We start from the raw sequence: 144,179 nt of genomic DNA, 5'->3' as shown, positions 1-144,179 counted from the left end.
CTTTAAGAGTTTATATGGAAGAATTTTATACATAAAATTTGGATTGACTTTATTACTTGTTTTGTGGGTACGGCCTCTTCAGGAGCACCAAATTATTTGTGCTTTTCTCTTTCGAGATGTTTTATCTTTTGTATCAATAGGTCTCACATACCTTTAGACATGTCTTATATTCATCAGACTGCTAAATTTCTTAATTGACCTAAGGGACTTCAATCTTCGCTGGGATTTTAGCAGCTAAAATATGAGACATTTTTATCTTATTACATCTATAATTTAATTATCATCTGAACTTTCAATTCACCTATGATAATCAAGATAACGTTGAATTATTTCATTTTATTTGCTTCTAGCAAATTTTTCTTTCCACTTATGGTGGTATTTATAGTAAAAGAATCTTCTAGTTCTTTTATGGACGTCCATATGAAAATCATTCGACTTATCGTAATTAATTTTGGATGATCAAGATAATCATAAAAAAGATACAAATATTTTGAATCATATCACTTTTGATGCATCATAATATTTGATTCAATAGTTGTATAATATCATCTCAAAGAGAAAGCTAGTAATTTTTCCAATACGAGCTTCTGGCCCGAAATCATAAAAATATTATAAAGGTATTTATTATCACGTCCAATCTTTTAGTTTCTTTGAATAAAATGCATCATTCTCTTCACTTCAGGGAATAAAATGATATAAATCTAATATCATTCACTTCAGGGAATGTTGTGGAACTATTAGGATGTGACTAATGATTTCTTAATGAAAACTCATTATTTTGCTTAGCCACTAAAAGACCATATATAAATTTAGAATATATTATGAATTTTTACACTTGATATTGCTACTTCAGGAGCACATTCGAGGCATTCATTTAAACATATATTCTTTAGTGACTTTTATCTATACAATTTCAATTATGCAACTTCAGGTGCATTAATCATAATGAGCTTTTGGTATACGTATCACTCATTTAAACTATGAGATATTCAATAAAATTATTGATTTAGGACGATTCTTCAGGGATGCTCAATTTCTATTTCAATATGAAACTTAACATCAATAATTCATAATAAGTATAAAAAGTAAATAGAACTTGTAAATAAACTATGAGAATAAAAATTTACTAAAGATATAAACGAAATGTAAATTATGAAAAATTTTAATTCATCATAAATATAACTTGAGATGTAAACTATGTGAATAAATATAGAATTTATCAAATAATAATAATAAATATAATTATTAATACTTACATTAGAGATTGCAAATAATATATTAAAAAACTTATTTAAAATAAAAGACTATTATCCCTCTCGATTTCACTCATTCCACCAAAGCACAGTGGTACTCCCTTCATCTTCCCCAAGACTCTTACTGTCCCTCCTCAATTTGTGTAAGAATTCGTCGACAACGAAAGAGTGTCTTGGTTTGTGTTGCTATTGCTTCTTTTTTTGTTTTTTTTGTTTTTTGGCTTGATTTCTGTATGTTTGTTTGGTGGGTTGGAGGATGGAAAACAAGGAAGAGAAAAGCGACGACTTCTATATAGTTCTGGGGCTGAAAAAGGAATAAATTGTGTTGGAGTTCAGGAATGCTTATAAGAAACTTGCGCTGGTTAGCATTGGAAACATTTCTTGTTTGCTTTTTTCAAAGGCTTCTTCACCATTTAATCAAATGGGTCTTCTTTTAAATCTAAAAATATCTAAACTTTTCCTGAGCTTAGTTTCTCAAATGAACACATGGTTTCCTTCCGGATCAATGAAAAATTATTATTTTTATGATAATTTTTGAACTGTAAGAGGATTTTGGTCTATGGGATTTCCTGTAAGAGAAAAAGAGGAACGATAAATTTTTATTGGGATATGAGAGAAACTGTGTGAATTAGAGAAAAACGTGACTTTCGAAGAGAAGAAAGAGAAAATCAGGAAAGTAAAAAAAATGAAAGAGAAAAAAAGGGTAAAGATGCTGACTGTATGTCTGATATAGCTGCAGTAAAAGATCAAAATATTTATTTTTACACGGAAATAAAAGCACAATACAAGAGTTAAAAAAGAGACTACATAATATATACGGAAAAATAAAACGGAATGGAAAAGTTACTGTTTATTTATGTAGTAATGGGATAGATATTTATTATTATAGATAGATATATATATATATATATATGTTATAAAACTTATGTTTTATAGTTACAAAATTGCCAAGATTTATTTAATAATGAAATCCACTGTTTAATATTCTATATATAAAATTTGTTTACAGAAAAACAACAAGTATTTCTTTCTGTTTATAACTCAAAACAGAATGCTCAAGATTACACCAGTCGCAATATATATATCAGCTATGTTCACAAAACCAACATTATACCAACACAGATCCAACTCTTAATATACAGCACCTTCCAAATCAGATATAAAGCACAAATCAACGAGATAAACAAGAACAGATATATCAGGAGATTACGAGAAACAGATATGAACAAAAAAAATAAGAAAGTAAGAAAAGAACACACCGAGATACGTGATTCAACCCTATCGGTCTACATTCACGACAGGAATGGCCTTAGAGATCTTTATTAATAAATTAATGAATCACAGAGAAACCTTAGTTCATAGTATTACAGAACCCTCTCATCACTTACACAGAAATCACACGGATTTCTCCTCACAAGAACAAACCCTAGAAAACCCTAGAGAATCGCCATTTCCTCTCCTCTCTACCTCTCTGGTTTCTACCGATACACAAATGAGGTCACTCTCTTAGGGTTACATCAGATAAGAGAGTATATATACGGTATAATGGATCAGCAACACGTGTATTACATCCAGCAGCTCAGCATCTCCCTTCAGGTTCATGGCACATGTTCCTCACGTGCCTTTAATGCTGAGTTAGAACTTCAGGGAACGAGATCGAGCCACAAAGTCTTCACAGCACTTAATCACATATTAAAATCATTAGTAATTAAAGTAATAACAAACAGTAAATGAAATGTATTGTCACACATATTACAATTCTCCACCTTGGCAAAACATTTATTTGCCTGGTGTTTTTAAGTATATACTCATATATATAACCCTCTTCATTGGCACATTCCTGCACTGTCCCCCTAATGAGGACTGACTCTTGACTCCATACCTACTAAGTTCAGACAGTGTCTGAACTTGGACCATGGGACAGACTTGGTCATCATATCTGAGGGGTTATCCTCAATTGAGACTTTTTCCACACCTACTACTTTGGATTCTATAACATCTCTTACAAAGTGAAGCCGTATATCAATGTGTTTAGACCTCTCATGAAAAATTTGGTTTTTATCTAAGTGAAGTGTGCTTTGATTATCACAATGCACTATGATGTTACCACTGAAAATATTTAATTCACTTGCAATCCCTTTTAACCATATGACCTCTTTAATAGCTTCGGTCAATGCTATATGTGACGCCCCCAAATTCTGTTTGGGATCGAACGGACATTTGAAGCGTCGAGACATGCAACACAAGGTTACCTGCCCCCGTTCATGACATATAAGATGCAATAATCCTAACATGCATCTAACATTATGCAATATTCGCAGCGGATAATTTTTTTCTTTAGCAATACTATGCACCAAACTGAAAATATCTCAATACTTAAAACATACTTCATACATAAAGATCCATTGAATAACTAAGATTACAACACTATTCCAAAATAGTTATGATCCAAAAGTACTGGAGATGCAACTCCATCGTACAAGTAGTAATTTAACTACTATATTAACATTAACGACGCACCGTCGTTCAGTCGACTGTGTCTAGTTGGTCAGTTCCTGATTCTCCTTCAGGTCCTGTAACAAGATCTACCATTCGAGAGGAATGGTAGTTGGGACTACCACAGTGAGAATCTCAGCAAGTTAACAAAAAACTTCCACACAGACTAATGATGCATGGATGACAATAAAAGCATAAATGCATAATCAAATTCATAAGTAATTAAAGAATAACTTAGCGTACAACATAGCATAATTGACATAACTTAAATTGAAACATGAACTGAACTTGACTTGACATGAATTTGATCTGAAACTTGACTTAGCATGAACTTGCTCTGAAACTTGAATTAACATGAAAAATACATACTCCACAGTTGTTGTAGCCCCATGTATTCTACGTGTAAATACATACTCCACAGTTGTTGTGGCCCCATGTATTCTACACAAACTTGACTTAACATTAAAAATACATACTCCACAGTTGTTGTGGCCCCATGTATTCTACACAAACTTGACTTAACATGAAAAATACATACTCCACAGTTGTTGTGGCCCCATGTATTCTACGTGTAAATACATACTCCACAGTTGTTGTGGCCCCATGTATTCTACACAAACTTGACTTAACATTAAAAATACATACTCCACAGTTGTTGTGGCCCCATGTATTCTACACAAACTTGACTTAACATGAAAAATACATACTCCACAGTTGTTGTAGCCCCATGTATTTTACGCATCACAATTGTAGTTAAATACATACTCCATAGTTGTTGTGGCCCCATGTATTCTACACAAACTTGACTTAACATTAAAAATACATACTCCACAGTTGTTGTGGCCCCATGTATTCTACACAAACTTGACTTAACATGAAAAATACATACTCCACAGTTGTTGTGGCCCCATGTATTCTACACATCATAATGTACTCAAGATGAAATGTGACTGGAATACGAAAGGACTGAAGTCCTGACGTAACATAACGTGACTTGAACATAACTTAGAATACATGACCAACTTGAGATAGAAACATTTCGTAACATGGCATAACATATAATAGACAACATATTTAACATGACATACTTGCAACAGTGAATATTACATGACTTGACTTACATGTAATAGATGACATACTTAGCATGACGTACTTGTAATGTACAGTAATACATAACAGAATATATTATGTAACAGATAAAAATTGATGACAGAATAAATTCTGTATAATAGACAATTACATGATAACTTGACATGGCATGGCACATATGATAACATACATACATACACTGTAGTTCTTTTACTTAACACACATACACAGTAGACTGCTAGTAAGTTAAAAGCTAACTTACCTCGATCTTCGCGTTTCTTATAAAACTTCAAGTGCGATCACGAGGAACTGTAATTAGTTATTCTAAAAGTTAGAACTAAATCACTAAAAATTTGAAATATGAAAAATACTAACTTAAAGAGTAAAATTTTCATTTTACTCTCTACATGTGGGAAAATGACCGTTTTACCCATAACTTAAGGATTTTGCATACTAACTCCAAAAGTTTCCAAAATTTACATTTCTCATGTAAATTTTGTCCTAAATTTAAATATCAACTCAGAAAAATTTAAAACAAAACACAACTATGAAGAACACACTATGGCCGAAACATCCATAGGCCATTTCCCTTGATTTTTGTTGCAAATCCTTCCAACTTCAAAACTCATGCTTAAACCAAAATTTTGCAACAAACATCTTCCAATCCTAAGTTCAAAACCATATTTAAAACATCCATTTAGAAAAAGCTAATAATTAACACCAAACTTTTTTGTAAAAAGATCCAAGCACTTGAATCACAAGTTTTGACCTTAAATCAAAACATCTCCAAGAATTTCAAAAATCAAATCTTACTTCTAACATATTCATAATATCGTCCTAACATCAACCATGCTTTAAATCATCGAACTAAAGTCACCAAAATCACAAAATAACATTTGGAGTTTTTGGTTTTACACTTAGTCCAAAAACATAAACTTTTTCCTCAACTAGTTTTGATAAATCTCTTGATCTATGACTTATAAATATGTGATCTTCAAACCAAACCATCACATGGTTTAAAAAGATGTCCTAAAACATATATAAGCTTCTAATTCAAGATCACATGGTTAAAAATTAACCAAAACATAAATTTAGCCAAGAACATCCACACTTTGGCTTATTTGAATATCTCTTTGCATAAAATTTCATATCTTTGAAACTAACATCAAATATCTTCAAAATAATAATATAACATGTATATAAGATACTTAGTATCCTCCAATAAAATTATTAAAGTCATTAGAATAGGTTTAGACCACCAAAGAGTTAAACTTTCTCAAAACAGAAACTGTTTTTCCTCTTCCAGTTTCTAAGTTTCTAAATCTAAGAAAATCTTTCATCAAAACCTTTAATCATGAAAAAATCCTTAACCAATAGTCATATATACATGTTAACAATACTCCATAAAAATTTCGGACCAATATCTATCCATTAGCTTGGTCAAAAACTCCAAACTATAACATACTCTCCAGATTCACGCCCAGAATGACCTTTCCATGGTTAAAAATACTTTTGACTGACCAAATGACTATGGAATGATACAAAAAATACATCTACGGAAACTAGACTCAAAGATGAACAACTTATATGAAGGAGACTTTATGATAAAACACTTACAAAAGCTTCGAAATGGGTGTGCAAAAGAACTCCTAAAAGCTGTCCGAGAGAGAGTGTTTGGTATTCTTTCAATGGAAAGCATAAATGAAAATAATTTCGTGGGGAGGGGTGGCTGGAGATACTTGTGGATAAGATATGGAAGAGATAAGGCTGGAGTGAGAGTTAAGTGTAGGACTCTCTTACCCGAAATGAGAGTTAAGTGTAGGACTCTCTTACCGGAGTGAGAATGGAGTGTAGGACTCTCTTACCTAATAATATCTACAAAAATCAACTCAAGATATTTTTACCCAATAATATCCACGAAATTAGCTTAAAATATTTTCTAAATGTGGAGTAGACTTGGAAGAGTAAGGTGGTTAAAATCTTTCCATGTGTATTTTAAATCTATGTTCTTAAGATATTTTCCAAATGTGTATTTTGCTTAGGTGTCATGATCTCACACCTTGATTTCCTTCATAATTCCATCTAATGGTTTCTTTTTGTGCTAAGTATCTAATACTATTCATTATGTGTGGTTAAGATCTTGCCAAGTATCCAAATAAAATTTCGCTAACCTAATTTGGACATTTCACACTGTGATTTTGAAAACACTGCGTTTAGTACGTTTACCGAGATTACTATTCACTCCAAAAATAAACGTAATAAACTTAGTACTGAAAAATCCTAAATATTCAATTAAGCCTAGTGGTGTAGACTATAATGTATTCTGACACTTCTAACTATCTCAAATAATTAAAATCGCATTTCTGGCACCATAGTGAGTGATAACACTAACTATATTGACAGGCTAAAACCTATGCGATTAGTCGATTTGTGTAAACTTACGGAATTTTCACGAGGTTCTTAAGGTCAAAAGAAATTCCACAATTGAATTTCTAGCGGGCTGTTACACTATATACTCAGCTTCTGTGGTGGACAATGCCACCACAGATTGTAAGTGTGATTTCCAGGTAATAGCCCCCTCAAAAGCAATAAATACATAACCAGTTAATGACTTCCTAGTATCTATGCTCCCAGCAAAATCAGAGTCTACAAAGCTAGCCAATTCACAACCCTCTTTCACGTTGTTCCCAAAAGTGAGACCCAAGTTAATAGTGCCAGCCAGGTATCTTAATACCCATTTAATGGCCTGCCAGTGGGGTTTTCCTGGGTTACCCATAAATCTACTAACTACACTCACTGCATAGGTTAGATCAGGCCTAGAACAGACCATTGCATACATTATAATTCCACCATGCTAGCATAAGGGATTTGTTGTATAAAACTAATATCAGAGTCTGTTTTAGGAGGTTGATCTAAAGACAATTTGAAATGTTGCCCTAAGGGTGTTACTACATGCTTGACATGTTCCATACCAAATCTATTGAGAATTTTAGAGATGTAATTTTTCTAAGATAAGTATAGCATATCAGCATTCCTATCTCTTTCAATTTCCATTCCTAAAATTCTCTTAGCAAAACCCAATTCCTTCATTTCAAATTCTGATTTTAGCATGCTTTTAACTTGATCAATTAAAACAATGTCTTTACAAACAACCAGCATGTCATCAACATACAATAGGAGATAAACAAATATTCTTTTTTCTTCCTTGTAATAGACACAACTATCATGGCAGCTTCTTTTAAAATCATTATTAATCATGTGTGTATCAAATCTCTTATACCACTGTCTAGGTGATTGTTTGAGACTATATAAAGATTTTTTAAGAAGACACACTTGATTATTTTTAATTTCTTTGGTAAAACCTTCAGGAGGCTACATATAAATTTCTTCTTCAAGTTCTCCATGCAGAAAAGCAGTTTTAACATCTAACTGTTCTAGATGCAAGTTTTCAAAAGTTGTATAAGCTAGCAGTAGCCTAATGGAGCTGTGTTTAACCACAGGGGAGAAGATTTCATTGAAATCAATTCCTTCCCTCTGTGTAAATCCTTTGAATACTAGTTTAGCCTTATACCTGGTCCCTTCTACCCCTGGCATGCTTTCCTTTTTTTTATAGATCCACTTGAATCCAACAAGCTTAACCCCTCTAGGTTTAGGCACTAAAACTCAGGTTTTATTTTTATTTAGAGATTTCATTTCCTCATGCATAGCAAGGATCCATTTGGAGGAATTCTTGCTAGCCTTTGCCTCTTTATAAGTTTTAGGTTCCTGATAAACTATCTCATCAGCTATTGTTAAGGCATACATAGTTAAATCAGCTTGACCATACCTTATAGGAGGTTTAATGACTCTCTTTTGCCTATCTCTTACTAGATTATAGGAGTTAGCTCTATCTTGAACCATGTTCCCTGAGTACTCTTCCTCAGGGTGACTACTTTCCCCAATTTTAGGTTCAGATTGAGCCTTTACTTGCTCCACCTCAATCTGAGATCCTCTTGGGGACTTAACAGTTTTTTGGTCTACCCTTTCTTCCTGTACCCGAGCCATTTGTGACTCATTAAAAGTCACATCCCTGCTCACTATGCTATTATATCTTCCTGATCCATCTACCCATAGCTTGTAACCCTTAACACCTTCAGGATACCTTATGACGATGCACTTAAGTGCCCTAGGTTCCAACTTGTCAATTTTTGAATGTGCATAGGCAACACACCCAAAAACTCTTAAGTAGTCATACTTTGGAGGTTTTCCAAACCATAACTCATGAGGAGTTTTAAAACCTATGGCAAATGAAGGACATTTATTAATCAGATGTCCAGCAGTAGTGGCAGCTTCTGCCCAGAATGTTTTAGGCAGCCCTGAGTTTGACAACATGCACCTTACCTTTTCCAAGATGGTTCTATTCATTCTTTCAGCTAAGCCATTCTATTGTGGGGTTTCCCTCACTGTCTTATGCCTAAGAATTCCTTCCTTTTGACAGTACATGTTAAACTCATTTGAGAGAAACTCTAAACCATTATCAGTCCTTAAGATCTTGAGTTTTCTACCTACTTGATTTTCTACAAGAGTCTTCCACTCCTTGAACTTTTCAAAGGTGTCACTCTTGTTTTTAAGGATGTAAATATAAACCTTCCTAGAGTAGTCATCCACTAAAGAGAGAAAATAGCTCCCTCCACCATGTGAATTTACTCTTGCTGGTCCCCATAGGTCAGAATGAACATAATCTAGGGTTTGCTTAGTGTTGTGGGTTGCTGATTTAAAACTAACCCTTTTTGCCTTTCCATAGATACAATCTTCACATAAAGGTAAATTTCCTAGGTTTGGATCACTCAGCAGCCCTTGTTTTTGTAATTCTAAAAGCCCCCCTTGACTTACATGCCCAAGCCTCCTATGCCATAGTACAGCTTTGTTTTCTACTATGTTTTGAGTTGGGGATGCTTCCCCAACTACTGCTTTCCCAAGTAGTGTATATAACCCATTTTTTATTTCTCCTTTCATGATAACTAGGGAACTTTTAGTAACTCTAAGTACCCCTGCCTCAGATTTGAAAGAATAACCTACCAAGTCAAGCATACCAAGAGAAATTAAAATTCTCTTTAATTCAGGTATGAATCTGACCTCACTCAAAACCTTTTCAATTCCATCATGCATTTTAAGTCTAACTGACCCTATTTCCATGACTTTGCAGGCCTTGTTGTTACCTAGAATTACATGTCCCCCTTCTTGTTCAAAGAATGTCTCAAACCACTCCCTTACTGGACACATATGAAAAGAGCATCCAAAATTCATTATCCACTCTGTTTTTGAATCAACCTCACTCATTGTGAGTACCTCAGCACTCTCATACCCTTCTAAAACCACAGAGGCATCCCCTGCCTCTTTGGTTTTATTTTCAGGATTATTTTTCCTATCAGGGCAATCTTTCTTAAAATGCCCTTCCTTGTGACAGTGGAAACACTTGAATTGTTTTCCCTTTGACTTAGACCTATACCTCTTACTTTCATTATTGCCCTTCTTTTCTCTCTTTTCTATTTTGCCCCTGACAGACAAGCCTTCCCCATGATTCTGTTTGGTATCTCCCCTACTTTGAAGTTCCCTAGTATGAAGTACAGATTGTACTTCATCAAGTGTCAAAGAGTCCCTACCATACATCATGGTTTCTTTTAGACTTAGGTATGATGAGTCCAAAGAACTCATCAAAAGGATGGACTGATCCTCATCCTCCACCTTAATGTCTATATTAGTTAAGTCTAATATGATTTTGTTGAACTCATCTAGGTGCTGTCCTATTGGAGTCCCAGGGGTCATCTTGAAAGTATATAGTTTTGTTTTCTTGTGTAATATGTTTACTAAAGACTTTGTCATATATAGATTTTCTAATTTTAGCCAAATGCCTGCAGCCGTGTCCTCACTAGCCACCTCTCTTAAGACTTTATCCCTAAGAGAGAGGATTAGGGCACTATGGGCTTTCTGGAAAATGTCCTTCTGGACAGACCCCTTATCTTCCTCTTTTGAGGAAGAGCCCTTCTGTTTCCCACATAGGAGAGCATCCTGTAGTCCATGTTGGACTAGCAGTGCTCTCATCTTTATTCTCCATAGGCCAAAATCATTGTTACCAGTGAACTTTTCTATATCAAATCTCATAGTCCCCATTGAACCTGGCTCTAGATACCACTTGTTATAAAACTTATGTTTTATAGTTACAAAATTGCCAAGATTTATTTAATAATGAAATCCACTGTTTAATATTCTATATATAAGATTTGTTTACAGAAAAACAACGACAAGTATTTCTTTCTGTTTATGACTCAAAACAGAATGCTTAAGATTGCACTAGTCACAATATATATATCAGCTATGTTCACAAAACCAACATTATACCAACACAGATACAACTCTTAATATACAGCACCTTCCAGATCAGATATAAAGCACGAATCAACAAGATAAACAAGAACAGATATATCAGGAGATTACGAGAAATAGATATGAACAAGAAAAGTAAGAAAAATAAGAAAGTAAGGAAAGAACACATCGAGATACGTGGTTCGACCCTATCGGTGTACATCCACGGCAGGAATGACATCAGAGATCTTTATTGATAAATCAATGAATCATAGAGAAGCTTTAGTTCATAGGATTACAGAACCCTCTCATCACTTACACAGAAATCACATGGATTTCTCCTCTCAAGAACAAACCCTAGAAAACCCTAGAGAATCGCCCTTTCCTTTCCTCTTTACCTCTCTGGTTTCTGCCGATACACAAATGAGGTCACTCTCTTAGGGTTACATCAGATAAGAGAGCATATATATGGTATAACGGATCAGCAACACGTGTATTACATCGCAGCTCAGCATCTCCCTTCAGGTTCACGGCACATGTTCCTCACGTGCCTTTAATGCTGATTTAGAGCTTCAGGGAACGAGATCGGGCCACAAAGTCTTCACAACACTTAATCACATATTAAAATCATTAGTAATTAAAGTAATAACAAACAGGGATAGATATTTATTATTATAAATATATATATATATATATATATATATATATGTATATATTCATTCCATGATTGCTTTATATATGTGTGAAGGGTATATAGAAGAAAGAAGAAAGGACGACATAACAGCTGGTAATTTGGTACTGCAAGATGAAGAGAGTAGAGCTTGTGTTCATCCCGAGTCCCGAAATGGGTCATCTCGTTTCAGCTATTTAGTTTTCGAAGCGATTGCTTGATCGAGATGACTGTTTCTCAGTCACGGTTCTCAGCACCAAGCGAGGACATGTAGTCACAACCGATGCGTACATAGAGTCGATTGCTGCTTCCGATACCCGTGTAAAATTTATCCATCTTCCTCATGTAGACTCACAACGCCAAGAAAAGCCTGTTGAGAAAGACAACACCCATCGCGTACAGAGCCAAAATGATCTTGTCAAAGAAGCTATCCTCAACCAGGTATTGCCAACTACCATTCCACTTGCAGGGTTGGTGGTTGATATGTTCAATTCCTCCATGATCGATGTGGCTCATGAGCTTGGTGTCCCGTCTTATGTGTTTTTCACAAGTAATGCTGCCTTTCTTGGTTTCATGCTCTACCTTCCAACTCGACATGACCAGCTGGGCATCCCGTTTAGAGAATCGGATCCGGATTCAGTCATCGCGAGTTATGTTAACCCAGTTCCTTCTAGTGTTTTCCCTTCGTTTGCGTTGGAAAATTCGGTCGTCGTCAAAGGCCTTGAGTACCTACCCATGGTAAACCGTGGTAGAAAGTTCAAAGAGGTCGATGGGATTATTGTCAACACGTTTTACGAGCTGGAAACCCATGCGGTTGACTCATTTCTGGATGATAAAACGCCTCCAGTTTACACAGTGGGGCCGGTGATTGACCTCGAGAATAAGAATCATTCGGGAGTCAATCAGATCAAACACGAGGAGATCATGAAGTGGCTTGATGATCAACCTCCATCATCGGTGGTGTTCCTGTGCTTTGGAAGCTGGGGGACCTTCAGTGCACCCCAGCTGAAAGAGATAGCACTTGGGCTCAAGCGGAGTGGCCACTAATTCCTGTGGTCAAAACGTTTGAGAATCTCAAGTGATAGGTTTGCCCCGCTTACGGATTCCAATAATCTGGACGAGATATTGCCCCCAGGATTTCTGGAAAGAACGAAAGAAGTTGGAATTATATGTGGTTGGGCTCCACAAGTGGAGGTGCTGTCCCACAAATCCATCGGAGGGTTTGTGACACATTGCGGATGGAACTCGATCTTGGAGAGTGTGTGGTATGGTGTACCGATGGCCGCATGGCCAATGTACGCGGAACAGCAAATAAATGCATTCCAGATGGTGAGGGATCTGGGGCTAGCAGTGGACTTGAAGATGGATTACAGGCGTGATGGTGAGCTTGTGATGGCTGAGAAGATAGAGCAATCGGTGAAATGCTTGATGGAACCTGATATGGAGGCGAGGAAGAGGGTGAAAGAGATGAGCGAGAATAGTAGAAAGGCTGCGATGGAGGGTGGATCTTCGCATTCTTCACTTGGACGGTTGATCGAGGCTCTGCTGCTGTCACCTGTCGCCAAATTATAATATAGTGCCTGGGAAGTGAAAATATATATGTGCGAGCGTGTGATTTGATGAAAAATGAATGGATCTTTTCGTGTTTCAAGGATCGAGTTTTGTTGCTTGTGTGCATCATAAAAATGGTGCTGTTAAAGCTATATTATATACCCTACGTTTAGCATGATAATGGATTAAACATTTTTCTTACAAGTTTCAGTTGGATGCAGCTAACGGATCATGAAAGTCTACCGCAGATGTTGGAGTTTAGCAAGATGATATCTGAATTCTTAGATTAAAAAAATTGAAAAAAAAAAATACAAGAGTATGTTGATTGGGTATAATCTAGAAAATGTCTCAGATCCTAGTAATTAGATTTTATCGGTTCATCGGCCAGCCAAGCGAACACCATCTCTAGCAATTTTGTGTTTTTCGTTTTTTGGCAATTAGGATTATATACAACACAAAGCACAGTAAAACTCCATAAAAGTCTAACCCACCCACTGATTTGGGTTAATTATATCACTAAAGTAAAAAATAAAAATAAATAAATAAACAAATAAAAAGACAACGGCATTCTTGTACCTATCATACACGAGCAAATTTTAGAGAATTTTTCTAGTTTTTAAGATTTTAATTTCAATACTTTTATTGATAAAATCTAAGGTCTCGGTTGGTTATATAATTCACATAAAATAAAATGAGATTTTTTAATAGTAACGAGATTTTTTAACTAAAATTACATGAAATAATTTGTTAAAAATGTGTGTTTGGATAGTGTGATGAGATGGGATAGTTTTTACTTTTTGTAATTTAAAAAAGGTGTGGATCCCACGATTTGGAGGAAACCCGTTCATTTAAGATTTTGCACTAGTAATTTACTATTCACTTACTATTTTTGTTAATTATGACTGTTCATTTACTATTTTATACTATTCACTTACTTTTCTATCAATTTTGTACTATTCATTTACTATTTTGTCCTGTTTATTGTCAATTTTACACTATTTTACTTGCTGTTAATTTCAGTGAATATTTTTAAAATTTAGAGATGAAATACACCATTTGAATAGACAAGGCCTTTGTACCGTACAACTCCAAAAGAGATATAAGTATCTCATCTAGCTAACTAAACTGGGCCTTAATTTATTAAAATCTTATTCATTACAAAAGGGGTTGAGAAAAAAAAAACGTGCACCGCTCGTGGTGGGAAATTTTCCCTTTTTGAGAGATCCCTTTAGAGCACTGCATTCAGCTCTTTATATGTTCTTCTTCTCCAAATTTTGAGATTGAATTTGGGGAAAGACTGCATCTCATCCTCCCATCTGATTCCCTATTTTTGTGGTTGATGTTTACACTTGTTATAGTTGTTCCCCATATATGGGGAACCACCGTATATTCACTTTCTTATTTTTAATTATTTTTCTGTCCCTCTCTCTTCCTCTCCAGCATCCTCAATGTCCCTCATGCCCTAGTTGCTATCGGCTCTCTCTCGCACTCATCCATCAATAGTAGCCCCTTTGACAATTTTCATGATAGGTAAAATTCTCATCTCACAAACTCACACAAAAACCTCACGATAACCATTTCATCTCTCACAAACTCACACACACAATTCTTGTCTCTCATGCCGTCAGCTCTAAGAGAAATTTTGTAAACAATTTTGTTTGTGCTCTACCATTTTGGGTCTCTGTAAATCCATTGTTAAATATTGAGGTAGATGTCAAAAACCCTAGCCCACTAGACCAAAATGGTTTCTGTGTATGCTTTTCTTGAGTTTCTATAATGGCGATTGTTGTACAAGTTTTGGAAAAAAAAAAATTATAAAATCAGAGACCAACCCATTACGAAATACTGCTTATTTGATTTGTGTTTTGTGAAATTGATGTGTTCTGCTATTCAATCTAACTTTGTCATTTCAGTGTGCTACGAATTTGACATGCTACTTTGTGTCACTATCAGTGGGCATTCCAACAACCTTCACTACTTATTTGATTTCTGTTTTGTGAAATTTATGTATTTTATTATTTAATCTAGCTTTGCCATTTCGGTATGCCTAGAATTTGATATAGCAGATGCTTTGTTTCACTATCAATGACTAACCCATACAAATTCACTATCTCATTTCCTTTTTGTTTTGTAAAATTTATGTAATTTATTGAATCTATCTTGCCATTTGATTCTTATGAAGAGTTTCACACGCAACTCTAATGTATTTTGTTTCAGTGTCTTTTACCTTGTCATTGACATTGTACTACTTATTTGATTTTTGTTTTGCGTAATTGCTATATAATTTATTCAATCTAGGTTGCCATTTTCACTCTGTGTAATTTAAGATGCTAATGTAGTAGGTAAAATCAATGAGCTTGCCACTTTCGAGGAATTGCATGTGAAATTCATGTTTGTGTACTTTCTTGGGTTTATTCAATCTAGCTCTTATGTATGATTCTATCAAGATTTTCACATGCTAATAATATGTTTAGATTTCACATAAAAGTGTTTTGTATTTAGATAAATGTTATGTAACATATTCAAGTGAGCTTGCCATTATTTTCTATGTTTGGTAACTTTATCTATTTTCATATTTAAAAATCGTAACTTTTGTGAATTGTTAACTTTGTTAACTTTTTCTAAATTCAAAGTTAAAAATCGAATAAGGAAACACTATGATCTAACATTTTACTTATATATACTTCTTAGTTTTCTATTTGGTCAAGCTGACACTTCGTTTTGCTCTCGTATTGTTGTGTTGGTTGGCTTCACCAGTTTTTGACTTTTTGATTCTTGTTGCTGATTACTTATTTGCTTTTTCCCACTATCATTACTTTGTTCTTTGTAGCTTTAATTCTTGACTTAGTAGAGGCTATCGTTGGAGCTATATATGTAACTAGATTGTAATGATAGCTAGGCTGTAATTAGGTTGTGATGATAGTTAAATTGAATATGATAAATTTGTAAAATCACAGCTTTTGTCAATGGGGCAAGCTCGATATGATAGGGTAACCCAAATGGTCTTTTTTTGTGAAACTTTCATAAAGGCAACCATTTTGCAGCCATTCAATCTTGTGTTATGTGCTTACCTATACCTCAATAAAAAAAGAAAAATAAAAACTCATTCTTAGCCTCCTCCCAAAATCTCTTTTCTACTATTTTGTAATTTGTGTGCTTTCTTGTAATTTCAACTATTCTGCTATGATATAAGCATGCTGTTTAGTTCTGTTAGTTGGATTACTTTGCCATTTTGGTTGGATTAGTTTCATCTCTTTGCTATTCAGTTGTGTTTAAACTTGAAAGCTTGTTATTTTCATTATTATCTTGTGACTTATCCATGTTGTTTCTACCTAAAGTCTTAAATATTTTATAAGCCCCCAGTTGTGAAGTTCTTACATTGGTTGGATTATTTACTTCTTTGAAATATCGCACAGCTATTTAGATGTGATATTTTATATTGCTTAACAATTTGGAGATGTTGTTAAAAATGGTGGATGTGAGATATCTATAGGCATGTTGTTCAATTTTGTGAAACTTGATATTCAGTTTTGTGATTTAGGTATTTTACTACATTATAGGCATGTTATTCAGTTTTGTAAAAGTTGGATTACTTTGGTATCATTGCTGTTCAGTTGTGATTGGGCTATAATATTCTTTTTTTTTTCCTTTATTAGTTTCTTATTTCACTAGTTTTGATGTGATATGTTGAACATCATTGCATCTTCTTCAAATCTAAAAGCTTCTTATAATTGGTTGTTCTTCAATTGTGTTTAGAAGTAGCTTGTAATTTTCAAATTCACAACAAAATTATTTTGTGAATTTGAAAATTCTGTTTCAACCTAAAATCTTCATTATCTTTATAAGTCTCCCAATTGTGAAGTTATTTTCTTGGTTGGATTATTTACTTATTTGACTTGTTGTGCTATGATACCATCCATGCTTAACAAATAGATCAAGGTTGTTCAGCTGTTGAGACATGCTAGGAAAGGTATTTTTTTGTTGGATGCTTTTCTTCTTTAGTTTGATTTTGGTTGTGTATCCCCCTCAACTATAATGATAACAAAATTGAGTGGGAACACAGAAATTTTGTAACATACTCCATCATAGGCTAACTCGGATGGCCAATCATTATTGGCAACCGATTGTTGCAACCATGGATGATGTTTAGCACTTTCTATGTGTTGCCATTTCTTTTCCTGAGCCACTTTCTTATATTAATGGTTTGGGTATGTTTGGGGGTTTGGCAAGAGAAACATGAGTGTCGACAACTGAAATGGGTAAATACTCCATGGCAGGGTAACTCAGATGGTCAATGAATATTGACAACCAATTGTTGCAACTATTGAGGACATTGCTGGCCAATCAAGGTTTTGTGAATTGTATTAAAATTATTTCAAATTAAATTTTTACTAAAGCTAGTAACTATGCTCACTATTTGTGTATAAACTCAAAGCAAAACAAAAAATAACGCTACCTAATGCCTAGGTTGTGTAGTAGCACTAGCAATATCTCACACTCAGCAAACTATCGTCAAAATGAATACCCACTAAGTTATTGTGATATTAAAGCATGTTGAAAAACTGTTCATGTTGAAGAACTGTTCATATAGAAGATAACGAGGGGTGTCAATTTTTGGGTCACCAAAACTATGAGGAATTTTTCATTTGTTGGTGGTCTTATTTGCTAATATGTGTTGGTATTGTTGTGCTTATAGATTTTAATACTGGTCAATTTTCCAGGTTGGGCAATCTTGCAGGTTTTTTTGTTGATATGATCTAGAAATACTAACATATGGTCAAAAGACAATTAACCGATTAAAAATTGAACTATAAAAGATATAAGCATGAATGGATATCCAAAACCAATCGACATCGAGTAGAAATTGTTTTAGAGAAACGTAAGAGAAAACTGGAGAAAATTAGTTTCATTATAGCAATTTAGACGTCGTGGTTATTTGTTTTAGCAATTTATTTTGGAAATTTTTGAGCAATCTTATTGCGACATGTAGTAAACTTTTGAGGCCTGTGTATGGGCAGTTTCAGCACTTGAAATTATAATATAGTTTTATTGTTCACACATGTAATTTGTGTTAGGGGTTGGTGTATGAGCAATAGTAGTAATGTAGGTAGAATTGAGAAAACATTCAATCTAGTACACATTCTATTTTCATTAACTATTTTCAGTTATTGAGAATGAATACGCAGTTTATGAAATGTGTAATTTATCTTAACGTGTGAAAAGAAAAAAGATTTATCTGTTTGTCTCATTCGGGTGTGCCTAAAGCTTAAATAAATTTGATCACCATTAGATCTGGGCGAAAATCATAATCTTAATTTTTATTTATCTGTTACAAATAAAATACCATTGGAAAATGTGAATATTTATTATTTATAAAACCGTAATAATTTCAAAACTACTCTTGTATCCATGATAAAAAAAAAAAAAAAAAAATCAGCTTTATGTTTAAAATTTATGTACAAGGTGATATTGCTCAACATAAGGGAAATGAGAAAATAGTGAGTAGTTAAGATTATAAATGGAAGTGAGAGAAAACAATTATAAGAAAGAATAGAGAAAGATTATTATCATTATTCTTTTATAACAAAAATAATGTTTAGCATCATAATAGATTATATATAAGTTTTGTCATGCCAAACAATCTGTGCAACAAACATTGGAACATCTTCCCACAACATCTCAATATCTTCAACCTTCCAAGAATATCAAGTTGATCAGTAGCCTTATGTCTCATTCTTTATACATGTTAACCTTAAACTCAGTAAAGAAATATAACATACTCTTCATTTCTGTAAATAGATTCCCAAGATTTGAAAAAGAAACACCCATCTCTTGTAGAGCCCTTACCATAAACATGTTATCACTTTCAAGTTAATTTTGAAAATCCTAAATGGGCACAAAGTTGTAAACTTCTGAACATTACAAGTAGCTCAATAGTGTCAGGATCGAATACTTCATTCTCTACTTTACTGGCAGCCATCATACTTTACCACTATCATCTTTTAGAATAACTCTCAATCCAGCCTTATGGAGATAATATATATATATATATATATATATTGCACCATCCACATTGAGTTTAAAATAATCAACAGGTGGGGGTCTCTAATAGCATATTTTCTCTAATTTTGAAGTTGTGAATAATGTCGAATCTCTATGAACTTCTTGCAAAGAAAGAGCATGATCTATAACTTGTGTGGGTTCCAAATAGAGATGCTTAACTACTATCTTATTTCTCATGTACCACAAAGCCTAACCTATTAAGAAGAAAGTAAAGAAATCATTTATATCTCCTTTATTCAGTAAGAGTAGAGCTATATTCTTGATAGACATATCATCTTCTTGATCCTTCATAGCAGAAATATGATTATGCCAAACTTCTCTAATAGCAGGACAATAAATTAAAGCATGTTTTAGATCTTCTAAACTATGTTGGCAAACCATGCATGTAGGTTCAACCTCCACTCTCTTTTGCCTCAGATTTGCTTTTGTTGGAAGCCATTCCATACAAACTCTCCATGCAAATATTTTGATTTCGTTAGAAATTTTCACCCTCTAAATCTTTTTCCATAGCTGATTATGATCATAAGCATTTGAGCTCTCACCTTTATCTCGTGTGGAAATTGTTCTGAAGAATCTATAAGCACTTTTAACACTAAAGGTGCCATTATTTTCATCTTTCCATATCGATGTATCTCATGCTCTCTAGGACAAATAACTATTTTCGGAATATTAGTAGCTACCATTGCATTGAATAGAGCTCTAACTTTCTCTACATTCCACCACCTTGAATTTCTATCAATAAGGGATGCCACTCTTTCTTTACTATTGTTCTCTATAGTCATTCTCATTTCCTTATATAGAGCCTAGTGCCCAGGAATCCATACATCTTTTCATATTTTTACTGAGGATCCATTGCCAATTTGCCACTGATAGCCTTGAAATAATCAATGTTTTGCTTCCCAAATTTCTCTCAATGCATATGATGGATTAGTGCCTATTCTTGATTCAAAAAAATTGACATTTGGAAAGTACCTTGCTTTGTAGATTTGATGCAATAGAGTATCTTCTTGTTGTGAAATTCTCCAACCTTATTTTGCCAAAAGATTAGTAGTGTTAAAAGTTCTCAAATATCGGAAACCCAAACCATCTCTAAACTTTGATTCACACGTGCTCCCAACTAATCCAATAAATTTTTCTCTTATTTTCTTTTTGACCTTACCAAAAGCGAGCTATCATATTTTCCAACTCAGTATATAGGCTTATAGGTAACTTAAAGTAGCTCATTACATAAATTGAAATAGTTAAAGCCACTATCTTAATAAGAACTTTAATTCTCTACCTCCTTGAGACAAGAGCTTCTCATTTCAGCACACTTTCTCTAAACTTTCTATTTAATTTCTACAAAAGTTTGTATTTTTTATCTACCAACAACATGTGGTAACCTAAGATAATTTTCATTATGCTGAATGGTACTACAACCCCCACAAATAGGGGTGTGCATCTGGATCCGGATCTAGATATCCAGCTATAATCAGATCCAAATCCGGATTTCAAAATCCAGGCGGATAACCAGATTCAATCCGGATATCCAGATTGTAACCGAATAATCGGATTTTTTTTTTTTTGGACTTAAATTCCGGATAACCGGGTTATACCCAGATTGACCAGATTCAATCTGTGTTTTGTATTAAAAAACAAAATTCTAAAAATATCTTTATAACTTTAAAAAGAAATTATAGCACCTTTTTAAAAAAAAAAAAAAAAAAAAAAAAAAAAAAAAAAAACCTGATCTCATATTTAAATTGCCCGGATTTTTTTAAAAAAATAATTAAAACACTTTAAAAGAATTTTCTAAAAAAAAATTGAAGAACAAAATAAATAAAAATACAAACTAAATAATATTGTTGTTATATCACAATGCAAAACATAAATTTACAAAAAATAAAATAAATAATAATACATTACAACTAATTAAACTAATACAATATCATAACTCTTCATATCTTGAATCTTGAATTTGGGGGAAAATTTGATTTCTTTCACCTTGATATGGTAAATAGATGGCCTGTAATCAACAAATTAAGAAGTAAATCATATAGACATATGGATATTTCAAAAAAGAGTGCAAAGGGTCACCCAACCATGCATAACAGAATACATTAAAAGATACTACATTGCCAAATATTATTATGTCAGATACTATGAAAATTAAAACACACATTTCCTCATTACCAAAAAAAAAGAACATTCATTTCATCGTACAATGAAACACATTTCCACATTGCCAAATCATGTTAGCTACAAAGGTACAACAGTTATTCATGGCAAGTCAAGTTATTTTAGAGTACCTCTTATTGATTATTCGTAAAAATTGTTTCTACCTCAGCAAGAGAACCATGATTCTCAGCCTCTTGCATGTACCAATAAACATCTTGCAAGAAGTCTTCAATAGTAATTAATTAGTAGACAGTTATTCTGGGTAATAAAATGTATGATGCAAACAACAATTAATTAAAGATGAACCCCAATGTAGAGAATCATACTCCTTAAGTTCATGATCTCATAACAAATTGACTAGCTCATAACAAATTGACCAAAACGCCATCATCTCAGAAGTCTTCAATAGTAATATATAAAAGATCTTTTAATCATTTTCCTCTTTCTTCACCCAAGCCAATACTCGTAATCTTCTCTCTATTGCTATGGCTGACAATTCAATTTCTAAATTAAAGTATAATAAGGTCTGTGAGTCCTGGACAACAGTAAGTATTAATATCAATAGGCGTAACTAATGGAGAATTCATATAAGCTATGCATAAAGCCAATAAACATTATTAGCGAAGGCTTACACATTACATCATCATGATTCATCACCATCAATTGCAGGCCAATATCTTGCTGCACTGTTTGACATGCCAATAGGGTATACCGTGTATACTATGAACTCACAGCCCATGAATGTGATGATTGAAGTAGATGACTGAAGCAGGAATAATTAACAGACAAACAAGGTAGAAAATAACAATATGTTCAAGATGTTACATTTTTAATTATATGAACTGATTCAAGGTGTAACAGAAAACTTCTTGAACGAATTGCCTGAAGTTTTAATGGTTCAAGCGTTACTCTACATTTTTTTTCAATATGGTTCACAGCATGCATGTGACTCGGTCAACCACAACAGTATGCTGCATAGCTCTTAGTACCCAATAAAATAAACTGGGCCACAACATGATTAGGGATTAATTAGTTTAGGCCTCTTGACGGTAAATGTGAATTGGGAAGCTAATTCAGGACAGTGTCCTAACCACTGGAGATAATGAAATTAAATAGCAATGGAGATAATGAAATCAACTGCTCGTAATCTGTCTCTATTTTTATTTATTATAAGTAATTATAATAAATAAAACACATAAACTATTCAAAGCCAAACCCAAAACAAATAAAATCTACTCTGGCACTTCAACAAACCATAACATTAACTCCAAAGTCTCCGTGACATTCACTCCAAACAATATATATCATACGATCCAAGAAACAAGTAGAAATGCTGCTATGTTAGCATTAGTATGTACATTAGCATGCCCCACATGGTTGTGGTGAATGTGTACTGGATCATGTAAGCTGATCTCCTGTGGGCATAGGCATCATAGGTGAACCCATTTTCCATTTGTTCATACCCCCAGGATTTACCCCACCTTTTTTCATTTTATCTGTTAATTTTTTAATTTTTAATGAAAGATGGCACACAATCAAAATGTCAGTAGGAGTTTGCAGACCAATGTGTTCATCAAAAGGTTATCTTTCTTTCTTTTCCCTCATAATTTCACAAAATTTTCCCCGGGTCAGGAGGTTACTAACAGGTGATGCTTGTAATTTTTGGGGAACTCTCAATTTCATATTTCATGGCATGAAAAGCAAACATAAACCCACAAAAATCCAACCAAACCGAGAGAAAGACAAAAAGACCAAGCGAAAATCAAACACAACCCAAACAGACCAAGCGAAAATCAAACAACTCAGAAAAATCCAACCAAACCGAGAGAGAGAGAGAGAGAGAGAGAGAGAGAGAGAGAGAGAGAGAGAGAGAGAGAGAGAGAGAGAGAGAGAGAGAGAGAGAGATTAGCATACTGTCGGTTTCAAGATAAAGACAGAGATTTGCAATCGGCACAACTGGGCATGGCTAGCGGGCTAGGGTTTTGGATGAGAACTTGAGAGACGAGAGATTGAGACAAAGAAGACTGACCGAAGAGAGGATCTGTTTGGGTTGAGAGGAAATCAAATGTGAGATGGAAATAAGTGGCGTCGTTTCAGCAAGAGTAAAGAAACAATCCGGATGTAATATCCGGATACGGATTACCGGATTATAAAACTGGATCCGGTTTTTCTCAACCGCCCGGGTTTAATCCAGGTGGTTATCCGCCTGGATTCCGAGTTTCGGATTCAGACCGGGAAAAAATCTGGTCCATTTCCCCTACCCACAGAGCCATAATATCACTTTTGACTGTCTTTGTAACATTTTTACTAAAAACTATAGCAATCTTCTTTTTCTTAATTTGTTGGCACGAGGCTAATTCATAATTTTTTAATAAGAAATGAGATGTATAAGAGTTTTGAAACATTAATAAATTTATGATAAAATTTTAGAAATGGTGAATTTTAGCTAAAACTTAAGAAAATTTATAAGAAATGTGATGTGAATGCTCACTAACGGTGGATGTAGTGAAAGTTACCGATTCGTTTTGTTAGTTCAAGTCAAGTAATTAAAAATCTTTTAAAAAAAAAATATTTAAAGCAAGAATCGTAAATTCTATTTGCCACAAATTTCCAACGTAGACTGTCAGCTGCCAGAAGGTGAAGCTGGACAAGAAGCAAATGACACAAAATTAAAATTGGTTTTGAATGTTCAAAAGCATTGACGTATAGTGAATAATAGTAAAAAAATAAATAAAAAATAATAATAAAATATTAAATAATAATAAAAATAATAAATAAATAAATAATAAAATTATTTTTACTATCCAACTGGCAGATTTAAAAACGATAGATATTGAAAACTGGCTCAGTTTTGTTACCTCATATTTATATTTTAGCGAAATCTAGATATGAATCTGACATGTTCGTTTGACGAGATGATAACAACGAACGGATTCACAAAAAACGCATAAAATAAGTTAAGGCTCGGATTGATTATAAAAAATCAAATAATTTTATCTTATTTTATTTAATTCTCATAATTTTTTTAAATTTTTATATAAAATATAATAAATAACTTAATTTTTTTAATTTTTATATAAAATTAATATTAAAAAAATTAAATCATAATAATATTATTTTTATTACTGTTTAAAATACCTTATCGCATTTCATCTTAACTATACAGTCAAACGGAGCCATAAAGCTTAAAAACGGGAGCAACCTATAGAAGATATAGGCAAGGTATGAATATACAGAGGGAAATGCTTCTCCCGTAATCTTAGATACCGATTGAGTATTTTCTTCCTTTCTTTCTTTTTCTTTTTATTTTTCTTTTTTTAATAAATTTGTAAATTTTATTTTTCTTTTTAAAAAATAAATTTTTTTGGTATCTATTCGGTGACCTCGGTGGTCCCTCTGTGAGAGTAGCACAAGCCATTTATAGAAGCCGGCGTCTTGTCATAACCACTTACCTTTAGTACAAGATGAAGAGAGCACAGCTTGTGTTCATTCCTACCCCGGGAATGGGTCACCTCGCATCCACCCTTGCGTTTGCAAAGCATCTGCTTGATAGAGATGACCGTTTCTCCATCACGGTTCTCATCATGAAAGCAGCATTTGCACCCACCAACCATAGCCTCGTACAGTCGATCGCTGCCTCCGACACCCGTGTTAGATTTGTTCATCTTCCTCAAGTAGATCCTCCCCCAAAAGAGCTTTTCTTTAAGTCTGTTGAGAAATTCATCACCGAGTACGTAGAGAGCTACAGAAGTCATGTCAAAGAAGCTATCATCAACCATGCGTTATCCACTTCGCTTCCACTTGCCGGCTTGGTGGTCGATTTGTTCTGCTCCTCCATGATTGATGTGGCTCACGAGCTTGGTGTCCCGTCTTATGTCTTCTTCACTGGTAATGCTGCCTTCTTTGGCTTCATGCTCTACCTTCCAACCCGGCATCACCAGGTCGGCATTGAGTTTAGGGAAACAGATCCCGAGTCAGCCATTCCGAGTTATGTCAACCCACTTCCTCCTGGTGCTTTGCCTTCATTGGCGCTAAACAAGGAAGGTGGGTACATCTCCTTTGTAAACCATGGTAGAAAGTACCAAGAGGCGGATGGTATTATTATCAACACGTTTTCTGAGCTGGAATCTCATGCGGTAAGCTCTTTTTTTAACGATGGAATACCTCCGATTTACACAGTGGGACCGATGATTGACCTCAAGGGTAAGACGCATTCAGGGGATAATCAGGCCAAGCAAGAGATAATGAAGTGGCTTGATGATCAACCTCCATCATCAGTGGTTTTCTTATGCTTTGGAAGTCGAGGGAGTTTTGTAGAACCCCAGTTGAAAGAGACTGCGCTTGGGCTCGAGAGGAGTGGCCACCGGTTTCTGTGGTCAGTACGTCTGCCATCTCGAGATGATGGGTTAGCCAAACCTACTGATGCCGAGAATCTCGAGGAGATCTTGCCACCCGCATTCCTGGAAAGAACCAGAGGCATTGGAATGATATGCGGATGGGCTCCACAAGTGGAGGTTCTTGCCCACAAAGCGATCGGAGGGTTTGTGTCCCATTGCGGGTGGAACTCGATCTTGGAGAGCCTGTGGCATGGTGTACCTATTGCTACTTGGCCACTTTACGCGGAACAACAAACCAATGCATTCCAGATGGTGAGGGATCTGGGGTTAGCAGTGGAGTTGAAAATAAATTACAGGCTTGGTAGTGGCGCGCTTGTCATAGCCGAGGAGATAGAGAAGGCAGTAAAATGCTTGATGGAAGGTGATAGCGAGGTGAGGAAGAGGGTCAAAGAGATGAGTGAAAAAAGCAGAGAGGCTGTGATTGAAGGTGGATCTTCATATGCATCACTTGGTCGGTTGATTGAGGCTATGATGGCAAATGTTACAGTACCTGCGAGGAAGTAAGTGATTTGCTTTTCTTTTTGAAGTTTCCATGTTTGAGAAATCAATAAAACTGAAATTCCGTACTCTTTTAGAGAAATGAGTATGTGTGTGCGTGTGTATATATATATATATATATATATAGTGGCGTCTAAGCCAGCACTTCAAATTTAGCTTGATATTTGAACCCTTTGTAGAGTCGAAGTTGCCCAAGAATTCAAGTCTTTAGCTAGGAATACGTTTAGAGCAAATTTGGGTAGTGCCTGTATGCAATTTCCGCTTTTTGAACCTCCCAGTTTGCTTAAATTGCCATATCTTCGCAACTTGGAGAATATAACGCTTAAACTACTTTGAGCCAATAAATAGGCCTACTATTGTTGGTCCAATTTATCTATAAAAACAATCCCCTATTTATGCCCTGGTCAGTACCATCAGCACGTCCAACTCATGAAAATCAGCTCTACATATTCACTCCCGACTAGATGGATAAAGCCGCAGCTTACTTGTATCGGAACCGATCGTGATTGGGATTGATTTGGAAATATGTGTCAATTGTGCTGTGTTGTAAAAAGAATGTCCCAACTCCAACGATTGCATTCAAGTGAACCAACACCAAACCCGCCTATGTCTGCCCCACTTTTCTTCACTAATCCCTCCTACCAGTCTCGGTCTCACCATCTGGTCATCATCCGTCATTTCTTATTCTGGCTTGGTGCACATGTCTCCATATTAAAAAGGAAAAGAAATAACTCTTCCACTTTCATTTTTTCCAATCGGATAGATTACTCTGGTGCACTTTTTCTTTACCGGCCGAAATGGTCTCCGCTTCAGCTCCTGTGTTTCTTCATTCATGATTGAAGTAATTTGTAAAACCAGACAAAATTTTGGAACTTGAAAAAAAATATAAATATATATATATATATATATCACTTCATTTTCTTACGTTATCAACTATATATTTGACTTGTTTGTTTCATTTAGAAATGGGAAAGAAAAAAAAAGAAAACTTTCGCACCTCTTTTTTTTGGTTCTGTTCATTTCTGTTGTTGGGAATTACAAGAGAAAAAGTAAATTAAAAAACAAAATCAATTATACAGGAACATCTGATTTATGTGATTATGCAACGTATCGTATTTATGCCTACAAAGTTAAAAAGTTGAATACACAGTGCTGCAATGCAATGAGTGGCCCTACAAAAATACAATATACGTGGCAAAACCTTAATTACGATTATTAACACGTAAACTCTAATTAAAGGTATGAGACGTCAGACCGATGAAGAGCTAAAGCCTGAAATCTAATCAGAAAACCGGCCTAAGAGCAATATCAATGTTTCCTTCTTCTTATCTTTTAAAATACATTACTAAAACTCTTTTTTATTTTTTATTTTTATTTTACATCTTAACTTTTATTATAAATCATGCATAATTTTGTCTATTTTTTCTTCCTATCAATTAAATAATATATTTTTTATTTTTTTAAACATTTTCTTTCTACCAATAAATTTATACTATCCATATATATTTTTAATATTTACAATATATTATTATTATATATAATGTAACATAATTAAGTCCTATAAACACAAAATAAAATTATATAAGTTAAATAAAAAATAAAAAATAAAATCAAATATGAAAAAATTGGATAAATAATATTTCCAAATTTTTTTAGAAAAAAATAAAATAGATGTGTTTTAAATGATGAACAAATAAAAGAATTTGCATTGAAATGTAAAAAAAGTATAAGGAAATGAGGGAGTAAATGAAGTATAAATAATAAAAAAATTATTTGAATGATGAAAAGTATCTGCTATATGTAGTAGGTTATTGTAGCAACTTGTATTTTGTAAAATTTTTTACATCAGATGGAGCTCATTTTATGAATATTATTTCAAATATTTTATAGTTTTTGTATTATATATGAGCTATTGAGAGTGCTCTAAGTTGTGCTCCATAGTCCAAATCTCATTGAAAACCTATAAAAAAAATCGTAACAAATTTCATTTGTAAAAAAAAATCAAGAATGTATTACTAAAATTATGAGATACTTTTCATTTGTTGGTAGTCTTATTTGCCGAGATGTGTAGGTATTATTGTGCTTACAGATTTCAGTACTAGTCAATTTTACAGGCTAGGCAGCCTTGCGGATTTTTCTGTTTGTATGATTCAGAAATATCAGCATGTGGCCAAAAGACAATTAATCAATTCAAAATCAAATTTCAAAAGATACAAGTATCCATGGATATCCAAACCAGTCAACATCGATTAGAAATTGTTTGAGTGAAGCGTAAGAGAAAGTTGGAGAAAACTAGTTTCATTATAGCAATTTTGATATCGTGGTTATTTGTTATGGCAATTTATTTTGAAAATTTCTGAGCAATCTTATTACGACATATACTAAACTTTTGAGGATGGTGTATAGGCAGTTTTAGTACTTGTAATTATAATATAGTTTTATTGTTCACATATTTAATTTGTGTTTTGAGGTTGGTATATGGGCAATAGTAGTACTTGTATATAGAATTGAGAAAATATTCAATCTAGTACACTTTCTCATTTCATTAACTATTTCAATTATTGAGAATGAATCTACAATTGATAAAGTATGAATTTTATCTTAATGTGTAAAAAAAGCAGATTTATCTTTTTGTCTCATTTGGATGTGCCTTGAGCGTAAATCATTTCGATCACGTTACAAATAAAAGACCGTTGAAAAAAGTGAATATTTATTATTTGTAAAACTGTCATAATTTCAAAAATATTCTCGTACCTACGATAAAAATTTAGCTTCATGTTTAAAATTCACGTACAAAGTGCTATTGTTCAACATAAGAAAAAAGATAAAATAGTGAGTAGTTAAGATTGTAAATAGAAATTGCTCTGGTTTAAGCAAAATTCTTCTCTCTAAAGGTTTTCTCTCTAACGGTTTTCTCTCTAGAGAAAATAGAAAGAGGTGAAGCGGGAGTTAGTTTCTTGTAGGACTGGGAATCAATTCTGGTACGACGAAGGAAGGTGGTGTTCGGATGGAGGAACTGGAAGGGAAATGGAAAGGACTACAGCTCTCTGAGGAAGAGAGTATGGCGATCGGGATAGATGAGAGAGTGCTAAAGGGGGTGGGAGAGAAAGAGGACCAATATCTAGTGGGAAAAATCCTAACGGAGAGGAAGGTTGGACAGGGTGTGATTGGAGCCACGATGGGGAAGGTATGGCATGTAAGCAAGCCTGCGGTGTTCCAGGAGGTAAGAGCTAACGTGTTTGTGATTTCCTTTGCTACAAATGAGGATAGACAGAGAGTGTGGGCAGGGAAATCCTGGTTATTTGATAACTGCTTGATTGTACTCAACTTGTTCGATGGTTGACTCATTCAAAAATGAGTAGCACTAATGCTATCCCAAGTGCAGGAAGATGTCGTGTAATAATTAGGAATAAATTCCTAGATCGTCTCCTCAGGGAAAAGTTGCTTAAAATTAAACTTGTTGAAAAAAATGTGAAAAACTTCACAAAGAGAAAATAAGAGGATGATATGTACAATGGATGGAAAAGTGCAATGAAAATCAAAATTTACTGGTCGTGAACCAGATTCATGTTTGTTGGATTTAAGTGCAGCGATGAAATGTAAGGAATTAAAATGCAAGAAAGTAAATTAAAATTGCGAAAATTAATAGACTGAAATTTAAAGGAGAAAGAAAAATAAATGACATTAATTTAAATAGAGGAATTAAAGGTGCAATGAGAAATAAATGACAGTAATTTAAATAGACAGAAATTAAAGGTGAAAGGAAAAATAAAAGACATTAAACTGAAATTAAATAAAAACAGGAATTGTAAGGAATAAACTTGTTTTGTTCGGAAAGAAGAGGAAGTAAAATGGAAAACCAAAAACCCAGCTGCTTGAAACTAAAACGAAAAAGAAAGTAGATCAAATAAAATTCTACTGCTTGATTCTAGCTTCTAAACGAAAAGTAACAAATGCATAGAATTCAAACAGCTCGCCTTCAGTCAAACTGAAAGAAAGATAAAATGAAACTCCAAGCTACTGCAAGGTCCAAACGAAAAGTAAAGAAAAAATAACAAGCTACCACTGCTAGAGCTAAACGAAAACAAGAAGGAAAGAAAAGAAAATCTGCTGCTATCGCCTGAACAACAAAATAAACACTGAATTAAGAAAATAAAACTCAAACTCTACTCTGCTGCCTCCAGCTTCTAAAGAAAACAAGTAAACAAGTCAAAAACTAAAACTCCTCTCCCGTATGAAAGCAAAGCCAGCTGCTTCTAAAAATGGAAGGAAAATAGGTAAAAACTAAACTAAAAACTGCTGCTCCTTCTAAACAGAAAACAAAATAAGAAAACAACTGAAATAAACTGCCCGAGCTAACAACTGCAAAGTCTGAATGAAAAGCATAAAAACTTTAAACTAAGCTACTGCTCCCGAAAATCGACTCCTCTTCATTTCAGCTTTCTTTCCTTTTATAGCCGTGTGTTGCTGTGTTCATTGCATGTGTAATGTGGTTGCATTGTGATTTTCTTTCTTGCTGCAGCAGCTTTCCAGTCCAAGCCGAAAAAGAAGAATGACTCCCCCTCCAAATTCTGCTGCTGCCTACCCCTGCTTTGCTGCTCGTCCGTTCCCTCTTGCCCAGCTATCCAGTCCAAGCCGAAAAAGAAGAATGCCCTTTCCTTTCTCAAGTTAAACCAATCGGTTCTTCTCCACTCTACCAAACTGACCCCACTTATCACTTCTTCAATCTCGGCTGCACCATCAAATTAATACTTTTAATAAAATTCCAGCACCATTAGTTGACTACACGGTTGCTCACCCACTCTCCTTCAATCACGGCAAAACATATAATTCTGTCCCCTTCTTGATGAGTACTTCGGCTGGCTGGTTCCTTTCTTTTCTTTAATCTCTTTTCTTTAATGACACGTTCAGCTAACCGGTCTTCCCCAACTTGAATGAGAACACTTCTTTTTCTTTCTCAGCTGCACTCCCTTTTCTTCTCTTTGGTTGTTGAAATGTGCCTCCCATTCATTTCAGCTGGCTTGTCTTCTTTTGCTTTTTATTTCTTTTATTTGCTCGACTTTTCTTCACACGTCTCTCCCTTAAATGAACGAAAAGTATGAAAGGAACCTTGACTAAACGAGAACCTGTGCCTCTTTCCGTGAAGTCTGCCAGCCAACTCCACGAAACAGTAGCCAGCTAACATAGCACTCGAAAAAGAAATAAATAAAAAAAGAGCAGGTCTTCCAGCCACGCCTGCATGTGTCCGAATTTGAATGCTGTCATGCATGTGTGAGTGCTGCAGCAGCCGAGTGATCTGCATGTGTGTGGTTTGTTGAGTGCATCTTCGTGTGAGTGGAGTTGCTGTCCATGTGTCTGGGTCCCATGCAAGGTGTTGTCCGAATGTTTTTCTGGTTTTGCACTTTTCTTTGCTGCAGCATGTGTGAGTGGTTGCATCGTGTGAGTGGTGCTGTTGGCTGTCCGAGTGGTCTGCTGCATGTGAGCATGTGTGCATGTGAACTGCATGTGTATTTGTTGTTTTGATGCAAGTTGAGTGGCTGTGGATCCCATGCATGGTCCGAATGAATGGTCTGCATGTTTTTGTTGCATGTTGCCGAAAGCTTCTTCACCATCATCCTCTATCTTTCTTCCAACTCAATATCACCACCTACACTGCATCATGCACATATGGTTGTCACTTGTTCACAAATAATAAAAATAACACTCAAAAATAAATTAAAAGAAAAATAGATTATCACAAATAAACTATATATGTGAGGAAATATTGTCCCATTAAATCATAGTTATAAAATTAAGCATAAACATGATATTAATCAATTAAAAATCGCAACTCGTATTTATGCTTATTAACTATTTTTTCATTTAAAACCAATAATAGTGTCATTAAGAATTTAAAAAAACATTGGTTTTAAATAGCTAAAATATGCAATATTTCAGCTCAATCACACCCCCCAACTAGCATTTTGCTAATCCTTGAGCAAAATAGTGAAAATTAATTGAGATGAATATTGTATAAAGCTCGAAATTCAAACAAAAACAATCAAACATAATTCTGAATTCTCACAAAAAATCAATTCGTGACTACTCAACACCAGGAGTTGTATCCACAAGGAAAGTCTCAACAATTGTTCATATAGAATTGGGGCAATTGTCTCAGAACTCGGATATGTGTGTGTGGCTAAACTTCTGTGTGTTCCTCACTAATAAACATGATTTATCATAGGATTTTTTTCAACCTTAAGATTAATCATTATTGATTCTAACTACCTCAAAGCCTAAGGGACTAGCAGTTTTCACGCCAACTCTGTTTAAAGGTTGATCATTCAACCCCCAAAGTTTTGGGTAACTGTTTCTAGCCCTTTATTTAGGAAAACTTACACGATATTTTTTTTTTTTTTCGTTTTCTTTTCTTTTTGTTTTCTTTTCTTTTTTTTTTTTTTTTTTTTTATATAAGGCTCAGTAGTCCTGCAGTTTACTTCTCCTGTTTTAAATCAATGAACATTAATGAGGAACACTACAAGTATAAGCATGTGCAAAATGTTCTTTGAAAACTTGCCCTTCATTCTATGTAAATCATACTAATTCTCATTTTTGTAAATATCGCATCCCGGTGTTTCAAGTCACTCCTCAACAAAATATGAGGCATCATAAGTCATGTTTTATGCTTAAAGTTGAAAATAAATCTTCACAAAATAATTCCGCTCAACTACTCCACCAAGATACTCAAATCTAACAAACATGCCAGAAGTGTGTGTTAATCGTGCACCTCACAAATTTTATTTTTATTTATATATATATATATATATATATTTTTAATTTGTATTTTTATCTTCTTTTTTTTTTTTAACACATTTTTAACAGAAAACCCTCCCCCCAACTAAATGTGACATTGTCCTCAATGTTCAGCAATGAATCTTCGATGATGTATGTTATACAGATATGTATTTGAGCAAGATAAATACTGTAGAACATATATTGAGACGAAAATGATTCAACAGAGAGAAAAATTTCACCTTAGATATTTGAGAGTACACAAGGAGTAGATTTCTGTCAAAGTTAAAAACATAACAGAAAACAAAAGAAGGAAAAACAAAACAAACGAAATGCAAAAATAAATAAAACAAGCAGAATCCTCCAGAATAGTGGACTCAAAACAAAATAAACAAAATGCAAAACAAGCAAGAAAGAAATTTTTTTTTTTTTTTTTTTTTTTTTTTACATAAACTTGAGGTTTTTAGCCTCAAGTTTGAGACGCTCATGCTCTTCATACAGCATCAGGTCATCCTTAGCCATGGGAGCTGGCAAGCGGAATAAAGAATCTAAAAGAGACTTCAAATGTCTATTCTTCTGCCGTTCGATTCCTTCCCTTATGTGAGCCTCTTGTGCAATTCGTTGAAGTACAACGATTTGTTCTTTCAGCCTTTCAACCTCATTGTTTTTGGCTTGTACCCTTTGGGAAAAAGCCACAATGGAGGATGAGTAGCGAGTCCCAAGACTCACCAGGTCGTAAATAGCTTCTGAGTCCGACCTATTAGCCATACTATTATTTTCAAGTTGTAACACGGCACTAATGGTGGCTGCAGAAAGAACAGGCGGTTGGGATGCAGAAGGTCTCATGGATTGATCTAGGGGAATGCTTGAGGAATGAGCCATTTGCTAGAAGAATAGAAAGCTTAAAAATGAGAAAGTTGGAAGAATGCAGATGAGTTTATGGAGATGAGAATGAAAACTTGATGCGGATTTGATGAAGCTCAGGATTGATTTTATAGAGATAGCGCAAAGAACCAGACGAGCTATCATCTACGTCAAAAAGCAATGTGATTTCGGTGAAATGACAACTCGGAGCCTCAAATCCCGTTTTTCAACAACATCAGGTGATTTCAAATCTCTAGCCACTCTTGTCAGATGACGGACGGATCCAACTATTCTTTTAACTTTCAAATCTCCAGCCACTTGTCAGATCACGGACGGATTATTATTCTTTTCAACTATCTACAGTCACACTTGTCGGATCACGGACGGATCCAACTATTATTATTATTTTTTTTTTTTAAACTATCTACAGTGTCTACTAACGCACCGTTTTATTCATTCCACACCCCCCAACTAGTGAGAGACATAGTCCTTATTGAATCGAACGAAAGAAAACAAAGTGCACAGATCTCAACAAGCAAAACAAACAATCAACATAAAATATAAAATCAAAGCAAACAAACAAAATAAAAAACAAAGCAAATAAAGAAAACTGTAAAGAAAAAGGAAATCAAGACACTTCCCTGGGATTTACAATGTACGGCCCACTCCATCGGGATTTGCAAAATTTTTGAAATTGTTTTCTTAGCTCGGAGAGAAACCGACGTTTATTTTGGGTGGACCATTCAGAAGGTGTTCTCTCAGTCCCTTGAAATGGTAAAGAAGAATCTACAAAAAAATCAAAAAATTCAAAATCATCTTCATTATCAGAAAAAGGAGAATTTGAGCAAATAAACTTCGTTGGTGTCAAACTCTCCACAGCATTCAAACCACTTGTGTCATCACAATGTGCTGGTATCTTGCAGGTGTTGAACACGTTCAACTTAAGTGCCATGTTCCCAAAGGTAAGTTTCACAACTCCACTTTGGCCAGCTGCCAATCTTTGAGGATAGGGTACCACAGGTTGGTATCCCTTACTTGTTTCAGCATCTGCACTCACAGGCTTCTTTGGTTTTGCTACCTCTGGTTCTTTTTCAGCTTCATCCGTCTCTGCTGCATCTTTAGGCGTAGGAGCTATTACCTCTGTGTATATTGTCATCTCAGGTCGGGGAACTTCCTTCCCACTTCTCAAGGTAAGAACAGCTTCTGCTGTTTCAACAACGTCTCCCTTTTCTTGAGCATCTAATGCAGAGTTCAAGTCGCTGATAGAACTTCTCAGCTCAGTAATGGCTTGCATTGTCTGAGCTTGTCCCTGCATAAAAGCCTGTAATGTTTCCTCAAGGGTTTCCTTATATGGAGGCTGTGCAGGTACATGAGGTTGAAATCCAGGATGAGCTACATAAGGATAGCTCTGAGGATTTTGATATGGCGGATACTGGTGCTGAGGAGGTGGGGACCAACCAGGCTGATCATATCTCCACGAGAAATTTGGGTGATTTCTCCACCCCTGATTATATGTGTTGGAGAAAGGCTGATTCTGTGCTTGATTGACCCAGTTGGTTGATTGTATTGGCTCAGACCCACCTTCTTGAAATACTGGCATGAATTGATACATCATTCTAATATGGTGGAGATGAGTGGTTGATGCAAATGAGATGAGTAAAAAATAAAAATAAAAAAACAATAACAAGTTTAAATTTAAGTTAGACAACTTATCCCCGGCAACGGCGCCAAAAACTTGACTCACTCAAAAATGAGTAGCACTAATGCTATCCTAAGTGCAGGAGGATGTCGTGTAATAATTAGGAATAAATTCCTAGATCGTCTCCTCAGGGAAAAGTTGCTTAAAATTAAACTTGTTGAAAAAAATGTGAAAAACTTCACAAAGAGAAAATAAGAGGATGATATGTACAATGGATGGAAAAGTGCAATGAAAATCAAAATTTACTGGTCGTGAACCAGATTCATGTTTGTTGGATTTAAGTGCAGCGATGAAATGTAAGGAATTAAAATGCAAGAAAGTAAATTAAAATTGCGGAAATTAATAGACTGAAATTTAAAGGAGAAAGAAAAATAAATGACATTAATTTAAATAGAGGAATTAAAGGTGCAATGAGAAATAAATGACAGTAATTTAAATAGACAGAAATTAAAGGTGAAAGGAAAAATAAAAGACATTAAACTGAAATTAAATAAAAAAGGAATTGTAAGGAATAAACTTGTTTTGTTCGGAAAGAAGAGGAAGTAAAATGGAAAACCAAAAACCCAGCTGCTTGAAACTAAAACGAAAAAGAAAGTAGATCAAATAAAATTCTGCTGCTTGATTCTAGCTTCTAAACGAAAAGTAACAAATGCATAGAATTCAAACAGCTCGCCTTCAGTCAAACTGAAAGAAAGATAAAATGAAACTCCAAGCTACTGCAAGGTCCAAACGAAAAGTAAAGAAAAAATAACAAGCTACCACTGCTAGAGCTAAACGAAAACAAGAAGGAAAGAAAAGAAAATCTGCTGCTATCGCCTGAACAACAAAATAAACACTGAATGAAGAAAATAAAACTCAAACTCTACTCTGCTGCCTCCAGCTTCTAAAGAAAACAAGTAAACAAGTCAAAAACTAAAACTCCTCTCCCGTATGAAAGCAAAGCCAGCTGCTTCTAAAAATGGAAGGAAAATAGGTAAAAACTAAACTAAAAACTGCTGCTCCTTCTAAACAGAAAACAAAATAAGAAAACAACTGAAATAAACTGCCCGAGCTAACAACTGCAAAGTCTGAATGAAAAGCATAAAAACTTTAAACTAAGCTACTGCTCCCGAAAATCGACTCCTCTTCATTTCAGCTTTCTTTCCTTTTATAGCCGTGTGTTGCTGTGTTCATTGCATGTGTAATGTGGTTGCATTGTGATTTTCTTTCTTGCTGCAGCAGCTTTCCAGTCCAAGCCGAAAAAGAAGAATGACTCCCCCTCCAAATTCTGCTGCTGCCTACCCCTGCTTTGCTGCTCGTCCGTTCCCTCTTGCCCAGCTATCCAGTCCAAGCCGAAAAAGAAGAATGCCCTTTCCTTTCTCAAGTTAAACCAATCGGTTCTTCTCCACTCTACCAAACTGACCCCACTTATCACTTCTTCAATCTCGGCTGCACCATCAAATTAATACTTTTAATAAAATTCCAGCACCATTAGTTGACTACACGGTTGCTCACCCACTCTCCTTCAATCACGGCAAAACATATAATTCTGTCCCCTTCTTGATGAGTACTTCGGCTGGCTGGTTCCTTTCTTTTCTTTAATCTCTTTTCTTTAATGACACGTTCAGCTAACCGGTCTTCCCCAACTTGAATGAGAACACTTCTTTTTCTTTCTCAGCTGCACTCCCTTTTCTTCTCTTTGGTTGTTGAAATGTGCCTCCCATTCATTTAAGCTGGCTTGTCTTCTTTTGCTTTTTATTTCTTTTATTTGCTCGACTTTTCTTCACACGTCTCTCCCTTAAATGAACGAAAAGTATGAAAGGAACCTTGACTAAACGAGAACCTGTGCCTCTTTCCGTGAAGTCTGCCAGCCAACTCCACGAAACAGTAGCCAGCTAACATAGCACTCGAAAAAGAAATAAATAAAAAAAGAGCAGGTCTTCCAGCCACGCCTGCATGTGTCCGAATTTGAATGCTGTCATGCATGTGTGAGTGCTGCAGCAGCCGAGTGATCTGCATGTGTGTGGTTTGTTGAGTGCATCTTCGTGTGAGTGGAGTTGCTGTCCATGTGTCTGGGTCCCATGCAAGGTGTTGTCCGAATGTTTTTCTGGTTTTGCACTTTTCTTTGCTGCAGCATGTGTGAGTGGTTGCATCGTGTGAGTGGTGCTGTTGGCTGTCCGAGTGGTCTGCTGCATGTGAGCATGTGTGCATGTGAACTGCATGTGTATTTGTTGTTTTGATGCAAGTTGAGTGGTTGTGGATCCCATGCATGGTCCGAATGAATGGTCTGCATGTTTTTGTTGCATGTTGCCGAAAGCTTCTTCACCATCATCCTCTATCTTTCTTCCAACTCAATATCACCACCTACACTGCATCATGCACATATGGTTGTCACTTGTTCACAAATAATAAAAATAACACTCAAAAATAAATTAAAAGAAAAATAGATTATCACAAATAAACTATATATGTGAGGAAATATTGTCCCATTAAATCATAGTTATAAAATTAAGCATAAACATGATATTAATCAATTAAAAATCGCAACTCGTATTTATGCTTATTAACTATTTTTTCATTTAAAACCAATAATAGTGTCATGAAGAATTTAAAAAAACATTGGTTTTAAATAGCTAAAATATGCAATATTTCAGCTCAATCAATGGTTTTACTAAGCCAGCTAACATGTGCTTTGAAAAAGAATTTTTCTGGATCCAGTTACACGATCTTCCTCTTGCTTGTATGAATGACAAGTTTGGGAAGATGGTTGGTGGTAGGTAGGAAAGGTGGTTGAGATAGATGTAAAAGAGGATGGATGTAGTTGGGGTGAATTCCTGAGAGTTAAAGTAGAAGTGAATATAACAAAACCGATAACTAGAGGAAGAACAGTTAATGTGAAAGGGAATGAGTTGTGGATTCCTATAAAATATGAAAAGATGCCACGAATTTGTTTTGAGTGTGGGAAGTTCTTTCATAGCAATCTGGAATGTGTTGGGAAGGGTGGAAGGAAAAAATTACAAGGGGAAGGTGAAGGTCAGTTTGGCATTTGCCTGAGGGCTGGACTAAACCAAAAGAGATTTGGGATGGATGGCTATAGAGGCTTTGAAGCTAGTGGTACTAAAGGAAGCTATGATGTTGCAAAAATGGATAGAAAGGTGAGTGATGAAGTATCTGTTACAAGTGAGGGGAGGGCAAAAAAGAAAAAGGAAACTGAGGGAGATGTAGATGCTGGAAAGGAAGTGACAGGTGCAGTTTCGACTAGTTTGGTAGCCATAGGGGTGGATGTAGCAGAGGGAGGTGGGGAAAGATCCATGACAGAAGGCTTGGAAGGGGAAATGGTGGTAAAAATAAAGGAAGGGCAGGGAAAGACAGATATGAGGCAGAATGGGGAGGGTCTTTTGGTGGAGGTCGAGGTGCAGGAGTCAATTGAGGCTTTGTGTGGGGAAGTTATGGGCAGCGAACAGAATCATGTGGTGGGGATGAAAGGTGGAAAAAATGAAGGTAAAAAGGAGAAGTCTATAGGGGAAGGAAAGTGGAAGAGAAGGGCAAGAGGAAGAGGGATAGAGTCAGGGTTTAAAATAGGCAAGATCCAAGGTAAAAGACCTGTGGATGATGTCATACAGATGGCTCAGGAGGGCAAGGAGGGGAAGAAGGTTAGAAGAAAGGAAAATTTAGAAAATGAAGCTAATGTTGAGGCAGAGGCTGCTATGCAGCCCTGCCAAACACAATGAAAATTTTAAGTTGGAACTGCCGAGGGCTTGGGAACCCTCGGACAGTTCAGGACCTTTGCTTAATAGTGAAGGAAAAGAAGCCCAACATTGTCTTTTTAATGGAGACAAAATTGATTAGTGTTAAAATTGAATGGTTGAAAAGTAGGGTGGGATTTCAGAATTGCTTTGTGGTGGACCTAGTGGGGTTAGGGGGAGGTTTGATCCTGTTTTGGGACATGGAGGTGGAGCTGGAGGTGTATAACTACTCTCAGAGACACATCAATTCATGGATTACTGACAGAGATTCTAAGTTCAGTTGGCTTCTCACTGGCTTTTATGGTCATCTCGAGGTGCAAAAAAGGCAGGAGACATGGAGACTGTTGGAATCTTTTAAGCCTTCAAAAGAGGAAGGTTGGTGTGTCCTGGGAGATTTCAATGAAATTGCTATGGATGCTGAAAAGGAAGGGGGAAGGCCACGGAAGGAGTCTCAAATGGCTTCATTTAGAGAGGCTCTTGAAGTGTGTGAGTTGCATGATGTGGGGTGGAGGGGAAATAGATTCACTTGGAGTAATAAACATAGTGATGAGACATTCACTAAGGAACGGCTAGATAGAGCAGTGGTTAATTCTAGTTGGAATGATACATATGTTGGCAGGGAACTTGAAATTCTGGTCTCAAGATGTTCTGACCATAAACCCATTCTTCTCTGCTGTAAAAAACCTACAAGTCTTGAAAGACTCAAAAACTTGACTCACTCAAAAATGAGTAGCACTAAAGCTATCCCAAGTGCAGGAGGATATCGTGTAATAATTAGGAATAAATTCCTAGATCGTCTCCTCAGGGAAAGTTACTTAGAAATCAAACTCGTTGAAAAATGTGAAAAACTTCACAAAGAGAAAATAAAATGATGGTATGTGCAATGGATGGGAGAGGACACTAGTCTTGGACTAGATTCATATTTTTGGATTTTGATTGTCGGATCGAAATGTAAAGGACTAATAGATTAAACTCAGAAATTGATAAAACTAAATTAAGAATTAAATTAAATTAGGAAGTAGTTGACAAAACATGCACTGAAATTGAAAAGCCTCAAAATCAATGTTCTAGGGTTCATCATTATATTCAAATCACAAATTCTCAAATTAAACCACCGTAATTGTAATCACTACTAAAATGAAAGTTTAACGAAACGATAAAAATAAATAACATGAATTGAATGAATAATAAATAAATTTCTCAAACGTCTAAATCAAAATTCTCTAAAATAATTCAGAAACTCAAAACTGAAATGAAATAGCAAGTAGGGAATTGAAAAGATCAAGCTAGTTGAATGGAGATGAAGATTCGAAGCGGTGGAGGAGGCTGAGCTGCAGTGGCGATTGGACCCCTCAAGGAGTTCTTCAATCTGCTGCAGTGTGAGTGAATGATCCAGTAGAAATTGTGTAGCTGCATGAATGATCAATTGAATGAATCCTCCTCTTCGAATCTGAATGAAAATCAAAGGAAAAATGAATTCTAAGTGTTTCTCTACCCAAAAACCGAGTTTTCCAGCCCAAGGGTCGTCCTAAGATGTAAAAAAAACATATATATACTCTGACGGCGGAATGAACCCTGATGTGTAAAAATGCGATATTCGCTCGAGCGGAGTGTCGAGCGAACATCGAGCGTTCGACTCTGCCTAAGTTCGCTCGAGCGGCCTGTCGAGCGAACATCGAGCGTTCGACTCTGCCTAAGTTCGCTCGAGCGGCCTGTCGAGCAAACATCGAGCGTTCGACTCTGCCTAAGTTCGAGCGAACATCGAGCGTTCGACTCTGCCTAAGTTCGCTCGAGCGGCCTGTCGAGCAAACATCGAGCGTTCGACTCTGCCTAAGTTCACTCGAGCGGCCTGTCGAGCGAACATCGAGCGTTCAACTCTGCCTAAGTTCGCTCGAGTGGCCTGTCGAGCGAACATCAAGCGTTCGACTCTGCCTGAATTCGCTCGAGCAGCCAAATGCCTCCGCTCGAGCAATATCTTTTCCCGCATCTCGCTCGAGCCCACTGTCGAGCGGAAGTTGAGCGTTTGAATCTGTCTGACTTCACTCGAGCGGCGGCTTCTGGCCGCTCAAGCGAAATGTACCATAACCCATATTAATTGGCAGTTGATAAAATTAGAGCAGAAATTCATGCTTTTAATCAATTAAAATCACAACTTTGATTTATTCATTTTTCCATATAAAACCAATGATAAAGTAATGAAAGAATTAATAAATATTGGTTCCAAAAGCATTAAAAATGCAATAATTCAACTCAATCACACCCCCCAACTAGCATTTTGCTAATCCTTGAGCAAAATAGTGAAAATTAATTGAGATGAATATTGCATAAATATCGAAATTCAAACAAAAATAATCAAATACAATTCTGAATTCTCACAAAAGTGACATGTTACTACTCAACCCCCAAGGGTTATACCCACCAAGACTATCTTAACAATCTTTCACATAGAATTAAGGCAAATGTCTCAGAACTCAAATGTGTGTGTGGAGCTAGATCGGTTGTGTGTTCCTCATTACTATCCATGATTTGCCATAGGATTTTTCAACCTTAAGATTAATCATTGCTGATTCTAACTACCTCAAAGCCCAAGGGTCTAGCAGTTTTCACGCCAGCTCTGTTTTTAAAGGTTGGACACTCAACCCCCAAAGTCTTGGGTAACTGTTTCTAGCCCTTTTTACTTAGGAAAGTTCACTAAGTTGACTTTATTCCTTTTCTCTCTTTTTTTTTTCTTTTTTTTTTTCTTTTTTTCTTTTCATTCTAATCTTTTCAAATCCTTTTCCCTTTGTTTTTTCTTTGTTTTCTTTGTTTTCTTCTTTTTTTTTTCTTTTTGGCATGGCTCGGTAGTCCTGCAGTTTACTTCTCCAGTGTTAAATCAATGAATGGTAAATAAGGAACACTACAAGCATAAGCATGTGCAAAATGTCCTTCAAAATTTGCCTTTCATTCTACAAAAATTTTATCAAGTTTCATCTCAATAAGCATAACATTCCGGTGTTTCAAGCCACATATCAACAAAATATGATGCATCAAAAATCATGCTCTATATTTAAGCTTGAAAATAAATCTTCACAAATGATCCCGCTCAACTACTCCACCAAGATGCTCAAATTTCATAAATCTTATTTATTTATTTATTATTATTATTATTTTAAACTGTGCACACATGCTACCCCCAATTAGTGAGAGACATAGTCCTCAATGAGTCGAACGAAATAAAAGAAAGTGCACAAAACTAAGCAAGCAAAACAAACAATCAACATGAAATATAAAATCAAAGCAAAAGAACAAATAAAAACAAAACAAGTAAAGAAAACTGTAAAGAAGGAGAAGCAAATCAAAACACTTCCATGGGGTCTTGCACAAGCAAAATCTCTTCATGTGGATCAAAGACCTTCAGAAATGACTTTAGACGTTGTCCGTTGACAGTGAAGCTATTACCATTCTTCGGATTGACAATGTCTACTGCACCATGAGGATGAACGGTCTTTACAATGTACGGCCCACTCCATCGGGATTTCAACTTTCCAGGAAAAATGTGCAAGCGAGAGTTGTAAAGAAGAACTTTCTGACCAAGTGTGAAATGCTTTGGATGAATTTTCTGATCATGCAGAATTTTCATGCGTTCCTTTGCAATCTGAGCGTTGTCATAAGCATTCCAACGAGTTTCATCCAATTTATTGATCTGCAATTTTCTTAACCCTGAAGCTTCATCAAGTGACATGTTAACATGTTTTATGGCCCAAAGAGCTCGATGCTGAATATCAACAGGTAAATGACAAGCTTTACCATAAACTAATCGATAAGGAGACATCCCTAGATTTGTTTTAAAAGCTGTCCTATAAGCCCACAAAGTATCAAAAAGTTTAACCGACCAATCTTTCCTATTAGGCTTGATAGTTTTCTCTAAAATAATTTTTATCTCTCTATTTGCCAATTCAGCTTGCCCATTTGTTTGAGGGTGATAAGGGATAGAAACTCTGTGTGTAACACCATATTTCTTCACAAGTGTAGAAAATGGTTTGTTGCAAAAATGAGAACCCCCATCACTTATAATAACTTTTGGTATGCCAAAACGAGCAAACAAAGATTGCAAAAATTTCAGGACAACATGATGGTCATTTGTTTTGCAAGCAATGGCCTCCACCCATTTTGAAACATAATCCACAGCTAAAAGAATATATGTGTTTCCAAAAGAAACCGGAAAAGGTCCCATGAAGTCTATTCCCCAACAATCAAAAATTTCTAAAGTCAGAATAGGGGAAAGAGGCATCATGTCTCTTTTGCTAATGGATCCCAATTTTTGACAAGGCTCACAAGCCTTGCAAAAATTATAAGCATCTTTAAACATGGAAGGCCAGTAAAAACCGCTTTGTAAAATTTTTGAAACTGTTTTCTTTGCTGAAAAATGACCACCACATTTACCCATATGACAAAATCTCAAAACAGAAGAAAACTCATCATCAGGAATGCATCTTCGAATCAATTGGTCCGAACAATATTTAAAAAGATATGGATCATCAAAATAAAAGTGTCGTACCTCAGAGAGAAATCGACGCTTATCTTAGGTGGACCATTCAGAAGGCATTCTCTCAGTCACCAGATAATTGACTATGTCAGCATACCAGGGAGCTCTATCAACCACAAACAGCTGCTCATCCGGGAAACTATCATCAAGAGGAAGGCTGACATTTGAAGAAGGAGATGATGACAATCTAGAGAGGTGGTCAGCTACCACGTTTTCAACTCCTTTCTTGTCCTTAATGTTGATATTGAACTCTTGAAGTAATAGAATCCAGCGAATCAAGCGTGGCTTTGCATCTTTCTTAGCCAACAAATACTTAAGAGTAGAGTGGTCAGTGAAAATAGTAACAGGAGAACCAAGAATATAAGTCCGAAATTTATCAAGTGCAAAAACCACTGCAAGCAATTCTTTTTCAGTAGTGGTATAATTTTTCTGGGCATCATTCAAGGTCCTACTAGCATAATAAATCACAAATGGCCTATTATCCACCCGCTGCCCCAAAACAGCTCCTAAGGCATAGTCACTAGCATCTGTCATAATCTCAAAGGGAAGGTCCCACTGCGGAGGTTGCACAATAAGTACAGTGGTAAGCGATTTCTTAAGGGTATCAAAAGATTTTTGGCACTCATCAGTCCAAACAAATTCAATATCATTTTGTAAAAGAGTGCACAAAGGTTTTGCAATAGAACTAAACCCTTGAATAAACTGCCTATAAAAGCCAGCATGATCAAGAAAAGAACAAATATCCCTAACTGTCCTAGGAATAGGAAGTTTAGATATTAATTCAATCTTTACCTTGTCAACCTTTATACCCTCAGAAGAAACAATATGCCCCAATACAATGCCCTGAGTGACCATAAATTGGCATTTCTCCCAATTAAGTAAAAGATTTTTTTCCTCACATCTCTGGAGAATACGTGCCAAATTATGCAAACAACTCTCAAAGGATTTTCCAAAAACAGAGAAATCATCCATGAATATTTCACAAATGTCATCAATCATATCAGAAAAAATACTCATCATACATCTCTGAAAAGTAGCTGGTGCATTACACAAACCAAAAGGCATTCTAGTAAAAGCAAAAGTGCCAAAAGGACAGGTGAAAGTGGTTTTCTCCTGATCCTCAGGTGCTACAGCAATTTGATAATAATCAGAATAGCCATCCAAGAAACAATAATATGCATTACCAGCTACTTTTTCCAAAATTTGATCCAAGAATGGTAAAGGAAAATGATCCTTCCTACTGGCTGAGTTAAGTTTTCTATAGTCAATGCACATTCTCCAGCCAGTAACCATTCTAGTTGGAATCAACTCATTTTTATCATTTTTTATGACAGTTAAACCAGATTTTTTTGGTACCACTTGAGTTGGACTTACCCACTTACTGTCTGAGATGGGATAAATGATACCCACTGCGAGTAGTTTAAGCACCTCCTCTTTTACAACTTCCTTCATGGTAGGATTGAGCCTACGTTGAGCATCACGAACCGGTCTAGCATCGTCTTCAAGACGGATTCTGTGGGTACATACAGCGGCATCAATGCCTTTGATGTCAGCTATTGTCCAACCAATTGCGCCTCGATGCTTCCTTAATACTTCAATCAACTGGGTTTCATCCTTCTGATTTAGCTTTGAGGAAATTACCACCGGAAAAGTGCCTTCTTCAGGACCAAGGAACACATACTTTAAATCTTGAGGAAGTGGTTTCAGTTCCAATTGGGGAACTTCTTCCTCTGAAGATTTAAGCATGTATGGTGGTGGTAGAGCTTCAAACTGGGGTTATCATCTTGCTCCTGCAAATTGTACTTCAAGTGGTAATGAAGAATCTGCAAAACAATCAAAAAAATCAAAGTCATCTTCATTGATATGATTAATTTTCTCATCAAGTAAAAATTCAGGTGTCTGAAAAATATAATCATCATCAGAGAATGGAGAAGTTGAGCAAATAAAATCTGTTGGTGTCAAACTCTCCACAACATTCAGATCGCTTATGTCATCAAAATGTGCTGGCATCTTGCAAGCGTTGAAAACATTCAACTCAAGTGCCATGTTCCCAAAGGTAAGCTTCAAAACTCCACTTCTGCAATTGATCAATGCATTTGATGTAGCTAGAAATGGTCTTTCTAGGATGACAGCAGCTTGATAAATAGTGGAGACCGGCTGCTGCATGTCAAGAACCACAAAATCCACTGGGTAGTAGAATTTGTCCACCTGGACCAACACGTCCTCTACAATACCCCTCAGTACCTTAACGGATCTGTCAGCCAGCTGGAGCATGATGGAGGTCTTTTTCAGCTCACCCAATCCCAACTGCTCATATACTGAGAACGGTAGCAAGTTCACACTACTCCCCAAATCAAGTAAAGCTCTCCCAATGCGTGATTCACCAATCATAATGGAAATATTGGGAGAGCCAGGATCTCCAAACTTCTGAGGAGTCTCACTCAATATCAATGCACTAACTTGCTTCGTTAGGAAAGCTTTCTTCTTCACATTCAGCTTCCTCTTCACTGTGCACAAGTCCTTCAAAAATTTTGCATATGAAGGCACTTGTTGTATGGCATCCAAGAGTGGAATATTGATCTTCACTTGCTTGAAAATCTCTTGAATCTCCCTGTGATACTTGTTCTTTTGGCCAGCTGCCAATCTCTGAGGATAGGGAACTACAGGTTGGTATCCCTTACTAGTCTCAACATCTGCACTCACAGACTTCTTCAGCTCTGGTCTTACTACCTCTGGTTCTTTCTCAACTTCACCAGTCTCTGTTACATCTTCAGGTGTAGGACCAACTATTTGTGTGTCTATAGGCATCTCTGGTTGGGGAACTTCCTTCCCACTTCTCAAAGTAAGAACTGCCTTCGCTGTCTCAATAACATCCCCTGAAACATTATGCACTTGCTGTTGTTGCTGCCTGTACACTTGAGGATTAGGCTGAGGTTGTGCTGGAAATTTCCCTTTCTCTAGGGTGCTCAAAGTCATGCTCATCTTATTTATAGTGCCTCTCAACTCATTTATGGCCTGAGTGTTCTGATTATTTGTGGTGGCCTGAATCTGCATGAATTGCTGAAGTGTATTGGCCATCTGAGCCATACTGTCATCTAGAGTCTTCTTTGCAGATGATGAAGGCTGAGAACTCTGTGCAACTACATGAGGCTGAAATCCAGGAGGAGCTACATAAGGATAGCTCTGAGGATTCTGATATGGCGGATACTGGTGCTGAGGAGCACCCTGATTAAATGGCTGCTGCTGAGGTGGTGGGGACCTACCAGGCTGATCATTTCTCCATGAGAAATTTGGGTGATTCCTCCACCCCGGATTATATGTGTTGGAGAAAGGCTGATTCTGTGCTCTATTAACCCAGTTAGCTGATTGCATCTGCTCAGACCCACCTTCTTGAAATACTGGCATAATCGGGCAGTCTTGGGTCTTATGGGTTGAATCAGCACATATAGAACATGCCTCTACTACTTTCACAGCCTTCACTTTTTCCATTTCCATTACCTCTAGTCTTCTAGTCAATGCAGCTATTCGGGCCTGAACATCGGTATCTTCTTTAAGCTCATATCTACCCCCTCCAGAAATAGCCCTCAGTGGCTGTGCTGCTAATGGAACTCGATCAGTAGTGTTCCACTGTTGTGCACTCTCAGCAAGGTAGTCAAAATATGATAGTGCTTCATCAGGTTCCTTGCTGAAGAACTCCCCATTGCACATTGTCTGAACAAACTGCTTGCATTCTGGAGTAAGACCAGTGTAAAAATAGCTCACCAACCTCCAAGATTCAAAACCATGATGTGGACAGATGTTCATCAAATCCTTAAATTTTTTCCAACTGGCCTGAAAGGTCTCATCAGGTCTCTGACTGAACTGACTAATTTGCTCTTGCAAAAACTGAGTTCTCTGAAAAGGAAATTTTTTTTTATAAGAATTCACACTGCATATCAGACCAACTAGAAATAGAATTAGGCCTCAAAGAATTAAACCAAATCTTCGCTTTATCCTTTAAAGAGAAAGGAAATAAACGAAGTCTAATATCAGTAACAGCCCTAGTGATAAAAGTAGTGCAAGCCAACTCAAAATTTGTCAAATGCTGGTAAGGGCTCTCAGAATCCATCCCGTGGAACTGAGATATCACTGACATCATGTCATGCTTAATAGAGAAATTAGATGCATTTTCAGGTAAAACTATGCATGATGGTGTAGTGGTGTGAGTGGGTTGCAAATAATCCTTGAGAGTGCGTGGTGCAGGTGCAGCCATGTTTTCTGGTTCAATTTCAATTTCCTCACCTGACTCACTAATAGAAAAGATAGAAGAGCTATCTATCTCCAAACTGTGTATACTACTATCAACACTCGATGTGACTCTAAGCAATCTATTTGAACTGTCCCTCACCCATGACATGAAACATCAGTGTAAAGAGCATAACAAAAATAACGAGTTTAAATTTAAGTTAAAATACTTTCCCCGGCAACGGCGCCAAAAACTTGACTCACTCAAAAATGAGTAGCACTAAAGCTATCCCAAGTGCAGGAGGATGTCGTGTAATAATTAGGAATAAATTCCTAGATCGTCTCCTCATGGAAAGTTACTTAAAAATCAAACTCGTTGAAAAAGGTGAAAAACTTCACAAAGAGAAAATAAAATGATGGTATGTGCAATGGATGGGAGAGGACACTAGTCTTGGACTAGATTCATATTTTTGGATTTTGATTGTCGGATCGAAATGTAAAGGACTAATAGATTAAACTCGAAAATTGATAAAACTAAATTAAGAATTAAATTAAATTAGGAAGTAGTTGACAAAACATGCACTGAAATTGAAAAGCCTCAAAATCAATGTTTTAGGGTTCATCATTATATTCAAATCACAAATTCTCAAATTAAACCACCGTAATTGTAATCACTACTAAAATGAAAGTTTAACGAAACGATAAAAATAAATAACATGAATTGAATGAATAATAAATAAATTTCTCAAACGTCTAAATCAAAATTCTCTAACATAATTCAGAAACTCAAACCTGAAATGAAATAGCAAGTAGGGAATTGAAAAGATCAAGCTAGTTGAATGGAGATGAAGATTCGAAGCGGTGGAGGAGGCTGAGCTGCAGTGGCGATTGGACCCCTCAAGGAGTTCTTCAATCTGCTGCAGTGTGAGTGAATGATCCAGTGGAAATTGTGTAGCTACGTGAATAATCGATTGAATGAATCCTCCTCTTCAAATCTGAATGAAAATCAAAGGAAAAATGAATTCTAAGTGTTTCTCTACTCAAAAACCGAGTTTTCCAGCCCAAGGGTCGTCCTAAGATGTAAAAAAAACTAAGTTCGCTCAAGCGGCCTGTCGAGCGAACATCAAGCGTTCGACTCTGCCTGAATTCGCTCGAGCAGCCAAATGCCTCCGCTCGAGCGATCTCTTTTCCCGCATCTCGCTCGGGCCCACTGTCGAGCGGAAGTCGAGCGTTTGAATCTGCCTGACTTCGCTCGAGCGGCCAGAAGCCGCCGCTCGAGCGAAATGTACCATAACCCATATTAATTGGCAGTTGATAAAATAGGGGAAGGAAAGTGGAAGAGAAGGGCAAGAGGAAGAGGGATAGAGTCAGGGTTTAAAATAGGCAAGATCCAAGGTAAAAGACCTGTGGATGATGTCATACAGATGGCTCAGGAGGGCAAGGAGGGGAAGAAGGTTAGAAGAAAGGAAAATTTAGAAAATGAAGCTACTGTTGAGGCAGAGGCTACTGTGCAGCCCTGCCAAACACAATGAAAATTCTAAGTTGGAACTGCCGAGGGCTTGGGAACCCTCGGACAATTCAGGACCTTTGCTTAATAGTGAAGGAAAAGAAGCCCAACATTGTCTTTTTAATGGAGACAAAATTGATTAGTGTTAAAACTGAATGGTTGAAAAGTAGGATGAGATTTCAGAATTGCTTTGTGGTGGACCTAGTGGGGTTAGGGGGAGGTTTGATCCTGTTTTGGGACATGGAGGTGGAGCTGGAGGTGTATAACTACTCTCAGAGACACATCAATTCATGGATTACTGACAGAGATTCTAAGTTCAGTTGGCTTCTCACTGGCTTTTATGGTCATCTCGAGGTGCAAAAAAGGCAGGAGACATGGAGACTGTTGGAATCTTTTAAGCCTTCAAAAGAGGAAGGTTGGTGTGTCCTGGGAGATTTCAATGAAATTGTTATGGATGCTGAAAAGGAAGGGGGAAGGCCACGGAAGGAGTCTCAAATGGCTTCATTTAGAGAGGCTCTTGAAGTGTGTGAGTTGCATGATGTGGGGTGGAGGGGAAATAGATTCACTTGGAGTAATAAACATAGTGATGAGACATTCACTAAGGAACGGCTAGATAGAGCAGTGGTTAATTCTAGTTGGAATGATACATATGTTGGCAGGGAACTTGAAATTCTAGTCTCAAGATGTTCTGACCATAAACCCATTCTTCTCTGCTGTAAAAAACCTACAAGTCTTGAAAGACTCAATAGTATGGGCTTTAAATATGAAGCATCATGGGCTCTTGAGGAGGGGTGTAGGAGTGTCATTGAAGCAGAATGGAAGAAGGGTGTGGAAATGAGAGACACGGGGCTGAGGGTACAGAGTTTACTTGAAAAATGTAGTGTGGCCTTGAGGAAATGGAATAGACACCTGATTAAAGATAGAAGGAAGGCAATACTTGAGAAGACTGCAAGCCTCAAACAGCTTTAGGATGTGGAAGGTATGCACAATATGTCAGAAATAAAGAGACTTCAGCAGGAGGTGGGGCTATTGCTAGATAAAGAGGACCTAAAATGGAAGCAAAGAGCAAAAAAAAGCTGGTACCAGATGGGGGACAGAAATACTCGATTTTTTCATGCATGTGCAACTCAAAGGAGGAAAAAGAACACTATCAAGCAGATTCTAAACAGGGAGAATAGAATGGTCAGTGAGAAAGCTGAGATTGAAGGGGCCTTCAAATCTTACTTTGATGATCTCTTTAGTTCCACCAATCCTACAGAGTCTGTAATTGAGAAGTGTATCAGAGATGTTGCACCGATGGTTTCTCTTGAAATGAATGAGAATCTGAGTAAGAAGTTTACTAGATTGGAAGTGGAGGAGGCTATTTTCAAGATGGCTCCACTAAAATCACCAGGACCAGATGGTTATGGAGCTAGCTTCTTTCAAACTCATTGGAGCATCGTGGGAGATGAAGTTAGTGATGCAGTGCTGAAATGCTTAAATGATGGTACAATCCCTTCCTCTCTTAACTATACTTATATTGCTCTTATTCCAAAGGTGAAAGAACCAAGTTTGGTTAGTGAATACAGACCCATAAGCCTTTGTAATGTAGTATACAAGATAATATCAAAAGTAATTGCAAATAGGCTAAAGTTTGTTTTATCAAATGTAATCTCCCAAAATCAAAGTGCTTTTCTGCCTAGGAGGCTTATTTCTGACAATGTAATGATAGCCTATGAAGTTTTGCATACCATGAAGTCAAGACAAAGAGGCAAGCATGGAAGTATGGCTTTAAAATTGGATATGTCTAAGGCATATGATAGAATCGAATGGAAGTTCTTGGAACAAATGATGAGGAAGTTGGGTTTTAATGAAAAATGGATCAAGCTTGTGATGGGCTGTGTGTCATCAGTTACATACTCTGTTTTGGTAAATGGAGTACTAGGTGAAAGATTCTGTCCAGCAAGAGGATTAAGGCAGGGGGATCCCATATCCCCTTTTTTGTTCATTTTATGTGCTAAAGGGTTGATTGCCATGTTGAACAAGGCTGATCAGAGAGGGATAATTAGAGGAGTCTCGGTGTTAAGAAGAGGGCTGAGAGTAAATCTCTTGCTCTTTGTTGATGACTGTGTCTTGTTTGGGAGGGCAAAGAAGGAAGAATGGAATGAAATGATGCAAATTCTTCAGAGGTATGAACGTGCATCGGGTCAAGTCTTAAACAAGGAAAAATCTTCTTTGTTTTCAACACCAACACAGGGGTAGTGGAGAAGAGCTGAATTTTGAAAGGTGCTGGAGGAGTAGTGTGTGGCAGCTATGATAAGTACCTTGGACTTCCTGCTATGGTTGGCAAGTCTAAATACAACACTTTCAGAAGTATAAAGGAGAGGGTGTGGCAGAAGATGGAAAGCTGGAAGAACAAATTCTTATCTCAAGCTGGCAAGGAGGTGTTAATTAAGGCAGTTTTGCAAGCTATCCCCTCCTATATTATGAGTGTATTTAAGCTGCCCAAAAATTTATGCTACGAGTTGAATATGCTATGTTCGAAATTCTGGTGGGGTTATAAAGATAATGTAAGGAAAGTACACTGGTGGAATTGGGAGAAAATGGGAACACAGAAAAGTAGAGGGGGGATGGGATTAAGAGACTTAGAAAGTTTCAATTCTGCCATGTTAGCTAAGCAGGGCTGGAGATTTCTACAAAACCCACACTCATTGGTAGCACATGTGTTCAAAGAGAAGTATTATCAAGACACAGATTTCCTAAAGGCAAAACTAGGAAGATGCCCCTCATTTATTTGGAGGAGCATATGGCATGCAGGAGGTTTATTGAAAGAAGGTTTGCAGTGGAGGGTTGGCAATGGGTCTAAAGTCAAGATATGGGGGGAGAAATGGTTGTCTACCCCTTCATCTTTTTGTGTGCAATCAGCCCCTAACTGAACAGAAATGATAGAGTGGAAAGGCTCATAAATGGACAAACTATGGAATGGGATGAAGCTCTAATTCATGATATCTTCGAAGAAGGGGAAGCAAACCAGATCTGTAGCATTCCAATAAGTAAAATGGGGGTGGAGGATAGAATTATTTGGATATACACGAAGGATGGTCTGTTTACTGTTAGGAGTGCATATCATGTGGACATGGACAGAAAAAGGAAAAGAGAGGGAGAGCCTTCTGAGGTAGTGTCCAATGGGGCTGAATGGAAAAGTATATGGGAGATGAATGTGCCAGGGGTTGTAAAGCAGTTCATTTGGAAGGCAACAAACAATATTCTTCCCACACGAAGTAATCTGTTCAAGAAAAAGATTAGAGATAATGCTTTATGTCCAATTTGTCAAAAACATGAAGAAACAGTGACTCATGCTATATGGAGTTGCCCTTCAGCCAGTGATGCATGATCAGAATTCACAAGCCCAGTGCAGAAATGTGCAGTTGCAGAGCATAACTTCCTAGAACTATGGGGAAAGCTCATCAACAGGTTCAATAGAGATGAGTTAGAAGAGATAGCAACAACCATGCGCAGAATATGGCTAAGAAGGAACCTTTTCATTTTTGAGCAGAAGTTTTACAGCCCACGAGAGTTGGTTTTGAAGACAAATGAAGGGTTGGAAGATTTCAGATCAGCCCAGATATTACTGAAGGAAAACAGACCAGGTGGGATGAGGGGTAGGCTATGTAGGAGATGGAAGAAGCCTGGAACAAATGAAGTCATAGCCAATTGGGATGCTGCTCTAGATACAAAGAACAGGACTATGGGAATGAGGATTTTCATTAGAGATGCAAATGGAGAAGTTCTAGCCTCAGTTTGCAGCAAGAGGCTCAATGTTGTTCATCCAACACTTGCTAAATGTCTTGCTCTTTGGAAGGCAATTGAAGTCTGTAAGGACCTTGCCCTTTCAAAGGTGATTTTGGAAGGTGACGCAGAAGCAGTAATCAAGAAAGTGAACAATGTGGTGGAGGACCTATCATGGATGAGGCATATAATTGAAGATGTAAAAATAGTTCTAAAGGGTAGGAAGGACTTGAAGGTGAGGTTTATACTGAGAGAAGGAAATAATGTAGTTCATTTATTGGCAAAGCATGCTTTAACATTAGATGGAGATGTTATATGGATAGAGGAGGGGCCAAATGTAATTACAAGCTCTCTTATTAGAGACAAAAGTTGTAATAGTTGAGGATTACAAATATACGAGAATGGTTTTCTTTAAAAAAAAAAAAGATTGTAAATGGAAGTGAGAAAAAAAAATAATAAAAAAATAAAGAAATATTATTTTAATGAAATAGAGAAAGTATAAAGATTGAGATGCAAGATATTTTAGAAAAATTAATAAAATTTAGGATAAAATTTTAAGAATGATGTATTTTAACTAAAATTTAAGAAAATTTATATGAGATAGGATGTAAATGCTATTATCGATTCATTTTGTGGTTGGTTCAAGTCAAGCAATTAAAAATCTTTAAAAAAAATATTTAAAGTAATAATCATAACTTCTATTTGCCGCAAATTTCCAACATCAGACTGTCCGCTGTCAGATGGTGAAGCTGGACAAGAAGCAAATGGCACCAAATTAAGTAAAGAAGCAGAAGCTCTGAAAGTCGAAAACAAGATCAGAAGTGGACATAGCAAGGCTTGAAACTAGAGTTCTATGCTAATTTCCCCTATTTTATTTTATTTTATTTTATAAATATGCGAAATTTCTCCTATCAATTGTCCGGACCAGCACGAGGTTTGTGGGTCAAACCAAAATTGCACATGAAGTGGACAAGCCGGTAAGGATTTAAAAACGATAGATATTGAAAACGTATTCAGTTTTGTTACCTCATACTTAGATTTTAGAGATATTTAGATCGGATCAAATGAATCTGACGTGTTCGTTTGACGAGATGACTCCGTTTGAATTTAGAATTAATTTCATCCAGTAATGTTATATAAAATTATAAAATATATAAACGGTGTATAGTTATCTTGAAAAAAAAAAGTTTAATATAAAAAAATAAAATTTATTATTAAAAATTTTATTTTATTTTATATAAATTTTATATTTATTTAAATTTTTTAAAAATAATTATACCACGTTTACGTTTTTATAATTATAATTATCATTTTTCTGAAAAAAAAAAAGAAAAAAAAAAGTCCAAAATAACGCCAAAAAAGGGGAGCAACCAATACAAGAACGAGGCAAGAAAGAATATATAGAAGCCGGCGCCTCGTCCTAACCACTTCACCTTTAGTAAAAGATGAAAAGAGTAGAGCTTGTGTTCATTCCTACCCCTGGAATGGGTCACCTCGCATCCACCCTTGCCTTTGCAAAGCATTTACTTGATAGAGATGACCGTTTCTCCATCACGGTTCTCGTCATGAACGCAGCATTTGCACCCACCAACCATAGCCTCGTACAGTCGATCGCTGCCTCCGACACCCGTGTAAGATTGATTCATCTTCCTCAAGCAGATCCTCCCCCGAAAGAGCTTTTTTTTAAGTCTGCAGAGAAATTCATCACCGAGTCCGTAGAGAACTACAGAAGTCATGTCAAAGAAGCTATCATCAACCATGTGTTATCCACTTCGCTTCCACTTGCCGGTTTGGTGGTCGATTTATTCTGCTCCTCCATGATTGATGTGGCTCACGAGCTTGGTGTCCCGTCTTATGTCTTCTTCACTTGTAATGCTGCCTCTTTTGGCTTCATGCTCTACCTTCCAACCCGGCATGACCAGTTCGGCATTGAGTTTAGGGAAACAGATCCCGAGTCAGTCATTCCGAGTTATGTCAACCCAGTTCCTCCTGGTGCTTTGCCTTCATTGGTGCTCAACAAGGAAGGTGGGTACATCTCCTTCGTAAACCATGGTAGAAAGTACCAAGAGGCCGATGGCATTATTATCAACACGTTTTCTGAGCTGGAATCTCATGCGGTAAGCTCTTTTTTTAACGATGGAATACCTCCGATTTACACAGTGGGACCGATGATTGACCTCAAGGATAAGACGCCTTCAGGGGATAATCAGGCTAAGCATGAGATAATGAAGTGGCTTGATGATCAACCTCCATCATCAGTGGTTTTCTTATGCTTTGGAAGCCGGGGGAGTTTTGGAGAACCCCAGTTGAAAGAGACTGCGCTTGGGCTCGAGAGGAGTGGCCACCGGTTTCTGTGGTCGGTACGTCTGCCATCTCGAGATGATGGGTTAGCCAGAGCTACTGATGCCGAGAATCTCGAGGAGATCTTGCCACTCAGATTCCTGGAAAGAACCAGAGGTATTGGAATGATATGCGGATGGGCTCCACAAGTGGAGGTCCTTGCCCACAAAGCGATCGGAGGGTTTGTGTCCCATTGCGGGTGGAACTCGATCTTGGAGAGCCTGTGGCATGGTGTACCTATTGCTACTTGGCCACTTTACGCGGAGCAGCAAACCAATGCATTCCAGATGGTAAGGGATCTGGGGTTAGCAGTGGAGTTGAAAATAAATTACAGGCTTGGTAGTGATGTGCTTGTCATGGCCGAGGAGATAGAGAACGCAGTGAAATGCTTGATGGAGGGTGATAGCGAGGTGAGGAAGAGGGTCAAAGAGATGAGTGAAAAAAGTAGACTGGCTGTAATTGAAGGTGGATCTTCCTATGCATCAATTAGTCGGTTGATTGAGGCTATGATGGCAAATGTTACAGTACCTGCTAAGTGATTTGCTTTATAGATTTCTATTGACAACGTCTGTCGAATACTTTATCTTGAATATTTTCGAGGTCTTGTTTATGAGTAAATTGAACTACCATTACGGATAATTAAAGGAAATAATTGAATGTGGCTCATATGCATGAAATCCAGCCTCCATAAAAAAGGTTTTAGGTTCGATCCTCCTCTCCAAATCCCCCAATATCAAAAAAATATTAAAGGAGATAAACTATCCTAAGTCAAGATGAACAGACCGAGCCTACTAAAGAGTCCTCATTAAAAGATAAAGAAAGAGAGAGAAGGGATAAACAAGGGATAAGAAAAAAGGAAGTGGCCACATAAAGGCAACAGAGAAAGTAGAAAGGAGAGAGGATGTCAACGTGCAAAGAGAAATGTGGTCATGCCTGGAGTCACGCGAGAAAAGGAATAAAAAGGAATTGGATGACGGGAAAGTGGACTTGAATCTCTTCTTTAGCAGCTTCTTCAAACTTGTAATTTGGGGCACTAGAACAAAGACTCTCCAGCAAATAGAAGCCAAATCTCCATTGTATAGTGAGGATGATAGAAAAGACTATAAAATAAGCATAGTATCATGTGAATAAAACACAAGGATAATGTCACCAATTAAGTTGAAAGTTGGCAAAGTTTTTCTCATGTAGTTTGTATCGTTATGTGTGGGGTTGATGTCTAAAAAATTGCACAACAAGCCAAAATGAGATAAATAGTCATTCCCAATCTGTCACGACGATTCGAGATTGGTGTAGTCTGGAGCCACCAAGAGTAGTTCTGTTTGGCCGTATAGTCTCAGTACGTACATCTATTGCAGTGTATAGAAAGCAAATACAGAGAAAATAAAAAGAGAGAGATTTATGTAATTCGGCATATTATCTACGTTCAGGAGGCATTTGGAGAAAAGAAATAAACTATAATATACTTATTTTATAGAATTAATGTCGAGATAGTTTGATGTCATTAACGTTAAATCTGTTAGCTGAGTATTATCGGACTCAATTTTCCCTACATTAATATTTATCAATTAAATTTGTGTTTGGTTCAAGTGGAGTAATTAATAATCTTAAAGAATTATAAGCAAGAACCATAAATGCTGTTTACCACAAATTCCCAACATCAGGCTATTCACTGTCCAGATGGTGATGCTGGACAAGACCCAAATGGCACCAAATTAAGTTGACTTCCAAACAGCAAAGGAAAGTAGCTGAAGCTCTGAAAGTTGAAAACAAGATCAGAGAGTGGACAAAGCAAGACTTGAAACTAAAGTTGTATTCTAATTTGCCCTCTTTTATTATATAATATGCGAAATTTCTCCCATCAATTGTCCTGACCTGCACGGGAATTATGGGTCCAACCAAAATTGCACAGAGAGTGAACAAGCTGGCAAGGATTTAAAAATGATATTGGAAACGAGTTCACTTTTGTTACCTTATATTTTAGGTCCAATCTAGATCGGATCACTGTCTTCGGCATGTTCGTTTGACCACATGATAACAACGAACAGTCTCAGAGAACGTAGGTAATAACACTTGAAAACGGGAGAAACCTATAGAAGAACGAGGCAAGGGCCCGCGTCTCGTCATAACCACTTTACCTTTGTACAAGATGAAGAGAGCAGAGCTTGTGTTCATTCCTACCCCGGGAATGGGTCACCTGGTATCCATCCTTGAGTTTGCAAAGCGTTTACTTGATCGAGATGACCGTTTCTCCATCACGGTTCTCGTCATTAATAACGCAGCGTTCGCACCCACCAACCATAGCCTCGTACAGTCGATCGCTGCCTCCGACACGCGTGTAAGATTTATTCACCTTCCTGAAGTAAATCCTCCCCCAAAAGAGCTTTTCTTCGTTTCTGCTGAGAAATTCGTCACCGATTTTTTAGAAAGCCACAAAGCTCACGTCAAAGACGCTATCATCAACCATGTGTTATCCGCTTCGCTTCCACTTGCCGGGTTGGTGGTCGATATGTTTTGCTCCTCCATGATTGATGTGGCTCACGAGCTTGGTGTCCGGTCTTATGTCTTCTTCCCTGCCAGTGCTGCCTTTTTTGGCTTCATGCTCTACCTTCCAACTCGGCATGACCAGGTGGGCATGGAGTTTAGAGATCAAACAGATCCCGAGTCAGTCATACCGAGTTATGTCAACACAATTCCTCCCGGTGCTCTGCCTTCGTTCGCTTTCAGCAAGGAAGGTGGATACATTTCCATGGTATACCATGGGAGAAAATTCAAAGAGGCCCACGGTATTATTATCAACACGTTTTATGAGTTGGAATCCCACGCGGTGAACTCATTTGTAGAGGATGATATACCTCCGGTTTACACAGTGGGACCGATGATTGACCTCAAGGGTAAGACGCCTTCGGGAAATGATCAGTCCAAGCACCAAGAGATAATAAAGTGGCTTGATGATCAACCTCCATTATCAGTGGTTTTCTTATGTTTTGGAAGCTGGGGGAGTTTTGGTGAATCCCAGTTGAAAGAGATTGCACTTGGGCTTGAGCAAAGTGGTCACCAGTTTCTGTGGTCAGTACGTTTGGCATCTAAAGATATTATACCTACTGATGCCCAGAATCTCGAGGAGATCTTGCCACCCGGATTCCTAGAAAGAACAAGAGGCATTGGAATGATATGTAGTTGGGCTCCACAAGTGGAGGTCCTTGCCCACGTAGCCATCGGAGGGTTTGTGTCCCATTGCGGGTGGAACTCGATCTTGGAGAGCCTGTGGCATGGTGTACCTATTGCTACTTGGCCAATTTACGCAGAGCAGCAAACCAATGCATTCCAGATGGTAAAGGATCTGGGGTTAGCAGTGGAGTTAAAACTGGATTATAGGGTTGGTAGTGGTGAGCTTGTGATGGCTGAGGAGATAGAGAAAGCAGTGAAAAGTTTGATGGAGGCTGATAGCGAGGTGAGGAAGAGGGTCAAAGAGATGAGTGAAAAGAGCAGAGAGGCAGTGATTGAAGGTGGATCTTCATATGCATCACTTGGTCGGTTGACTGAGGTTATGATGGCAAACAATATATAAATTCCTGCGAGGAAGTAAGGGATTTCCTTTATCTTTTGGAGTTCAATGTTTGAGAGTTCTAAAGTGTTGCATCCATCTGTCTTACATATATGTAATGGTGTTTAAGCTAGCGCTTCAAATTTAGCATGATATTTGAATCCTTTAATAATCAAAGGATGTAAGCCTTTAGCATGGATATTGTTTCGAGTAAATTTGCGTATTAATGCTTGTCTGCTAAATTGCCTCTTTTTTAACCTCCCAGATTTCTTAAATTGCCTTATCTTCGCAAGTTGGACAATACAATTATACAACGCACACTACTTGAGCCATTAAACAGGCCTACTATTGTTTCATCCTCAGGCCATTCCGTAGCCAAGCTTATCTATAAAAACAGTCCTAGTTTCGCCCTGGTAAGTTCCATATGCAACTCAGGAAAATCAGCTCTGATTAGATGGATAAAGCCGTAGTTTACCGGTATCGGAACTGATGATGATTGGGATTGACCGTGATATGCGTCGATTGAAGGAATGTCCCAACTCCAACGATTCCATTCAAGCTAGCTAGTGAACACACACCAAACCGGCCTGCGTCTACTATCTGGTCATCATCGTCATTTCTTACACAGTTATGATGCACATTTCTGTCTCTTTATTATTTTCCTACTCCAAGAAAAAACAAAAAACAAAACAAAAAACAAAACAAAACCAAAAAACAAATGATTTTGCTGGAGTGGTATAATGTTACATACCGTCCGCACATTATTGTATAATTTGAGATGTTTTAAGTAATTTTTTTTTTTTTGGGTATTCTTAAAGCTTTTTACATCTTTTAGATCTCATCATACACATATATTGGCTTCATCAGTATGATGGCTTCATTCGTTTGGCATCTAAACTCACATCCAGAAAGTACTCCGATCAAGTCCAAATAAAAACCACGCTAATTATAGCCGATAAAGACCATCCGACACTTTTTTTTATTCCAAAGCATGCAAGACCATGTGGTGTTAAATTAAATAATCAAGCAACTGCCAGACCAGATCTGAAACCCGAGTCAAATACTTATCACACACAGTTAAGCTTGTTATATATTTTGTTAACCCTTAATTAACCTTAATTGATTCGACCTGTTTTGATTGAATCAAACATAGTTTCCTTCGGTCTTCACTTTTAACAATGTTGGGGGAATATGTGGAAGATGCTTTGGCTACCACTGGTTGCCCCCCCGCCCCTCTCTCTCTCTCTCTCTCTCTCTTAATAATTAAGAAAAAATTGTTTAATATTATTATAATTATTTTATATTTTTTTAAATATTTATAAGTATTAAAAAATGATTTGAAAAAAAAAACAAAAAAATAAAAGTTTTCTTAAGCCTAGCGGTGGCTCTAACATCATCCGGAATCTATATAGGAAGGACACATCCTTTTCTTAGTAGGCTGGGCCTGATCCGATTGTCAAAGTTAAAGGCCTAGGGTCAGGAGGTCCCTATTAGGTGAGAAGAAGACCCAGGCCAGTGTGAGAAGGGACGAGACAACACTTGGTAGGGGCATGCTGATGTGAACTCCAATAGACTTACTTTGAGACCCAACAACAATACTGGAAAAACAATCCAAGAAAGCCAAATTCAAGTATATGGATGGAGAATCAGACTTGGTCCACCTTGGGACCCATCACATGCCCCCCAGCCACACCATATTGAATGATTAAATATGGGTCAAGATCTCATTTTTGAAGTGCCGCATTAAATGAGACACAACGCCACTCCCAGACACAAAGGCTCAAATGGGTCAAGAGACCCCTCGACAAAGAGTACTGCATTAAATGTGATTGAATTCTCAAACACAAATCTTCAGCATGGATCGAGCTATCCTAATAAGGGTTGTCGCGTTAAAGGCAGCGGTATGCTTTCCAGCACAAGGGGAGACGCCTGAGGCACAGAAGAAATGAACTCCACCAAATGAGGGGAGTATAAAAGCTGTAGTACAGGTACAATTTGGGGACACTCTCTCTCCAACTTCCTTTCTCTCTCACTCTCAAGTATACGCTAACTTAGGCATTAGACGTGCTTCCTAGCACTCCTTTGACTAGTGGAGCAGAGCAAGGTTCGAAACATGTCCTTAATGGTTGGAGTCGTTTGTGGGATATTCCCTTAAGTAAAACTAACGTGCCTTTTGCATGGCTTTCGTGACACAATCCCAAGCAACCTTGGAACAAGAAGCAACTCCGACTAACATAGAGGGTAGGTTTGCCAAGATGGAGGAGCGAATAAAAAAGATGGCATTAGAAATGAAATGCCTCTAACGATAGAACGAGACCCTAAAGCAGAGGAACACCGGATCCGATGAAGGTGCTGCACGAGCTAGAATGTGCAAGTTGAAAGGGAGTTGTATGGTGCCACTAGGGGGGGGGGGGGGGAGGGGTTGTCACTGACGAAGAGAAAAGAAAAAAAAAAAGATAAACCTTGAGCTGTGTAGCCTCATGGGCAAGTATGAGGAGATGGCTAGGAAGATAAGAGTATTTTCCTTAGTTGATTAATTGCTAAGCGACTCGCTAAAAAATGAGTAGCACAAAGGTTATTCCAAGTGCAGGAGGATGTCGTGTAATAATTAGGAATAAAAATTCTTAAATTGTCTATTCCGAAAAAGTTGTTTAAAATAAAACTCATGTAAAAGGTAAAAATATTCATAAAGAGGAAATCAAAGTGGTGATATGTGCAATGAGTGGAAGATTGCAACGGAAATGAAAAGGGTACTAGTCGCGGACTAGATTCATATTTTTAGATTTTTGAGAGTCGAATTGAAATGTAAGATATTTAAAAATGGAAATTAACAATTAAGGAACCAACTAAGCTAAACAATCTTGATTAATCAGAAAATTAATTAATTAAACTGAAATTATTTAAGTCCTAATTAACCCTTAATCAATCCAATATCTAATGGAACTAGGAGATTAACAAAACTAAGCCAATAATTAAGCTAGATTAGAAAATAATTGATAAAATACGAGCTGAAAATTGAAAAGCCTCAAAATTAAAATTCTAGAGTTAATCTCTGTATTTAAATCACAAAATTTCTTAAATCCATTCATGACAAGTCATGACAATTGTAATCACTATAAAATGGAAGCTTAAAAGAGCATGAAAAACAACTATATCAAAATTAAATATATAGGAAATAGAATATCTAAAGCTAAATGATTCTAAACTAAAAATATAAAAAATACACCATAAATTGTAAATTAAAATTAAATAAAAAGTAAGAAATAGAAAGAATAGGCCAGATGAATAAAGATAGAGAGACGGCAAGTAATGGAGGAGGCAGCAACAGTTGAGTCGCGAGGAGTTTTTCAAGCGGTGCTACCTTGTATGCATTTTTTTCAGCGCTGCTAGGGACAGCCGTCCCATATCCTCGTTGTGGCCTCGCGGCTGACGTGGCAGATAATATTAAAAAAAAAAAAACGGAAGAGAGAAAGGATGTTGTAGAGTGAAACCAGAGAGTGAAACCAAAAAGAGGGAGATCAAAACTGAAAGAGGTCTCCCGTCGTGCTTTGGATGCGTCTTGCAGGGCAGTCATGCGTTGGAGGGAAATCGAATCCAAAAAACTGCTTTGGGTTGGATGCTGTAGAGGGAAACTAGAAAGCGAAACCAGAGAGGTCTCCATCATGCGCTGGATCTGTCTTTGCTGTCGTGCATCTTTGGTTGTTGTCGTTCATTCCGCATCAGATCCTACAAAAAATAGCTCATTGAGGCATCCTCCGAACATGCTGAGTAAATTTCTTCAGTAAAAAATTCTTCAAACATTAATCAAATTTTATTTTAAAACTTTTTTCAATGAGTGGCTTTTGTATTGAATAGGTTGTTGGGTACTTTGACACAAGCATTGTAGAGTTCGTGCGTGGATCTGGTTCAGGCCATCATCTCAGTGAAAATCATTCGAAGCACCGGGTTTTGAGTGACAAAAGGGAGAAGAAGAAGAAGAAGATGGAAGAAAGAGAGAGAGAAAATCTGGAGTGAAATGGGGAGACGAGAGAATTTTCTAAAAGGGAAATGCAATGTGTTAAAAACGACGTCGTTTTTAATTTTTACAATGTTGAATGCGCTGCCGCAATGTGGACGCAGGGCGGTTGTACACAGAATTATTGTAAAATTAAATTTGTCTTGTGTCTTGCCTCCAAAACTAAAAAAAAAGCGTGCGTCTGTTTCGGCCCAAAGGGACGTGTGTGTTTAAAGTCCGAGAAATAATATTTACAGTCGTGGTTGTGCAAGCGGCGTACAGTCGCTTTGAAAAAAATGAATTAATATAGGACCCACATGAAAAAAAAAAACTAACTTTTTAATCATAGACCCCACTCTTTTTCAAAGCGATTGCGCGGTGTTTGCAATTCCACGACTGTATGTAATATTGTCCTTAAAGTCCAGAGAAAAATAAACTGCCGCTTCGTATCTATTAAAAAGGCCCCTCGCATCTGTCCAAGAACCAAGAGAAGAAGAAGAAGAAGAAGAAGAAAGAGGAAAAAAAAACCGTGTTGGACCCATGCGTGTAAGACCCCCAAGGCCTTGAAATGTCCAAAAGAAATAAATCAATAGGTCCACGTATTTCCCACTGCATTTACTTTTACTACTTTTGGTGGTCCGATATTTCCACTTCATCTTCTACTCAATGTTGTTGTTACATTTAGCCGTCCAAACTAAAAAGATGCCCCATAAGCTGCGTCCTCTCCCAACAGCAATATCCTTAGAAAAACATTCATGTGCTCCGTGCTTCCGTGAAAAACAAGAGAATTTTGGGTAAAATGCGAGAGGAGCTCCAGCTCTTATCTATAAGCATTCTAAAAATAAGAAAAGAAATAATACACAAAATTAAAAAAAAAAAAAAAGAATATCAAAAATATGTGGTACATGTGAGGAAATATTGTCCAATTAAATCACAAGTTAAAAAATTAAGGATAAATTATGATAATAACCAATTTAAACCACAACTCAGATTTATACTCCTTAACTATTTTTTCTTCTAAAATCAATAATAATGTAATGACATAATTAAAATATATTAGTTTTAAAAGTATAAAATATGCAATAATTTAACTCAATCACTAAGTAGCATCGATCTCCCTTATAACGAGGAGGTCATCCTAGTCTCTCTCTCGCTATAGACCCGATCAAACATCTCAAATGGTTCAGGGCCCACATGATGCTCCACAACTTTCTTGGAGAAATCGCATCTCAAGCTTTCCCCCAGATACTCAAAGAAATGGCAATGGGATGGTTTGGAGCTTTGTAGCCTAGCACCATCTATAGTTATGAGGGGTTGGGCCGACAGTTCATTACCCAATTCATGGCCAGTAGAAGTAAAAGGAGTCCAATCGCCTATCTACTAACTGTAAAACAATGGGATGAAAAGAGTTTGCAATCTTATCTCTCTTGGTTCAATAAGGAGCTCCTGACAATGGATGAGCATGATGACAAGATAACATTAGCAGCACCCCTGGGTGGCATTTGGCCCAAGAGACCATTCATGGTTGAACTGACTATGTGAGCCACTACAACGCTACACCAATTCATGGACCAAGTAGACGAGTGTGTCAATTCTGAGGACCCCCTTCGTGTGTTGACCTCCCTGAGAAGGTTTGAGGTGGAGTGGTCTAAGAAAGGGGACAAAAATGCCACAAGCGAGAGCACCTATGAGTAAGAGTAAAAAATAGGAAAGGACCATACAAGAAGAAGAAAGATGGTGAAACCTCTTCCGGGAAGATACACTTGAGTATGAATATGTAAACAAAGAATGAGGAGCAACCCTGAGGCAATGACAATTGCTGTCGGAAAACTTGTTGGTTTTGCAGTTACCACAACATGGAAGGCCACGAGACTAAGGGTTGCCATCACTTGAGGCGAAGGATGGAAGAAATGCAAAAGGATAGGGAGTTGGGGCGCCGATTGCCCAGTATTCGCCACCACCAAGGGAACGAATGGATGAGAAACCCCCTATGCTGAAGAGAGGAATGGGGAAAACCCCATGTGCCGAAACCAGATCAATGTCCTGATAGGAGAAATCCAAACCATTGCCGAAGATTTGCTGGTGGAGGTGGATCTGCATCAAGCAAAAAGGCGTATGCCCGAAACTGTATTATGAGGAGATCTTTAGCATTGGAAGACCAACAAAGATGGCCCGGACTGAGAAAACAATGGCCATCTCCTTTGACAAAGGCGATTGCGAAAGAGTGATTGACCCCCATGAAGATGCCTTGGTGGTGACAATGTTGTTCGCCAACTTCAACACCAAAAAAATACTAATAGACAACAGGAGCTCGATCAACATTCTCTTTTGGGAAGTGTTCACCAAGATGGGCATCAACCAAAATTGACTATGCCCATTGTTGAACCCATTGAAGGGAGTTTCGGGGGAAATGGTGCAGCCTTTGGGTTCCATAACGTTAGCCATGATGGTCGGATGTTGGACACAAACAACAACCACCATGATAGACTTCTTCGTGGTCATGACCTCCTCCTCATACAACATAATCAACGGGCGGCCAAAGCTGAACAGTCTGAAGGTCGTGACCTCAACCTACCACCAAGAGATGAAATTTCTAATGAAAATAGATGTGGGCATAGTGTGTAGTGAGTAGTTGATAACAAGAGAATGCTACATGCAGGAGTTAAATGGGGAAGGAAGAGAAGTGCCCACCAACTGAGGAACGCCGAACCCCTAGGGGAGACTGGCTTGCTGTAATTCAAGAAATATTTTTCAAATAGAAGTCTCTCATGTAAAAGCACTTTACAAATTTTATCCTAGTGGTAGTGGACTACTTCACGAAATGGGTGGAGGTAAAGTCCTTTGCAACAATAACTTCTGCTAGAGTAACCCAGGTCTTGTGAAATGTTGTGGTGTGTCGGTACAACATACCCTAAGTCATTATCTTGGACACTAGAAGTCAATTTGACTTCAACCATTACCAAAATTGGTGCAACGAGCTGGGTATAAAGGTCAGGTATTCATCTTCAGGACATCCCTAAGCCAAAGGACTAGCCAAGGTGACCAACAACCCTAGTAAGGATCCTAAAAAGAGGTTGGTGGCCAAAAAAGGAGCATGGGGAAGGATCTCCCAGTGATCCTATGGGCATATCGTACCACGGTTAAAACCCCCACTAGGGAAACTCCCTTTGCATTGATATATGGGAGTGAGGTGTTCATCCCAATGGAAGGAAGTATGCCAAACTTTTGAGTCTAGTATTTTAATGAAAGAACAAATGAAAAAGGTTTGTGTGCAAATTTGGACTTCGTGGAAGAGAGAGAAGAGGTTGAGATAAGAACAACGGCTGGCAAGAGGAAAATAGAACAATACTTTAATTGAAGAGTCAAATCATGGTCATTCAAGGAAGGGGATTTGGTACTAAAGGAGACGGGAGTGACCTCCAAGGAAAAAAGGAAACTCGGACCAAGACGGGAAGTACCATACGTATTTACAACCTACCATCGACCTAGAACCTACTGGCTTAAGGACACTAAAGGAAATGAGTTACCAAGCTCGTGGAACGCAGAACATCTAAGGAAGTATTTTGTCTAAAATTTCCCTAAAAGGGAGGCATTCCCATCGAGTCATGTAAGTTAGAGCTTTCAATGAAAATGTTCTATCATTTCCTTATTACTAGTATGTCATAGAAACTATCTAAGCTGATGTTTCGTGCTTGCACCCTAGCAATCATAGGAGGGAACACTTCTCCCAAGTGTCCCAGTTTCTCCTCGCCACCTAGTGAAATTGAGTCCATCTCTCGCATGACTATTTAAGCCGATGCTTCATGCTCACACTTCTAAAGGGGAGGAAGACGAGGAAGCTACTTCCCAATTCAGATCTACAACCAAGAGGTCATCTCGGTCGTCTTGGGATGATTCTTCAAAGGCTTAGTGAAAAATGGAGGCCTCACCTCCAAACTTTGTTAATTGAAGGAAATAGGAAAGACAATAGTTCACGATCCAAGGGCGGCTCAATACAAATTGAGACCTAAAGCGAAAATTAAGCGAATTGCTCTTAATTATAATACTATAAAATATAAATTATTATATTGAAAATTTTCAAAAATTCTAATAAAGTAAGGCTTTATTTTAAATATTTAAATAAAATTTTTTGAATTTATATTTAATAAAAAAAATTTAAAATGAGGCCTCATTGTAACTTTTGGGCCTCAATATTCAAAGTACTTAGAAAAATATATTTAAAATATAAATGATTTATTATATTAAATTTGTGCTCTGGCAGAAAGAGGCCAACGTTAGCAAGAGGCTTGGCAGTGGTTGACGGCAACCCTAGCAGCACTTTGAATTTTCTACCTGCTTGAGGGGGACTATTCGTGAATTACGTGCGTACGAGCGCGCGCGCACGTAGACACACATTCTGAGGGTTTCAGAATTTAGTCGGTTACGAATTTAGGAAACCTTTCAAAGTAGGAAATCCTAGTGGGGGAAAAGACATGCATGGGGCTTATATACGCAGGAGCATATGGGTATTTGAAAGCAAGTTTGGCTTTTAACTTGCTTTTCAATGGTTTTGGGTCTAACAAATGGGCCACTTCGAATTATCCAAATAATCTCTTAGGCCTACCCACACTTCCTAGGCCTAGTTTGGGTCTAAAACAAACCTAAACCGTCCAATTAATACTAAAAAAGGGCTTTAACCTAATTATTGAGTCGAATAAACCATTAATCCACCCTAATAAATTTCGGACTATGACCTATTTTGAAATATCCAATAAATTGAAATCGGGCTTTCCAATATGGCCCATCAACATAATTTAGGCCTAATAAAATTATCCTTATAGTACTGGTCTTGGTCGTTACACATTTTATAAAAAAAAGTGGGTCCTAACAAGAAAAATGTGAGTCTTACAATCTTTTTTATAATGTGATCTAGTTTTTTACAAAAGATCTACTTGAAATGTGTACATTTGGGGCTATATATCATTATTCAATAATTTGAGTTCATTTCATTTTTAACTGCATAGTTTGCATGTATTGTATTATGATTTCATAGACAAGGGATTAAAATCTGCTTGAGAAGAAAGATTGGGTGATGGAAATGTGAGTGTAGTACCATTTGTGTTTTGACTCCATTTGAATGCTAATAGTATCTTAGATGATCTAAATTTATCTGTAACTAGTAGTGAGTTTAGATGTTTCAGTGGATTTCGTGGAGCCCATTGAGATGTGTTTGGTTATATAAAGTAGGTTGATATATATATTTTTTTTAACTTTTTTTATAGAAAGTTCATAAAGTAGCGAGTTCCATCAATGATTGGTTTGTTGTTGTGGTGATGAAATAATATTAAAAATCCCATGAATGAATATTGCTGAGTTAAGACAAAAAAAAAAGTGAGGTTATTTTAGTTTAAATAAGTTGTGTGTTTGGATGGATATACTATACGAAACTATCTCAAATGACCTGAGATCACTTTAGCACCCAACCAAGTCCTTAATCTGCATTTGGATGTTGAGTTAAGCTGAGTTAAACTCAGTTCTTTATAAATAGTAGTAAGTTGAGATGATGAAGTGAGTTTTGTGGGGCCTATCTAAAATGAGTTTAGATATGTTTGGATGTTAAGATGAGTTTAACACTATTTATAAAAAGTTGAAAAATGTTATGGTTCCACGTGTAAAGATGTTTTGAATTGAGATGAGTTTAGTAACTTAAGAGTTGTATGTTTAGATATAAGACTCAGATTAATATTAAGACTGAACTGAGTTTATATCAGTGTAATCTAACAACCAAACTTGCCCAATCTATGGGACTATAATAAATCCCTTTTGTTATTTATGAAATATCTATGCACTATACCATTTGTTCTTAATATATCTTTGCTGCTTTAGATTTTGATTGGGAATTTCATTTTCTTTTGTCCAAGCATTTAGGAAATTAGGAAGTTTACTATAAACAACTTTATGACGTAAATATTTTATATGCTTTTAGCAATCATATATATATATATATATATATTAAACGTGAAGGTGAAGCCTTCTTATTATAAATCATCCTCACTTATGGTAGAGGAGAAAACTGTGGTAACAAAAATCATTCCACTTCCAAACGAACATCACTTACCAATAAAGAATAGAGAAACTTAGCCCCCATAAACAAATCATGTACAATTTTTTCAAATATAAGGAAAAGCCCCTATCCAATCTAATAAAACCTCTAAGGAGAGGAGGAAGATCCGAAGCCGAATACCATATATCATTTAAACCATTCGCACTTCTTCATGCTAAATCATTAGCCACTGCATTCTCTCTAATAATTGAATATGTCACAATTATTATTTTCTTTTTGGGTCTTGCAAGCCAAGAAATTTATTTTGATTTAAATGTATTATAGATACTATATTAATAGATGACTTATGCTACGGTGACGATAAATCTAACCGATAAGGCCACGTTTGGATGTTAAAATGATCTCATCGCATTCTATCTCATCTGATCTCGTCTCAATAACTTAAAACTACTTACACAAACACTTCTAAATTTTAAATTTTTAACTTTTTCATTTAATCATTACAATTTTTTCAAACTTTCAAAGAAAACACAAAAAATAATTTAATTTTTTCAAATCTCAAAATAAATATTATATTAAAAAAATTATATTTTACAATATTTTAACTTTATAGTATTTTTCTTCAACTTTTTCTCTCACATTTTTCAAAATCTCTTAAAACATTTTAACTCAAATTATTTTACTATTATTCACAAGTTATTTCATTACTATTCACATATTTTCTTTTATCTTATCTCAACATTCAAACGAGGAATAAATGTTACCCCATTGATTGCGACTAAACTTTGACTCAAATTAATGAATCAAGAATCTCGTGCAGTTTTACCTGCAAGTATACAGGTATTGTAGTATCTTACAGGATCGAATCCACAGGGATTGGCTTTTGTGATAAATAAAATAAATTCAGACAATGAAACAAAATTACGAAAAGAAACGTGCAATCAAATGAAGATTGATAAAATGAATTAAACTAGAATGATAAAATGAATGGAAGAAGACTAAGGTTTCGAGGATCCGTCTAATAATTTATGATATTGTTTCCAATCGATTTACTTCAATTAAACTAGAATAATGATTCCGTTTAATTGGTAGATTTAGCATTTAAGATCGAGAAAAACAGACGCTTATGATTGAGCGTGAACGATTGATGATTAAAACATTTACAAATCTATTTGAATACCACAGGGATTCCTCAAGCATTCACTGTATTCGGAAATCACAATGAATCAAGACGAGTATATAGATAATCAAAATATCCAATAATAAAATCTTTCAATCTATCAAGCTCGTAGAATAAATTTTACATGGATTCGGAAACAATATGTAAATCATTAAACTTCACCTCTAACCTTAGTATGAAAATTTAGCCAATCATATTTATTATAAGTGTTATAGAAATTAAATAAACAGTTTCATGATAATACTAAAATAAAATACAAGAAAATAACTACAATAAAGTAAAAATGGAGAGATGATTGAGCTCGAAAATAACTCCCCAAATGAAGTGCATTCAAACATGGGTCCCGGCGTTAGACGAACAAGCTTCTCCCGTGAGTCTCCTCCTTCCGAACCCGTACCAGTCTCCTGCTGCATCGAATTCTTCCCAGCAAAATAAAACTTCTCATCATGCACCGACTGCCTTCACTCACATCCACTAATTCTCTCAATATCCCCCACGTACCCCTCAATAAATCACCCACATCAAAACTACTTCCAGCCGACCGAGTGAACCACTCAGAATGAAGAAGGAACCACGTAACCTGCTCTAACCTCAGCTGGTCTCACCCCAGCCGAAGTGTCCTTCTATTTTTTTCTCTTCTGTTTTTATATTCACTCTCCGAACATCCCACGTAACCAACCCCCCTGCTTTCTTCCACACTTAAGACCCCACTCCCCACTCCTTCAATCACTCGGCTGCCCTCAATTTCTCTCACCGATTCCTCCTTTTACAATTTAACCCACCACTAAATTCATGCACTACTTCAGAGCAGGACTCCTTCAATCTCGGCAGCTCACCTTCTTTTCTTAATGAGGGCCCACGTTCAGCACGTTCAGCTAACATTCCACTCACTTTTTTCTCCTTTCCTATCTCTTTCTTTCCCTCTCTACTCATGACTAACACTATCTAACTCACCGATTCCTTCCATTTCGGTTGCTTTCACTTCCACTTTTCTCTCTTTCCCATGTGCTCCCTATCTCTTTGTCGTCCAGCATGCCTCACATCAGATTAATACTTTTCAATAAAATCCAGCACCATTTCCTTCACTTCTTCTTTTGCCAAACTTTGACTTTACATTGTATGTATTTCTTCATGCATCTATGGAAAGTCACTGTCTTTATTTTTAGCTGCCCGTACTTATTTCCTTCTCTTCATGGTCAACAGTTCCAATTGGATCATGTGAATTTTATTTGAACTGAAAATAAAAATAACACTCAAAATTAAAAGAAAAATAAATTATCACAAATAAATTATATATGTGAGGAAATATTGTCCAATTACATCATAAATGTAAAATTAAGCATAAACATGATATCAATCTATTAAAAATCACAACTCGTATTTATGCTTATTAACCATTTTTCCATCTAAAACCAATAATAATGTCATGAAGAATTTAAAATACATTGGTTTTAAATAGCTAAAATATGCAATATTTAAGCTCAATCACCCATGTCACTAGTTTTTATATTAAAAAAAGAAAAAAATCTATTTATCATCCTAATTTTTATTATCCTCTCATCATCCTATGATGTATCATTAGATAATAGGTTTACAAGTAAAATATAATAAATAATCTCCAATTATCTAATGCCATATCATGAAATGATGAAAGGATAACGAAAATTAAGATGATGAGTAGCATTATTCATAAAACAAAAATATGAAAATATTTAGTTTTTGCTTCTCCCAGGACCCCGATATCCCTATTAATACAAAACCCTAAATCCTCTCCCTCATTCCTCGCACCTCCCTCCCTCCCTCCCTCCACCACTCACGTTCTGACGCTCAAGAATATGAAGACAGCAGGATGAACCAAGGTTATGCAGCCACATACCAATTGGATAGGGGTTCCATGACCTTGACACAACCCATTTGTTCATATTTTCGCATCGCCAGATCTTGTCTCTACAACTTTTGTCTTTTTTTTTTTATTAATATTTTGAACTAACACTTTCTAGCTAAAATTTTAAACACAAAGTTGATTTTTTTTTTTGCAGGTATGATAATAGTTTTGAAATTATTACAGTTTCAAAAATAATATAATGTTGTAATAATTTCAAAAATAATATAATGTTTTTTCTTATCAAAAGTTGCTTTTTCCAACGGTATTATTTTGTAAAGGATAAACTTTAAACGATAATGGTTTTGTCCAAGATCTAATGGTAATATTTTATGTTATTTATCTAACAGTAACACATCTTGTCTAAGATCTAACGGTAATTTATTTTGTCTTTTTCCTAATAGACATCTTTTCAAATGATAATAATTTTTTTTACTATAAATAAGAGCACTTTTGAGTCCAATTCACATCTAGATCAACCTAAGTTTTATTTCTTCTTAAGAGAAAATTCACATTCCGGCCTGATTTTCTACTCGCTTCTTGAATGGCTCATTCTTCTTTCACAAATTGTTGCTTCACTTAGATTCAGAATATGAGTTGGAGTTTGTTCCTAATGATGATGGAGGATCAACATCTACTCGTTATAGTACTCACCAACATTGTAAGTACATTAGGTATGATCATATTGAAGGGCGCAAATGATTATTTCGTAACTATTTTGTAGAAGTATCAGTATATCCCTTAAATTTATTTCAAAGGAGATTTTGTATGAGTCGTTCTATTTTTCTTCATATTCCATATGAGGTAGAGGCTTACGAGCCCTACTTCATGCCAAGAAGAGATAATGCTGGGAACTTGGTCTATCTTCTATGCAAAAAATAACCACTGCACTTAAAATTCTTGCGTATGGAGTAATTGCTTATTTCATGGATGAATAAGATTAGAGAAATGACTACAAAGGAGAGCTTGAAAAAATTTGTAGCTGCAGTCGTAAATGGATTTTCAAATAAATATTTGAGGTCTCCAAATGTCATTGATATTTGCTCGATTGCTCATTAGTGGTGAAAAACAATGTGGATTCCCAAGGATGGTAGGAAGCATTGATTGCATATATTGAAAGTGAGAAAATTACATGTTTGCCTAGAAATGTATGTACTTTGGTCACAGTCATGAACCAAATATTACATTAGAAGCGATTGCATCATATGATATTTGGATATGGAATATCTTTTTTGGATTATTCGGTTCTCATAATGATATCAATATACTAGAGAGATCCTTTATTTACATTGAACTCACCCAAAGGCATACTCCTCCATTGGATTACTGAATTAATGACAATGACTATATTATAGGATACTATCTTGCTGATGGTAAATATCAAAAGTGATCAATATTTGTGAAGACGATCCCATCTCTATAAGGGAAAAAGAAGAAATATTTTGCTTCAACATATGAATCAGCAAGAAAGGATGTAGAGCTTGCATTTGGTAGCCTTCAACAACATTTTGCAATCGTTCGTGAACCTGCTCGAATGTTCAAAATTAGTGATCTAACAAATATAATAAAGCATTCATAATTCTACATAACTTGATCATTGAAATGAGCGTGATGATAATGGGGATCCGTATGAACAAGTTTATAAGGATTTGCCTGAACTATTGTGCAATCCTATAACTGAACTTATGGATTTCATCCAGCGTTATCTTGAAATTAGAGACATTTCGTCTCATCATCAACTCCAATTAGACCTAATTAATCATCAATGGAAATTATATTTCCAAAATTAGAAAATGTACTAGCTATAATTTATGTTGTCAGTAGTGATTCAATATTTCTATATATGATTTCATTTCCCTTAAAAACGTTGACAAAACAACATTGGCCAAAATATTTTCATATGCATATCTGTAATATTTGTTTACCATATTTCCATCCATGCATAAGTTTACCATATGTCCATGAAAATAAATATTGTCCAAAACCACATACACATGAAAAACAATAATTTGTTACAAATTAACCAATGATTTAACATTGGTGGATCGATGTAGTAAAAATTAACAAAGGAAAGCCAACAAATATTACAAAACAACTATCACTGCTTCTCTACATTAAGTTTGGCCACAATTTTCATTTGAAGTTGCTAAAAATATGTGCGTTGTCATTCAAGCAAGCCATTTCCATCCATCCACATGATCCACTCCTTTGTCTCTAAGCACTCCTCTGTTTTCTCCTCCTCTTTAAATTGAGCAATCAGGGCTTTTATTTTTAATCAAGATTTGAGGATGTTAAGCATGGATATATCACAGCACAACAAGAAAAATAATAAATAAATCCAACCAAAAAAGACAAAGACAAACAAAATGCCTATTTATATTATTTGTCTATAGCTTGATGCAGGGACCACAACACAATCCATAGCATATCTAAAAATGCTGCAATCGAATAAATGAAAAGCTACATTGAAAAGTTCTAGAAAAAATTAGAAGGTAATTTTTTTAATATAAGTAAATAGGGGATAAGCACATAAAAGCCACATCCATTAATATTTTCCCATGGGGCTTAGAATGGTTGGTTTTTTTTTTTTTTTTTTTCCCACGAGTAGGAAAGGAGCACAAGCTTGAATGATTACAAAACATTTAACCCCGGTTGCTTATGTGAAACTTTCACAATAAAGATGACCATTTGGTTATCCAGCCATATCGATTGGAGAGAGGGTTAGAGGAGGCGCTTGGAGGTGGAGCTGGTGACGGTAAAGGAGCATGGGAGTCGAGGTGGCATGTTCCTTTTCTACATTAAGGGGGTTTTCCTGCACTTTTAACTTTGTGGGTTGCCCTTTGTTCCAGAGCCTGGGACCCCCTTGATTGGGCCGACGGGTTGCTCGGTTGGCCTAGACCCCTCGTATTCTTGGGCCAATGCTCTATGCCTTCGGCCCGGGTGAAAAATCCCCTTACAGTATGGTGTGTAATATTAGTTTTTATTATATATTAAAATTTAACAAATATTGATATATATTTCTAAGATATTGTGGCTACTAATAAATATAGATTTTAACTTTTATGTAAAATTATGTTAATTAGGTCAAGTGATTTATGAGTGTTAGTCCAACTCATTTACATGAAATGAGTTTAAATGAGTCCCGTCATGTTAATATATTTGTAATTAATTATTAAATGAGTCAAAACGGGTAACACGACATGATCCATGATCTAAATAGGTTACGATTTGCCACCCTTCTAGCCCACCCAGTAGAAAGAAAACCCCAAATTTATGACCCTATGAAGAACCCCCCCTCTCTCTCTCAAAATCAAAACAAGATAGAAAGAACCATTGTCACAAATTCTCAATGCACTACCAGAGCAAAAAAACTAGCATTGAATAACACCATGCATGGGCACTTGCACTTCCAATCCACCCAAGCCCATCCCTATGCTTCCAGGGTTGACTCTATTGACCCCATCCCCTCTCCTAGCCTCACAAGTCACCTCTACCACCACCATCTTCCACTTCTCTCCTCGAAAATGATGTCCTCGTTGGCAAACTATCTTGGTTCTTCCCATTTTACAACCCTGGTCCCAACCCTAGCCCCACTTATTTACTGAAGAAATCATCAGAAATCAAAAGAACGAGAGAATGGGAATAGAGGTTGGGTCAGGTTGGATAAAAGTGGGCTTCCATATCTGAGAGTGGATTAATTGTTAATGTAAGTTGTCTTTACTAGAGTGTCCCGTAATCGTGGTATTCCTCCACCATTAGTGAGAGTTTTTTCAATAAATTTGGGGATGAGGTCACTCTTGAACATGTGACCTCTTCTATTCTTAAAAAAATTAAAAAATGAAAAGAGAATGGGAATAGAGAGAGAGTTAGACTAGACAAGGTGGGGTTCTTTTTTGGCCGGGGGGGGGGGGGGGGGGGGGTTCATGACCACAGAGTGACCAAACTTAGAAAGAAGCTGATGATCAACCGTGAAGAACTTTCGGCATGTTAATTTTGTTTTGCTTGTTAGGTTGGCACGAAAAATGTTTTGCAATATCAAAATAGTTCATTATGAATAGGATCTGAGAGATGGGTTATGTCCCTTTCCTCCAGCCATCCTTTTTGGTTTTTCAGTGCAGAGACTAGGTTTTGACTATAAACAAGAAAAAAATAGGGCTTTTTACTTCGTAATAATCAAGGGGAGAGAGAGAGTCGGACAACAAGCTAGGGGAGAGAACTCGAGAGAAGCAAGTTAGGGGAAAAAACTCACAAAGGGAGACCCCTTTACCCTGCCATTTTATTATCATTCATTTAAAAAAAAAATTATACTCATAATTCTTACATTACAAATCACACATGATTTTCTATCTTTGTATTTTTTTTCCCTTAGCAAGTATATAGTGTAGGAATAATGATTAAAAGAACTCAATTAGTTTAGCAAGAATAAAATAAACAGAAAAATAAAAAAATGTGGTCTGTGGTATATAGGATGATGAGTAGCAAAACTCTAATTTCAAACATGGTTTGCCTAGTAATAAGGTGTGCGGTTTGCGCACTCTTAGACTTACCTTTGAGAAAAAAAAAATCTCTTGTTAAAAAATAAACTCCACCATGAAAAAAATATTTTTTTTAGAGAAATTTATCTATTTTACAGAGCTGGTAGACTTGTTTATTTAAAATTTATAACTAGCATTATTTTTAATTTTATATGATTATTTAGACCTAAAAACTAATTGAGAAGATCAATAGAGAACCTACCATACGATACCCAAACCACACTCGAGCCTTGGTGGCAACCCAGGCACATTTTGTCAAGCTTGAGTGCTTATTCTAATAGAATGTTAATGGTATACTAATGAATTGAGTGATGTAATTAAAATTAGAATTATAAGGAATAAAACGTTTAAAATTAGAATACAATGATTGAGCTATTTAAAGGTAAATCAAATAGAACATTTTCATATTTAACACTTAATCTTAATTGATTTGGGGTTTTGTGATTGAATCAAGCTTAGTTTGGTTTGGTACTTGCTTTTAAGGAGCGTTCGGAGAATATAGATTAAAGCATTTAAGAGAAAATTATTAAATAATTTTGATATATTGTTATGTGATACTCAAATCAAATCATAAAATGTAACACAATTTAAGTTGTTTACTAAAATATTAATTTCAAATCATATAACATCCTATGAAATAATACAGAGTATTAACTAATATTTACTGATATGGTAATGCTTTTGTAAAATACTTTTACTTGAATAATGTTGTAAAAAAAAAAAAAACGTTATGAACAAAAATTAAAAGGTGGAGGGAGAGATCAACCATTTCATGTTGTGTTTGGAATACAACCCAATTAGTAAAAATCTTTTTTTTTTAAAAGAAAAAGAAAAATCAAGAACTATAAATACAATTTGCCAAGAAATTTCCTACATCAGAGCATTCACATTAGCTTCATCAAAATTATCTTTAAAATTTGATGAAAAGTACAAGTTTTCCATAAATCTAAAACCTTTCTATCCATAATCCCACATTGGATTAGCTATTGAATTCATCAAAATAATAATATAATATTATTTTTTTAATAATAATATATATATTTTTTTCATTTTTAGCAATTAAACTAACTATAGGTACATTAATAATTTAATTTTATACTTGGGGCTGACCATAAATCCAAAACTGAAATGAAACTAAGGTTGGAGGGAAAAAAAAATGAGAGAGGAAAAATAAAGTACAACAGTTGGGAATTAAAATGTAGTAAAATAATTAGTTGATGAGTGTATAGTAACCCTTCAAATTTGAAGGAAACTATAGATTTACTGTAGCTCAAAACTCCCCATTTCTTATTTGATGAATCCAATGCAGTTTTGATTTACACATATTCATCATTTTATACATTTGGCTTGGCTTTTGATGAAGCCAATGCCAATGCTCTCAGACTGCGTACAGAGTCCGGTTAGTTAATTAAGGTGTGCAAAAGGACTACAGGTTACTAAATTAAACAAATTAATTAAGGCGGCAGCAGCAGCAGCTCCAAAACCAAATGATACTGAATAATGATGCAGAAGAAGCTCCAAAAACGTTGAAAACAAGATCAGACAATGGACACAGCAAGCCACGCTTGGAAAATTGAAGATGAAGAAGGTTCGAACAATACTGTCTCTTATAATCTGCCACGAATCAATTGCCCTTGCCTGCCGCATTGTAGGCCCGACAATAATGGCCTGATCTTTCAGACAAATAAATTTTGATGCGAGGTTATCCACAAAAAGATTATCAGAAAATCCATAAAGCCACTATTAATGCTGCACCACAGACGATAGACTCAAAGGCAGCCGACTGGTCAAAATTGCTTCAGTTTTTGTGCAAGATGAAAACAGCAGAGCTTGTGTTCATCCCTGCCCCTGGAATGGGTCACCTCGTATCCACACTCGAGTTTGCAAAACGTTTACTTGATCGAGAAGACCGTTTTTCGATCACGGTTCTCGTCATTAACGATGCGTTTGGACCCACCGACGATGGACTCTTACAATCGATCGCTGCCTCCGACACCCGTGTAAGATTTATTCCTCTTCCTCAAGTAGATCCTCCCCCGAAAGAGCTTTCATGTAAGTCTGTTGAGAAATTCATCACCGAGTTCATGGAGAACTACAGAAGCCTTATCGAAGAAACTATAATCAACCGTGTGTTATCAGCTTCGCTTCCGCTTGCTGGGTTGGTGGTAGATATGTTTTGCTCCTCCATGATTGATGTGGCTCACGAGCTTGGTGTCCCGTCTTATGTCTTCTTCACTTGTAATGCTGCCTTTTTTGGCTTTACGCTCTACCTTCCAACCCGGCATGACCAGGTCGGCATTGAGTTTAGGGAAACAGATCCCGAGTCAGCCATTCCGAGTTATGTCAACCCAGTTCCTCCTGGTGCTTTGCCTTCATTGGCGTTCAACAAGGAAGGTGGATACATCTCCTTTGTAAACCATGGTAGAAAGTACCAAGAGGCCGATGGTATTATTATCAACACGTTTTATGAGCTGGAATCTCATGCGGTAAGCTCTCTTTTTAACGATGGAATACCTCCGGTTTACACAGTGGGACCGATGATTGGCCTCAAGGGTAAGACCCCTTCAGGGGATAATCAGGCCAAGCATGAGATAATGAAGTGGCTTGATAATCAACCTCCATCATCAGTGGTTTTTTTATGCTTTGGAAGCTACGGAAGCTTTGGAGAACCCCAGTTGAAAGAGACTGCACTTGGACTAGAGCGGAGTGGCCACCGGTTTCTGTGGTCAATACGTTTGGCATCCGTAGCTGAAAAGTTGGCCAAACCGACTGATGCCGATAATCTTGAGGAGATCTTGCCACCAGGATTCCTGGAAAGAACTAGAGGTATTGGAATGATATGTGGATGGGCTCCACAAGTGGAGGTCCTTGCCCACAAAGCGATTGGAGGGTTTGTGTCCCATTGCGGGTGGAACTCCATCTTGGAGAGCCTGTGGCATGGTGTAGCTATTGCTACTTGGCCACTTTATGCGGAACAGCAAACCAATGCATTCCAGATGGTGAGGGATTTGGGGTTAGCAGTGGAATTGAAAATTGATTACAGTCTTGGTAGTAGCGTGCTTGTGATGGCCGAGGAGATAGAGAAGGCGGTGAGATGTTTGATGGAAGCTGATGGCGAGGTGAGAAAGAGGGTCAAAGAGATGAGTAAAAAAAGCAGAGAGGCTGTAATTGAAGGTGGATCTTGATATGCATCACTTGGTCGGCTGATTGAGGCTATAATGGCAAACATTAATACAGTATCTGCAAGGAAGTGAGTGAATTGCTGCATGTTAAGAAGTTTCATGTTTGAGAGTTCTATTTAGTGTTGTATCCATATATAGAGTGATGTTAAAGCTAGCACTTCAAATTTAGCGTCGAATAATTGTATAACGCATTGATGGTATCAATGTTTGCCCACGGATGTAAGCCTTTAGTGTGGATGCGAGTCAGTTGCGGATCTTTCGAAGCTCTTATGGTTTGGTAACAAAAAAATTTTTTATCTTAAATTTAAAATTTTTATCTCATCATTAAAACTTTCTTAAATTTTTATGTAAAATATAATAAATAATTCAATTTTTTTTAATTTTTTTAAATCTCAAAACAATAATAATATTAAAATATAATATTTAAATATTTCATTCTAAACTCAAAATTTTCATCCCACTTATCAAACAGGTTTGCCTTAAAATATAATATTTAAATATTTCATTCGCAAGTTGGACAATGCAACGCGCACCATACTTGAGCCAATAAATAGGCCTACCATGGCTCATTTTTTGTTAAATTTGCTGCATTAGATTAGCTAAAGTCGTTAGACTATGAACTACGATACATCAAAAGCAAAAGTCAAACTTAGGAGTTACTGTTTATTGCAAAATAATCATCGCATGAACTTGTTTCCCTCTTGAATGGCACCGACAACATTCTCTCTCTCTCATTTTTCTCATTTCTCTATTCTCTCCCATTCTCTCGGCCCCTACACTCCATTTCTCTGCCTTTGTCTCATAGAGCTTGGCCCGACACTCACTTTCTCTCTCCTTTTTTCTGTTTCGTTGCTTGTTTTCTTCCCCATTTTGTTATTTCATCTCTCTCTCGACTTGGCTCAAGAACCAAACAGCGGCAAGGACAATGGATCTGCACCGAGAATCAACATTGAATGTGTCCCTACAACCCTGGGAGAGGATCTTCGATTTTTTCCCTAAAGTGCCTTTCTGAGGATCTCCATTTCGATTTCGATATATGCAAGGGTAAAAATTTCTTTATTTCTGTTTTGTCTTACTTCATTCTGTGCTGATTTTTGCCCTTGTTGGTTGTGATTTGGTTGATTTTAGTGGCTTTTCAGTGATTGTGCCGTACGTTTATTGTATGGATTTAGATTTTAGGTTTCTTAAAGTGATTGTCTAGTGATTGTGTCGAAGGTTTTAGTGTGATTTACATCTGGGTGGTGCTATGTTTATTGATTTATTGTTCATGGCATTGTGCTATGGTTTAATGCTTTGTCCGATTCTTGTTTGTGTTGGGACAATGGTTCTAACAAATACCATGTTCTGCATTGTGATCTGATCTGTGCTGGTTTGTTGGAAGAAAATTATTGGAGAAATTTGATTATAAAAAAAATTATTGGAGTAAACAGCCTTTTGCTTTAGGTACTTTGTGTGAATACTAAATACAACTCTGTCGTTATGGTGAACAGTTGTTGGCTCTTTGTTGAATGCCAAATATGAGTTATATTTTGTATTCATATCTTAGATGTGCTGGTTTATTCGATTTTGATTTCTATTTCTATTCTCTGTTTTTTTCTCTGTGGTCTGATCTATGGTGGTTTCTGAGCATATGCTTTAAATTGGTGATTGCTCTGTCGTCTGGTAACTAGTCTGATCTGTGCTTGGTCTATAAAATTTCGTGGCCGATCTGCCTCTAGACTGTGTTGGTTTGCGAGCATAATAAACCTTCTGTGTAGGCTAGGTTCTCGTCATACACAAATTAGGCATAATATTGATGAAGGTACATATTTGTGTAAAGAAGATATTCGGCACAAAGTTCATGTCATACACAAAGTTAATGTCATACCAGTCAATTTAGCCATAATAAACCTTCTGTGTAGGCTTGGTTTTGTTCATACACAAAGTTCATTTTTTCTTGCAGTTTGTGGAATTGTTGTCTTACGTTAGGGTGTTTTAAAGAGAAGTTTGAGGCTAATGTTGGAAGCCAAAAAGAAATAACCATTTTTGTGGGAGTGTTGAACCTACAAAAAATCACCCTGAATATTATTGTACTTGCAGCCAATCACCCTGATTATCGTTGTTACTTTTTTTTTTTTTAATCTCCTCTTGTATTTAAATACTGCAACTCCCCTTGATAATTGTTTGTCAAACCAACCGTTACCAATGGTTTCAAACTTTGGAGTTGAAGCTAATACTTGATGCTAAAAATTATATTAAAACTTAAAGATTATAGGAAACAATGGTATAAACCAACTGCCCATTTGGTTTGATATATGCAGCCACATCCAATCACTTTTTTTAAAGACAGTTTAGATTACCTGTGGAGCATGATTACGACCTTGTCACTAATCCAAACTAGTTTATATGCTCAACATGCTTAGTTCCAATTACTGGTAGGTCCAGTACTCCTCTGGTTTTATACCAGAAAATAGCAGTGACTGTCAGCATGATTTCTTGCAGCCAATCTCATTTATACACTAAGCATCCATATATTGCAATCGCTGTCATTCATTTATACTAGAAAATTGCAGTGATTGTCATTCATTTAACAATCTAAGGTGTACTTTCTGCAGAATGTATGAATAAGGGTTTAGCATTAATGCATGCATCCATTAGTAAATTTTTCTATTCAAACATGTGAGCATATTATTGTACTTGTGTTTTATCACCCTGATTTAGCATTAATCCCCTTGAGTTTCAAGACTTTTATAAGAATGTACATTAACCAGAATTTGCTTATGACTCATATATTCTATTGCTCCTCATTGCTCATGATTCTAGCTATACAATTTTATTAGTTGTGTATATGCTCGTGATTGGACAATTTTATACATTGCTCATCAGTTAGTATCCAAGTTCTCTAATTATTTAACGATTACAAGTTCTTCAAGGATGGAAACACCATTCTAGAGGCTAAGATTATGAGATTGGATCTTACTGGCACGAAAGCCATGTAGCAAGACTATTTCGTTAATCTTCAGAGAGAAATTTATGAGGTATCGAAGAATAATTATGCGAAGAATAATTTTGGAGCTACATTTACATCTCCATCCACACCTCATGGTGGTTTGTAACTGTTGGGCAGATTTTTATGTTCTGATTTTGGTGGCTGCCCAGCTACATGTTATGGAAAAACATGTAAAAACCCTACGAGGCAACCAAACCTAGGAAAACCAATTTTATTGATTGGAAAGATTACAAGTAAAACGTTTACAAAACCTTTGTAATCAGACACGTTTACCCAAGACATGTGACCCGCTTGTTTTCTACCGCAGTAAGTAGTCAGAACCTCTGACACTTTCCAATCTTTCTTTCCTACTGGAACCTCCAGTGGTTGAACTGGAACACTACAACTCCCCCTTGGAGTATGCTCTCACTCAATCTCACAGATTGAGCTTTTTGGAAAATCCTTCCCTCAAGAATTTTCTCTTACACGATCTCTTGAAGTTCTACCTAGATCTTCAAGATCTCAATGCTTGTGAATATGTACTGATCTAGTGTTATTTCAAACCCTCAGCCAACTCCTTTATAAATAAACAATGCAGTGATTGATTTGGAGAAGGACTCTGCTGACAGATTTATCCAGAATCTCATCCAGATACGTTATTAACGATTTGCGAACATCTCGAACTGGATCACTTCTTTTGGATCGTATTGAATTCAGATATGCTTCAGTTTCTTCAATAAAGCTTGTGTCTTTATCTCATCAACTGACTTTTAGACTTGAACCAACATAGGACTCTTGTAAACGCTTATCTTATAATTTAAACAAGATTTGATAAGAGTTAAAACCCTAGTACTTATCCTTATCGGATGCAATCCTAGCATCCTATTAAAACTCACATTCATCCATGATTCAAATTTAAATATAGACTCAGCTAATCTTAGCCAAACATAAATAACATTTACAATCTCCCCCTTTGGCTGATTGATGACAAACACATATATTGGATGAATGTCATGTAAACTTGCAAAAACACCTAACCAAACCAGCAGCAAAGATCTCATATAGAAAGTTATACTTCATCAATAAATATCATAAAAAAAAAAGGTCTGAAGTATCACAATGAGTCTTAGTGTAACCACACACATATCAGTTTAAATGTGACAAGTGAAAGCAAAGATACGAACAGTAAATCATAGTTCAAAATACAAACCAGCCTGAAATAAAAATGACACATTTAAAAAAGAAACCAAATTTTCAAAAGATGATGGTGGTGGTGTTTTCACTATCCTGCTTCTCCCCTGCTGCTCCCTATATCAACAGATTCATCCCATGATCTTCCCCTATGTGTTGTCAACATCAGTTAGAGTCTGATTTTTCTTCTTCGTCAAGTGAATTTACTGTATTTAAAACTGATCTATATCCAAAACAACTTGCTGCAGTCTATTATTCGTCTTCTTTGATTTTCATTATTGTTTTTATTTTAAAAAATAACAAGGAAAAAAACAAGGAATTTAAAAAAAAAAAAAAAAAAAAAAAAAAACAGAAAAGCAAAACAAAATATCACATATTTTTCACAAAGCGTGGGCTTTTTTGAGTAGTTTCCTTGTCCAAGCTTTGTTGCACTCAACGCTTATCCACTTAATTAGGAGAAGTATTTCTTTATTAGTCAGTCTTCACATTTGAGCATTTTTCTTAATAGATGACCTCCTAAGGATTCGTGTGTGTATTAGTGAGGAGTAAAAATCTTTTCAAAATATTTGTATTATTTTTTTTTTCATTTTCTTTTCTATACTCCCCCTTTATTTTAGTTTTTATTTTTTATTTTTATATCAATAGGGGTGAGTTTTTCTTGAAAGTCAAACTTTATAGTAGATCCTATATACATGAAAAAGAAACTCCCTCCAAGCACAAAGCCATCTTTACTCTATATGTCTAGTTTGTATTGCACATCTTTTTCCACAATGATTGATGCAATGATTTTTTCTACAAGAACTTGTAGAGCTTATATCCATGCATGAGTGTTTGTCTCTTTTCGTAATGCTTTTGAACACTCGACTTTTTCTATAAGGATCGGCCTTAATGCATGGCAAGAGGAGACATTTTTCAATTTGGCAATAGGTTCAACTAGTTTTAGTCAATTCAAGGCATAGACTCTTCCCCCTCTTTTTTATAAGCATGTTGTGACCAGGTTGTTAGGAGGTCAAACTGAAATTCCTCACAGTGCTGAGTGTTGAACCCTTGTGTGGTCTTCTTTGAGAGTGGTGCATCAAAAGCAAAAACACATACCAGATAAGATCAACCTCAATCCCAGCCAAATAAAATTGTGGAGTCACAAAGCTCAAAGACTCAGTATAATCATAATACCTGTACTTTGCAAAAAATAGTAACACAAAGTTTTTGAAAAAAATACGCAGCAAAAAGAACTTCCCTTTTTATTTATTTATTATATATATTTTTATTTATATTTTTTTTATTATGATTAAAAAAAACTTTTAAGGCATGTTACACACACCAATGACTTTCCTTAGAAACTCAAACCTTAGACCGTCTAAAAGTTTGGTGAACAAATCTGCCAGTTGGTGTTCGGTATCAACATGTTCTAGTGACACTACCTTTGTTTTAACCAAGTCTCGTATGAAGTGATGCCTTATATCTATGTGCTTGGTTCGTGAATGTTGCACAAGATTCTTCGAAATACTAATGGCACTTGTATTGTCACAATAAATAGTCATAGTATCTGAGAGAATCCATAGTCTTCAAGCATCTTTTTCATCCAAAGAAGTTGAGCACAACAACTGCCAGCCGCAATGTATTTGGCTTCAGCAGTGGGTAGGGAGATGGAATTTTGCTTCTTGCTCATCCATGCGACCAAATTGCTACTAACATAAAAACAACCACCTGTGGTGCTTTTTCTGTCGTCATCATTACCAGCCCAGTCAGCATCAGAATAGCCAACTAGACTTAGATTTGAATCTCTGGAATACCAGATGCCATAATCAACCGTAGCACTCAGGTATTTCAGGATTCTTTTTACTACAGTGAGGTGTGATTCTTTAGGATTTGTCTGAAATCGCGCATAGACACCTACACTAGAAGCAATATCAGGTTTGCTAGCAGTAATGTAAAGAAGACTTATTATCATGCTTCTATAGAGAGTATGATCAATGCTCTTACCTGTAGAATCTGAACATATTTTAATTGAAGTGCTCATTGGAGTGCGAGCATGATTGGGGAATTATGTGAAAGAAATTCATTCCCCAAGAGTGGATCCGAACACAATATCATCTACATATATTTGAGCTATAACTAGATGCTTATCAGATTTTCTTAAAAACAATGTTTGGTCAACTTGACCTCTTACAAAGTCATTATCAAGCAAGTATTTTGTCAGTCTTTCGTACTAAGCTCATGGTGCTTGCTTCAATCCATAAAGAGCTTTCTTCAACCTGAAAACATAGTCAAGAAACAAGTGATTAGTAAGAGAAAATATTGGGAGCAGCCACTATTCATCATTGCACACCACACACCCTATAAAAAACATCTATATATCCTATGAAAAGTATCCTTACACCCTATAAAAACCTATAAGTGTGTGGTGTGCAGCATGAATAGTGGCTGCTCCCTAGAATTACTCGATTAGTAAATCTCTTTGGTTGTTCTACATATATTTCTTCATTAAGTATGCCATTTAAAAATGCACTTTTAACGTCCATTTGGTAAAGCTTAAAGTGTAAATGGCTTGCAATTGCTAGTAATATGCGAACTGATTCCAAACGAGCTATTGGTGCAAAGGTCTCTTTAAAATCAATTCCTTCAACTTGGGTGTATCCTGTGCAACCAATCTGGCCTTGTTGCGAACAATGGTGCCATGTTCGTCTGCCTTGTTTTTGAAGATCCACATTGTTCCAATGATGTTATGATCCTCAAGTCTCGACAATAGCTCCCATACTTGATTTTGAGTGAACTGATGCAATTCCTCGTGCATGGCATTCACCCAGCTTTTATATTGTAAGGCTTCTTCCACATTTTTTGGTTCAACCTGCGACAAATAGTAAACGTATGAGACTTGATTTAAAACTCGTTTTCTTAATCTCATACCTTCACCCAAGTCTCCAAGGATGTTTTCCTTTGGATGATTGTGGCTGATTCTTGTAGACGGCTCCTTTTCATAGGATAGAGTTGAGCTTGGTGAAGCAGGTTTCACAGAATCCATGTCCTCTTGATCAATTGAGTTTTCTTCGGCTTTTTCAATAAGGTGGTCAAGTTCCTTAGTGGCCATCTCCTTGTAATTGTCATCCACAACTACATTTACTGACTCCATTACTGTCTTAGTTCGTAGATTGTAAACTCTATAGGCCTTGCTATTTGATGAGTATCCCAAAAATATTCTTTTATCACTCTTGCTATTGAATTTTTGGATACTCTGGGTATTCTCTCTGCCTCTTAGAATGTAGTAAGTACTCCCGAACACTTTAAAGTACTTTACCGTGGGTTTCTTCCCATTCCATAACTTATAAGGGGTGAGTTTGGTACTTGGACGAAAGACAACACGGTTCAAAATGTGTCCAGCAGTGTTGACGGCTTCTCCCCAGAAGTATAAAACCAACTTTTTGCTACTTAGCATGGTGCGAGCCATCTCTTGTATTGCTTTATTTTTCCTCTCCACAACTCCATTTTGTTGTGGAGTGATTAGAGCTGAGAACTCTTGATGTATCCATTGTTCATCACAAAACGAGAAGAAGTTAGTATTTTCAAATTTTTTACCATGATTACTATGAATACGAGAGATAGAAGAATTCTTCTCTATTTGTAGTTGTTTGAATAGTTTCTTTGCAGGATTGAAGGTTTTTGACTTGTCTCTTAACAGAATGATCCAAGTATATCTTGAGTAGTTATCCATGATCACCATTATATGCTTCTTTCCGCTGAGGCTCTTATTCTGAGTAGGACCCATCAAATCCATGTGTAACAGCTCAAGTGGTCTTGAGGTCAGAATATTGACTATTTTCTTATGCTGTGCTTTGGTCTGCTGTCCTTTCTAACAAGCTCCACATACCATCTTCTTGTTTTTTAACATACAGCTTCCTTCATAGAGATCTTTTGCATGTCCCTGTAATTGATATGTTCTAGACGGAAGTGCCACAACTCAGTTTCATCCAGCTCTATTTTGTGACACTGTACTGTGTCCATAGGAGGGATTCCATAGCAGTTGTCAGCAATTTTGGTGCCCTTCAAGATCCATTTTCCAGCACAATTGCAGACTTTGCATTCATCATTTGAGAACTGCACAAAAAGATGATCATCACAGAATTGACTGATACTTAACAGATTGTCCTTGAGGCCATTAAAAAAAAGAACATTATGAAGAATAGATAAACCAGGAATATCTATACTTCCCTTTCTTTCCATTGTCGCAGTACTTCCATCATCGAAAGTTACAGATCCTCCACTGGTGGACTCAATCTTCTTAAACAACCCTTTGTCTCCTGTCATATGTCTAGAGCAAGCGCTATCCAAATACCACATGCTAGTGTTCATTGCTTTGAGTGCTGTGTGTGCTACTAGGCATACGTCTTATTCTTTTACTACCTACTTGGTCTTGATATCCGTGTTCTTTAAATTTTTTGGAAAACATAATTCGGATAATTTACAAAGTTGCTTACCTTGGGTGTTTATTTGATTGCTCAATTTGTCCACTTTAAATTCTAGATTCTTATCCTTACTCAAAAACTTATTTCTCGTCTTTCTCTTTTTCTTTTCTAAGTCTAAAGCAATTTATTTTTATGTGTCTAATTATTTTACAAAAATGACAAGTAGGAACAAACATATCTTTGGATTTACCTGGAAAAATCATCGTTGACTTGCCTTTGTTAACAGATTTCTTTGAGATATTTTCTGTATTACTCCCTTTTACAAAGGTGATACCTTTGGATGTAGAGGCAGCGGATGCTTTATAATATAAATCTTTGGAAGTATTGTATCCCAACCCTGTGTGATTGGAACTATTTCTTTGAACATTCAATAGTTCATTTTTTTTTTTTGAGTTGGAGTTTTTTCTTTGAATTCCTAACACACTATCAACTCCTTTTCCAGCACCTCTTTTTGGTCATGCTGTTTTGTCAATTCCAGTTCTGTCAGCTTCAGTGCCTCCATCAAATTGTTCTTCTCATTCTCCATGGTGGTTAGATTCTTGTATAGCTTTTTATTTACTTTTTGAAGTTTCACGAACTCTTCACATAAATCCTCATATGCTTCCTGCACACTTAATTCATGATAAGAAACTTCTGTGGCAACATCAGAATCAGTATCACACAGACCCATATTGTCGTTAGTACATTATTTGCTCTTGTCAGCATAATCAGCAATGGATGCAGTAAAAGCAATAAATGCAGTTTCATTATCAGAGGATGTATTTGAACTTTCAGAATCATAATCATCACTTAGAGTAGCATTCAAAGCTTTTGCCTTTCTTTTAAAATTTGGACATTCGATTCTTATATGACCAAAATCAGAGCATTCATGACATTGGACTTTATCTTTGGTCTCGATTTTGTCTTTATTCCATTTTTGATTCTTACCTTTTTTCATTTTACTAGAGTTCTTTTTATTAAACGAGAATTTTTTCAATTTTCTGGCCACAAGGGCTAAGTCTTCATTGCACAAATTTTCATCATCATATTGATTTTCTTCCTTAGTAGTTTTGAGTGCGATGGACTTACCTTTCTTTTGTTGTGGAAGAGTAGATTTATAGGTTTGCAAAGAGCCTACCAGTTCTTCTACCCAAATTGTGTCTAAGGCTGCGTTTGGGTACTCTCAACACTTCTCACTATTATTCATTACTTTATTATTACTTTTCATCTACTTTTACTAATATTCATCACTTTTTACCTATTTTTTATTACTATTTATTTTATTTTTATTATTATTATTATTATTATTATTATTATTATTATTATTATTATTATTTTTCACATACTTTTTACTACTATTCACAACTATTCTCAACATTTTTCAACACCCAAACCCACCCTAAATCCTTGCTTTCTTCAATGGCTATCACTTTTGGTCGGAACCTTTCAGGCAAGGATCTCAGAATTTTCCTCATAACTCGTGCCTCCTCCACCTTCTCACCGAGATTGTACCTGGAGTTTACAATGTCATTTAGTTTAGCATAAAACTCATTAAAACTCTCATCATCCAGCATTTTTATCTCCTCAAACTTTGAGTTCAATATCTGAAGTTGAAAATTTTCACCGTTCTAGTCTCTTCATGTGTGATTTCCAAAATATTCCAAGCATCCTTGGTATTCTCACACACAGAGATTCTCTTGAATTCATTAGGAGAAACTGCCATGAAAGTGGCATTTAGACCTTTGTTGTTCCAATTGCACCTGTTAGATTGTTCTTTGGTCCATTCTTCTACAGGTGATATGGGCCTCGTTCATCCTGATTCCACGGTTAACCATACTTTCTCATTAAGCGATTTTAAAAATGCTCTCGTCCTTACCTTCTAGTAGGCATAGTTATCACCATCAAATTGTGGTGGTGACGATAATATTGACATGAATCTTCCAGGGGAATGGATCACACTCAAATTGAGTGAACCACACTCTGATGCCAATTGAAATTTTCAAAGTACCTTTGATTATGCACACTAACACTCAACACAAACTATTAGCACCGATTAGTAACCAATATATATTAATAACTTTAACACACTATTCGGTTATGAAGGAAAACCCTTTGAAAAACTTCCTCAGGGCAACCAAACGCAGGAAAGTCAATTTTATTGATTGAAAAGATTACAAGTAAAACGTTTACAAAACCTTTGTAATCAGATACGTTTAGCCAAGACATGCGATCCGCTTGTCTTCTACCGTAATAGGTAGTCAGAATCTCTGACACTTTTCAATCTGTCTTTCCTACTGGAACCTCCAGTGGTTGAACTCTAACACTACAACTCCCCCTTGGAGTATGCTCTCACTCAATTTCACGTATTGAGCTTTTTGGAAAATCCTTCCCTCAAGAATTTTCTCTTCCACGATCTCTTGAAGTTCTACCCAAATCTTCAAGATCTCAATGTTTGTGAATATGTTCTGTTCAAGTGTTATTTCAAACCCTCAGTCGACTCCTCTATAAATAAACAATGTAGTGATTGATTTGGAGGAGGACTCTGCTGACAGTTTTATCCAGAATCTCAGTCAGATATGTTGCTAATAATCTGCGAACATCTCGGACTAGATCACTTCTTCCGGATCGTATTGAACTCAGATATGCTTCAGTTTCTTCAATAAAGCTTGTGTCTTTATCTCATCAACTGACTTTTAGACTTGAACCAACATAGGACTCTTGTAAACTCTTATATTATAATTTAAACAAGATTTGATAAGAGTTAGAACCCTAGTACTTATCCTTATCAGATACCCTCTTATTCAAAACTCATCCTTATCGGATAATCCTAGCGTCCTATTAAAACTCACATTCATCCCTGATTCAAATTTAAATACAGACTCATCTAATCTTAGACAAACATAAATAACATTTACACTTTATAAACCATTGTTTACAAGCCATTAGGAATTCCCTAAAATGACGTCTTCTTAAGCATGAGATTTCACTTTCTGAGGAGTTCATGCCTTCTAGCCACTTATTACACAAAATACTTGGCGAAAGAAAAAAGGAAAAGCCACCTCCCAGTAAGACAAAAGATTCATTTCACCAAACCACAAAAAATATGCCTACTATAATAGAATAATGGTTGACAATTGCTGAACATATATAACAGGGGTGTGACAAGAAGGACATCCTAAGATCTCTTACTTTCTAAATTTCTAGTTTTATCGAAATCTTCAATTTTGAACATTTTGTTGCCTCGTATGATAGCTCTGGTACTTGCTGTCTCAATCAGTTACCTTGTACAGTTAAACATTTTTGTTTGATATGATTTGGGATTCATAATTTCGTTTTAATGTATAAACTTGATGAATGAACTTTTGTTAAACTTTAGTTATCTCAATTAGCTTTACTAATAAAAAATAAGTTATCAATCACAATTAGCTTTGGTTTTTCTGACTCTGCAGATTATACCACTTGTTTGCAATTTTTCTGGTTCATGTAATCCATCAACCGTGGGGCTTAACCACTAGGAAGTAGAAACCCTTTTTCATGAGTTTGGACATGCTCTTCATTCATTGCTTCTCCATTTAAAAAAAAATAAAAAAATAAAAAAATAAAGAAGAGAGAACGGTACCTCAATTTACTAATAACCCTCATTTGTAGCGGAGTAAAACCGTTGTTACAACCCGATGCGTGGGGGTAAGAGATATTCAAAGACCAAAACCCAGGCCTCAAAAAATTCTTAGAAACTCAATTAGAATACACTTGCCACAAAGCATATAGGGAAATAACAGCAAAGCAACAACCTGCAAGAAAAAACGTGCACAAACATATAATAAGATAAGAAGTAGACAACGGCAAATTCATACATACCTCATGAGGAAAACCGCAAGTAAACAACTTCATTCATTGCTTTCAAGAATGGTATTTATCTATTTTTATCTCTTTACAAGTGGCATTGAAGCATTACCCTAGCTAGTACAAACATTATTATATCTTTGTTTTCCTTATCATAATTAATTTTTCAATTGATCCGCAGGGCTGCAGGATTACCAACGTTTCTCAGGTACCAGATCAGTGGTTCTTGATTTAGCTGAAACACCTTCAAACCTCTTTGAGTGAGTGGATTGATGAAATTACCTGGTTTATATAATAATATAATTTCTTTTTAATGTTTATTTTAGCTTATGAAGATTAATGTACAAATACATGCATAATGTGTCTGAATAGTTTGAGTGGGGCTACTTGTTACCATGTTGTAGTGTGATTTTCCTGGTTTTGAATTATGTCCCGTCCTTTCTCTTAAAATGGAGAGTATTTCATCGTGGGGAAAATGTGTTGAGCTGTCCGCATTAATTAAGAATTTTAAATTCAACGTTAAGGTTTCAAACTCAAAGCTTCTAATTATGTTTAACCATGAATATGTTTGCACTGATATATGAAGAAAAGAATTGAAACATATAAATGGCTTGTCTGAAAACGTAAGTCTGCTTGTGAAAAGTATTGAAAGTGAGAAGGCCTTGTGAGAACCTTGTCTGATTACCCTCATCTCAAATTTGTCTTTGATGGTAGCGGACCTCATATTCTGGTGTTTTTCTAGGTACTTTGCATGGGATTATCGAGTCTTGAGAACATTTGCTAGACATTATTCAACTGGTGAAATAATTCCTGAGAAGTCGGTGGAGTCAATGCAGGGTGCCAAAAAGATGTTTGCTGCTACTGAATTGCAACTTCAGGTTTACACGTCCAATGTTATTAATCAGCAAGCCTTCGAGATATAGTATTGCTAATAGAAAATCAATTTGTAAAAGGTAAAACAGGATCACAGACAGAGACAAAGAGAGAGAGAGATTATGGACGACTCAATATCACATAAAATCAATATTCCTAATTCTAAATCGTCGGCCGAACAAAAAGAAATCTCAACCAATATTTCATCATTTTCATGCATTTAGGGCGTACAGAGAGAAACAGGGGTCCCGAGTGAGAGTTATAGAAAAAGATTAATGGAGCCTAAAAGTTTGAAAGAGAAACTCACCGGCATTGATGAGAAGTTCAGAAGGTGGCAAGAAGATGGTGGTGTTGTCAATGATTGGAAACCCTATGTAGAACCCCAGAGAGAGAGAGTGGGAAAGTAAGGGGCAATTTTACTATAGACAATTTATTATGACTAGGGGTGTAACCGATTCGATTTGGTTCGGTTTTGGACAAAATCTAGGACCAAATTGGTAGGTATTAATTTTACATTTTTTAAAATTGATTACGCACCGGTTATCCTTATAAATTGGTATTTTGGTTTTAATAAAATACATATCTATCATAAAAAAAATCTGTTTAAAAAAAAACTGTTATGTCAAAAAGTTTTCTATAAAAAAACTGCTATATAAAAAAACTGATATGTAAAAAAATCTGCTATTATTATAGCTTTATATAAAGTATATGCTAATATATATATTAATATCTTATGTACTTATCGGAAAAAATATAAAGAGTTTTAAGTGTATTAGGCTATCAAAATTTAGTAATAATATTTGAGTGATTTTTTTTTTTTTATTGGTTCTTATTTCTTATGAATCTATGATAAAATGTTATTAATAAATAATATATATTTATAATATTAATATTTAAAATATATGATCAATTAAATTTTTATGTTTAAGATTAAATTTTTATTTTATAAATTATAATAACATTATCTTATATATAATTATAATTTATATTATTATATATTATATATAAAAATTATATATAATATAAAATATATAATATATAACATTAAATAAATAAATATAAATATATTAAATAGTACCGGTCTGATATGAGTCGGGCCGGTCTAGAAATGACCGGAACCGAAATCAGACTGGTTCTGGTCGGTTTTCTATTTTATAAAACCAGTTTCGAACCAAACCGGTCCAAAACCGGCACAATCAATCCTGGCTGATTTTTCGGTTGATCAGGTAAAATTTACACTCCTAATTATGTCAACTTACATGTCACTGTAATAAGTGAAATATAGAAAAAGTTACCATATTTTGTAGCAAAAGACATTACGGCCACAAAATGTAACGATGAATACGTTATTAGGATGATATCGGAATTACCAAGTGGTCTTATTTGCAGCCATAATATTTGCGGTGCATAAAAATCGTTGAAAATAGTGAATTTTTCTGCAATTTTTCATATTGACATAGATTTTTTTAAAATAGTAAAACAACTTTGTTGGGACAATAATTACATAATTTACATTGCTAGAAATAAAAATAGCTGCAAAGCTACTTTTTTTTATTTTTAGTGAATATTTTAATATTTAACACTTAATTGATTTGATGTTTTGCCATTGAATCAAGCTTAGTTTGGTTTGGTACTTACTTTTAAGGAGCGTTAGGAGAATTGCATGTAAGAGAAAATTATCAAGTAATTTTGATATATTTTTATGTGATACTCAAATCATATCATAAAATGTAAGACAATTTAAGTTTACTAAAATATTAATTTCAAATCATGAGAATATCTTCCTACCGGTCGGTCTGCTATCCCCTTCCTCTCTCTCAGCTATAATTCCTAGACCGGTTATGAGGAGAAAGCACCCCCTTCTCGGCAATGGCTTGCATTCGCGTAAAATTAGCTTCTGGGCAAGGCTAGTGTCATCAGGGCAAGGTTCAGAGACCTTGTAGGCCATATACTGGGACAATAGGTCCACGGATTTCTCACTGGTATGACCCAAGGAAGCCACCATTTTAGTGACTCCAGTTTTTGAATCTTTCCCCAGTGGGAGCTGGTGGGGCTGGAGATAGACTTTGAGCTCGTTAGCGAGGTTGGGTCTTGAAAGATCGAGGCTTTCATAGCCAAGGAGCTCCTTCTCCATCTTGGCCAGCTTTTTCTACGAGACAGAGAAACCTACTCCGAGATAAGAGAGATGTTCTTGTGATTGCGGAGAAGTAGGTGGTTTTGGTGGTCCTTTGGGGGGGATGTGAAAGCGTAGAGAGCAAAAAGATTGGTGGTGGGCACGGAGAAAAGCACGAGAATGTTGACTGCTGAAGAGCACAGGGATGCTCTTCTGAATCTGGCTGTTCCATCCCCTATTTTAAGAGAGACTGAGCCCATCTTGTATTTGCAGCTTCTACTTCTGGACCAAAGAGAGAAGACACTGAGTGAGAGGGTTCTGAATGATTTAGATTTGTGGTTTATTGTTTGTTGAAGACTTACTAATGGGTTTTTGCTTTTTGTTGTTCCTTGATCCGAATAGCCTCTAATTCTATTTTTTGTCCTTTTATTTTTTAATTTAACCTTGATATTGTCGGGTATGACAGGCAGAGAAATGGGAAGAACATTTCCTTTAGTAGGTATTTCATTCTAAGTAGAAATGATGAAGTTCATGGTGTTAACTTATGTAATGTTGAGATGATATCTTATTCTTGGTTGCTATTAAAGGTCAGAAACCAGCCAGTACCGTTCCGAAGCATTTCTCTCTAATCATATAACATCCTATGAAATAATACAGAGTATTAACTAATATTTATTGATATAGTAATGCTTTTGTAAAATACTTTTACTTGGAGAATGTTGTAAAAAATAAAACATTTTGAACAAAAATTAAAAGGTGGAGGGAGAGATCAACCAATTCATGTTGTGTTTGGAATACAACCAATTAGTAAAAATCTTTAAAAGCAAGAACTATAAATGCAATTTGCCACAAATTAATTTCCTACATCAGACTGTCCACAGAGTCCAGTTAGTTAATTAAGCTGTGCAAAAGGACGACAGGTTACTAAATTACACAAATTAATCAAGGCAGCAGCAACCGCTTCAAAACCAAATGATACTGAATGATGAAAGCAGAAGAGACCCCAAAAACGTCGAAAACAAGATCAGACAACGGACACAGCAAGCAAGGCTTGGAAAATTGGAAGTGAATGTTCGAACAGCATCTCTTATAATCTACCACGAATCAATTGTCCTGGCCTGCATCAGCGTTGTAGGCTCGACAATAAAACTTTGAACGATATGGGACCATGGGTCCCAGTAGCCACCTTTGGCACCGATCTTTCAAACAAAAAAACTTTGACACATCATGTAGGCCGTTTACATCAAATCATATTTTTTATAAGGAAAAATTTATTCAATACCCGGTTTATTCCTTCACACCGCACACCCTTTTACATGGCAGATCGGGTTTATGAAAAAAAGGAAGGTTTGATAAAATAAATTGTGTTATATATGAACTTATTTGTATGGTCATACATAATTATAAATGAAGACTATTGAAGTCATTAATTGAGACCATTAAAGCCATCAACTAAGACCTATCTTTAGCCTACAATTAAGACCATTGAACTATACCTACTCCTTTGTACTCCTATATATATAGATATCATTCACTTATATATCATCAAGTTTTGTATTAAAGAACAACTCTTTATCTTACAATATTCTCTCTATTTTGTTATATCATTTCTGTTTTAGTTTTATAACATGTTATCAGCATGAAGGTTCTGAAGATTTTGAAGTTAGTAGTCTTCTACTCAAAGTAAGTTTTTCAATATATTTTTGTAATTTCTAAAATGAATATGAAATGTTACATTACTTATTATTACTTGATGAAACTCTATGTTTATTCTCTTTGATTTTGTGAATGCATTTCTTATTTATAATATAAATATACTTATATTCCTAATTTATATATGTAGAAAATATCAAATCTTACAAAATTGAAATTCGTTGCTCTTGACATTTCTGAAAAAAATTATTTATCTTGGATCCTTGATGTTGAAATCCATCTGGATGCGATGAACCTGGGTGATACAATTAATGAAGGAAATCAAGGGTCCCAACAGGACCATGCTAAGGCAATGATTTTCTTTCGGCACCATCTTCATGAAGAATTAAAAACTGAGTATCTAACAGTGAAAGATCCACTTATTTTGTGGAATGATTTAAGGGAGAGATATGAGCACCAGAAAACTGTAATTCTCCCAAAAACTTGTCATGATTGGATGCACTTGAGGTTGCAAGATTTCAAGAGTGTTAGCGAATATAACTCTGCACTCTTTAAAATTAGCTCACTATTAAAATTATGTGGTGAAAAAGTCACTGATGATGACTTGTTAGAGAAGACATATACTACTTTTTATTCATCGAATGTGCTCCTGCAGCAGCATGCTGCAGGTATCGAGAGTGAAAGTTCAAAAAATATTCTGAATTTATATCTTGTATTCTATTAGCTGAGCAAAATAATGAGCTTTTGTTAAGAAATCATCAATCACGTCCTACTGGTTCTATATCATTCCCTGAAGTGAATGGTACTAGATTTACACCATTCCTAGAAGCGAATGGTGCATCTTTTCAAAAAAACCGAGGGCGTGGACGTGGACGTGGACGGAAAAACTATAGAAGTGGAGGTCCTAAAAGTGACCACACTAAAAGGGATAATAATAGATATACACCGTACCACAATAAGTGGTTCAACTCAGAGAAGGGTAAAGGTCTCCAAAACAAGTTTTTAAAGAAAGATGAAAATGGATGTCATAGATGTGGTATGACTGGACATTGGTCTCATACTTATCGTACAACTAAACACTTGGTTGACTTATACCAAACTTCTAAAAAAGAAAAAACAAAAAAGTTTTAAACAAATTTTACTGAACCATCAGATGCTTTAGTTTCTATAGATGGAGAAGATATTACAAGCCTTGATGTTTCTGATTTCTTTAAAAATTCTAGTGGTAGAGTTGATCATTTGATTGGTGATGGAAGTGATCCTTTTTAATTAATATATTTTATTTATCTTATTGTAATTTTTTTTTATATTTTGCAATGTTTTGTAGTAATGAAAGTTTTATATATTTTGTAGAATCATGAGTCTTACTAATGAACTTTTTATCTCTGAGATGAATAATAGAAATGTATATCTGGCTAACAGTACTACAACTCACATAATTCTTAAGGATAAAAAATATTTTCAAAATCTAACATTGAGTAAAGCCTACATTCATACCATATCTGGTTCATCAAATATAATTGAAGGCTCCGGAAGAGCTTATATTGTGTTGCCTAATGGCACCAAATTTTGTATTAATGATACTCTATTTTCTTCACGATCCATAAGAAATTTATTGAGTTTTAAAGATATACGTCGTAATGGTTGTCATATGGAAACCACCAACGAAGACAACAAAGAGCATCTTCTCATTACTAAAATAATTTCGAGCCAGAAGTTCGTATTAGAAAAACTGACTGTTCTCTCATCTGGATTGTATTAGACAGAAATGAGAATAATCGAATCACATGTGGTAATGCACCAGAAGTGCATTGACCCCAGAGTATTTATGGCTTGGCATGATTGCCTTGGACATCCGAGATCAATAATGATAAGACGAATAATTGATAATTCGTATGGGCATCTCCTAAAGAATCAGAAGATTATTTTATCCAATGAATATCCATGTTCTGCATGTTCTCAGGGTAAATTGATTATCAAACCATCTATCTCAAATGTTGTTTTCGAATCTCCATCATTTTTACAAAGGATTCATGGGGATATATGTGGACCTATTCAACCATCAAGTGGACCGTTCAGATATTTTATGGTTTTAATTGATGCATCAAGTCGATGGTCACATGTTTGTCTACTTTCTACTAGAAATATTGCATTTGCTAAGCTTCTTGCCCAAATAATTAAACTACGAGCACAATTCCCTGACTATCTAATTAAAACTATTCGATTGGATAATACAGGTGAATTTACATTTCAAACTTTTGATAACTATTGCATGTCAATAAAAATAGATGTTGAACATCCAGTTGCTCACACATACACTCAAAACGGTTTAGCTGAATCATTAATTAAAACGTTTCAGCTAATTGCTAGACCTTTACTCATGAAATCAAAACTTCTTATTTCTGTCTGGGGACATGCTATACTTCATGCAGCATTGTTGATTCGAGTTAGGCCATCAGCATATCACAAATATTCATCATTACAGCTTGCATTTGGTCAACAACCAAATATTTCTCATCTTCGTATTTTTGGATGTATGGTATATGTTCCAATTGTACATCCACAACGTACAAAGATGGGCCCTCAACATAGACTTAGGATATATATTGAGTTTAATTCTCCATCTATTATTAGATACATTGATCCTCTTGCAGGGGATATATTTAAGGCACGTTTTGAGAATTGTCATTTTGACGAATCCATTTTTCCAACATTGGGTAATAAGAAGTCGGTGCTTGAAGCACGACAGGAAATTACTTGAAAAAATAAAGCTCTTTTCCAATTTGATCCTCGTACAAAAGAATGTAAACTAGAGGTTCAAAAGATTATTCATTTGCAAAGTGTTGCAAACCAATTACCGGATGTATTTTATGATACTAAAGGTGTGGTAAAATCATATATTTTTTCTATTGATGTTCCAGTAAGGATTGCAGTCCCTGAAAGAAAAGTTGCCAAAATAGCAATAGGTGAGTCTAAGATACGCCTGAAGCGTGGACGGCCTATTGGTGCTAAGGACAGAATTCCTCGGAAGAGAAAAATATAAAATGAATTTGGTACTCCTGAAAAATCTATACCCACAACACAGGCCATAAGAGTAATTGATGCTCTTGAAAAGACTAAATCTTCTGAAAAAAAAAATTTCTGAAGAGGTATTTAATGAAATGTCTTCTCTTGAAGAGGGACAGGTACCTGAAAATAACGAGATCTCGATACATTTCATAAGTACTAGAGAAATTTTGAATAGAAATAAAATTATTGTCGACAACATATTTTCATATAAAATGGCTATTGACATTACCAGAAGTAATGAAAAAATTGAGCCAAGAACTGTCGAAGAATGTCGACGTAGAAATGGCTGGCCAAAATGGAAATCAGCTAATGAAACTGAATTAAACTCGCTAGCAAAGTGAGAGGTCTTTAGACCAATTGTACAAACACCAAAGGGTGTAATGCCTGTTGGATATAAATGGATATTTATACGTAAGTGTAATGAGAGCAATGAAATTGTGCGATATAAAGCACGACTTGTTGCACAAGGTTTCTTGCAGAAACCAGGAATTGATTATGAGGAAACATATTCTCCTGTTATGGATGCAATCACATTCAGATTTTTAATTAGTTTGATAGTTACAAAAAGATTGGATATGCAGTTAATGGATGTGGTCATTGCATATTTATATAGATCATTAGATCATGACATATATATGAAAATCTTTGAAGGATATAAAATGCCTGAAACTTTTAATATGAGTACATCTAAAAATATGTATTCTATTAAACTTCAAAGATCTTTATATGGGTTAAAGCAATCCGGACGCATGTGGTATAAACGCCTTAGGATTTGAGAATAATCCAATATACCCATGTGTTTTTATTAAGAAATCAGACTCCGGATTTGTTATTATTGCGGTTTATGTTGATGATCTAAATCTTGTTGGAACTCCTGAAGAGATCAGAAGAACCGCTACATATTTAAAGAATGAATTTGAAATGAAAGACCTTGACAAAACGAAATTTTAACTCGAACTGCAGCTCGAGTATTTGCAAAATGGAATTCTTATTCATCAGTCAAATTATACAGAGAAAGTCTTGAAGCACTTTTACATGGACAAATCTCATCTCCTGAGTACTCCAATGGTTGTTCGATCACTTGATGTGCAAAGATCCATTTCGTCCTTGTGAAGATGATGAAGAAATTCTTAGTCCTGAAATACCTTATCTCAGTACAATTGAAGCCCTGATGTATCTTGGAAATTGCATTCGGCCTGATATTGCATTTTCAGTTATTTTACTTGCAAGATATAGTTCCGCACCAACTCGAATACATTAGAATGGCATTAAACATGTCCTTTAATACCTCCGAGGTACGGTTGATATGAGATTATTTTATCAACATAGAACAAGTACACAATTAGTTGGATATGCGGATGCAGGTTATCTTTCAGATCCACGCAGAGGTAGGTCTCAAACTGGATATGTATTTACCTATGGAAATTCTGCTATATCATGGAGATATGTTAAGCAAACACTATCTGCTACCTTTTCAAATTACTCAGAGATCATTGCAATTCATGAGACAAGTCGAGAATGCATTTGGCTAAGATCAGTGATTTAACATATTCATGAAAAGTGTGGTCTTCTAGTGATTAATGATAGTCTATCAATTTATACGAAGATAATGCTACTTGTATTACTCAAATTAGAGGATGATATATCAAAGGTGATAGAACCAAATATATTTCACCTAAATTCTTTTATACCCATGAATTTCAGGAGAAATGTGAAATTAATGTCAAGCAGATTCGGTCAAGTGATAATATTGCAGATTTATTCACAAAAGCATTACCAACTGCAACATTTAAGAAGATTGTGCAGAACATTGGAATGAGGAGATTTGAAGACCTATTATCATGCACTTTTCAGAGGGAGTAATGTCTTGAAAACTTGTGCTAATTGTACTCTTTTTCCTTCGCTAAAGTTTTATCCCATTGTGTTTTTCTTTGCAAGATTTAATGAGGCAATCTTAAAGCACTTGGCGATATACATAAATATTATACTCTTTTTCCTTTGCCATTGGTTTTTTCCCACTGGGTTTTTCCTTGGCAAAGTTTTAACGAGGCATATTCTTTATGTATGGTTATCTAAAGGGAGAGTGTTATGTATGAACTTATTTGTATGGCCATACATAGCCATAAATGAAGACCATTGAAGTCATTAATTAAGACCATTGAAGCCATCAACTAAGACCTATCTTTAACCTACAATTAAGACCATTGAGCCATATCTACTCCTTTGTACTCTTATATATATGGGTATCATTCACTTGTATATCATCAAGTTTTGCATTGAAGAATAACTATTTCTCTTACAATATTCTCTCTATCTTGTTATATCATTTCTCTTTTAGTTTTATAACAAATTGTCGTTTTTATCCATAACTCATTTTCTCGTTCTCTTTCACGTCGACCCCTTTTCTCTATCTCCTTTGGCCTGCTTCACCTTCTCAGGCAACCAAATCAGCATGAGTAGATTTACTCAAATCATCACCAACATGATTCTCATTCTTTAGTTCTTCAAGTTGTGGCACTGACTTAACCTCTAAAATCTATTTCTGGATCTAGTTTGTGGGTTTTTTCTGAATATTTTGGCCTTAAATAAACTCATGTTCAGCTACCATTTTTTTAATATTTTTGCATATGAGAATTTTCTAACTTCAACACACCAGTAAGAATCTTTGCACATGAAATTTTTTTAAATTTAGGCATAGAATCTACTTTTATCCCAAACATTTCATTGAGCTAATGTCTAATATTGTTGCTATCAAAATTCGTCTTGAATAGATTATCTACAAAAAAATCTCAGAAGTCTTATATGGATAATCTATTACATATGCTGGAAACATTTTATGCTAGAATCTGATGAGCAAAAAACCTTTTGAAATGCAAATCCATCATCACTTGAAGTTAGCGATACAGTACTGAAACAATCCATTGCCGATGACCCCCCTCACTACAAGGATTTAGGGTTTTTGCAGTGCCTAAAATCCTTGTAAATACTATCAAAAAATGCTGTAATTGATTAATTGCAACGTTATTACCCTCCTTGCACGTTCGACAGTATAAACCCTTCTTTTTAGATCAATAGCAACGCAATTGAAAAAAGGCTAAAAAAGTTATCTTTTGCAACGTTTCTAAACCGCTGCAAAGACAAAAATATCACGCTACAAAAGGCCACTCCATCTGAGTGCATTGGCGCTGCAACTGATCTATTGCAGCGAAATTTATCCTTGCTATATCATTAAATTTTGCTGCAATAGCCTCCCAACAACAGCAATGCTACATTTGGTTCGTTGCTTTTGCCATTTTTTGCAACACTTAAAATCGCTGCAATTTGTATACGTCAAAGTAACATACCATTCTAGCGCTGCTTTTGATACTTTTTACAACGTCTATTTATCGCTACGAAAACCATAAAAACGCTACAAATGTGCCATATCAGAAGCAGCGTTTGCTTTTTTGTTGCATTTAACATTTTTTGCAAGGACTAAAATCGTTGCAAAAAATAAAAAGCGCTGCAAATGCCCAATATCAAAAGCAACGCTTGCTTCCTTTGTTGCATTTTGCATTTTTTCAAGGACTAAAATCGCTGAAATTGATGATTTGCAACGAATTTTGGCCTATTTGCATCGACTAAAAATCGCTGCAAATACTTAATTACAAAATTAAAGAAAAAAAGATTACTACTGAAACATACAGTTTCAATAATTTTTTTTTCACTTGTATTAGAAGCAAAGTTAGTAGATCAGCTAGAATTTAATTCCCTTTACTTAATAATACAAAGGATACATAGGAAATAACAACAAAGTACTCAAGGATCCTTACCCAAGTCAAATTATAAATTCATTTACATTATAATTTATATAGACGGAGGGGTAGCTTGATACATTTTAAAGTACTATTAAAATTTCTCTATTCATCCAACCCTTCTTGCACCTATTCTTTGCAAAAATGAATAAGATGTTCCAGCAAAGCCACCTCCAACTACAGCATGCTTGCTGTCCAATAAAGGCCATTCAGTTTTCTACATGAAAGATATATAAAGATCATGGGTTAAGAATGTAGAAATAATAGGAATTTACTTAGAAATGGAAGAGAACAAGAAAGTATAAAAAATCTGGAATTTTCACCCACCACAAGCATCTCAAAAATACCTTGCTCTCCATCTCAAACTTTTGAAATTCATTCACATTTTACCTCAAGTCTGAAAATAAAGTCACCCACCATCAATTTACACACATAGTAGCTGAAATAGATGTAATTAATTACAAGACCCAAATTTGTTTACTTTTTATTAGCTAGCTAGGTTGCTGTTTGGTTTGTTGGAATGTTGATCCATGGGTTTAAAAAATGATCTAAAAAGAAAATGCAGCATGGACCTATATTATTTGTCCCTTGGGAAGATGGCTGCATAACTTTCATGATAAGAAAACCCTTTATCAAACTAAGATGATTTTGAGATCTCACCACATACAATCTCAAAAAATTTTGTGGTGTTCATATCCCATTCTAGGTGCTGCCTGGTCCTTTTCACTCTGTAATTCATTAGTTCAAACAATTATTGATGGTCTGTATGTGAAAGCATTTGATTATAAACTACAAAGAAGTTTATTAATCAGTCAATCTATTCATCTTCTTCCAGTAAGCAAGATAATTTTGCCATGAGTCTCCTGATTTCCAGGATCATATGATATAGAAAGAAACCATTGTCTAGAATAGCCAAATGCTAAGATATAGTGCTTGAGCCTGTTCCTTTAGACGCAAGCTGTTTCATTCACAAGTATGGCCAATATGAAGTACAAGTGTCAAAATATGGGAAGAACACATATCAAGATGGGATAAACTACTCAGTATCTACTAGTTTGATGGCATACAACAAGAAAAGTTTAGATGGGCAATAGAAGGTACAATATAGGTAGTTGCAGCTAAAAACAAGTGAACTTCAATGAGTATGGTTACCGACAAACAAAGAGCAGCACGAATCATGTCAAATTAAGGCAGTGATACAATTGACAGCAATAGTAAAAATACATTGTGTGTTCTTATCCCAATTTTGAGCAACTATCTTTGACTTTGCCACAAGCAAATAACCTAAGCCATTTCTGTGTAATTCTTTGGCAACACATACATTGCTAAGATATGCCCTTGCAAAATCAGCTCCAATCCCCTGTTCAAGTGAATTAGGAAGCCTCAATTATCTTAAAATGCTTTTTAAGAATGAGAACTGCTAGCAAACTTAGCCTGTCTTATTGAGACTTTCATGCTTTTGACTGGTCCACACCCATTCTCCACTCTATGCAACACCATGTGGTGAGGCTTGCATGAGATGCATGGCCCAATCAGCACTTAGTCCAACCACCAGAAAAACATTTACAGTTTCTTTCGAAAATCAAAAGCACTTAGTCCATCACTCAAATACAAATACTTTCAAACTAATTATTAAAACACATCATTCAAATACAAATACTTTCAAACTAATTATTAAAACTTTTCAAACTAATTATTACAACTTTCCCAAACTTTCAAACAAAAAATAAAAAACAATTCAACATTTTCAAATCCCCAAACAAAAATAATATTATAAAACTATATTCTAACAATATTTTAACTTTTTATAATATTTTTTATTCAACTTTTTTCTCTCCTTTCCCAAAATCCAAAAAAATACTCAACTAAAATTATCTCACTACTATTCACAAAATTATCATCTCATCTCACTCTTCAAACATCCCCTTAGTTTTAATGGTATCAAATGTCACAATAACAAGATTGGAAACAAAAAAATTTAGCAGTACTAATCTTAGAAAACAATGACTTGAATAAATAGCATAATGGCCTTAAGAAGAAAAGAATCTAACTACAAGCATACTTAATGCTCTCTGAATAGCTAGGGTAAATAAAAAAGCTTCATGCTCACAGCAAGCAATGTGCAAACTTGTGTTTCTTGAAAGGCAAAGACACTATGCTACAATCAAACAGATTGATATAATAACCTAAAATCCAACCTAAGTCAGTCAAAGAAGGCAGTGATGAAAGAAGCTTCAACCACTAATCAGCTATCATGAGTAATTAGTCTAAAACTGGTTAGAAAATAAGTGATTTATTAAATCACCATGGAACAAGGACAACAAAATGTCCAAATCTAATTTTGAGTGGAAAAACAAGAAATTTAGATCTAAAGACTTGCTTGAGCCTTCAGAGATTCAAAGACCACACACACACAACTAGAAGAAGACATGAACCAAAAATAAAAAGAAACACATCCAAGGCTCTCAAGGTGGTTGTGTTCTATGTGCCTAACATAGTCTCAATGGTGGAAATGAATGAAATGCAGCACCAATTATCTAATTTATGCTACTACCTATGATCAATAATTAAGGAAAAGAAAAGGAAAACATAGTTCTAAGTTGTACAAATATGGTTAGAAAGAATGAGATTGACTAATGGCAAAACTAGAAAATTATGAAAGAGAGAATGAGATGGACTAGTGGCAAAAGTAGAAAATTATGAAAGAGAGACTTACAAGTTTGGGAGAAATCCTTGGCTGTTCACTTTTCTTATTTGCTCCAGGACATAGCTCACAATTACAAACTGATTTTTAAGAGTTCGACACACAAAAATGAAGTTCTGAAATTGACTAAAAAGAGAGGACTAAAATCACAGCAAAAATTTAAATGTTTGGGGCAAAATGGAGTAGAAAAATTGCACAAACTCTTCTCACAATAGGTTGTGCAAATTTCCCTTGTTTATATGCTCCTTCCACTTGGTTATACACTCAACTAAACAAGTAATATAAGGAAAAAAAAATGGAAGTGGAAGATCATCATAGGAAAATTCTGACTGTAGCAAAATCTCTCAAAATACATTATTGCAGTTATTGCAGATTGAGATCCTATATATAGAACTCTAGCATTATTGCAAATCAAATAATACCCACTTCAAGCTCATCCCTTACAATTTTTTTATTTTTTATTTTTTATTTTTTATTGGCAAACAAAATTTGAGAGAGATTCAAGCTCACCCGAAACTTCCATCACAATATATTGTGATACTCCTTAAACAAAATCAGAGAATAGCAAAAGAACCATATTTTGAGATACCAAATAGCTTAAGTTTTCTATCAAATTGAAAAAACAAGAATACCCACAATGCAATTTGAACAGAGAGAGAGAGAGAGAGAGAGAGAGAGAGAGAGAGAGAGAGAGAGAGAGAGAGAGAGAGAGAGAGAGAGAGAGAGAGAGAGAGAGAGAGAGAGAGAGAGAGAGAGAGAGAGAGAGATGGTAATACCATTTAGGAATGGGGAGGCGAAGAAGCAGCAGAACCAGTGTTTCGTGGCAGAGACTTTCAATCAAGTCTTCGAGCTCCTTGCGGGTAGACTCTCGATCGAACATGAACCCATACCTGAGAGAGTTTGCATAGAGCTTAAATTCTCGAGAAAGTGACAGAAAGGTGAGAAGGAAGATGGGGAAGTTTTGATTTACCAGAAGGAAATGGAGGAAAAGGCCGACAGAGAAATAGAGCCTTCGATTTGGTCAAAATTGTTGACAAAAATCCAAATTTACCAAATCTCCAATCGCACGGCACCTAGTTGTATGGGGAGGAGAAGACGACCATAGCTTCCACTAGGAAGGCTAACGAAGTGGAGGAATAGAAGCTTGGGTGGTGAAGGTTAGGTCTCGCCGTGTAGGGGTGGGTGGACACTGCAATGGTACGAGAAATGGGCAAGCAAGTCGAAGTGGAGAAGGAGATACACGGTAACAGAGTAGGTTTGATTTCGGGGGGAAAATCTGAGATTGCTGTTTAAGTTGCCGCCTCGATCTATTAGCAACGATGGTAACCCGTTGTAATAATTTTCTTTTTTTTATTGCAATGCATACTTTCGCCTTTATAAAAGAAAAAAACGCTGCAAAAAAATAAGTTAAGTAACTGCATATGTAGCATTCACCTATTGCAACAAACACTTACAAGGACTTATATTTCATTGCAAAAAGTTATCTATTGCAGCGAATTTATTTGCAACATTATAAAAATCGCTGCAAAAAGCCAGATTTCTTGTAGTGCCTCTGACAACCCTTTTTCAACTTTTTAACAAAATTCTATTCAGACGAAGTAGCAAAAAATAAACAAAAGGAAAACACGATTGAATAAGACCGGAGATGAGCTTGGTGGCAGTACGAAATCGAGATCCAAGTTTTGGATTTTTGATTTCATTCTCTTTGCGATGGATTTTGTGTTCTGTTTTATTTTTATTTTTAAACTTAATCCATGTCACTACAACGTGAAGGGTGTGTGGAGTGCGTTAAAAAATAAGGTTTTTGTGTAGCAAAACCCTTTCTATAATTCTCTCTCAATTTTATTTATCTTTAAAAAATAATCTACATCCCATTTTTTTTTATCATTTTTCTATTTTACTAAAATATATTTTTTATTTTTTCTTTATTATTATTCTACTATTTGTTTCTATATTTTTAACCATTTTATATAAAAATATATATAAAATTTAAGAGATGAACGGTAATTCTCTAAATATAAAAGGCTAATATTTACACCTTAAACCTTTACTCTAAAATAGAAAACCGGAATGGAATCTTATTTAATTAAATTAATTTCTTAACATTTAGAGATTTTGAGAATAAACAGAACGGGATGAAAATACACAGACGCGAGGTTAACCACAAAAAGATTCTCAGAAAATCCATAAAGCCATTATGAATGCTGCACCATAGACGATAGAGGCCAAGGCAGCCGTCTCGTCAAAATTACTTCTGTTTCTGTGCAAGATGAAAAGAGCAGAGCTTGCGTTCATCCCTGCCCCTGGAATTGGTCACCTCGTATCCACAATCGAGTTTGCAAAACGTTTACTTGATCGAGAAGACCGTTTTTCAATCACGGTTCTCATCATGAACGCAGCATTTGCACCCACCAACCATAGCCTCGTACAGTCGATCGCTGCCTCCCACACCCGGGTGAGATTTATTCATCTTCCTCAAGTAGATCCTCCCCCGAAAGAGCTTTTATTTAAGTCTGTTGAGAAATTCATCACCGAGTTCATAGAGAACTACAGAAGTCATATAAAAGAAACTATCATCAACCGTGTGTTATCCGCTTCGCTTCCGCTTGCTGGGTTGGTGGTAGATCTGTTTTGCTCCTCCATGATTGATGTGGCTCACGAGCTTGGTGTCCCGTCTTATGTCTTCTTCACTGGTAATGCTGCCTTTTTTGGCTTTATGCTCTACCTTCCAATCCGGCATGACCAGGTCGGCATTGAGTTTAGGGAAACAGATCCCGAGTCAGCCATTCCGAGTTATGTCAACCCAGTTCCTCCTGGTGCTTTGCCTTCATTGGCGCTCAACAAGGAAGGTGGGTACATCTCCATGGTAAACCATGGTAGAAAGTACAAAGAGGCCGATGGTATTATTATCAACACGTTTTCTGAGCTGGAATCTCAAGCGGTAAGCTCTTTTTTAATTGATGGAATACCTCCGGTTTACACGGTGGGACCGATGATTGACCACAAGGGTAAAACGCCTGCAGGGGATAATCAGGCCAACCATGAGGAGATAATGAAATGGCTTGATGATCAACCTCCATCATCAGTGGTTTTTTTATGCTTTGGAAGCTTCGGAAGCTTTGGAGAACCCCAGTTGAAAGAGACTGCGCTTGGGCTAGAGCGGAGTGGCCACCGGTTTCTGTGGTCAGTGCGTTTAGTATCCCGAGATTATGAGTTAGCCAAACCTACTGATGCCCACAATCTCGAGGAGATCTTGCCACTAGGATTCCTGGAAAGAAATAGAGGTATTGGAAGGATATGCGGATGGACTCCACAAGTGGAGGTTCTTGCCCACAAAGCGATCGGAGGGTTTGTGTCCCATTGCGGGTGGAACTCGATCTTGGAGAGCCTGTGGCATGGTGTACCTATTGCTACTTGGCCACTTTATGCGGAACAGCAAACCAATGCATTCCAGATGGTGAGAGATTTGGGGTTAGCAGTGGAGTTGAAAATGGATTACAGGCTTGGTAGTGGCATGCTTGTGATGGCCGAGGAGATAGAGAAGGCGGTGAGATGTTTGATGGAATCTGATAGCGAGGTGAGAAAGAGGGTCAAAGAGATGAGTGAAAAAAGCAGAGAGGCTGTAATTGAAGGTGGATCTTCATATGCATCACTTGGTCGACTGATTGAGGCTATAATGGCAAACAATACAGAATCTGCAAGGAAGTGAGTGAATTGTTGCATGTTAAGTAGTTTCAATGTTCGAGAGTTCTATAGTGTTGTATTCATTTATCACATGATCTGTGCTCTATATTTTTAGTACACATGTCATGTATCTTGTAGTGATTTTATTTGTATAAGTGTATTTCTTATATTTATTTGTACATAGTATAAATATTGCTATTATATTTCACTTGTATTCATTCGATCACTAGTCATTTCAGATCAATAAGATTTTGCCCATTTTCTCTCAAATCTTCAAGACCCTTCTTCTCCTTCTAGAGTTTTGTCTCTTCATTTTCCTCTAGGGTCTCTTCATTACATGGTATCAGACGTTTTGCTTCTATGGCATGTGCCGAGTCACAAATATATTTCTAAGGACTCTACAAGTCCCTTCTACCTCCATCCTAGCGATAGCCTTGGTATACTTCTTTTTACTCAGCCACTCGTCAGTGACAACTACCATACCTGGTGTCGTTCCATGGCTATGGCTTTATCGGCAAAGAATAAGCTCGGTTTTGTTCATGGTTCCATCCTAAAACTCTCATATTCGAATGATCATCTTCTCTCATTGTGGCTTCATTGCAACAATATGGTGATATCCTAGCTTTTAAACATTGTTTCTCCTAATATCTCTGCTAGTATTTTGTATAATACTATTGCACAAGAGATCTGGCTAGATTTGAATGAACATTGTGGTAAAAAAAACTATCCTTGTATTTTCCAGTTACAGAAATTGATCTACCCTATCTCAAGGGCCACTCTTTGTGAGCACTTATTTTACTCGTCTAAAAACTCTTTGGGATGAGTTAGCAAATTATAAGCTTGTTCCTGATTGTTCTTGTGGAGCAGTGCATACGTTGAACTATTATGTTCAACAGGAGCATGTTTTACAATTTTTAATGGGATTGAATGAATCTTTTGCATCTGCTCATGTTCAAATATTGCTTATGGAGCCTTTGCCTCCTTTGAACAAAGTTTTTTCACTTTTTTTACAAGAAGAACGAAAACGAGAAATTTCTGTTGTTCCTCTTCAAACTATTGATTGACATGTCTTCATTTCTGAAAATGATGGAGCCAAATCTATAAAATCTTTCTCTAAGAAGAAAAGACCAATGTGTAAACATTGTGGAATTACTAGTCATATAATTGAAAAATGTTATAAACTACATGGTTTCCCATCAGGCTTCAAACCAAAACCTAAGCAATAGTCTATGGTCAATCAGATTGCCAATACTGACAACTATTCCTCAGTTGTTTCTCCTTTCTCTTTGACTAAGGCTCTGTATCAACAGTTATTGTCCCTACTTCATCCCCAAAATCCCTCTAATGAATCTTCTCATGTTGTTAATGTAGTAACTTCCAATTCATCCTTTTCTGGTACATTTTTCTCTCACAATAATATTCACTATGTTTTCTCTTCCAGTATATCCACTGTTTTTAATTCCAATTCTTGGATTCTTAACACAGGAGCCACAAATCATATGGTCCCCTCTATTGATTGTTTTACCTCCATAACAAGTACTGTACATTCTTTTGTTAAGCTTCCAGATGGCCAATCTGTGTCTGTCACACATATTGGTTCCATTCAACTTTCTGAACATCTCATTTTAAATGATGTTCTTTGTGTACCTTCCTTTACATTCAAATAAATTTCCATTAGTAAAATTACTCAGTCACTCACTTGTTGTTTTTTATTTCCTACTGACTTTTGTTCATTCAGGACTTGATCCGTTAGAGGTTGATTGGAGTGGGTAGATAGCAATAAGACCTTTATATACTACAGCAACATGCTCTTCTTCTTCTAAAACTCATGTTTTACCTGCTTCATATAATACATGTTTTCTTAATCATTTGCCTATACATATTTTTTTTGCATCATACAGTGAGCTGTGACATAAAAGACTGTGTCATCCTTCTAATTCAAGGATGTTGTTTCTTAATAATTTTGTTCCAGATATGGTTGTTCCACATGATCCTTGTATGATTTGTCCCCTAGTTAAACAAAAAAAGTTGTCTTTCCCTCATACTGCTCAGTTATCTGATGCTCCATTTGATCTTGTACGTTGTGATGCTTGGGGACCATATTCTATTTCTACTGTTGAACGTTACAGATATTTTTTAACGATTGTTGATGAATCGTCTCTTGCTACATGGATTTTTCTTATTAAAAGTAAATCTGAGGTTCCTTTTCTAATTAAAACTTTTTTCAAGATGATTAAAAATCAATTTCATATAAAATCAAAACATTTCACACTGATCATGGTGCAGAATTTTCACTTTCTCATATTTTTAATTCTAAAGGTATTATACACCAACACGACTGTGTTAAAACTCCACAACAGAATTTTGTTATAGAAAGAAAACATCAGCACATACTTAATGTAGCCTTGTTCTTCTTCTTCCTATTCAATTTTGGATGATGCAAAACAAACATGTATAGGCAAATGATTAAGAAAACATGCATTATATGAAGCAAGTAAAACATGAGTTCTAGAATTAGAAGAGCTCCTGGTTACTTGCAGAATTTTCAGTATAACTCTTATTCCTCTGCTCACTCCTCATCAGCTCCTCCACCAGGTTCTTCTTCTTACTCTTTTCTATCGCTCACCAAATATTATATCTCACATTTTCTTTCTTATGCTCGCCTTTCTTCTGCTCATAAATCTTTTTCCTTGTCCATCACTGTTGATAATGAATCTGAGTTCTATCATCATGCAGTCAAGCACTCTCATTGGAGAGATGCTATGACTATTGAGATCACAGCCTTAGAAAATAATAATACATTGACTGTTACTTCACTACCTCCTAATAAAATAAACCCATAAGTTGTAAATGGGTCTACAAAATTAAGTATCGTGCTGATGGTTCAATAGAGAAATACAAGGCAAGATTAGTTGCTAAGGCTTATACCCAACAAGAAGGTTTGGATTATTTTGAAAATTTTTCTCCAGTAACTAAAATGGCTACTGTTCAAACTTTACTAATTATTGCTACTGTCAAAGGTTGGCATCTTACCCAACTTGATGTTAATAATGCATTTTTACATGGAGATTTATCTAAAGAAGTGTATATGAAGTTGTCGCCTAGGTTTTCGGTCCAAGGTTTGTAAGCTCACCAAATATCTTTATGGTCTAAAACAAGCTTCCAGAAAATGGTTTCCAAGTTCTCATCTTCTATTCTTGACTTGGGCTTTGTATAATCCAAAGCTGATTACTCTCTTTTCACAAAGTCCTCAAGTTCCTCATTCATTGCGCTTCTTGTTTATGTGGATAATATTATCATACCTAGTAATGATGTGAATTTTATGGAGCACTTGAAGTCCTTGCTTGATTATAAGTTCAAACTTAAGGACCTTGATCAACTCAAATATTTTCTTGTGTTGGAAGTGGCTAGATCTCTTGTAGGCATTTATTTATGCCAGAGAAAGTATTCTTTAGAAATTCTTCAAGATGTTGGTTTGCTTGCTTCTAAACCAACCTTTTTTCCAATGGAGCAGATCAAATTAGGTAAAGAACAAGGAGCTTTACTCCCTAATCCTATTGTCTATCGTAGACTTATTGGGAGACTTCTTTACCTTACATTGACTCGACCAAATCTCTCTTACTTAGTGCATAGGCTTAGTCGCTACATGGCTGCCTAGGCAACCTCATCTCATATAGAGTTTTGTAGTATATTAAGAGCACCCCTAATCATGGTCTCTTTTTCTCAACTGCTAACTCCTTGTCCCTTAAAGCCTTTGCAGATTCAATTGGGCTTCTTGCCCTGAAAGCCATCGTTCTACCAGTGGTTATTGTATATTTCTTAGGGATTCTTTGGTTTCTGGAAGACAAAGGAACAATCTGTTGTTTCTCATTCTTCAGCAGAATCTAAATACCATTCCATGGCATCCGCCACTTGTGAAATTATTTAGTTTCTTACCCTTTTTTTTACCTTGGCATATCACATTCTAACAATGTTCAACTCTTTTGCGATAGTCAAACTGTTTTACACATTGCTGCCAATCCTGTTTTTCATGAATAGACAAAGCATATTGAATTGGACTGCCACTTCATCCTTGACAAAATCCAAGCTGGGATCATTAAGGCTTTTCATTTGGCTTCTCATCATCAACTTGCTGATGTTCTAACTAAAACTCTTGGTCATCAACAGTTTTAGAATTTAATCACCAATATGGGAGTTCCTTATATCTACTCTCCATCTTAAAGGGGGTATCACATATATATACTTTATATTTTAATACACGTGTCATGTATCTTGTAGTGATTTTATTTGTGTAAGTGCATTTCTAATGTTTATTTGTACATACTATACATACTGCTCTTATATTTCACTTGTATTCATTTAGTCACTATTCATTGTAGATCATTAAGATTTTGTCCCTTTTCTCTCAGACCTTCAAGATCTATCTTCTCCTTTTAGGGTTCTGTCTCTTTATTTTCCTCTTACACCATTAATCAGACATATAAAGTGATGTTAAAGCTAGTACTTCAAATTTAGCGTCATAATTGTATAACGCATCGCCTTTGTAGTATCAATGTTTGCCCATGAATGTAAGCCTTAGTGTGGATGTGAGTCAATTGCCTCTTTCGAAGCTCTTTAGTTTGCTTGAAATTATTTTCGCAAGTTGGACAATGCAACGTGCACACTACTTGAGCCAATAAATACGCCTACTATTGTTTCATCCTTCTCAGAGCAAGGCTAAGTGAAGCATAAAATATAGCTCGTCTTTTGTTAAATTTGCTGCATTGGATTAGCTAAAGCCATCAGGTGAGACTATGAACTACAGTAAATAAAAAACAAAAGTCATACTTGGCAAGCCACTGTTCACTGACCAAAGGCATATTTTATTGCAAAATAATCATCCCAACGGCATGAACCTTTTTCCCTCTTGAATGGCACCAACAATATTTTGTCTCTCTCATTTTTCTCATTTCTCTTTTTTTCTCTCATTTTCTCTCTCTTTCTCTTGAGCCCAACACTCCATTTCTCTCCCTTTCTCTTGTAGAGCTTGGCCTGACACTCCCTTTATCTATCCCTTTTTCTGTTTTGTTGCTTGTTTTCTTCCCCATTCTATGATTTCATCTCTTTTGACTTGCCTTAAGAACCAAACAGCAGCTAGGACAATTGGTCTATACCGAGAATCAACATTGAATGCGTCCCTACGACCCTAGGAAAGGATCTTCGATTTTTGCCCTAAAGTGCCTCTCTGAGACTCTCCATTTCGGTTTCGATATATGCAAGGGTAAAAATTTCTTTATTTCTATTTTATTTTACTTCATTGTATGCTGATTTTTGCCCTTCTTGGTTGTGATTTTGTTGATTTTAGTGGCTTTTCAGTGATTGTGTCGTATGGTTATTGTATGGATTTAGATTTTAGGTTTTTTTTTAAAGTGATTGTGTCATAGGTTTTAGTCTGATTTACATTTGGGTGGTGCCATGTTTATTGCTTTTTTGTTCATGACATTGTGCTAGAATTTAGTGCTTTGTCCAATTCTGGTTTTTGTCGGGACAACGGTTCTAACCTTGTTTTGTGATATTACCCAAGTACCCCTATGCATATTCATGCACATATCTATAAATTCACTCCAACAAATTAGTTAGATCTCAATCTTATAATTATTTAATCAAATGAACAAATAAAGTAAATAAATAAATTGCATGACATAGTGATAGGTAACAAAGAGAAACCCTTTAAAAAAATCTTTAAAGGTAAAACCCTACAAGCAGTCAAACTCATAAAAGTCAATTTTATTATTTGAAAATCAAGTAATAAGTAAGTTCTCAATTGCAAAATCTTCACTAATTGGCTTTCTTACTTGATACGACAAACGACCCGTTTGCCTCTATCTCAGTAGCAGTTAGAACCTCTAACGATTTTCAAATATTAACTTTTTTCTTAGAACTCCAGTGGTTGTAACTCAACTAATCAATTTTCTAACGTGGACCACAATCACACTCAAAGAGAAATGAAAAACAAGAAGAAAATTCTCAAGTGAGTTTTCTCACACAAGCACATGAAATGTACTAATTATTCCTAGCAAAAATCTCTTACTGAGTTATCCAACTGAATCCCTTTAAATATTAAATCTGGAAGAAGTTTCAATTGCATTAGGACTCTATTGACAGAGCGAATCTATCATGAAGAAGTATCCTGACTGAAAGTTAATACTTAGCGATAAATCCAATCTACAATAACAAATCCAAGTTCAACTTCTTTTTTGGATAAGTGTAGATTCCTTAGGACTCGATTTTTACACATGACTTAACTAAAATATTCTCTAATACCTCCTAGATAAACTTAATATTATTATAGATAAATTCAATAAATAATTTACATTCATCCAAAATTATAAACTTAATGATAGGATAAACTCTCTCATTTTAGTCACCTAGTCTTAGTCAAGTTATTGTATTTACAATCTCTTCGAAACCAACTTGATGAATGTAAACAACCTGTCAACAAAGCAAAGAGCAGACCAAGAAAAATGTGTAGAGAATACTAGAAAAATAATTCAAACAAACACAAACTGACTTAGAAATTAGTCTGCAGTGTCGGAGTTAAACATGTTCTAAGCACAGTATAGTTTTAATCACCTCCAACTGAAACAAAAACATGCAAAAAAAAAAAAAAAAAACAAACACATTGTTCTGAATTACATTCCAAACCATAATGAACTAGAATTAAAACAAAACAAGATTAGATTCTCTACTACTGCTATTGCTCCCTGCTGTTGTTGCTCCCCCTCACACGTATCTGCTACTCTTGCTGCTATGCTGCTCCCCCTTAACATCATCTACTCCCCCTTTTTGTTAGCAATTAGGGATGTCTACTCCTCTGCATCAAAGTCAATGACATTCTCTTGTTTCTCCATGACATGCCGCATATCCAAGGAGAGCTTAACAAGACGATCATTTTCTTGTACACAGTCTGAACGTATAGTAGCAAGTTGGTGCTCTAACTTGGACTGACTGTCCTCCCATTTGGCAGTAAACATATCAATCTTCTGGAAGATAATAGTGATATGTTCAAGAACTTGAGAAATAGGGATGGAAGGCTCAAGAGGAGAGGAGGCAAACTCTATCGTTTGTGGTCTCTTTTTAGTCAAAACTCTCTGACTTGACCACCATAAGCGCTTAAATAGAACCAGCCATCTTCATTGTTGGCTCATTGTCCCTAAGAGGGACTTTTGCTTTCATAGCCAGTTTGGTGATCAAGCTGCCAAAGGGCATATTCAACTTTTTTTCCACATGTGAGCGATGTATAATGGCTATTACATGTCGTGGAAAATCTATAGAAACTCCAGTAGCCAAAGCATATATAACATAAGCCATTTCTAATGTAATCTTGGTATGCCGGCTTATTGGCCATAGGTTTGACAGCACAATTTTAGCAAGCAACCTGAACTGTGAGAGCATGTTATTAAGTGGAAGATGATTGAATTTAGTAGACCATTTTGGGCCTTCAAGGCCAATAAAAAGATTGCACATGGCAGTCTTAATTGGGGCCCCCATGCCCTTATAGGGATATAATGGTGCTTCCACCTTAGGGAGATCATAAAGATCTCTAAGAACAACAAGGGAGATCTCTATTTGTGCTCCATAAATAGTGGAGATGATACTATGTTCATCAAGGTTAAAGTGAGCTATATTAAAATAAAACTCACGCACCACCTCAACATACGGTGTGGGTGAGTGATGTGTAAGTTTTTCCCAACGTCGTTCTACGAAGATACGACGTATGAGCTGAAACTAATTAGTGGGGAAGTCATTGATGCTCACCTCTCTTTCACCTAAGACAGGCTGGCGAGAAAAAGTGGTTCTATAAGCCACTTCAGGTTCCATAGAAGTGAAGTGTTCAAAGGAAGCTTCAGGCTTTGGAGTCTCTGCAGAAGGGGTTGAAGGCTCCCTAGCCTGCACCGTCTCAAGTGAAAGCTCTTCCTCGCTTGAGGAATGTTCTAGAGAGGCAGCCACTATCAATTTCTTCCTCTTTTCTCTCTCTTTAAACCTCATCTGAAGAACCAAATTAACAAGATCAGAATAATAATAGTGATCACAATCAGAGGAGCCGAGAGACCATGAAGTAAATGACATGATGATCAATCCCGAGTGTCTCAACTCTTCACACAAATCAAACACTCTCATTTTTTGAATATATGTGCCAGAGAACCACGGAAATTATGAGTAAATGAGTGTCATGGTTTGGTTGAAACATAAAAGCAAACACTTGGTGGGCACTCAATGAAAACCGAAATCAACAACACCATAACCCACCAAAATCGAGCCTTTATACATGATTCTATTGAACCCATCCAACAATATGCACAAACCCATACTTCAATCATCAGTAATCCAAACTTCAATAGACCAATCGAAAACGAAACTCATAAGTCCCAAACCCTAGGTGTTCCAAACCCTATAACGGTAAAAAAAAAAAGATAACGATGGAAGAAAAAACTTACCTTGAAATATAATCATAGACTAAATGATCTGGACTGAGGCTTGAGCACAAAAAAATCGAATGGGATGGAGATGTGATATGCGGCTAGGGCTCTAGAGAGAATGGGAGTGGCGGGGCACAGAGGGGTCTAGTCTTGAAGTCGTGTGGGGCTAAATGACTTCATTTAGGTGACTTAAGTGCCATGCACGGGTTATACCACAGAGTCTCACTGGGATTTAGACATAAAACCATAGACACAACACTACTACTTCCAGACGTATGTACCAAATACAAAAATACCCAAAACTGACAAAGACCAAATAACCAAAATTAAAAAAAAATCAAATTAATTGAAAATCTATTTTATATTTTCCCTTTTTTTTATAAAAAAATATTTTTAGAAAATGAGGCAATGAACATGCCTAGGTGCATCTCAGTTCAAGCATAGTGTCATTCACACACAAAAAAAATAAAGTACCCTCTCTTATTTGCAACAATCAAAATGGTTGTTCACTCCTCATAATATCATCAATGTCAAAGTTCATGTGAGCGTATGACTGAGAGAACTTACAAAAACAAATAATAAATTTTTATTACTTTTTTTATTGTATTATTATATATATATATATATTTATTATCCATGAGCATTTCTTTCTTATAGATGCTCTCAATAGATTGTTGTCACTCACCATAAAATTCAAACTTTATGCTAGAGCCTAGATACTTGAAAGAACATCTCCTCCAAACACTAGTTTGCACAACGTTTTGATATGTCTATTGTTATTGCTTATCTTTTCCCACAATGTTTAGAGCAACTATTTTTTCTATAAGGACATAAAGGATAAATCCGTATAGGATGTTTGTCTTTTTCCATGATGATTAAATACCGACTTTTTCTATATAAATCAAACATTTGTGTTTGGCAAGAGGAGATCTCTTATTTTTTTGTACTAGGTTTAGCTAGTGTTTAAATCATAGAAATATTCTATGCTTAAATTATCTCACCAATGCTCCATAGTTTTGATCATCAGTTGAAATATTTAAAGATCAAAATTATCTAAAAAATATTGTGAAGATAAGATGTGAGTTATTAACAACTAGTAAACAGAGAACATATACTAGTATGTAAACACAAGCATTTACAAAGTTAAGAATGCAGAAAAAAATATTTACTTTTAGAATACAGAATCAGAATATTTGCTTTTAGAATGGAGAATAAAAACATGTAATCAAAATATCAGAGCAAAACGTTCATAAAAATTCTTATTCAAAAATCGTTTGGCATATCATAATCTGAGATGTCAACTTCATATCATATCAAAGCATCATATCGGGACAGAGACCATATTTAACCACCCCCGTGATTGGGTTATAAACTACCATTATACCCGTGCTGGGGCTGTAAACCACTATTATATACATGGCAGGGCCGTATACCGCTATTATCACCTGTGGCTAGGTCGTATACTACTATTTTACACGTGGCTAAGTCGTATACCATTATTATCACTCGTGACAGGGTTGTGTACCACTATTATACCCGTGGCAGGACCTTAATGGAACATATCAGAAACAAAACAGAATCATATACAGATACAAAATCAGAAAATCATGTCAAAGGTTTTTAGATGCCACATCATATCAAAACAGAATACTTAACATATTTAGATCATTTCACATATTCTAAAATAGATTTAGAATATCTTCACATCACATGCACAAATTCTTAAATTTCATATTCGCTCTTTTTGCATAATTCAGAAAGTAGAATGTCAAAAATTTTCTCATGTCTACACTAGTTATGACAAAAATACTTTTTTCTTTCATACATATTTCACGAGTAATGCAAAATAAATAACTGAGATTGTTTCAAATATTTTTTCATAACAAAATATGCATATTTTTCAAAATTAACCTTGGTTCATTTATTTTATGCAAAATCTAACATAGGAATCCTACTTATCTAGACTTTTTAACTTCTCTAAATTTCCTTACAATAGTGCCAAGGAAATATCAATCATCACCTATAAAATAGTCATGTTACTTGCATAAATATCCCATTGAACACGTACTTCGTACTTAACCTTGGTATTAAAAATCTATATTTCTCTAATGTCTAAAATCCTTGATGCCCCAAAATATAGTCACTCCCTAAAATACTTTAATTTCTTGTAATTTCTCCAGATGACCATGTGATTGAACTCTAAAATATCCTTAATTTTCCAACCATCTAATTTCTCTTAGTTTTATAACCATACTATCCTCATAATTAATAAACACTGGATTACCTACTAGGGAGAGAGCGAGTTTTTCATGATGTTGCCATGCTCGGAAGCTTCACGTGCATTTGTTTGGTGTTGCGTGAGGGTGGTTGGGCACTGCTGGGGTTCGACATCATCTATGGCTGAGGAAGGCCGTGAGGGTGCCGCCATAAGGGGCTTCTATCTGTCGTGCTATGCTACTGTGGTGCTCTATTTGTGGAGCTAAAACAGGGGCATTTGACTCTTTGTGTGCTTGCAAGCAGGGTTGAACGTGGGGCAATAGTTGTTAAGGAAGGGAGTGAAGATGGTAGCTTGAGGAGATGCAGTGGCTTGCTGCTGATCCAAGTAATAGGGGTAGATTGAAGGGTGCAGGTGGTCGTGCATGGTCCAAGGGAAAGAAATCGTGAAGGCTGAACGACTTGAGAGGAATTGTCGTGCATGGTGGTTTCCTACATGGCTGTTTAGGCTTTGATGATAGTGGTCGTTGCTGGTGTGGATTAATAGCGACTAACGGGATGGATGTAGAGTGCATGGATCTCTCTCTCTCTATATGTGTGTGTGTAGTGGCCTGTTGTTTGGGCTGGCATGGAGGGGAGGTTGCAATACAATGCAACATAATCTACCCGTGGGGAAGGACATGCGACATGGGGCTGCGGTGAAACTGAAAACCCTAGATTTGATGAGGAAAGGAAATACTTGCATGGATTTAAATATATAGAAGGCAGCGGGTTAAGGAATTGTAACATGAAGGAGATGCAAAAACTACAAGCCTAGTGGTTGAAATTGGATACGATCATGAGATTGGATTTCAATAATAAACTGGCCTTAATCCTCATGTCCAAAATAAATCCATCATCCAATAATATCTCCAGGCTTTTAGAATAATTTCTTCGACTAATTGTTAATTGTTTAGGGCTTAGTTAGTCCATAAATATTAAATGGGTTTTTGTCCAAATACTAAGTCCAATATAACTCTTATAATTTGTAATAATAATTTATGGGTTTAGGATTATTCCAAAAATAATCTGACTAATATAATTTGGGCTCCTTAAAAAAATTTTATAATACGCAGGCTTGGCTTGGGCTCGTTGTTGGGCCTGGATGATGTTAGGTTTAAAAAGATTTTTATAAAAAGAACTTATTTTATCTCAATTTATTATTTAATTTTTTAATTTTTAATTACAAACAAACAAGTACAGAAACAAAATAACGTCTTAAAAGAAAATTTTTATTTATTATTTTCAACTCCTTGTATTAATATATAATTTATTATTTTTATTATGATCTTATTTAAATTTATATATATTAATACATAAATATATATATATATTTAAATAAAATAATAAAAATGACCAACCACATATTTTCTTCTTGGAATTTCTCTGGCCAGCAGTATCCGATTACAAAGGGATTAAATTGGTAAAAGACATTGCAAGGACAATGCCATGTGATTGAATTCACGTCAACCAAGCCAGCTAGATAAAAGAGTTTTGCTACATACAAATACAGTCGCGCACTAATCTGTATACCAATATTGATTTATTTATACTTAAAATTTAAATTAACACTATTTTCAATAAAATCTACTTTTTGACCAATCACAACACATTAATGCATAGATTAGTGTACAATTATGCTTGCAACTATATTTTTCCTAAATAAAATTGTCCAAAAAGATGATCACTAACATTAAAGTCCACTCTTTTCTGTCGATAGAAGCAATCATGACTAGGTGGGTAGATTGTTCATACGTCAAAAGATGGTCGCTTTTTTCTTTCCAGTTGTTAGACCAATCAATTCTGGACATTCCACGCTTGAAGTCGATGATCATGGACTTTCTAAACTTGTAGCTGCAAATCAATCTTCTCTAGAACCAACGTGATCAACACCTCCTAATTTTCCTCATTTCCTTATATCATGTTAGAAGTCTTATTTCCATACTCTATGGTTCTACATTTATTCTTGTAAAGCTGTAATATCTTCTTTCCATATTTACTTGTAAAAATATAACGTACATTGTACTATTTAAATTAGAATGAAGTTGTAGCAGAGACCAAGTTGGTCTCTCTGTTTTTACCATTTCTATTAAACTTCTTACATGGTATCAGCCAGCTAAGGCTCACGCCCAGCAATACCGTTCCTATAATCCAGCTTCCGCACCAAAACATCCAAACACCATGGCCTCTTCTCTCCAAACTTCATCTCAGTTTCCGAAATTGGATGGCCCCAATTATCTCACCTGGCGGATCCAGTTTCTTGTTTTCTTGAAGAGTCATAACATGGTTGGACTCGTTGATGGTACCAGCCTTGCTCTAGCCAAAACTCTGCCTGATGAATCTCCGAATCCGGAGTATATTCAATGGTCCAAGAAGGATAACTGTGTTCTTAGTTGGCTCTATGCCTCTATCATTGAAAAACTTGTCTCTACCATCCTTAATCTGCATACTTCCAAGCAAGTCTAGGATGCTCTTCAAACTCACTTCTCTTCGGCATCACAATCTCATGTTGCCTTTCTCAAAAGACAACTTCAAACCATTTCCCAAAATACTCGATCATGCCTCTCTTACATTGAAGAGACCAAGCTCCTCTCAGACTAACTGTTCGCTGCCGGCAAACCCGTGGAAGAGCAAGACCTCATCACTTACCTTTTGAGTGGACTCAAACTGCATTTCATGCCCTTTATCGCTGCCTTTACCTTTGCAACTAGGGACAAGGACTTCTCTTTAGACGATTTCTAGACCAAGCTTTTGAACTTTGAGACGTTAATGGAGGCCTCTAGCCCCTCGGTTCCCGCTGACAACAATTTTGCTTTTGCAGCTGCCTATTCAAAGTCTATGGCGCAAAAGAAGAATAAAGGCCCTGGTGCTTTCTCCCAAACCCGTTTGCCTATACCAACTACATGTCCCCCATCTCATGTGGGGCCCTCTAGCAACAGGATGGATGCACCTCACTCTGGTGACAATAGACCAACTTGTCAAATCTGTACGAAAAAGGGTCACATGGCCCTTGATTGCTACAATCGGTTTAATTTTTCCTATCAAGGCCGCTTACCACCATCTGATCTTGCTGCTATGGCTGCTAAAGGAAATACATCTTATGCTCAATAGGTGTGGTATGCAGATAGTGGAGCCAATGCCCACATCACCAATAATATGGCAAACCTGACCACCGCACAGCCCTATGAAGGAGAAGAGACTATTACAGTTGGAAATGGCTCAGGTTTGGTAATTGAAAATATGGGTACCACATCTCTCACCTCAAATCATTCCAATTTTACTCTATCCAATGTTCTTCATTGTCCAAATGCTTCCTCAAATTTAGTTTCCATTAATCAATTTTGTTTGGACAATGATTATTATTTTGTACTAACTGGAAATGATTTTTCTGTGAAGGAGAACAACATGGGGCAACTATTACTCCAAGGGCAAGTTAAGAACGGACTCTATCTGATTGCAGACAATAAATCTTGTTCAAATAAAATTTCCTGTTTTCCGGCCAAACTTGGTGTGTCCACCACTCTCGACATGTGGCATGATCGTCTTGGCCACCCGTCTCAAGTTGTTTTAAATAAATTGGTCACTTCTAAACATTTAGATGTTTCCACACCAAATAAACTAGGATTTTGTTCGTCGTGTCCTTTAGGGAAATCTAAAGAATTACCCTATAGTGACTCAACTTGTCAAACGACTCGTCCTTTAGCACTTATTCATTCCGATGTATGGACATATCCTGTATATTCGGTTGGTAGATCGAAATATTATGTTATTTTTGTGGATGACTTTTCTCGTTTTACTTGGCTATATCCCATTAAATTAAAAAGTGAGGTTTTGGCTATTTTTAAACAATTTAAAACTCTTGTCGAAAATGTCTTTTCTTGTAAAATTCAACATTTACAAACTGATAACGGTGGTGAATATACCCCCATCCTTTTTAAACCTTTTTTACAAGAAAATGACATATTCCATCGATTAACATGCCCTCATACCTCTCAACAAAACGGGATCGCCGAATGAAAAAATCGTCACATAGTTGAAACCGGCTTAACTCTTCTCGCTCAATCTCACCTACCAAATATATATTGGCCCGATGCTTTCCTCACATCTGTTTATCTTATTAATCGCCTTCCCACCAAAGTCTTACATCATTTGACACATTTTTATATGCTACATAAAAAGGTTCTGAAATATTCACATCTTAAAATTTTTGACTTTGCATGTTTTCCTTTACTTAGACCATATGAACCCCATAAACTTTCTTTCCGCAGTAAAGAATGTATTTTTCTCGGCTACGCGAGTCAACAACATGGGTATAGGTGCCTTGACTACAAATCTGGCCGTGTATATGTGTCCCGAAATGTCATTTTCAATGAACAAGATTTTCCTGCTGCACGCGATGAAGTCTTCTCTTTTCCTGCCTCACAAAGTTCGGTCTCCCCAGGTACGTCTCCTCCTTTGTTTTCATTTCCACCTTGACAACCCAAATTTCTCCCAATCCTGAACTCGATTTCACTACCCCCCACTCTAAAATTCCAGCTACTTCTCTGAGCTTTCCACTTTCAGACTATCCACTAGAAAATACAGTACTTCCCCCACTTGATCCCCCCCTTACGGCTTCATTTCCTCCCTCCATCCAGTCGGCCTCCACGCTGTCAAACAGCCAAGAAGTTAACTCCACTCGTGTCACAACCCGATCCATGACCGGTAATTCCAAACCCAAACTTTTTCCAGATTTCATCTCTCAATACTCTACTCGGCATCCCCTATAACTTCTTTCCACCGTACTCACCGATGCTGAGCCCTCCACCTACACCCAAGTTGCCTCTTCTCCTCACTGGCATGCTGTGATGGGCTTTGAGTTTGACACAATTATTGGAGAATGGAACTTGGTCACTCTGCCCTCGTCCACCTGGTAAGCATGTTGTTAGAAATAAATGGGTTTTTAAGATTAAAAGGCTTTCTGATGGTCGTATTGAATGCTATAAAGCGCGTCTAGTTGCCAAGGGGTTTGATCAACAATATGGCATTGACTATGCCGAAACGTTTTCTCCTGGAGTGAAACACACAACCGTCCGAATGGTTCTTGCGTTAGCTGTCTCTTTTAACTGGAATATACGCCAGTTAGATATTTTTTACATGGTTTTTTGGATGAAGAAGTATTTATGGAGCAACCTCAAGGGTTTGTTGATGAGAATTACCCCAATTATGTGTGCTGTTTGCACAAGTCCTTATATGGCCTCAAACAAGCACCACGTGCTTGGTTTCACCGTCTATCATAGTCTCTGTTGGAATATGGCTTTATTGAGTCCATTGTTGATTACTCACTTTTTATATATGCTACTGATTCAGTAAAACTATATATGTTGGTTTACATTGATGACATCCTCGTCACTGGTTCTAGCACCGATGCTATTGATTCATTTATTTTATCTCTCAAGGATTCTTTTCTTGTTAAAGATTTGGGTGAGCTGAGTTTCTTTCTAGGTGTCTAAGCCAGCCGTGATCAACGTGGGTTTCATCTACGTCAAACTCGCTATATTACTGATCTCCTTGACAGCACCAAAATGGTGGGTACTAAACCTCTCAACTGTCCATCAACCTCTGGACTGAAACTTTCTTCCAATGGAGGTGAGCTCTTATCTGATCCTACTGAATATTGCTGTGTAGTTGGGGCTCTTCAATATTGTACAATTTCGCGTCCCGGTATTGCATATGTTGTCAATCAATTGTGTCAATTTATGCACAATCCTCATGAGCCCTATTGGATTGCAGTCAAAAGAGTGCTTCGCTACCTTAAGGGTAGTATTGATTATGGTCTCTATTTTTCATCGGGTGATATACACTTACAAGCCTACTGTGACTCCGATTGGGCTAGCAATCCGGATGATCGACGTAGCACAACCGGATATGGCATATTCCTTGGTTAGAATCTCATCACCTGGACAGCCAAGAAGCAACCCATCGTATCCAAGAGCAGCACAGAAGCTGAATACCGCAATTTGGCCATTGTAACGGTGGAGCTGTACTGGATTCGTATGCTTATAAAGGAGCTTGGTGTGCTCCTACCTTCCACTCCAACCATTTGGTGTGACAATATTGGAGCTATTGCTTTAGCCTCCAATCCGGTCTTTCATGCTCGCACAAAACATGTTGAGATCGACTATCACTTCATCTAGAAAAAAGTACTCAACAAAGACATTCAAGTAAAGTATATTTCAACCCAAGATCAGATTGCCAATATTTTCACCAAGGGCCACACTGCCTCTCGGTTTAATTTCCTACGGTCCAAACTAATGGTGATTTTAATCCCCATCACTTTGAGGGGGGGTGTTAGACCAATCAATTCTGGACATTCCACACTTGAAGCCGATGATCATGGACTTTCCAAACTTGTAGCTGCAGATCAATCTTCTCCAGAACCAACGTGATTAACACTTCCTAATTTTCCTCTTTTCCTTGTATCATGCTAAAAGTCTTATTTCCATACTCTATGGTTGTACATTTATTCTTGTAAAGCTGTGATATCTTCTTTCCATATTTACTTGTAAAAATATAACGTACATTGTACTATTTAAATTAGAATGAAGTTGTAGCAGAGACCAAGTTGGTCTCTCTGTTTTTACCATTTCTATTAAACTTCTTACACTAGTAAGGGCGATGCTTCACTTATTGGGAATTCTCATCATTTTTTTAAAATCTTTTAAAACTATAAAAAATTACAAATTTATTAAAAAATATACTTACTTAATTATTAAATAAAAATACAATCTAATTAATAAATTTTATCAATAAGTTTGCGAGAGTAATGTTTTCCTTCTAATAAAATACGTATGACATACTACCGCACCTCAAATCCGATCCATAAAGTCATTATCGGGTCCCATAAATTAGCATGCCTATTTGTTAAGGACTTGTTTGGCATATTGGCTACTTTTTGTTATTTAGAGAACATAAAGAGACATTCTAACATGAGATTTGGCTTTAGGGTCTCTCCTGTATCTCGTCAAAGGTGTTTTTCCTCCATACTAGATATCATGCCGTTGCCTTAAATATAGAATGGTTTTCTTGGATTGTGTCCTATGTGGCAAGTTGGTAAGTGTTATGAGGGTCTCCATAGCAATGAAGATAAAGGTAGCTGGTGGCAAGGGTTGGAGAAGAGCAAGCTGAGTATAAAAGGCTAAACTGGAACCAATATTATAAAGTTGCATTAATATTTCAACCTTGAAGACAAGGTTCTTTGAAGGGAGGGATAATGTAATGAACCCAATTAGGTTGGGCTGGATTTGATGGGCCTCCAAATTAGTTGTTACTATTTTATTGTATTTAAGTTGTTAATTTGTTAGTGGCCCTTGGGCTTAGCTAGTGGAGAAGGAAATCAGTCCATGGCCTTACTTTGGTTAGAGTCGATTAAAAGTATTGGCTCCGAGTATATGTATAGGGGAGTCCTTGTGGAAGGGGTATCTTGAATTTGAAAAATATTGTTGAAATAGTTTATCATTTCTTTTGGGAGGAATTGGGAGCTTCGAACATCCCAAGTCGTAGTTATTATCGTTTCTTCTTGTTCATTCAATAGAATTCTCTTACATTCAAGTGCAGGAATTAAGAGAACCATAACAATTGGTATTAAGAGACATTCGATCCTAACCATTCTTCATAGGTGTGGTACGATTAAATAAACAACAATTGTTGTTCCTAAAAAATATTGTGGAGAAAGTAGAGCATATGAGTGAAATACTCGACGAGATGCAACAAAATTCCAAGAGGATGCAGTAATCTCTCGCACAGTGGCTTGACCAAGAGGATGAAGAAGAAGAGGTAGCAAAGTCTGTGGAGGATGGCACAAAAGATACAGTAGAAGAGGAAAATATTCTGATGGAAGCAATCATCCACACCACCATTCGAGGGAATCATCGTGAAATTGCACTGGATTGCAACAAAATTCCTAATGGGAATACATTTGTCACCATCCAAAATGCTATGGAAATGGATCAGCTTATTGAGGTAACTACGAGAGTTTACTCTAACCAACTTTTCCTCCTTCCTTTCCATGTCCAACCTCAAATCCGTAGCCCCAGAATGTTCTTCATTGGCAAGAAGTTGAATTCCCCATTCATAGTCCTAAACCTCATTAACTCCTCCATTTTCATGTCTATATTCAAAGGCATTCCTGAAGATCTTAACCATCCACCCTCACTCTTGGAAAAATTAGTTACTGGATTTTAGAATTTTGACCCTGGCATTCGCACCGTCACTGTTGTCGCCACCACTGCTGACCAGCGACTGCTTCAATTGATGCTCAAAGGCACGTCGGATTTCAAGGGCGAGAAGCTGCAGATGGATGGACTCCTTATTATCGAAATGGGTGTGAAAAGCAAGGACCCCAATGATTTGTTCCAATCACCCTCGTCAATGCAAAACCAGCGGCTACAACAACAACAATCTTCGAAATTGCTCTCATTACCCACAATCTTAGCGCTCGGTCGCATCGCCACTGTACGGCTTCTCATAAGCACCTTCTACGTTGATAGTTGGTGGGGACCAATTTCTATGACAAGTATTTTCATATTTGTTGTTGGTACAGATTGGCTTGATGGCTTTCTTGCTCGGAAGATGATGCTGGGATCTGCATTTGGTGCATTTCTAGATCCAGTAACTGACAAGCTTATAGTTGCTGCAACATTGGTCTTGTTATGTAAGAGACCCGTTGAAGTACCAATGTTTGGGCAAGTGCCATGGCTATTGGCTGTACATTCAACATTAGAAATCGGTAAGAAACTTTTAGTTCATTATCTATTTGATATATTGCCACTTAAAGTGGTGTTCAAGCCCTTTGATAGAGGAGGGGAAATAAATATGAAATCTAAGGTGCCTTTTCATATACCATCGATATGGAGGCCGCAAGAGGAGTTTAGTATTATGGCGAATAATTCAAACCAGCCATTGGAGCACGTTTGGTTGCAGAGGAGTGAGGATGGTCAAAGGTGTATTCATTCCTTGGAAAATCTTTCTGTTTTGAATTTTGTTGATAAAGATATTGCGAATGTCAATACTGTAAAGCCTCCTCCACTAGAGTCTACTTCTTTCAAACTTATGGAGGAAATGAAATATTTGAAAGAGTTGGCTGCTAAATTGCGTGGTGTAAATGTTTTGAAGGTTGCATTGGACCCCGTAGTAACGGATGCTCTTGATGGGTTTCTTTTTGAATGGTGGTCTATTTTTTGGGATATTATTATCACTGGGACCAATTAAAAACGTTTGAAACATGCTGCAACTTACATAGAGGAAAGCATGAAGCATGGCAATCCGGTGGTATTTACCCCCCAATTGCTTGATATTTTTCCCCTTAAGTTCTTTTTTGCACCTTTTGATAGGGGAAGACCAAGGGATGATGGAAAGTTTTCTGGGATCAGTAGAAAGATTTGTGAGTATTGTATATTGTATTTGGTGGGAATTCCTTGTTGTCCAACGCACTTTTTCTCACATGCGGGTCTTGCACATGCTTATGCCTATAACAAGATGGTAGAAGGCCTATATAGACCTGGTTACTATGAAACTCTTGGAAATGTTATATTGAAGACATTTTTGCTGCTTGCTCTTATCCTTAATAAAGCTAAATGTCAGAGTAGCCTTTCCCTTAAGTACGGTATCGATGGATTGGGTGTGGGCTCTCTTTTATTGTTTATAATACAATCTGGTATTATATCGAGCCATCAAGTGGTCCAAGATTTTCTTTCATTGGATGTAATGCATGGGGAGGATTTATTCGTGGAACCCTAAGGGGTGTGGCTCTGTAGAGCCATTCAGCTCTTGCAACATAACTCTTCTATCCTCACAAAAAATATAATTGTTGTTCCATAAATGCTCGTATAAAGAATTTGGCACCTTGTTGCATTACCTTGCAGTATGTTCAAAATTATACTCTATATTCTATATTGTTCTATACTATTCAATACCTTTCAATATTTTTATCTTGGAGTGTGGGTGACAATTGCATCATTGCTATTAACCTTGAGGGAAGAGGATGTTATGACCCTCCATGGCAATGAAGACAAGGGTAGCTGTTGGCAAGGGGTGAAGAAGAGCAAGCTGAGTATGAAAGGCTAGACTAGAACCAATACTATAAAGTTGCATTAATATTTCAACCTTGAGGACAAGGTTCTTTGAAGAGATGGATAATGTAATGAATCCAATTAAGTTAGGCTTGATGGGCTTCCAAATTAGTTGTTACCATTTTATTGTATTTGAGTTGTTAATTTGTTAGTGGCTTGTGGACTTAGTTAGTGGAGAAGGAAATCAGCTTGTGGCCTTATTTTGGTTAGAGTCGATTAGAGGTATTGGCTCCAAGTATATGTATTGGGGAGTCCTTGTGGGAGGGGTATCATGAATTTGAAAAATATTGTTGAAATAGTTTATCATTTCTTTTGGGAGGAATTGGGAGCCTCGAACATCCCAAGGTGTAGTTATTATCATTTCTTCTTGTTCGTTCAATAGAATTCTCTTACATTCAAGTGCAGGAATTAAGAGAACCATAATAATAATTGCAACCACCTTCTACAAGTCCTGGTAGGGACAAGAGTCCTCACTAGAATCTCTGTCCAAGTTCCATATCTAGCCCTTCAATACAGCGTGGTTTTTCTACACCGTACGTGTACAAAGTCGTGTAAGAGAGTATGTTGTCCCATCATTCCATGTCGACTCTCTTCTTGTGTTGGCCTTGGGCCTCCTCCTTATTCTGTCTAGTGGGCCGATTACGCTTTGACTGCTGGGTCTCCCGAGAATGAGTTAGGTCCAGCCCAGTAGGGGGTGGGAATATCCCATCCATATCACTTATAATTTTCTTTTTCAATTCATCTTAAATCAATCAATATAATTATTTCATTCAAAAAAATAACTTTAATCTTATATAATTACTTGGAGCTAAAAACTAACTGAGAAGATCAAATTATCAATGAAGCACCTAGGACATGATATCTATTATCCAAGCCACACTCGGCAACCTAAGCACATTTTGTTATGCTCGAGTGCCTTTTCTATTAGAATGTTAATGGTATACTGATGAAATAAGTGTTGTAACTAAAATTGAAATTATAAGGAATAAAAAATGTTTAAAATTAGAATACATTGACTAAGTTATTTATAAGGTAAATCAAATAGAACAGTTTAATATTTAACTCTTAATCTTAATTGATTTGGTATTTTGTGATCGACTCAAACATAGTTTGGTTTGGTACTTATTTTTACTTTTCAGAAGCATTTGGAGAAAGGAGCACTTGGAACCGGTTTAAGTGAAAAATAGAGTTTTACACCATCTAGTCTTAGTTTGACATGCATAAGTTTTAGAAACTGTAAAATAGAATTGGTTGTAGAAAAAAAACCGAATTGGTTGTAGGGTTTCTCCCCACCTCCCCAATTTCTTTGGTCTCCCCTCCCCCTCCACTCCCCTCACCTCACTCGTGTATCATCTCTCATCTCTCTCTCTCTCTCTCTCTCTCTCTCTGCATGTCAACAATTACAACACCAAATTTTCATTTTCCCAAACACAAAGAGATGAAAAGCAAGATTCATCATCAATTTAATTAGGATTCACCATCAATGAAATCTCTCTGAATAGGCATTGGAAGCAACAAGACGAACAACCTGCAAGAGCAAGAACCTCTAGTTAGGTTTGATGCAGTGAGCTTAGGTAAAAATTCAACAGGATGCCCTTTTAATTTTTATAAAAATAATGTAGGGAATTCTGAGATTAAACCACTTACAAAGATTAGGGAGATGGGAATAAAAACCTATTTCTTGCACTAGCCATATACGAAGATCAGATGGGCTAGAGGAGAACGAAGATGAGAGAGAGAGAGAGAGAGAGAGAGAGAGAGAGAGAGAGAGAGGAAAAGGAAACCAGAAAAAAGAGAGGAATGTAGAGAATGGAGCTTGACTACATTGAAAAGCACCAACAATTTAAGATTTTACATTTCACAATTTCATTTTCACAAACTTTCCCTGCATTCACCATTCCATTTCTATTGTGTTCCATTCCATTGTAGCTCATCCCATTTTACACTTGCAAGCAAACCAAAAACTAGACCCATAACATACGTGATCAAAATCAATAATTTTATCTCACTTGAGAAGCTTTTTCATGGACTTGATAGCCTTTGCTTGATGAGATATATATGCAGATTCATGTACCGATTATATCGACCAAAGAAAATGAAGATTCACTAGATGGGCTGGAGATGAAAGAGAGAGTGAAAGGAAAAGGTAACTCTAGAGAAAAGAAGAAAATGAATTGAATGCAGAGAAGATTGTGCAGAATGAGACAAAATAGTGGGTAATAATCTACAGTCGTATCCACGATAAACAAAATGAAAAGTTTACGTGTTTTCTTTCCATTGGATGGTGTAAACTTATAATTTACACCTTAACCGATTTGAAGCTTTTCTCTTTGAAGAATAGTAATAATATAGCATTTAAAAGTTTTCATAGGTGTTTTTTGTATTGCAGGAAAGAGTTTATTTGTTTAAGAGAAACTTATTAAGTAATTTTGATGTATTGTTGTGTGATCACTATAAGAAAATTGAATTATGATAACTTATTTGTGATGAGAATGACTATTTGTGATAAAAATATATTTATTTTAACATAAAATAGTCATTTTAACAGAAAATAACTGATGACAAATAAGTAGTTTTCTTGTTATGAATACTCAAATTGTAAGGGGTTTTTCCCCCTCTTTCTTCTGGCCCCAACATGGGCCAACCAGGGAGAGAGAAGAAAGGCCCATGACCTGACAAAAATGAACCCCTCAACCCAACCCATGGGCAATCCTAAAGGAGGGGATGCACCGACCTGATAGCTCCTTAAGCGATGCCCAACCTTCGAGTACCTGTCTGCATAGGCCAGCGAAAAATAAGGAGGAACCTTTGATTCTCTGATTTAGCTTCATCAACAAGCCACAGGAAACACCAACAGGACAAGGCTAGACAGGGAACTATGCCTCATTAATGGCAACCTAACCCGAGCCATGCACTGCATTAATGGTGCCATCACATAGACATGCCATATTTAAAATGTTGAAGTATATGGCTAATACACTAAAAGTAGGTAGATAGTGAATTTTGTGCCGCTCGCTCCCTGTGGATGTAGGCACATAGCCGAACTACGTTAAATCTCTGTGTCGATTTATATTTTTTTCCTCTTTTGATCATTCCGTACAATTCATCAACGATCGCTGCATATTTCACAATAACTGGTATCAAGAGCTTAGGTCATGATGTCTGGGATCTCTTATGCGAAGTTTGACATGGTCAAGTCCGACGGATCTAGAAATTTTGGATTATGGCAAAAGAGGGTGAAGTATCTGTTTGTGCAATAGGGCATGGTGAAGGCATCATGCGGAAAGCAATTGGTAGGCATGGACAACATGGATTGGAAGGAATTGGAATCACTAGATGAAGTTTGGTTGAAACTGGAAAGTCAGTATATGTGCAAGTCGTTGATGAACAAGCTCTATCTTAAGCAGAAATTGAATGGTCTTAAGATGTTAGAGGGCTCAGATCTGAGCCAGCATATCAACGTGTTCAACCAGATCATTAGTGATTTGAGGGTTGATGTGAAGTTTGAAGACGAAGACAAGCTATTGATGTTACTGAATTCCTTACCAAATTTTTCTACGTATGAAAATTTGATTACAACTCTGATGTGGGGAAAAGAAACTCTCGAATTGGAGGAGATCACAAGTGCTCTGTTAGGTTTGCATAAGAGGAAGAAAGCCACTGATGAGAATTCACAAGGTGAAGGGCTTGTGGTAAAGGGTAGCTAGGAACGTGGGAGAAACAAGTCTCAGAGCATATTGAGTAAAAATAAAGCTTGATCTAAATCCAGGAAGAGGAAGGACATAATGTGTTTTAAGTGCAGGACAAAGGGGCTCATAAAACTGGATTGTCCAGAGAAAAAGAAGGGAAATACAAAGAATAAAGTGGGTCCATCAAAGTCTGCGAATGTAGTGGAAGAAGAAGACCTAGAGAGCGGTGACAGGGATATGCTTTCTGTTTCATTCAATTCAGATCATCTTGCAGATTCTTGGATTCTGGATTCAACATGTTCTTATCACATGACACCCAATAAAGATTGATTTGACACCTACAGGTTGGTAAATTCTAGTTTTGTTCTAATGGGCAATGATGCTTCATGCAAAATTGTTGGAATAGGGAATATTAGAATTAAAATATTTGATGGTGGTGTTAGAATGTTGTGTGATGTTAGACACATACCGGATCTAAGGAAGAATTTGATTTCATTGGGCACTTTAGATTGTAATGGGTATAGTTACAAATCTGCAAGTGGAATAATAAATGTGAGTAAAGGTGTCTTAACAACGATGAAGGGGCAGAAACTATCTGGAAATATTTATACACTGCAAGGTATTACAGTTGTAGATGGAGCTGCAGCTACAGAGTCTAAGTCAAATTGTACAGTCTTGTAGTATATGCAATTAGGCCATATGGGTGAGCGTGGGATGATGGAGCTTCATAAGAGAAATCTATTGAAGGGTGTTAAAACATGCAAGCTTGATTTCTTCAAGTATTGTGTTCTTGGGAAACAGAATAGAGTGCAGTTCAAGATAGGCACACACAAGACAAAGGGGATTCTTGACTATGTTCATACAAATATTTGGGGGCCAGTAAGGGTAGTATCACGTTGAGGACATATGTATTTCATCAGTTTTATTGATGACTACTCACGAAAAGTTTAGGTGTACTTCATGCAACACAAGTCAGAAACGTTTGCCAAGTTCAAGTTGTGGAAAGTTGAAGTAGAAAACCAGACAGTGAGGAAGATCAAATGCACTGAGTACACAGATTCAAAATTACTGGAGTTGTGTGAGCAGTATAGGATTAAGAGACACTTCACAGTACGCAAGACACCACAGCAAAACGATGTGGTGGAAAGGATGAACAAAATAATAGCTGAGAGAGCTTGGTGTCTCCAGGGCTTGTAAAGAACTTCTGGGCAGAAGCAGTACATATGGCATGTTTCTTGATTAACAGATCACCAAGAGCAACACTACATGGGAAAGTAGTAGAGGAGGTGTGGACAAGCAGTGTGGTAGACTACTCTGGTTTGAGAGTGTTTGGATATCTAGACTACGTGCATGTTTCTAGTGAGGAGAGATCCAAGCTTGATGTGAAGTCTAGACAGTGTATCTTTCTGGGATATCAGAAGGGAGTGAAAGGCTTCAAGCTCTAGGATCCGAAGGCAAACAACGTGGTGATCAGTAGATATGTGGTTTTTGATGAAAAATCCATGTTATAGCATACTCAGGAAGAAGAGAAATAGGTGCCAGAAAATTTTAGCACCAATGAACATGTGGTGCAGGTGGAGCTAGAAAACCATGGCAAAGAAAACAATGTTCAGAATGCAAAGAGTTCTAGCTCAGGAGATCAATAGTATCACAGTGGAGCCACAGACAGGCCCAGATGCTCTATCAGGCCACCTTCCAGGTATGGTTTTGAGGATTTTGTTTCTTATTCACTTATTACTAATAGCAGGGATCCTACTACTTTTCAGGAGGTGGTACACAGCCAAGAGAAAAGTAGATGGATGGGAGCTATGGTGGAGGAGATGGAGTCTTTGCATAAAAATTAGACATGGGAGTTGGTGGAGCTTCCAGAGGGGAAGAGAATGATAGGGTGCAAATGGGTGTTTAAAAAGAAAGAAGCAGTATTAGAAAAATAAGGAGAAAAGTTCAAGGCTAGCTCCTTTAGTAGCAAAGGGTTACTCACAGAGGAAATGGGTTGACTATAATGAGATCTTCTCTCCTGTGGTCAGACACACTTCCATCAGGGAAGTGTTGGGTTTGGTAGCACATTTTGATATGCAGTTGGAGCAGATAGATGTAAAGACAGCTTTTCTTCATAGTGATTTAGAAGAGCAGATTTACATGGTACAACCAGAAGGGTTCAATCAGCTTGGACAGGAATACTTGATTTGTAAATTGAGGAAATCACTTCATAGGCTGAAACAGTTTTCGAGGCAATGGTACAAGCAGTTTGACTCCATTGCAGGTGATGTGAGTATGATTGTAGTGTTTATGTGAAGAGTCTTGATGATGATTCATCTATGTTTTTGTTACTTTATGTGGATGATATGTTGATTGCTATGAAGAGTATGAGTGAGGTCAACAAGTTGAAGACTTTTTGAGTAAAGAATTTGACATGAAAGATTTGGGTGCAGCCAAGAAAATTCTTGGGATGGAGATTCCCAGGGACAGAGCTTCCAGGAGATTATGACTATCTCAGCATAGCTATGTTGAGAAGGTGTTGGATAGGTTTAGCATGGGTAATGCAAAACCAGTGAGCACACATTTGGCGAATCATTTTAGATTGTCTACTGCTCAGTGCCCGAAGATAGATGATGGAGTTCAAGACATGTCAAAGGTTCCATATGCCAATGCAGTGGGGTGCTTGATGTATGCTATGGTTTGTACAAGACCAGATTTGATGTTAGTGTGGTGAGCAAGTTTCTATGAAATCTGGGACGACAACATTTGAATGCAGTCAAGTGGATTTTCATATACTTGAGGGGTAATATAGACTATGGTATCATGTTTGGCAGACAACAGGATAACCCTTTAGTTGTGGGATATGTGCAAGCAGACTATGCAGGGGACTTGGATGGCAAGAGGTCTACAACAGGTTATGTATTCACTCTTGTGGGCGGGTCTATTTGTTGGAGGTCCATGGTTTAATCTCTAGTTGCATTATCTACTACTGAGTCAGAGTATATGGTAGTGGCTGAGGCTATCAAGGAAGCTTTGTGGCTTAGATGGTTGGTCAAGGAGCTGGGTATTCAGCAAGGTGGAATTGGTTTCACAGGATCAGAGAATTGGTTTCTTCTGGTGAAATTTTGCTTGAGAAAGTTCACACTTCTGAGAATGCAACAGACATGTTGAGAAAGCCTGTTACCACAGATAAGTTCAAGCATTATTTGGACTTGATTAATGTCTCCAAGTACTAGATGTGAGACGTCCAAACCTATTGTCCTAGGATATGCTTTCTTTTCTCCTAAGAGGTGAATATTTGCCAAGGTGGAGATTGTTAAAGTATATGGCTCATTTATTGAAAGTAGGCAGATGCCAGAGCATAGGTTGGGATTGATCCATTGTTTGGGACGCTGATTAGGTTAGGGGTGCGGGAGCAAAGGGGGTATTTTTTATAATTTTTTTAAATACATCTGTACATCTAGGGTTAGTATAAATACATATTATGTAACTCTAATTGACTGATAGTGAATTTCACGCTACTTACTCCTTATGGATGTAGGCACATCAACAAACTACGTTAAATCTCTGTATCGATTTCTATTTTTTTCCTCTTTTGATCATTCCGTACATTTTTTTTTTTTTTGAGAGGGACGATGGCACGTCTGAGTTTTATTGAAAACTTTTGGCGAGGGAATACCATGATTACAATATAACCTTATTAACCAACAATACCAAACAATAAAGTGCCAAAGAAACCAATTCCCCCAAAAAAAAAAAAAACTCAACGACAAACATCTATTTACACCGTATATACAGTAGTCTTACCTTATCAGTTTTCATGAGCCCCTTCACATAATGAGGTAGACTCCCATAATCTGCCATTCCTAGGAAACACCATCCACACCCTTCTTGGCAAAAAAATCCGCCACTATATTCGCTTCTCTATATATTTGACAAATTGAATAATTCATTTGATCTAGAATTTGCATGATCTCCTCCCAAAAATCTTTTAAATACCATACACCACATCTAGCTTGTATAACCCAGTCAACAACTAACCTTGAATCCAACTCTATTTCCAGCCAAGACATTCCCAACCTTTGACACATCAGTAATCCCTGCAACAGAGCTTGGATTTTAGCAGAATTGTTGGTGTCGTGCCCAAGCGAACGACAAAATGCCTTACATAGCTCCCCATTATTATTTCTCAAGATTCCACCTGCACTGATTCTTCCCAGATTCCCTATGCAACAACCATCTACATTTAATTTATACCAGCTTGATTGTGGCTTACACCAACGCACCAACCGAACATTCAGAATCTTTGGAAATCGAACCTGAATATTAATCCCCTTCAAAATAATTTCGTCTACACTGGACAACTTTTTAGCTTCTATCAACTTCAGTGCTACATACCCCATCCAAAACTTAATTACTTGCCAAGCACCTTTAATAGACACAAATTGCCCTTCCATTTTAGCATCACAACGCCAATTCCACAACTCCCATGTAGCAATAATTGGCAAAACACCTATAAGAGACCCCACATGAGAATTCCCTATTGCTCTGCGAAACCATTGCTCCATGATTTCCTGCCAGATTCCCAACCTCAATTTCACTCCTAGCTAATTGGCACATCTCTTCCAAACGGCTTTGGCAAAATCGCCTGAGGCCAATACATGATTAAAGTCTTCATACTTTCCCTCCACACAACATACACATTTGGACACAAGAGGAATTCCCACTCATCTCAGTCAATCATCCACACTTAAACAATCATTGAAAGCTTTACATGTCGCAATCGAGATTTTTTTCGACATCGCTACATGCCACACCCACTTTGACCATGGCACTTCTGGAGCTTTAACTTTGATACAATCCCATGCCGATTTAATGTTGAACCCTCCAGAGTTTGTTTCTTCCCATATCAACAAATACTCCCCAGATTTTTTCCTTCCCAACACCCCCAAAATTTCCTCCAATTTCTCCACCCCAACTAGTTGAACAATTTTTTCTTGATCCCATCCATTCTCCACTGACACTTCCAAAACTCTTAGATCAGCATTACCTACCATACTTACTAGTTCACACAAAGCACCAGAATTAAGCCATTTATATTTCCAAAAGAAACATCACCTTGCTTAATTTTTCAGCATGTGTGCTGCAGGACATCTGGTATACACCTAGTAATCATCCTCCATGTACGAGTACCACAGCTTGCTTCAACACATGCCTTGATTTAACATACTTTTCTCCGAAGAACTGCGCCCAAAGTGACTTTCTAGAAATTAAGGTCCATGCTAGCTTCATATGAAGTGATCTTTGAACTTCTTGGAAGCTTCGAATACCAATACCCCCTTCCTTCGTAGGCCTACAAATCCTCCCCCAAGCTAGCCATTTCTTCTTTTCTCTCCCATCAGAAACACCCTAGAAAAATGTGCTTAGCAACCGATTCAACTGAGATATAACTGCCTTTGGAATACTACAACATGCTAACATAGGTAAACTCATAAGCACACGCCAAAGAAGATGAACTCGAGCCCCTTCTGAGAGAAGTTTATGCATCCAACCTCCAATCTTATTCCTTAGAGTACTAGCAATGGTTTATTCATCTTCATTTTTATTCTCAACTTTGAATAAACTTGCCTTAAAATCACCTATATTGGCTTATCTATCTTTATAATTTTAAATAATTATGAACAGTGATTATTCATCTTTGAAGATATCATTTTCCTTCTTCAAACATTATTTTATTGTTTTTTCTCTCTCCTCCCAACTCTCTCTTTTCTCTCTTTTCTTTTTTCTCTTCTCTCTCTTTATTATTTTATTATTATTTGATCAAAAAATACATAATCCAATGTAGGAATTTTTCTTCATATTCAAAATCAATTTTCAAAACATATAATTTTATATATGAAGATAAAGAATCCATTGCCAAAGCTCTTACTTTGCAAATAAGCTTCTCAAAATAAATATTCTTCAATCATCCGAACACAATAGGAGCTCCTAGATATTTCATAGGAAAGTTACCTTGGATAAAACCCGACTATTGTAACACTTCCCTTCTTCTTAGAGACAAAATCAATTTGGAGAAATAAACACATGATTTTTCCTTGCTCACAACCTGTCTGGACCACTTTTCATATGTATTAAGAACTTCTATAATCCCTCTTATGGACGATCTGCTACCATTAGAGAAAATATCATCTGCGTATAATAAATAAGGAATATTTGGAGTACCTCTGGCTTGTCGAAACGCACCAATCCTTCCCGATCAAACTCCTTCCTCAATAATCTAATCAGAACTTCTTCTAAGACAATGAAAAGATATGGGGACAAATGGTCCCCTTGCCGAAGTCCTCTACCACTTTTGAAAAAACCTTTAGCCGTTCCATTCATGATCACTGAGAATCACATGGTAGTTACACATTGCCGAAGCAAATGACAAACAGCCAACGAAAAACCAAATAAGCTCAACACATGGAAAAGAAAATTCCACTCCACACTATCATACGCCTTGGCCATATCAATTTTAAGCATAACATTCCTACCTCTACAAGGCTTATTAATACTATGAACCATTTCTTGAGTAAGACTAATATTCTCAAAAATATTTCTCACATGAATAAAAGCACCTTGCTTAAAAGAAATGATTCTAGGCAATAGAGAAGATAATCGCTTCACCAACAATTTAGAGCATACTTTGTACACCACTGAACAAAGACTAATCGAACAAAACTTATCAAACCCAGTAGGACTTTCCATCTTTGGAATTAGCACTATAAACGACGCAATCATTCCGTATAATTCATCAACAATTGCCACACATTTCACAACAAAAAAGTCTGACAATAAAGAACAGTGATAAGGACAAGGGCCCCATGGGAGCAAAGGGGATTTGTCTCCTCTCAAGCACCAATATATATAGCCATTCCCAAGTACGAGGAAAGCTGTCTTGCTCCCTCTGATTTTTCTCTCTCAATGATTACTTACAAACATTCAAGAAACCCTTTGTTGACTTTGGCATCGGAAGCTCGTCGGCCTCAAGGCTGCCCTCCCCAAACTTCATCTTCTCTGTGTTTTATAGGCCTAGCATTGAAGACTTTAGTCACTGGAACATGACTCAAAGGCATATAAAACACGACAGTAACACAAATTATATCATAAAATGGCATGATAATTTAAGTTGTTTACTAAAATATTAATTTTTAATCACATACCATTGTACTAATTAATAAAAACTTTCTTGAACAAAAATTAGAAGGTGAAGGGACAAGAGAGAGCGCAACCTCGGTTCTCCGCCTCATAACAAATTGATTTTGTGTTTGGTATACAATATCCAAGTAAAAATTGTTAAAAAAAAGAAATAAGCAAGAACTATAAATGCAATTTACCGCAAATTAATTTCCTACATCAGACTGTTCACGAAGTCCAATGAAGGCTGAAGCTGTGCAAGAGGGCGAGAGCCGAGAGGTCAGATAATGAACACAGCAAGCAAGTCTTAAGGTTGTGTTTGGGTGTTGAAGTATCTTCAACACTTCTCAACACTTCTCACTACTATTTATTACTTTATTATTACTTTTTACCTATTTTTTTTACTATTCATTACTTTTTATCTATTTTTTATTACTATTCATTACTTTATTATTACTTTTCACCTACTTTTTATTATTATTCACAACTCTCTTCAATACTAGAACAACACTCAACACTTGGAAATGAAGGTTCCAACATTAATCTCTCTTTATAATCTGCGAATTTGCACAAATCAATTGTCCTGGGCCCTGGCCTACATCTGCAAAGTGTGAACACGGTCGGCAAAGGTTTGAAAGATATGGATATTTTTTTTATTTTTACTAAATCTGTATATTAATATTAATTTATTTATATTTAAAATTAAAATTAATATTATTTTTAATAAAATTTTCTTTTTAATTAATTATATTAGATTAAAATACACATATTAGTACGTAATTATATTTATAATTAGATTTTTCTTCTTTTTTTTTTTCTTTCATCTATAGTATTCTACCGATCTTTTTATACCATCAATTGTCCTGACGTTGATGCGGCGGACCGGTGGTCCATATAATTTGTTAAAGCAGAGCTTTATTAGAGCATATTAGGTTGCTGTCTAATAATGACGGTTAGTATCGCCTAGCACAAATGTATATTTTTATTATTTTATTTTATTTTATTTTATTTTTTACTTTCCTAATTATTTATTAAATAAAAATATAAAAAGAAATTAATTTGAAGAATGGTTATTTGGAGCATTACATTTAGGACGGCGTAGTAGAGTTATTCAATTTATTATTAAACAAATAACATCTTATTTGGTTATACAATTCAGATAAAATGATATTAGATATTTTAAATAGTAATAAATAAAATATTATTATAATATAATTTTTTTTATATTAATTTTATATTAAAATTTAAAAAAATTAAATTATTTATTATATTTTATATATAAATTTTGTAAAATTATAATAATTAGATCAAATAAAATAAAATTATTTGATATTTGATAATTACGTTTGACGCGATGATAGCCACAAAAAGATTTTCAGAAAATCCATGAAGCCATTACCATTGCTGTACTCTAGAAGTTAGAGGCAAATTTCCTCAAAAAAATAAATAAATAAATAAGTTAGAGGCAAAGGCCGGCGTCTCGTCATAATCAACTCTGTTTTTGTGCAAGATGAAGAGAGCAGAGCTTGTCTTCATCCCTTTCCCTGCAAGGGGTCACCTTGTTTCAACACTCGAGTTTGCAAAGCGTTTACTTGATCGAGATGACCGTTTCTCAATCACGGTTCTCGTCATTAACGCACCGTTTGGACCCACCAACCATGGGCTCATACAGTCGATTGCTGCCTCCGACACCCGTTTAAGATTTATTGATCTTCCTCCAATGGTTCCTCCCCCGAAAGAGCTTTTATTTAGGTCTGCTGAGAAATTCGCCACCGAGTTCCTAGAAAAATACAGAAGTCATGTCAAAGAAGCTATCATCAACCATGTGTTATCCGCTTCGCTTCCACTTGCCGGGTTAGTGGTCGATATGTTCTGGACCTCCTT

General features: G+C 36.2%; 9 protein-coding genes and 1 pseudogene across 18 annotated transcripts in view; 9 read left to right on the top strand and 1 right to left on the bottom strand.

Annotated features, from left to right (window-relative positions):
* The first annotated feature begins 11,950 nt into the window (after positions 1-11,950).
* LOC122303647 lies at positions 11,951-13,588 on the top strand (annotated as a pseudogene).
* An 11,497-nt stretch (positions 13,589-25,085) lies between these two features.
* Positions 25,086-26,592, top strand: LOC122303289 (anthocyanidin 3-O-glucosyltransferase 2-like). Its single transcript, XM_043114989.1, has one exon. It carries the CDS (start codon positions 25,086-25,088, stop codon positions 26,520-26,522), a length of 1,437 nt encoding a protein of 478 aa, XP_042970923.1. The 3' UTR covers positions 26,523-26,592.
* A 26,195-nt stretch (positions 26,593-52,787) lies between these two features.
* On the top strand, positions 52,788-54,440 carry LOC122304475. The gene is made up of 3 exons (XM_043116748.1): positions 52,788-53,091; positions 53,209-53,970; positions 54,325-54,440. The coding sequence occupies exons 1-3, from the start codon at positions 52,788-52,790 to the stop codon at positions 54,438-54,440; spliced, it is 1,182 nt and encodes a 393-aa protein (XP_042972682.1).
* Positions 54,441-55,011: 571 nt separating this feature from the next.
* Positions 55,012-56,557, top strand: LOC122303274 (anthocyanidin 3-O-glucosyltransferase 2-like). The gene has a single exon (XM_043114973.1). It carries the CDS (start codon positions 55,045-55,047, stop codon positions 56,476-56,478), a length of 1,434 nt encoding a protein of 477 aa, XP_042970907.1. The 5' UTR covers positions 55,012-55,044; the 3' UTR covers positions 56,479-56,557.
* Positions 56,558-57,934: 1,377 nt separating this feature from the next.
* On the top strand, positions 57,935-59,725 carry LOC122303275 (UDP-glycosyltransferase 71K1-like). Its single transcript, XM_043114974.1, has one exon. The coding sequence runs from the start codon at positions 58,086-58,088 to the stop codon at positions 59,505-59,507; it is 1,422 nt and encodes a 473-aa protein (XP_042970908.1). The 5' UTR covers positions 57,935-58,085; the 3' UTR covers positions 59,508-59,725.
* A 19,033-nt stretch (positions 59,726-78,758) lies between these two features.
* Positions 78,759-80,562, top strand: LOC122303273 (anthocyanidin 3-O-glucosyltransferase 2-like). The gene has a single exon (XM_043114972.1). It carries the CDS (start codon positions 78,812-78,814, stop codon positions 80,300-80,302), a length of 1,491 nt encoding a protein of 496 aa, XP_042970906.1. The 5' UTR covers positions 78,759-78,811; the 3' UTR covers positions 80,303-80,562.
* A 308-nt stretch (positions 80,563-80,870) lies between these two features.
* Positions 80,871-93,780, top strand: LOC122303271 (mitochondrial intermediate peptidase, mitochondrial-like). 7 transcript variants are annotated; one of them, XR_006240642.1, is made up of 4 exons: positions 80,871-81,343; positions 88,135-88,255; positions 92,922-93,000; positions 93,483-93,780. XR_006240642.1 is itself a non-coding variant. In XM_043114968.1 (4 exons), the coding sequence occupies exons 1-4, from the start codon at positions 81,253-81,255 to the stop codon at positions 93,661-93,663; spliced, it is 384 nt and encodes a 127-aa protein (XP_042970902.1). In that variant the 5' UTR covers positions 80,872-81,252; the 3' UTR covers positions 93,664-93,780. The 7 variants fall into 7 exon arrangements, 5 of the variants coding, with proteins under 5 accessions (XP_042970902.1, XP_042970905.1, XP_042970901.1 ...); XM_043114968.1 differs by lacking the exon at positions 88,135-88,255 and adding an exon at positions 89,361-89,445 and having other exon boundaries at positions 80,872-81,343; positions 92,922-92,948; XM_043114971.1 differs by lacking the exon at positions 88,135-88,255 and adding an exon at positions 89,361-89,445 and having other exon boundaries at positions 80,872-81,343.
* A 15,305-nt stretch (positions 93,781-109,085) lies between these two features.
* Positions 109,086-115,038, top strand: LOC122303269 (anthocyanidin 3-O-glucosyltransferase 2-like). 2 transcript variants are annotated; one of them, XM_043114964.1, is made up of 3 exons: positions 109,087-110,651; positions 112,369-113,225; positions 114,669-115,038. In XM_043114964.1, exons 1-2 carry the CDS (start codon positions 109,216-109,218, stop codon positions 112,373-112,375), a joined length of 1,443 nt encoding a protein of 480 aa, XP_042970898.1. In that variant the 5' UTR covers positions 109,087-109,215; the 3' UTR covers positions 112,376-113,225; positions 114,669-115,038. The 2 variants fall into 2 exon arrangements, with proteins under 2 accessions (XP_042970897.1, XP_042970898.1); XM_043114963.1 differs by lacking the exon at positions 112,369-113,225 and having other exon boundaries at positions 109,086-110,651.
* A 2,121-nt stretch (positions 115,039-117,159) lies between these two features.
* On the bottom strand, positions 117,160-119,331 carry LOC122303270. 3 transcript variants are annotated; one of them, XR_006240641.1, is made up of 3 exons: positions 119,108-119,331; positions 118,428-118,658; positions 117,160-117,864 (listed from the first exon to the last, which is right to left on the bottom strand). XR_006240641.1 is itself a non-coding variant. In XM_043114966.1 (3 exons), the coding sequence occupies exons 2-3, from the start codon at positions 118,656-118,658 to the stop codon at positions 117,476-117,478; spliced, it is 405 nt and encodes a 134-aa protein (XP_042970900.1). In that variant the 5' UTR covers positions 119,108-119,329; the 3' UTR covers positions 117,160-117,475. The 3 variants fall into 3 exon arrangements, 2 of the variants coding, with proteins under 2 accessions (XP_042970900.1, XP_042970899.1); XM_043114966.1 differs by having other exon boundaries at positions 117,160-117,649; positions 119,108-119,329; XM_043114965.1 differs by having other exon boundaries at positions 117,160-117,652; positions 119,108-119,327.
* Positions 119,332-143,715: 24,384 nt separating this feature from the next.
* LOC122303263 (anthocyanidin 3-O-glucosyltransferase 2-like) overlaps positions 143,716-144,179 on the top strand; it is a 1,725-nt gene continuing 1,261 nt past the window's right edge. Inside the window, exon 1 of the mRNA XM_043114956.1 lies at positions 143,716-144,179. This exon is cut by the window's right edge and continues 1,261 nt beyond it. Within this exon, the coding sequence (XP_042970890.1) occupies positions 143,806-144,179 (374 nt within the window). The 5' untranslated portion in view covers positions 143,716-143,805.

This window comes from Carya illinoinensis, chromosome 3 (genome assembly GCF_018687715.1).
Source record: "Carya illinoinensis cultivar Pawnee chromosome 3, C.illinoinensisPawnee_v1, whole genome shotgun sequence".
NCBI lineage: Eukaryota > Viridiplantae > Streptophyta > Magnoliopsida > Fagales > Juglandaceae > Carya > Carya illinoinensis.
This window is presented reverse-complemented; position numbering and strand designations above follow the sequence as displayed.

What these genes read in the sequence shown, in the direction of transcription:
- LOC122303289 (XM_043114989.1), top strand. Translation starts at nt 25,086, where the DNA reads ATGAAGAGAGCACAGCTTGTGTTCATTCCTACCCCGGGAATGGGTCAC.
- LOC122304475 (XM_043116748.1), top strand. Translation starts at nt 52,788, where the DNA reads ATGGAATGGGATGAAGCTCTAATTCATGATATCTTCGAAGAAGGGGAA. An exon ending in CAATATTCTTCCCACACGAA is followed by an intron (nt 53,092 to 53,208) that starts GTAATCTGTTCA and finishes ATGCATGATCAG; the next exon opens with AATTCACAAGCCCAGTGCAG. An exon ending in TCTTATTAGAGACAAAAGTT is followed by an intron (nt 53,971 to 54,324) that starts GTAATAGTTGAG and finishes TTCCAACATCAG; the next exon opens with ACTGTCCGCTGTCAGATGGT.
- LOC122303274 (XM_043114973.1), top strand. Translation starts at nt 55,045, where the DNA reads ATGAAAAGAGTAGAGCTTGTGTTCATTCCTACCCCTGGAATGGGTCAC.
- LOC122303275 (XM_043114974.1), top strand. Translation starts at nt 58,086, where the DNA reads ATGAAGAGAGCAGAGCTTGTGTTCATTCCTACCCCGGGAATGGGTCAC.
- LOC122303273 (XM_043114972.1), top strand. Translation starts at nt 78,812, where the DNA reads ATGCGAGGTTATCCACAAAAAGATTATCAGAAAATCCATAAAGCCACT.
- LOC122303271 (XM_043114967.1), top strand. Translation starts at nt 81,253, where the DNA reads ATGTGTCCCTACAACCCTGGGAGAGGATCTTCGATTTTTTCCCTAAAG. An exon ending in TCTTCTCATTCTCCATGGTG is followed by an intron (nt 89,449 to 92,921) that starts GTTAGATTCTTG and finishes ATTGATCCGCAG; the next exon opens with GGCTGCAGGATTACCAACGT. An exon ending in GGATTACCAACGTTTCTCAG is followed by an intron (nt 92,949 to 93,482) that starts GTACCAGATCAG and finishes GTGTTTTTCTAG; the next exon opens with GTACTTTGCATGGGATTATC.
- LOC122303269 (XM_043114963.1), top strand. Translation starts at nt 109,216, where the DNA reads ATGAAAAGAGCAGAGCTTGCGTTCATCCCTGCCCCTGGAATTGGTCAC. An exon ending in AATACAGAATCTGCAAGGAA is followed by an intron (nt 110,652 to 114,668) that starts GTGAGTGAATTG and finishes TTTCATGAATAG; the next exon opens with ACAAAGCATATTGAATTGGA.
- LOC122303270 (XM_043114965.1), bottom strand. Translation starts at nt 118,658, where the DNA reads ATGAGGTTTAAAGAGAGAGAAAAGAGGAAGAAATTGATAGTGGCTGCC. An exon ending in CTGTCTTAGGTGAAAGAGAG is followed by an intron (nt 117,653 to 118,427) that starts GTGAGCATCAAT and finishes ATTATCTTCCAG; the next exon opens with AAGATTGATATGTTTACTGC.